The 144,179-nt window shown below is 44.9% G+C and overlaps 4 protein-coding genes and 1 pseudogene across 12 annotated transcripts in view; 3 read left to right on the top strand and 2 right to left on the bottom strand.

Moving 5' to 3' along the window:
* The first annotated feature begins 26,988 nt into the window (after positions 1–26,988).
* LOC110521137 (F-box and leucine-rich repeat protein 22) lies at positions 26,989–38,911 on the top strand. Its single transcript, XM_036969202.2, has 2 exons — positions 26,989–27,780; positions 37,558–38,911. The coding sequence occupies exons 1-2, from the start codon at positions 27,404–27,406 to the stop codon at positions 37,913–37,915; spliced, it is 735 nt and encodes a 244-aa protein (XP_036825097.1). The 5' UTR covers positions 26,989–27,403; the 3' UTR covers positions 37,916–38,911.
* Positions 38,912–45,275: 6,364 nt separating this feature from the next.
* On the top strand, positions 45,276–45,644 carry LOC149983648 (F-box and leucine-rich protein 22 pseudogene; annotated as a pseudogene).
* Positions 45,645–50,990: 5,346 nt separating this feature from the next.
* On the bottom strand, positions 50,991–114,933 carry dapk2b (death associated protein kinase 2b). 8 transcript variants are annotated; one of them, XR_016495012.1, is made up of 13 exons: positions 114,671–114,861; positions 112,389–112,547; positions 87,749–87,970; positions 74,944–75,082; positions 67,152–67,284; positions 66,139–66,187; positions 61,574–61,600; positions 61,332–61,484; positions 59,278–59,323; positions 58,072–58,161; positions 57,814–57,897; positions 55,133–56,172; positions 50,991–55,098 (listed from the first exon to the last, which is right to left on the bottom strand). XR_016495012.1 is itself a non-coding variant. In XM_036968769.2 (12 exons), exons 2-12 carry the CDS (start codon positions 112,463–112,465, stop codon positions 56,092–56,094), a joined length of 1,101 nt encoding a protein of 366 aa, XP_036824664.1. In that variant the 5' UTR covers positions 112,466–112,547; positions 114,671–114,865; the 3' UTR covers positions 50,991–56,091. The 8 variants fall into 8 exon arrangements, 3 of the variants coding, with proteins under 3 accessions (XP_036824664.1, XP_090086936.1, XP_090086935.1); XR_016495013.1 differs by having other exon boundaries at positions 55,153–56,172; XR_005040880.2 differs by having other exon boundaries at positions 50,991–55,442; positions 55,631–56,172.
* A 12,110-nt stretch (positions 114,934–127,043) lies between these two features.
* Positions 127,044–131,714, top strand: LOC110521133 (uncharacterized). The gene is made up of 2 exons (XM_090230808.1): positions 127,044–128,499; positions 128,538–131,714. The coding sequence occupies exon 2, from the start codon at positions 130,316–130,318 to the stop codon at positions 131,687–131,689; it is 1,374 nt and encodes a 457-aa protein (XP_090086934.1). The 5' UTR covers positions 127,044–128,499; positions 128,538–130,315; the 3' UTR covers positions 131,690–131,714.
* The window catches only part of tbc1d2b (TBC1 domain family, member 2B), an 82,685-nt gene continuing 69,204 nt past the window's right edge, over positions 130,699–144,179 (bottom strand). For both annotated transcript variants that reach the window (XM_090230806.1, XM_090230807.1), the window contains 6 exons: positions 142,913–143,077; positions 138,982–139,241; positions 136,696–136,813; positions 133,255–133,440; positions 132,610–132,731; positions 130,699–132,180 (listed from right to left, as the gene is read on the bottom strand). In XM_090230806.1, the coding sequence (XP_090086932.1) occupies positions 131,985–132,180; positions 132,610–132,731; positions 133,255–133,440; positions 136,696–136,813; positions 138,982–139,241; positions 142,913–143,077 (1,047 nt within the window). In that variant the 3' untranslated portion in view covers positions 130,699–131,984. The remainder of the gene's footprint in view (positions 132,181–132,609; positions 132,732–133,254; positions 133,441–136,695; positions 136,814–138,981; positions 139,242–142,912; positions 143,078–144,179) is intronic.

Raw genomic sequence — 144,179 nt, 5'->3', positions numbered from 1 at the left:
TGTAACTACCGTGTCATACAGTACCAATCCTGTACTGACGCCTACATGACGCCTACATGATGCCTACATGACGTCTCACTGTAACTACCGTGTCATACAGTACCAATCCTGTACTGACGCCTACATGACGCCTACATGACGCCTTCATGACGTCTCACTGTAACTACCGTGTCATACAGTACCAATCCTGTACTGACGCCTACATGACGCCTACATGACGTCTACATGACGTCTCACTGTAACTACCATGTCATACAGTACCAATCCTGTACTGACGTCTACATGACGCCTTCATGACGCCTACATGATGCCTACATGACGTCTCACTGTAACTACCGTGTCATACAGTACCAATCCTGTACTGACGCCTACATGACGCCTACATGACGCCTACATGACGCCTACATGACGTCTCACTGTAACTACCGTGTCATACAGTACCAATCCTGTACTGACACCTACATGACGCCTACATGACGCCTCACTGTAACTACCGTGTCATACAGTACCAATCCTGTACTGACGTCTACATGACGTCTACATGACGTCTCACTGTAACTACCGTGTCATACAGTACCAATCCTGTACTGACGCCTACATGACGCCTACATGACGCCTACATGACGTCTACATGACGTCTCACTGTAACTACCGTGTCATACAGTACCAATCCTGTACTGACGTCTACATGACGTCTACATGACGTCTCACTGTAACTACCGTGTCATACAGTACCAATCCTGTACTGACGCCTACATGACGCCTACATGACGTCTCACTGTAACTACCGTGTCAAACAGTACCAATCCTGTACTGACGCCTACATGACGCCTCACTGTAACTACCGTGTCATACAGTACCAATCCTGTACTGACGCCTACATGACGTCTCACTGTAACTACCGTGTCATACAGTACCAATCCTGTACTGACGCCTACATGACGCCTACATGACGTCTCACTGTAACTACCATGTCATACAGTACCAATCCTGTACTGACGCCTACATGACGCCTACATGACGTCTCACTGTAACTACCGTGTCATACAGTACCAATCCTGTACTGACGCCTACATGACGCCTACATGACGCCTCACTGTAACTACCGTGTCAAACAGTACCAATCCTGTACTGACGTCTACATGACGCCTACATGATGCCTACATGACGTCTCACTGTAACTACCGTGTCAAACAGTACCAATCCTGTACTGACGCCTACATGACGTCTACATGACGTCTCACTGTAACTACCGTGTCATACAGTACCAATCCTGTACTGACGCCTACATGACGTCTCACTGTAACTACCGTGTCATACAGTACCAATCCTGTACTGACGCCTACATGACGTCTCACTGTAACTACCGTGTCATACAGTACCAATCCTGTACTGACGCCTACATGACGCCTTCATGACGTCTCACTGTAACTACCGTGTCATACAGTACCAATCCTGTACTGACGTCTACATGACGCCTACATGACGCCTACATGATGCCTACATGACGTCTCACTGTAACTACCATGTCATACAGTACCAATCCTGTACTGACGCCTACATGACGCCTACATGATGCCTACATGACGTCTCACTGTAACTACCATGTCATACAGTACCAATCCTGTACTGACGCCTACATGACGTCTACATGACGTCTCACTGTAACTACCGTGTCATACAGTACCAATCCTGTACTGACGCCTACATGACGTCTCACTGTAACTACCGTGTCATACAGTACCAATCCTGTACTGACGTCTACATGACGCCTTCATGACGCCTACATGATGCCTACATGACGTCTCACTGTAACTACCGTGTCATACAGTACCAATCCTGTACTGACGCCTACATGACGCCTACATGACGCCTACATGACGCCTACATGACGCCTACATGACGTCTCACTGTAACTACCGTGTCATACAGTACCAATCCTGTACTGACGCCTACATGACGCCTACATGACGCCTACATGACGCCTCACTGTAACTACCGTGTCATACAGTACCAACCCTGTACTGACGTCTACATGACGTCTACATGACGTCTCACTGTAACTACCGTGTCATACAGTACCAACCCTGTACTGACGTCTACATGACGTCTACATGACGTCTCACTGTAACTACCGTGTCATACAGTACCAATCCTGTACTGACGCCTACATGACGCCTACATGACGCCTACATGACGCCTCACTGTAACTACCGTGTCATACAGTACCAATCCTGTACTGACGTCTACATGACGTCTACATGACGTCTCACTGTAACTACCGTGTCATACAGTACCAACCCTGTACTGACGTCTACATGACGTCTACATGACGTCTCACTGTAACTACCGTGTCATACAGTACCAATCCTGTACTGACGCCTACATGACGCCTACATGATGCCTACATGACGTCTCACTGTAACTACCGTGTCATACAGTACCAATCCTGTACTGACGCCTACATGACGCCTACATGACGCCTCACTGTAACTACCGTGTCATACAGTACCAATCCTGTACTGACGTCTACATGACGCCTACATGACGCCTACATGACGCCTCACTGTAACTACCGTGTCATACAGTACCAATCCTGTACTGACGTCTACATGACGCCTACATGACGTCTACATGACGTCTCACTGTAACTACCGTGTCATACAGTACCAATCCTGTACTGACGCCTACATGACGCCTACATGATGCCTACATGACGTCTCACTGTAACTACCGTGTCATACAGTACCAATCCTGTACTGACGCCTACATGACGCCTACATGACGCCTTCATGACGTCTCACTGTAACTACCGTGTCATACAGTACCAATCCTGTACTGACGCCTACATGACGCCTACATGACGTCTCACTGTAACTACCGTGTCATACAGTACCAATCCTGTACTGACGCCTACATGACGCCTACATGACGCCTACATGACGTCTCACTGTAACTACCGTGTCATACAGTACCAATCCTGTACTGACGTCTACATGACGCCTACATGACGTCTCACTGTAACTACCGTGTCATACAGTACCAATCCTGTACTGACGCCTACATGACGCCTACATGACGTCTCACTGTAACTACCGTGTCATACAGTACCAATCCTGTACTGACGTCTACATGACGTCTACATGACGCCTCACTGTAACTACCGTGTCATACAGTACCAATCCTGTACTGACGTCTACATGACGTCTACATGACGCCTACATGACGTCTCACTGTGACTACCGTGTCATACAGTACCAATCCTGTACTGACGCCTACATGACGTCTCACTGTAACTACCGTGTCATACAGTACCAATCCTGTACTGACGCCTACATGACGCCTACATGACGTCTCACTGTAACTACCATGTCATACAGTACCAATCCTGTACTGACGCCTACATGACGCCTACATGACGTCTCACTGTAACTACCGTGTCATACAGTACCAATCCTGTACTGACGCCTACATGACGCCTACATGACGCCTCACTGTAACTACCGTGTCAAACAGTACCAATCCTGTACTGACGTCTACATGACGCCTACATGATGCCTACATGACGTCTCACTGTAACTACCGTGTCAAACAGTACCAATCCTGTACTGACGCCTACATGACGTCTACATGACGTCTCACTGTAACTACCGTGTCATACAGTACCAATCCTGTACTGACGCCTACATGACGTCTCACTGTAACTACCGTGTCATACAGTACCAATCCTGTACTGACGCCTACATGACGTCTCACTGTAACTACCGTGTCATACAGTACCAATCCTGTACTGACGCCTACATGACGCCTTCATGACGTCTCACTGTAACTACCGTGTCATACAGTACCAATCCTGTACTGACGTCTACATGACGCCTACATGACGCCTACATGATGCCTACATGACGTCTCACTGTAACTACCATGTCATACAGTACCAATCCTGTACTGACGCCTACATGACGCCTACATGATGCCTACATGACGTCTCACTGTAACTACCATGTCATACAGTACCAATCCTGTACTGACGCCTACATGACGTCTACATGACGTCTCACTGTAACTACCGTGTCATACAGTACCAATCCTGTACTGACGCCTACATGACGTCTCACTGTAACTACCGTGTCATACAGTACCAATCCTGTACTGACGTCTACATGACGCCTTCATGACGCCTACATGATGCCTACATGACGTCTCACTGTAACTACCGTGTCATACAGTACCAATCCTGTACTGACGCCTACATGACGCCTACATGACGCCTACATGACGCCTACATGACGCCTACATGACGTCTCACTGTAACTACCGTGTCATACAGTACCAATCCTGTACTGACGCCTACATGACGCCTACATGACGCCTACATGACGCCTCACTGTAACTACCGTGTCATACAGTACCAACCCTGTACTGACGTCTACATGACGTCTACATGACGTCTCACTGTAACTACCGTGTCATACAGTACCAACCCTGTACTGACGTCTACATGACGTCTACATGACGTCTCACTGTAACTACCGTGTCATACAGTACCAATCCTGTACTGACGCCTACATGACGCCTACATGACGCCTACATGACGCCTCACTGTAACTACCGTGTCATACAGTACCAATCCTGTACTGACGTCTACATGACGTCTACATGACGTCTCACTGTAACTACCGTGTCATACAGTACCAACCCTGTACTGACGTCTACATGACGTCTACATGACGTCTCACTGTAACTACCGTGTCATACAGTACCAATCCTGTACTGACGCCTACATGACGCCTACATGACGCCTACATGATGCCTACATGACGTCTCACTGTAACTACCGTGTCATACAGTACCAATCCTGTACTGACGCCTACATGACGCCTACATGACGCCTCACTGTAACTACCGTGTCATACAGTACCAATCCTGTACTGACGTCTACATGACGCCTACATGACGCCTACATGACGCCTCACTGTAACTACCGTGTCATACAGTACCAATCCTGTACTGACGTCTACATGACGCCTACATGACGTCTACATGACGTCTCACTGTAACTACCGTGTCATACAGTACCAATCCTGTACTGACGCCTACATGACGCCTACATGATGCCTACATGACGTCTCACTGTAACTACCGTGTCATACAGTACCAATCCTGTACTAACGCCTACATGACGCCTACATGACGCCTTCATGACGTCTCACTGTAACTACCGTGTCATACAGTACCAATCCTGTACTGACGCCTACATGACGCCTACATGACGTCTACATGACGTCTCACTGTAACTACCATGTCATACAGTACCAATCCTGTACTGACGTCTACATGACGCCTTCATGACGCCTACATGATGCCTACATGACGTCTCACTGTAACTACCGTGTCATACAGTACCAATCCTGTACTGACGCCTACATGACGCCTACATGACGCCTACATGACGCCTACATGACGTCTCACTGTAACTACCGTGTCATACAGTACCAATCCTGTACTGACGCCTACATGACGCCTACATGACGCCTACATGACGTCTCACTGTAACTACCATGTCATACAGTACCAACCCTGTACTGACGTCTACATGACGCCTACATGACGCCTCACTGTAACTACCGTGTCATACAGTACCAATCCTGTACTGACGTCTACATGACGTCTACATGACGTCTCACTGTAACTACCGTGTCAAACAGTACCAATCCTGTACTGACGCCTACATGACGCCTACATGACGCCTACATGACGTCTACATGACGTCTCACTGTAACTACCGTGTCATACAGTACCAATCCTGTACTGACGTCTACATGACGTCTACATGACGTCTCACTGTAACTACCGTGTCATACAGTACCAATCCTGTACTGACGCCTACATGACGCCTACATGACGTCTCACTGTAACTACCGTGTCAAACAGTACCAATCCTGTACTGACGCCTACATGACGCCTCACTGTAACTACCGTGTCATACAGTACCAATCCTGTACTGACGCCTACATGACGTCTCACTGTAACTACCGTGTCATACAGTACCAATCCTGTACTGACGCCTACATGACGCCTACATGACGTCTCACTGTAACTACCATGTCATACAGTACCAATCCTGTACTGACGCCTACATGACGCCTACATGACGTCTCACTGTAACTACCGTGTCATACAGTACCAATCCTGTACTGACGCCTACATGACGCCTACATGACGCCTCACTGTAACTACCGTGTCAAACAGTACCAATCCTGTACTGACGTCTACATGACGCCTACATGATGCCTACATGACGTCTCACTGTAACTACCGTGTCAAACAGTACCAATCCTGTACTGACGCCTACATGACGTCTACATGACGTCTCACTGTAACTACCGTGTCATACAGTACCAATCCTGTACTGACGCCTACATGACGTCTCACTGTAACTACCGTGTCATACAGTACCAATCCTGTACTGACGCCTACATGACGTCTCACTGTAACTACCGTGTCATACAGTACCAATCCTGTACTGACGCCTACATGACGCCTTCATGACGTCTCACTGTAACTACCGTGTCATACAGTACCAATCCTTCACTGACGTCTACATGACGCCTACATGACGCCTACATGATGCCTACATGACGTCTCACTGTAACTACCATGTCATACAGTACCAATCCTGTACTGACGCCTACATGACGCCTACATGATGCCTACATGACGTCTCACTGTAACTACCATGTCATACAGTACCAATCCTGTACTGACGCCTACATGACGTCTACATGACGTCTCACTGTAACTACCGTGTCATACAGTACCAATCCTGTACTGACGCCTACATGACGTCTCACTGTAACTACCGTGTCATACAGTACCAATCCTGTACTGACGTCTACATGACGCCTTCATGACGCCTACATGATGCCTACATGACGTCTCACTGTAACTACCGTGTCATACAGTACCAATCCTGTACTGACGCCTACATGACGCCTACATGACGCCTACATGACGCCTACATGACGCCTACATGACGTCTCACTGTAACTACCGTGTCATACAGTACCAATCCTGTACTGACGCCTACATGACGCCTACATGACGCCTACATGACGCCTCACTGTAACTACCGTGTCATACAGTACCAACCCTGTACTGACGTCTACATGACGTCTACATGACGTCTCACTGTAACTACCGTGTCATACAGTACCAATCCTGTACTGACGCCTACATGACGCCTACATGACGCCTACATGACGCCTCACTGTAACTACCGTGTCATACAGTACCAATCCTGTACTGACGTCTACATGACGTCTACATGACGTCTCACTGTAACTACCGTGTCATACAGTACCAACCCTGTACTGACGTCTACATGACGTCTACATGACGTCTCACTGTAACTACCGTGTCATACAGTACCAATCCTGTACTGACGCCTACATGACGCCTACATGACGCCTACATGATGCCTACATGACGTCTCACTGTAACTACCGTGTCATACAGTACCAATCCTGTACTGACGCCTACATGACGCCTACATGACGCCTCACTGTAACTACCGTGTCATACAGTACCAATCCTGTACTGACGTCTACATGACGCCTACATGACACCTACATGACGCCTCACTGTAACTACCGTGTCATACAGTACCAATCCTGTACTGACGTCTACATGACGCCTACATGACGTCTACATGACGTCTCACTGTAACTACCGTGTCATACAGTACCAATCCTGTACTGACGCCTACATGACGCCTACATGATGCCTACATGACGTCTCACTGTAACTACCATGTCATACAGTACCAATCCTGTACTGACGTCTACATGACGCCTACATGACGCCTACATGATGCCTACATGACGTCTCACTGTAACTACCATGTCATACAGTACCAATCCTGTACTGACGCCTACATGACGCCTACATGATGCCTACATGACGTCTCACTGTAACTACCATGTCATACAGTACCAATCCTGTACTGACGCCTACATGACGTCTACATGACGTCTCACTGTAACTACCGTGTCATTCAGTACCAATCCTGTACTGACGCCTACATGACGTCTCACTGTAACTACCGTGTCATACAGTACCAATCCTGTACTGACGTCTACATGACGCCTTCATGACGCCTACATGATGCCTACATGACGTCTCACTGTAACTACCGTGTCATACAGTACCAATCCTGTACTGACGCCTACATGACGCCTACATGACGCCTACATGACGCCTACATGACGCCTACATGACGTCTCACTGTAACTACCGTGTCATACAGTACCAATCCTGTACTGACGCCTACATGACGCCTACATGACGCCTACATGACGCCTCACTGTAACTACCGTGTCATACAGTACCAACCCTGTACTGACGTCTACATGACGTCTACATGACGTCTCACTGTAACTACCGTGTCATACAGTACCAACCCTGTACTGACGTCTACATGACGTCTACATGACGTCTCACTGTAACTACCGTGTCATACAGTACCAATCCTGTACTGACGCCTACATGACGCCTACATGACGCCTACATGACGCCTCACTGTAACTACCGTGTCATACAGTACCAATCCTGTACTGACGTCTACATGACGTCTACATGACGTCTCACTGTAACTACCGTGTCATACAGTACCAACCCTGTACTGACGTCTACATGACGTCTACATGACGTCTCACTGTAACTACCGTGTCATACAGTACCAATCCTGTACTGACGCCTACATGACGCCTACATGACGCCTACATGATGCCTACATGACGTCTCACTGTAACTACCGTGTCATACAGTACCAATCCTGTACTGACGCCTACATGACGCCTACATGACGCCTCACTGTAACTACCGTGTCATACAGTACCAATCCTGTACTGACGTCTACATGACGCCTACATGACGCCTACATGACGCCTCACTGTAACTACCGTGTCATACAGTACCAATCCTGTACTGACGTCTACATGACGCCTACATGACGTCTACATGACGTCTCACTGTAACTACCGTGTCATACAGTACCAATCCTGTACTGACGCCTACATGACGCCTACATGATGCCTACATGACGTCTCACTGTAACTACCGTGTCATACAGTACCAATCCTGTACTAACGCCTACATGACGCCTACATGACGCCTTCATGACGTCTCACTGTAACTACCGTGTCATACAGTACCAATCCTGTACTGACGCCTACATGACGCCTACATGATGCCTACATGACGTCTCACTGTAACTACCATGTCATACAGTACCAATCCTGTACTGACGCCTACATGACGTCTCACTGTAACTACCGTGTCATACAGTACCAATCCTGTACTGACGTCTACATGACGCCTTCATGACGCCTACATGATGCCTACATGACGTCTCACTGTAACTACCGTGTCATACAGTACCAATCCTGTACTGACGCCTACATGACGCCTACATGACGCCTACATGACGTCTCACTGTAACTACCGTGTCATACAGTACCAATCCTGTACTGACGCCTACATGACGCCTACATGACGCCTACATGACGCCTCACTGTAACTACCGTGTCATACAGTACCAACCCTGTACTGACGTCTACATGACGTCTACATGACGTCTCACTGTAACTACCGTGTCATACAGTACCAATCCTGTACTGACGCCTACATGACGCCTACATGACGCCTACATGACGCCTCACTGTAACTACCGTGTCATACAGTACCAATCCTGTACTGACGTCTACATGACGTCTACATGACGTCTCACTGTAACTACCGTGTCATACAGTACCAACCCTGTACTGACGTCTACATGACGTCTACATGACGTCTCACTGTAACTACCGTGTCATACAGTACCAATCCTGTACTGACGCCTACATGACGCCTACATGACGCCTACATGATGCCTACATGACGTCTCACTGTAACTACCGTGTCATACAGTACCAATCCTGTACTGACGCCTACATGACGCCTACATGACGCCTCACTGTAACTACCGTGTCATACAGTACCAATCCTGTACTGACGTCTACATGACGCCTACATGACGCCTACATGACGCCTCACTGTAACTACCGTGTCATACAGTACCAATCCTGTACTGACGTCTACATGACGCCTACATGACGTCTACATGACGTCTCACTGTAACTACCGTGTCATACAGTACCAATCCTGTACTGACGCCTACATGACGCCTACATGATGCCTACATGACGTCTCACTGTAACTACCATGTCATACAGTACCAATCCTGTACTGACGTCTACATGACGCCTACATGACGCCTACATGATGCCTACATGACGTCTCACTGTAACTACCATGTCATACAGTACCAATCCTGTACTGACGCCTACATGACGCCTACATGATGCCTACATGACGTCTCACTGTAACTACCATGTCATACAGTACCAATCCTGTACTGACGCCTACATGACGTCTACATGACGTCTCACTGTAACTACCGTGTCATTCAGTACCAATCCTGTACTGACGCCTACATGACGTCTCACTGTAACTACCGTGTCATACAGTACCAATCCTGTACTGACGTCTACATGACGCCTTCATGACGCCTACATGATGCCTACATGACGTCTCACTGTAACTACCGTGTCATACAGTACCAATCCTGTACTGACGCCTACATGACGCCTACATGACGCCTACATGACGCCTACATGACGTCTCACTGTAACTACCGTGTCATACAGTACCAATCCTGTACTGACGCCTACATGACGCCTACATGACGCCTACATGACGCCTCACTGTAACTACCGTGTCATACAGTACCAACCCTGTACTGACGTCTACATGACGTCTACATGACGTCTCACTGTAACTACCGTGTCATACAGTACCAACCCTGTACTGACGTCTACATGACGTCTACATGACGTCTCACTGTAACTACCGTGTCATACAGTACCAATCCTGTACTGACGCCTACATGACGCCTACATGACGCCTACATGACGCCTCACTGTAACTACCGTGTCATACAGTACCAATCCTGTACTGACGTCTACATGACGTCTACATGACGTCTCACTGTAACTACCGTGTCATACAGTACCAACCCTGTACTGACGTCTACATGACGTCTACATGACGTCTCACTGTAACTACCGTGTCATACAGTACCAATCCTGTACTGACGCCTACATGACGCCTACATGACGCCTACATGATGCCTACATGACGTCTCACTGTAACTACCGTGTCATACAGTACCAATCCTGTACTGACGCCTACATGACGCCTACATGACGCCTCACTGTAACTACCGTGTCATACAGTACCAATCCTGTACTGACGTCTACATGACGCCTACATGACGCCTACATGACGCCTCACTGTAACTACCGTGTCATACAGTACCAATCCTGTACTGACGTCTACATGACGCCTACATGACGTCTACATGACGTCTCACTGTAACTACCGTGTCATACAGTACCAATCCTGTACTGACGCCTACATGACGCCTACATGATGCCTACATGACGTCTCACTGTAACTACCGTGTCATACAGTACCAATCCTGTACTGACGCCTACATGACGCCTACATGACGCCTTCATGACGTCTCACTGTAACTACCGTGTCATACAGTACCAATCCTGTACTGACGCCTACATGGCGCCTACATGACGTCTACATGACGTCTCACTGTAACTACCATGTCATACAGTACCAATCCTGTACTGACGTCTACATGACGCCTTCATGACGCCTACATGATGCCTACATGACGTCTCACTGTAACTACCGTGTCATACAGTACCAATCCTGTACTGACGCCTACATGACGCCTACATGACGCCTACATGACGCCTACATGACGTCTCACTGTAACTACCGTGTCATACAGTACCAATCCTGTACTGACGCCTACATGACGCCTACATGACGCCTACATGACGTCTCACTGTAACTACCATGTCATACAGTACCAACCCTGTACTGACGTCTACATGACGCCTACATGACGCCTCACTGTAACTACCGTGTCATACAGTACCAATCCTGTACTGACGTCTACATGACGTCTACATGACGTCTCACTGTAACTACCGTGTCATACAGTACCAATCCTGTACTGACGCCTACATGACGCCTACATGACGCCTACATGACGTCTACATGACGTCTCACTGTAACTACCGTGTCATACAGTACCAATCCTGTACTGACGTCTACATGACGTCTACATGACGTCTCACTGTAACTACCGTGTCATACAGTACCAATCCTGTACTGACGCCTACATGACGCCTACATGACGTCTCACTGTAACTACCGTGTCAAACAGTACCAATCCTGTACTGACGCCTACATGACGCCTCACTGTAACTACCGTGTCATACAGTACCAATCCTGTACTGACGCCTACATGACGTCTCACTGTAACTACCGTGTCATACAGTACCAATCCTGTACTGACGCCTACATGACGCCTACATGACGTCTCACTGTAACTACCATGTCATACAGTACCAATCCTGTACTGACGCCTACATGACGCCTACATGACGTCTCACTGTAACTACCGTGTCATACAGTACCAATCCTGTACTGACGCCTACATGACGCCTACATGACGCCTCACTGTAACTACCGTGTCAAACAGTACCAATCCTGTACTGACGTCTACATGACGCCTACATGATGCCTACATGACGTCTCACTGTAACTACCGTGTCAAACAGTACCAATCCTGTACTGACGCCTACATGACGTCTACATGACGTCTCACTGTAACTACCGTGTCATACAGTACCAATCCTGTACTGACGCCTACATGACGTCTCACTGTAACTACCGTGTCATACAGTACCAATCCTGTACTGACGCCTACATGACGTCTCACTGTAACTACCGTGTCATACAGTACCAATCCTGTACTGACGCCTACATGACGCCTTCATGACGTCTCACTGTAACTACCGTGTCATACAGTACCAATCCTGTACTGACGTCTACATGACGCCTACATGACGCCTACATGATGCCTACATGACGTCTCACTGTAACTACCATGTCATACAGTACCAATCCTGTACTGACGCCTACATGACGCCTACATGATGCCTACATGACGTCTCACTGTAACTACCATGTCATACAGTACCAATCCTGTACTGACGCCTACATGACGTCTACATGACGTCTCACTGTAACTACCGTGTCATACAGTACCAATCCTGTACTGACGCCTACATGACGTCTCACTGTAACTACCGTGTCATACAGTACCAATCCTGTACTGACGTCTACATGACGCCTTCATGACGCCTACATGATGCCTACATGACGTCTCACTGTAACTACCGTGTCATACAGTACCAATCCTGTACTGACGCCTACATGACGCCTACATGACGCCTACATGACGCCTACATGACGCCTACATGACGTCTCACTGTAACTACCGTGTCATACAGTACCAATCCTGTACTGACGCCTACATGACGCCTACATGACGCCTACATGACGCCTCACTGTAACTACCGTGTCATACAGTACCAACCCTGTACTGACGTCTACATGACGTCTACATGACGTCTCACTGTAACTACCGTGTCATACAGTACCAACCCTGTACTGACGTCTACATGACGTCTACATGACGTCTCACTGTAACTACCGTGTCATACAGTACCAATCCTGTACTGACGCCTACATGACGCCTACATGACGCCTACATGACGCCTCACTGTAACTACCGTGTCATACAGTACCAATCCTGTACTGACGTCTACATGACGTCTACATGACGTCTCACTGTAACTACCGTGTCATACAGTACCAACCCTGTACTGACGTCTACATGACGTCTACATGACGTCTCACTGTAACTACCGTGTCATACAGTACCAATCCTGTACTGACGCCTACATGACGCCTACATGACGCCTACATGATGCCTACATGACGTCTCACTGTAACTACCGTGTCATACAGTACCAATCCTGTACTGACGCCTACATGACGCCTACATGACGCCTCACTGTAACTACCGTGTCATACAGTACCAATCCTGTACTGACGTCTACATGACGCCTACATGACGCCTACATGACGCCTCACTGTAACTACCGTGTCATACAGTACCAATCCTGTACTGACGTCTACATGACGCCTACATGACGTCTACATGACGTCTCACTGTAACTACCGTGTCATACAGTACCAATCCTGTACTGACGCCTACATGACGCCTACATGATGCCTACATGACGTCTCACTGTAACTACCGTGTCATACAGTACCAATCCTGTACTGACGCCTACATGACGCCTACATGACGCCTTCATGACGTCTCACTGTAACTACCGTGTCATACAGTACCAATCCTGTACTGACGCCTACATGACGCCTACATGACGTCTACATGACGTCTCACTGTAACTACCATGTCATACAGTACCAATCCTGTACTGACGTCTACATGACGCCTTCATGACGCCTACATGACGTCTCACTGTAACTACCGTGTCATACAGTACCAATCCTGTACTGACGCCTACATGACGCCTACATGACGCCTACATGACGTCTCACTGTAACTACCATGTCATACAGTACCAACCCTGTACTGACGTCTACATGACGCCTACATGACGCCTCACTGTAACTACCGTGTCATACAGTACCAATCCTGTACTGACGTCTACATGACGTCTACATGACGTCTCACTGTAACTACCGTGTCATACAGTACCAATCCTGTACTGACGCCTACATGACGCCTACATGACGCCTACATGACGTCTACATGACGTCTCACTGTAACTACCGTGTCATACAGTACCAATCCTGTACTGACGTCTACATGACGTCTACATGACGTCTCACTGTAACTACCGTGTCATACAGTACCAATCCTGTACTGACGCCTACATGACGCCTACATGACGTCTCACTGTAACTACCGTGTCAAACAGTACCAATCCTGTACTGACGCCTACATGACGCCTCACTGTAACTACCGTGTCATACAGTACCAATCCTGTACTGACGCCTACATGACGTCTACATGACGCCTACATGACGCCTACATGACGCCTACATGACGTCTCACTGTAACTACCGTGTCATACAGTACCAATCCTGTACTGACGTCTACATGACGCCTACATGACGTCTACATGACGCCTCACTGTAACTACCGTGTCATACAGTACCAATCCTGTACTGACGTCTACATGACGCCTACATGATGCCTACATGACGTCTCACTGTAACTACCGTGTCAAACAGTACCAATCCTGTACTGACGCCTACATGACGTCTACATGACGTCTCACTGTAACTACCGTGTCATACAGTACCAATCCTGTACTGACGCCTACATGACGTCTCACTGTAACTACCGTGTCATACAGTACCAATCCTGTACTGACGCCTACATGACGTCTCACTGTAACTACCGTGTCATACAGTACCAATCCTGTCTACATGACGCCTACATGACGCCTACATGACGCCTACATGACGTCTCACTGTAACTACCGTGTCATACAGTACCAATCCTGTACTGACGCCTACATGACGCCTACATGACGCCTACATGACGCCTACATGACGCCTACATGACGTCTCACTGTAACTACCGTGTCATACAGTACCAATCCTGTACTGACGCCTACATGACGCCTTCATGACGTCTCACTGTAACTACCGTGTCATACAGTACCAATCCTGTACTGACGCCTACATGACGTCTACATGATGCCTACATGACGTCTCACTGTAACTACCGTGTCATACAGTACCAATCCTGTACTGACGCCTACATGACGCCTACATGACGCCTCACTGTAACTACCGTGTCATACAGTACCAATCCTGTACTGACGTCTACATGACGCCTACATGACGCCTACATGACGCCTCACTGTAACTACCGTGTCATACAGTACCAATCCTGTACTGACGTCTACATGACGCCTACATGACGTCTACATGACGTCTCACTGTAACTACCGTGTCATACAGTACCAATCCTGTACTGACGCCTACATGACGCCTACATGATGCCTACATGACGTCTCACTGTAACTACCGTGTCATACAGTACCAATCCTGTACTGACGCCTACATGACGCCTACATGACGCCTTCATGACGTCTCACTGTAACTACCGTGTCATACAGTACCAATCCTGTACTGACGCCTACATGACGCCTACATGACGTCTACATGACGTCTCACTGTAACTACCATGTCATACAGTACCAATCCTGTACTGACGTCTACATGACGCCTTCATGACGCCTACATGATGCCTACATGACGTCTCACTGTAACTACCGTGTCATACAGTACCAATCCTGTACTGACGCCTACATGACGCCTACATGACGCCTACATGACGCCTACATGACGTCTCACTGTAACTACCGTGTCATACAGTACCAATCCTGTACTGACGCCTACATGACGCCTACATGACGCCTACATGACGTCTCACTGTAACTACCATGTCATACAGTACCAACCCTGTACTGACGTCTACATGACGCCTACATGACGCCTCACTGTAACTACCGTGTCATACAGTACCAATCCTGTACTGACGTCTACATGACGTCTACATGACGTCTCACTGTAACTACCGTGTCATACAGTACCAATCCTGTACTGACGCCTACATGACGCCTACATGACGCCTACATGACGCCTACATGACGTCTACATGACGTCTCACTGTAACTACCGTGTCATACAGTACCAATCCTGTACTGACGTCTACATGACGTCTACATGACGTCTCACTGTAACTACCGTGTCATACAGTACCAATCCTGTACTGACGCCTACATGACGCCTACATGACGTCTCACTGTAACTACCGTGTCAAACAGTACCAATCCTGTACTGACGCCTACATGACGCCTCACTGTAACTACCGTGTCATACAGTACCAATCCTGTACTGACGCCTACATGACGTCTACATGACGCCTACATGACGCCTACATGACGCCTACATGACGTCTCACTGTAACTACCGTGTCATACAGTACCAATCCTGTACTGACGTCTACATGACGCCTACATGACGTCTACATGACGCCTCACTGTAACTACCGTGTCATACAGTACCAATCCTGTACTGACGTCTACATGACGCCTACATGATGCCTACATGACGTCTCACTGTAACTACCGTGTCAAACAGTACCAATCCTGTACTGACGCCTACATGACGTCTACATGACGTCTCACTGTAACTACCGTGTCATACAGTACCAATCCTGTACTGACGCCTACATGACGTCTCACTGTAACTACCGTGTCATACAGTACCAATCCTGTACTGACGCCTACATGACATCTCACTGTAACTACCGTGTCATACAGTACCAATCCTGTCTACATGACGCCTACATGACGCCTACATGACGCCTACATGACGTCTCACTGTAACTACCGTGTCATACAGTACCAATCCTGTACTGACGCCTACATGACGCCTACATGACGCCTACATGACGCCTACATGACGCCTACATGACGTCTCACTGTAACTACCGTGTCATACAGTACCAATCCTGTACTGACGCCTACATGACGCCTTCATGACGTCTCACTGTAACTACCGTGTCATACAGTACCAATCCTGTACTGACGCCTACATGACGTCTACATGATGCCTACATGACGTCTCACTGTAACTACCGTGTCACACAGTACCAATCCTGTACTGACGCCTACATGACGCCTACATGACGCCTCACTGTAACTACCGTGTCATACAGTACCAATCCTGTACTGACGTCTACATGACGCCTACATGACGCCTACCTGACGCCTCACTGTAACTACCGTGTCATACAGTACCAATCCTGTACTGACGTCTACATGACGCCTACATGACGCCTACATGATGCCTACATGACGTCTCACTGTAACTACCATGTCATACAGTACCAATCCTGTACTGACGCCTACATGACGCCTACATGATGCCTACATGACGTCTCACTGTAACTACCATGTCATACAGTACCAATCCTGTACTGACGCCTACATGACGTCTACATGACGTCTCACTGTAACTACCATGTCATACAGTACCAATCCTGTACTGACGCCTACATGACGCCTACATGACGTCTCACTGTAACTACCGTGTCATACAGTACCAATCCTGTACTGACGCCTACATGACGCCTACATGACGCCTTCATGACGTCTCACTGTAACTACCGTGTCATACAGTACCAATCCTGTACTGACGCCTACATGACGCCTACATGACGCCTACATGACGCCTACATGACGCCTACATGACGTCTCACTGTAACTACCGTGTCATACAGTACCAATCCTGTACTGACGCCTACATGACGCCTACATGACGCCTACATGACGTCTCACTGTAACTACCATGTCATACAGTACCAATCCTGTACTGACGCCTACATGACGCCTACATGACGCCTCACTGTAACTACCGTGTCATACAGTACCAATCCTGTACTGACGTCTACATGACGCCTACATGACGTCTACATGACGCCTCACTGTAACTACCGTGTCATACAGTACCAATCCTGTACTGACGTCTACATGACGTCTACATGACGTCTCACTGTAACTACCATGTCATACAGTACCAACCCTGTACTGACGCCTACATGACGCCTACATGACGTCTCACTGTAACTACCGTGTCATACAGTACCAATCCTGTACTGACGCCTACATGACGTCTCACTGTAACTACCGTGTCATACAGTACCAATCCTGTACTGACGCCTACATGACGTCTCACTGTAACTACCGTGTCATACAGTACCAATCCTGTACTGACGTCTACATGACGTCTACATGACGCCTACATGACGTCTCACTGTAACTACCGTGTCATACAGTACCAATCCTGTACTGACGCCTACATGACGCCTACATGACGTCTCACTGTAACTACCGTGTCATACAGTACCAATCCTGTACTGACGCCTACATGACGCCTACATGACGTCTACATGACGTCTCACTGTAACTACCGTGTCATACAGTACCAATCCTGTACTGACGTCTACATGACGCCTACATGACGCCTACATGACGCCTCACTGTAACTACCGTGTCATACAGTACCAATCCTGTACTGACGCCTACATGACGCCTACATGATGCCTACATGACGTCTCACTGTAACTACCGTGTCATACAGTACCAATCCTGTACTGACGCCTACATGACGCCTACATGACGTCTCACTGTAACTACCGTGTCAAACAGTACCAATCCTGTCTACATGATGTCTACATGACGCCTACATGACGCCTACATGATGCCTACATGACGCCTCACTGTAACTACCGTGTCATACAGTACCAATCCTGTACTGACGTCTACATGACGCCTACATGACGCCTACATGACGTCTCACTGTAACTACCGTGTCATACAGTACCAATCCTGTACTGACGTCTACATGACGCCTACATGACGCCTACATGACGCCTCACTGTAACTACCGTGTCATACAGTACCAATCCTGTACTGACGCCTACATGACGCCTACATGATGCCTACATGACGCCTACATGACGCCTCACTGTAACTACCGTGTCATACAGTACCAATCCTGTACTGACGCCTACATGACGTCTACATGACGCCTACATGACGTCTACATGACGCCTACATGACGTCTCACTGTAACTACCATGTCATACAGTACCAATCCTGTACTGACGCCTACATGACGCCTTCATGACGTCTCACTGTAACTACCGTGTCAAACAGTACCAATCCTGTACTGACGCCTACATGACGCCTACATGACGTCTACATGACGTCTCACTGTAACTACCGTGTCATACAGTACCAATCCTGTACTGACGCCTACATGACGTCTCACTGTAACTACCGTGTCATACAGTACCAACCCTGTACTGACGTCTACATGACGTCTACATGACGCCTACATGACGTCTACATGACGCCTACATGACGTCTCACTGTAACTACCATGTCATACAGTACCAATCCTGTACTGACGCCTACATGACGCCTTCATGACGTCTCACTGTAACTACCGTGTCAAACAGTACCAATCCTGTACTGACGCCTACATGACGCCTACATGACGCCTCACTGTAACTACCGTGTCATACAGTACCAATCCTGTACTGACGTCTACATGACGCCTACATGACGTCTACATGACGCCTCACTGTAACTACCGTGTCATACAGTACCAATCCTGTACTGACGTCTACATGACGTCTACATGACGTCTCACTGTAACTACCATGTCATACAGTACCAACCCTGTACTGACGCCTACATGACGCCTACATGACGTCTCACTGTAACTACCGTGTCATACAGTACCAATCCTGTACTGACGCCTACATGACGTCTCACTGTAACTACCGTGTCATACAGTACCAATCCTGTACTGACGCCTACATGACGTCTCACTGTAACTACCGTGTCATACAGTACCAATCCTGTACTGACGTCTACATGACGTCTACATGACGCCTACATGACGTCTCACTGTAACTACCGTGTCATACAGTACCAATCCTGTACTGACGCCTACATGACGCCTACATGACGTCTCACTGTAACTACCGTGTCATACAGTACCAATCCTGTACTGACGCCTACATGACGCCTACATGACGTCTACATGACGTCTCACTGTAACTACCGTGTCATACATTACCAATCCTGTACTGACGTCTACATGACGCCTACATGACGCCTACATGACGCCTCACTGTAACTACCGTGTCATACAGTACCAATCCTGTACTGACGCCTACATGACGCCTACATGATGCCTACATGACGTCTCACTGTAACTACCGTGTCATACAGTACCAATCCTGTACTGACGCCTACATGACGCCTACATGACGTCTCACTGTAACTACCGTGTCATACAGTACCAATCCTGTACTGACGTCTACATGACGCCTACATGACGCCTACATGACGCCTCACTGTAACTACCGTGTCATACAGTACCAATCCTGTACTGACGCCTACATGACGCCTACATGATGCCTACATGACGCCTACATGACGCCTCACTGTAACTACCGTGTCATACAGTACCAATCCTGTACTGACGCCTACATGACGTCTACATGACCCCTACATGACGTCTACATGACGCCTACATGACGTCTCACTGTAACTACCATGTCATACAGTACCAATCCTGTACTGACGCCTACATGACGCCTTCATGACGTCTCACTGTAACTACCGTGTCAAACAGTACCAATCCTGTACTGACGCCTACATGACGCCTACATGACGTCTACATGACGTCTCACTGTAACTACCGTGTCATACAGTACCAATCCTGTACTGACGCCTACATGACGTCTCACTGTAACTACCGTGTCATACAGTACCAACCCTGTACTGACGTCTACATGACGTCTACATGACGCCTACATGACGTCTACATGACGCCTACATGACGTCTCACTGTAACTACCATGTCATACAGTACCAATCCTGTACTGACGCCTACATGACGCCTTCATGACGTCTCACTGTAACTACCGTGTCAAACAGTACCAATCCTGTACTGACGCCTACATGACGCCTACATGACGCCTACATGACGTCTCACTGTAACTACCGTGTCATACAGTACCAATCCTGTACTGACGCCTACATGACGTCTCACTGTAACTACCGTGTCATACAGTACCAATCCTGTACTGACGTCTACATGACGTCTACATGACGCCTACATGACGTCTACATGACGCCTACATGACGTCTCACTGTAACTACCATGTCATACAGTACCAATCCTGTACTGACGCCTACATGACGCCTTCATGACGTCTCACTGTAACTACCGTGTCAAACAGTACCAATCCTGTACTGACGCCTACATGACGCCTACATGACGCCTTCATGACGTCTCACTGTAACTACCGTGTCAAACAGTACCAATCCTGTACTGACGCCTACATGACGCCTACATGACGTCTACATGACGTCTCACTGTAACTACCGTGTCATACAGTACCAATCCTGTACTGACGTCTACATGACGCCTACATGACGTCTCACTGTAACTACCGTGTCATACAGTACCAACCCTGTACTGACGCCTACATGACGCCTACATGACGCCTACATGACGCCTCACTGTAACTACCGTGTCATACAGTACCAATCCTGTACTGACGCCTACATGACGCCTACATGATGCCTACATGACGCCTACATGACGCCTACATGACGCCTACATGACGCCTCACTGTAACTACCGTGTCATACAGTACCAATCCTGTACTGACGCCTACATGACGCCTACATGACGTCTACATGACGCCTACATGACGTCTCACTGTAACTACCATGTCATACAGTACCAATCCTGTACTGACGCCTACATGACGCCTACATGACGCCTCACTGTAACTACCGTGTCATACAGTACCAATCCTGTACTGACGCCTACATGACGTCTACATGACGTCTCACTGTAACTACCGTGTCATACAGTACCAATCCTGTACTGACGTCTACATGACGCCTACATGACGTCTACATGACGCCTCACTGTAACTACCGTGTCATACAGTACCAATCCTGTACTGACGCCTACATGACGCCTACATGATGCCTACATGACGCCTCACTGTAACTACCGTGTCATACAGTACCAACCCTGTACTGACGCCTACATGACGCCTCACTGTAACTACCGTGTCATACAGTACCAACCCTGTACTGACGCCTACATGACGTCTCACTGTAACTACCGTGTCATACAGTACCAATCCTGTACTGACGCCTACATGACGCCTACATGATGCCTACATGACGCCTCACTGTAACTACCGTGTCATACAGTACCAACCCTGTACTGACGCCTACATGACGCCTCACTGTAACTACCGTGTCATACAGTACCAATCCTGTACTGGCGCCTACATGACGCCTACATGACGTCTCACTGTAACTACCGTGTCATACAGTACCAATCCTGTACTGACGTCTACATGACGCCTACATGATGCCTACATGACGTCTCACTGTAACTACCATGTCATACAGTACCAATCCTGTACTGACGTCTACATGACGTCTACATGACGTCTCACTGTAACTACCATGTCATACAGTACCAATCCTGTACTGACGCCTACATGACGCCTACATGACGTCTACATGACGCCTTCATGACGTCTCACTGTAACTACCGTGTCAAACAGTACCAATCCTGTACTAAAGTCTGCGTGTTAATGAGAGTCGTAAGGTGCGTAGTTGATATTTATATTAATAAAACGTTAGAAATGTTTTCCCCGTGCATGTCGACGTTCTGGTGTAGTCTATGGCTTGTGTATTTCCTGTTATCTCTAAGGGCCTAAAAAAGACTGTCCAATCTGTAGGTAATCTGTCTTTCCCTCAACACCTCATGGTATGTTATCTTAACTCCCCCTATACAGATCTAAATGTTGTTAGCCAATCACAGGCTGTGTTTTCCTGTAGCCGAAACAGACAACCAGTAAGAGTTGTCCCTGGCTTTCAGTCGGATGGAGGAGTCCCATAGGCTTTCGCAGTGCTATTCGGGATCCTTGGGATGTCCCTACCTCAATCAAAATGGTTAAGGATTATGGTTTAAGGTTTTAGGGTGGTTTTTACAAGCGGCAGATAGTTTCCTTAGACGATTAAAATAATTACCACGATGCCCTTGATCCGATTTGAGGAGTAAGTAGGCTATATTAAATTGGGAATTTGTTAGGAAATATTTATGGATGAGGAAAACTTGGTTTATTTAAAAAATAATACATTTCTCTTGATAACGTATTTGTTGAAAGCACGTAGGTAATATTGTGTCGATAGGGGAGTAGGCTATTCTAAAATAACTTAATTACATGTGTTAGTATTTATTTCATGGATGAATTCAATTGTAAATGTAGCATATATACATATTTTACATAGTAATTTACATGTAGGGCTCCCTAAGGCACTGCATCTCAGTGCTAGAGGCTTCACTACAGACCCTGGTTCGGTTCCAGGCTGTGTTGCAACCGGCCGTGATTGGGAGTCCCATAGGACGGCGTTAGGTTTGGGCCCCGGTAAGCCGTCATTGTCAATAAGAATTTGTCCTTAACTGATTTGCCTACTACACCCCTACATGCCGTTGTGTGCTGGAGCTGTGGGTGTATATCTCCTGTCACTAGGTCTACACATTAACACTGGAGCTGTGGGTGTATTTCTCCACTGTCACTAGGTCTACACATTAACACTGGAGCTGTGGGTGTGTTTCTCCTGTCACTAGGTCTACACATTAACACTGGAGCTGTGGGTGTATTTCTCCTGTCACTAGGTCTACACATTAACACTGGAGCTGTGGGTGTATATCTCCTGTCACTAGGTCTACACATTAACACTGGAGCTGTGGGTGTATTTCTCCTGTCACTAGGTCTACACATTAACACTGGAGCTGTGGGTGTATATCTCCTGTCACTAGGTCTACACATTAACACTGGAGCTGTGGGTGTATTTCTCCTGTCACTAGGTCTACACATTAACACTGGAGCTGTGGGTGTATTTCTCCTGTCACTAGGTCTACACATTAACACTGGAGCTGTGGGTGTATATCTCCTGTCACTAGGTCTACACATTAACACTGGAGCTGTGGGTGTATTTCTCCTGTCACTAGGTCTACACATTAACACTGGAGCTGTGGGTGTATTTCTCCTGTCACTAGGTCTACACATTAACACTGGAGCTGTGGGTGTATATCTCCTGTCACTAGGTCTACACATTAACACTGGAGCTGTGGGTGTATTTCTCCTGTCACTAGGTCTACACATTAACACTGGAGCTGTGGGTGTATTTCTCCTGTCACTAGGTCTACACTGGAGCTGATTTGAATAAGGGATGCATACTACTTCCCTGAAGGAGGGAAAAGAGAGACAACTTCGATTGAAGACCTAAAATCATGCCTGACAAGACCAATGAAATCAGAACGCTATCCTAATATAGTGTGGATACAGGAGTGGCCTGTTGTACTATAATGTAACTATGTGCTAGTATTATCTGATTGATCAATAAAAGTGGAAATGTGGATGGGTACTCTACTTATTTCAATGATTACGGTGTTGTACAAGGTAGCTACAGGAGTAGCCTATAGTCTACTTTAATAATGTCAGTGAATGTGCGATAGTATAATTGATTTCATTGATGAATGGAATTGTGGAGGAATTGTGGAATTGTGGGATTGTGAATGGAATTGCTAGGCTCCTTCATTCAGTGAATACTGAATGTCTTGCTGTCTGTGGGAGAATGTCAATGAAGGCTTTTCAGCCTTTGAACTATGGCAATGTCAAACTCATTTATAAATCTATATTTATTTTAGTCAAGAAATGATGAGCCAGAGCAACCAATCAGCATCACTGTAGCTGTTCTACCCCCCCCCCCCCCTGCTCTCCCTCCTCAACCAACCACATCCTGTTCAACCCACCACCCCCCCTGCTCTCCCTCCTCAACCAACCACATCCTGTTCAACCCACCACTCCCCCTGCTCTCCCTCCTCAACCAACCACATCCTGTTCAACCCACCACTCCCCCTGCTCTCCCTTTTCAACCAACCACATCCTGTTCTCCTGTTCAATTAATTTTCCTCCACACTGAAAAGGACTACATGTATACCTCATCTCAGTGCAGCATGGTCCAAGGCCTCATGGTCGGTCCAAGGCCTCATGGTCGGTCCAAGGCCTCATGGTCGGTCCAAGGCCTTCCAACAGGGTTCTTCGGCTGTCACCAAAGGAGAACACTTTTTGGTTCCAGGTAGAAATCCTTTTGGATCCATGTAGAACCCTCTGTGGAATGGAGCCCAAAAGGGTTCTACCTAGAAACAGAAGGGGTTCTACCTGGAGCCAAAAGGGTTCTACCTAGAAACAGAAGGGGTTCTACCTGGAGCCAAAAAGGGTTCTACCTAGAAACAGAAGGGGTTCTACCTGGAGCCAAAAGGGTTCTACCTAGAAACAGAAGGGGTTCTACCTGGAGCCAAAAGGGTTCTACCTAGAAACAGAAGGGGTTCTACCTGGAGCCAAAAAGGGTTCTACCTAGAAACAGAAGGGGTTCTACCTGGAGCCAAAAGGGTTCTACCTAGAAACAGAAGGGATTCTACCTGGAGCCAAAAGGGTTCTACCTGGAGCCAAAAGGGTTCTACCTAGAAACAGAAGGGGTTCTACCTGGAGCCAAAACTTGTTCTACCTGGAACCAAAAAGGGTTACCCTATGGTGACAGTGGAATAATCCTGTTTGTAGATGGATGAAAGGGTGCTAAGTGTAGGCCTGTATTGCAGTGGTGGTTCTGTGGTTTACTGTAAAGAAAATAATAGGTGGTGGGGAGTTAATCAGAAATACTATGAAACATCCCCACTTTTGGCACACATTTGCAAGCAGGTAACGTAACCTATGTGTGCTTGAGGCATGTGTGATCACAGGACCAAGCGTGCAACGCCGTCATCAAGGCAAAGGATGGCTATTTGAAGAACCTCGAATATAAAATATATTTTTGATTTGTTTGACACGTTGTTGGTTACTACATGATTCCATATGTGTGATTTCATAGATGTCTTCACCATTGTTCTGCAATGTAGAAAATAGTAATAAAATAAAGAAAACCCTGGAATGAGTTGGTGTTCTAGAACCCTGGAATGAGTTGGTGTTCTAGAACCCTGGAATGAGTTGGTGTCCAAACTGTTGACTGGTAGTGTACATGTTCAGGCTGATGTATGTTTCAATCAATAAATCAAATGTATTTATGAAGCCCTTTTTTACATCAGCTGATGTCTCAAAGTGCTGTACAGAAACCCAGCCTAAAACCACAAACAGCAAGCAATGCAGATGTAGAAGCACAGTGGCTAGGAATTCTGGGAGATTCTGGGCCTCTACGCTAGTGTAAACATCTGTCCCTGTCCAGAGAGCCATAACCTGTGGAGGAAACAGGTTGACAGATGGGAGAGAGGGGTTTGTGTGTGTGTGTCTGTCTCTCACATAGGGAGTGTGTGTCTTAGCTCACACACTTCTCTCTCTGACAGCTCCACCAAACAGTTGGCCTCCACCTCCCAAAATAACCTCCATTCCACAGCCATATATGTCCAGCAGCAACTGTGTTACCCTCGAGCCCCCCACCCTGCTCCAAGCTCTCAGCCTGTGCTGAGAAGGCATCATATATCCAGGCAGGACAATACAGTCGATTTGCTGCTGCCTCATTGTAGCCTGGAGGCAGCTGGTCAGTGGTAAGCTTTGGGGACCCGAGGATCAGACGAGGCCTCTCTCTGTCCATCGGAGCCTGGTCAGCCAGTCTTTCTGTGTCTGTCTCACCGTGCAACCATGGACGCCAGCACCACCAAGCTCATCCAGCCCACTACGGACCTCACCATCACCCAGTTGAACCAGGAGTGTCTCCTCCACCTCCTCTCCTACCTGGATAAAGACAGTTGTAGGTCTTTCTCCCTGACCTGCCATCGGCTCAGAGAGGTCTACTTGGACCCCAGGCTGTGGTCACTGCTCTTGTTCCACTCCCCCTCTGAGCTGAGGAGAGAGAACTATGTGTTAGGATCGTCGCTGCGCTATCTGGCTGTCACCTGGCACAGCTCCAGGGTCAAGGTCTGTAACATAGAGGACTGGATGAAGAATCAGTTCCAGAAGGATCTCTGTAGTAAACATGAGAGTCTGGTCAGCAGCTTCCTAGAACGTGTCTGTACCATGTAAGTAAATATCTGTTTATATATGTTAACATGTGTTTCTGTTAACCTGTGTTTTTGTTAACCTGTGTTTCTGTTAACCTGTGTTTCTGTTTATATATGTTAACCTGTGTTTTTGTTAACCTGTGTTTCTGTTTATATATGTTAACCTGTGTTTCTGTTTATATATGTTAACCTGTGTTTCTGTTTATATATGTTAACCTGTGTTTCTGTTTTATATATGTTAACCTGTGTTTCTGTTAACCTGTGTTTCTGTTAACCTGTGTTTATGTTTATATATGTTAACCTGTGTTTCTGTTAACCTGTGTTTCTGTTAACCTGTGTTTCTGTTTTATATATGTTAACCTGTGTTTCTGTTTATATATGTTAACCTGTGTTTCTGTTAACCTGTGTTTCTGTTAACCTGTGTTTCTGTTTATATATGTTAACCTGTGTTTCTGTTAACCTGTGTTTCTGTTTATATATGTTAACCTGTGTTTCTGTTAACCTGTGTTTCTGTTTATATGTGTTAACCTGTGTTTCTGTTAACCTGTGTTTTTGTTTATATGTGTTAACCTGTGTTTCTGTTTATATATGTTAACCTGTGTTTCTGTTAACCTGTGTTTCTGTTTATATATGTTAACCTGTGTTTCTGTTTTATATATGTTAACCTGTGTTTCTGTTAACCTGTGTTTTTGTTTATATATGTTAACCTGTGTTTCTGTTTTATATATGTTAACCTGTGTTTCTGTTTATATATGTTAACCTGTGTTTCTGTTTATATATGTTAACCTGTGTTTCTGTTTCTATATGTTAACCTGTGTTTCTGTTTATATATGTTAACCTGTGTTTCTGTTTTATATATGTTAACCTGTGTTTCTGTTAACCTGTGTTTTTGTTTATATATGTTAACCTGTGTTTCTGTTTTATATATGTTAACCTGTGTTTCTGTTTATATATGTTAACCTGTGTTTCTGTTTATATATGTTAACCTGTGTTTCTGTTTATATGTGTTAACCTGTGTTTCTGTTTATATACAGGGCATTCAGAAAGTATACAGACCCCTGGACTTTTTCCACATTTTGTTTTGTAACAGCCTTATTCTAAAATGGATTAAATAAAGATCCTCGTCGATCTACTCACACAACCTCATAATGACAACGCTAAAACAGGTTATTAGAAATGTTTATGAATTTATAAAAAAATAAAAAACATACTGTATTCAGACCCTTTGCTAGGAGACTCGAAATTGAGCTCAGATGCATACTGTTTCCATGGATCATCCTTGATGTTTCTACAACTTGATTTGAGTCCAACTGTTGTAAATTCAATTGATTGGACATGATTTGGAAAGGCACACACCTGTCTCTATAAGGTCCCACAGTTGACAGTACATGTCAGAGCAAAAACCAAGCCATGAGGTGGAAGGAATTGTCCGTAGAGCTCCAAGACAGGATTGTGTCGAGGCACAGATCTGGGGAAGGGTACCAAACAATGTCTGCAGCATTGAAGGTCCTCAAGAACACACTGCCCTCCATCATTCTTAAATGGAAGAAGTTTGGAACCACCAAGACTCTTCCTAGAGCTGCCTGCCCTCCCAAACTGAGTAATCGGAGAAGGGCCTTAGTCAGGGAGGTGACCAAGAACCCGATGGTCCCTCTGACAGAGCTCCAGAGTTCCTCAGTGGAGATGGTTGTCCTTCTGAAGGTTCTCCCATCTCTGCAGCACTCCACCAATCAGGCCTTTATGGCAGATTGGCCAGACATAAGCCACTCCTCAGTAAAAGGCACATGAAAGCCTGCTTGGAGTTTGCCAAAAGGCACCTAAAGACTCTCACACCATGAGAAACAAGATTGTCTGGTCTGATGAAACCAAGAGTAAACTCTGGCCTGAATTCCAACCGGCACGTCTGGAGGAAACCTGGCACCATCCGTACAGTGAAGCATGGTGGTGCCCAAAAAAGGTGTGTGTGTGTGTGTGTGTAAGTAAAGAAATAAAACAACAGTAAAAAGACATTTGAAAAAAGAGTAGCAAGGCTATATACAGACACCTGTTAGTCAGGCTTATTGAGGTAGTAGGTATCGTTAAAGTGACTGTGCATATATGATGAACACAGAGTAGCAGAAGCGTAAAAAGAGGGGTTGGCGGGTGGTGGGACACAATGCTTTGCACACTCTTGGCATTCTCTCAACCAGCTTCATGAGATAGTCACCTGGATTGCATTTCAATTAACAGATGTGTCTTAAGCTAATTTGTGGAATTTCTTTCCTTCTTCGCCGGGTCTTGCTTGTTAGTGCAGAATAACTGATGAATTTACTATCTCTGAAGAGTGCTCTGAAATTGGAGTAGATTGCTAGCCAGAGTGAATTTGCAAATGCGAGAGATGCTAACTGGATAAGTCGTTCAGCATAGCTAGCTATCTAGCTAGCAAAGTGATGGTCTTTTATTGCTAGCTAACCAAATGGCACGTACATCTCTTGCTGTAGCCAATGAAAAACGATAAGAGGACAGCCACCCACTCCTCCACTGACATGACGTCCTCCTAGCTGCTAGCAAGCTAACATTAGGCTCTGTGTTTTTAACTTGCTACATAAATAGATACGGTAGCATATTAGCCAAAGTTGGTTTTGTAGCATAAACTGGAAATGTGGTATTTTGGACTGATATTATCTGGAAAGTAGTTAAAACGCTGTCAGTTCCACTTTAAGGGTGGATGCATTAAGTCTCCAATATCTTATTTTTTGGGGTTGTTGTGCCGAGATCCAGATCTATCTACACTCGGACGTGGTCAGATATGACTGGGGCGTGGTCAGATATGACTAGGGCGTGGTCAGATATGACTGGGGCGTGGTCAGATATGACTGGGGCGTGGTCAGATATGACTGGGGCGTGGTCAGATATGACTGGGGCGTGGGTCAGATATGACTGGGGCGTGGGTCAGATATGACTGGGGCGTGGTCAGATATGACTGGGGCGTGGTCAGATATGACTGGGGCGTGGGTCAGATATGACTGGGGCGTGGTCAGATATGACTGGGGCGTGGTCAGATATGACTGGGGCGTGGTCAGATATGACTGGGGCGTGGTCAGATATGACTGGGGCGTGGTCAGATATGACTGGGGCGTTTTTGTTTATAAGGATGACACTGCCTCTTTTGTTTGAACTAAAAGAAGAAAATTAAGTTTAGCATGCTCTGTTGCAGATAAATGTATCTTGTAAAATTTGCAATTGAAACCTGTTCCTTTTTGAAGAATGTTAGAATTGTCTTCCACTTGACTATAGAAAGCCCTCTTGTTGATAGTAAAGTCGAATTAAAATGAAAACAGTTGAAATTATGGAATTTTCTGACTTTCAGCACCATGAGCTGTCCATTTCCGATGCAAATAGCCCGGGTAGCCATTTGATTAGATGTTCAGGAGTCTTGTGGCTTGGGGGTAGAAGCTGTTAAGAAGCCTTTTGTACCTAGACTTGGTGCTTGGTACCGCTTGCCGTGTGGTAACAGAGAGAACAGTCTATTACTAGGGTGGCTGGAGTCTTTGACACATTTTTGGGCCTTCCTCTGACACTGCCTGGTAGAGAGGTCCTGGATGGCAGGAAGCTTGGCCCCAGTGATGTACTGGGCCGTACGCATTACTTCGTTAATATTAGATTTCGTGCACCAGCTGTTTACAAATATACATAAACCGCCACCCCTTGTCTTACCGGAGGCAGCTTTTCTTTCCGGGGGCAGCGTAAACCCAGCCAGCTATCCATGTCATCGTTCAGCCACGACTCTGTGAAACATAAGATATTACAGTTTGTAATGTCCTTTTGGTAGAATATTCGTGATCATAGCTCCTCCATTTTGTTATCCAATGATTCGTTGGCTAATAAGACTGATGGTAGAGGCAGATTACCCACTTGCAGTCGGATCCTTACAAGGCACCCCGACCTACGACCCCGATATCTCTGTCTCTTCTTCATGCGAATCACAGGGATTTGGCCCTTGTCGGGTGTCTGAAGTAAATCCTTCGTTAAAAATCTTCGTCCAGCACAAGGTGAGTAATCGCTGTCCTGATATCCAGAAGCTCTTTTTGGTCATAAGAGACGGTGGCAGAAACATTATGTACATCCTACTGCTGCTGCCATCAGTTACTGTCTGTCTCTTTCACACACACTCTCTGAGAGAAACGCAGGGGCTCCCCCCAGGACACTTGTCAGCCTGTCTCCAGACCAGACTAGCAGGAACAGGTTGTAGGTATGTTGGAGGAGCAACAGCTGCTCTCTAGCTTCCTGACATCCCAGGTGAGCTGGTCTTGCTACAGTTACTGAGAGTCTGTCTGTGGGCTCTACGGGGCTCATTGTTTTAAGTGGTATTGTTTCTGTGTCCTGAAGGCTGTTGAGGTCACAGCTGTGAGATGACCGAGGGGAGTGTTGCCTGTAAGATAAATCCTCTTCAACCCCCTAGAGAAGCACGTCTGTTGAATGTGAGAAATCCTCTTCAACCCCCTAGAGAAGAACGTCAGATAAAAACACAATATAACAGAAAAAACACAGTGATCTCCCGAAGTATTGGGACAGTGACAATTTGTTTAGGCTCTGTACTCCATCACTTTGGATTTGAAAAGACTCAATGAATATGAGGTTAAAGTGCAGACTGTCATCCATATTGGGTACATATATAACTATATATAACATATATATATAACTGTTTAGAAACTAAAGCACCTTTTGTACACAGAATATAATGTAGAATAGAACACTAATACATTCATGTGGAAGCTATTGTGATTATGGATAATCCTGAATGAATCGTCAATAATGATGCATGAGGAAGAGCCTTATTCTAACCCCTTATTCTAACACAAATATTCTAACCCCTAAGACATGCTAACCTCTCACCATTACCAATAACAGGGAGTGGTTAGCATTTTATATCGTACCCCCAAGACATGCTAACCTCTCACCATTACAATAACAGGGGAGGTTAGCATTACATATCATACCTCCAAGACATGCTAACCTCTCACCATTACAATAACAGTGGAGGTTAGCATTATATATCATACCTCCAAGACATAGTAACCTCTCACCATTACCAATAACAGGGGAGGTTAGCATTTTATATCGAACCCCCAAGACATGCTAACCTCTTACCATTACAATAACAGGGGAGGTTAGCATTTTATATCATACCCCCAAGACATGCTAACCTCTCACCATTACAATAACAGGGGAGGTTAGCATTTTATATCGTACCCCCAAGACATGCTAACCTCTCACCATTACCAATAACAGGGGAGGTTAGCATTTTATATCGTACCCCCAAGACATAGTAACCTCTCACCATTACCAATAACAGGGGAGGTTAGCATTTTATATCATACCCCTAAGACATGCTAACCTCTCACCATTACAATAACAGGGGAGGTTAGCATTTTATATCGTACCCCCAAGACATGCTAACCTCTAACCAAAGACAGTTGCTTCTCAAATGGCACCCTATTCCCTATATAGTGCACTACATTTGACAAGGGCCCATTGAGCTCTGGTAAATAGTAATGTAGGGAATATTTGGGACACAGTCCATAGTTTCACCACTAGGAGGCAGTGTTGAAATGCCTAAAGGTGAATGGGAGGGTCACTGTTGACTTGTTTTGGACTTCAGTCTTATTGATAGGAGCAAAAATAGTTTCGGTTCTGAATTAAAAGGGCCAATTATTATAATTGTTTTGACTTTATACCGATTTTTATTTGAGGTGTTTTATACTTTTTGTGTGGTTGGGTTTTATACTGAGATTTGATTATTTGTTTTAATGTTTGTTTTATTAAACACTAACTGTGGATGACACAGTTGAGGTCCCTAACTGAATGTAAGCCTGTCTCTCTCAATGTTATATAAACTGATTGAGTCATTCACATGTAACGCCTCACGTTTCATTCCCAGAAAACAACAGTGCAGTGCAGGCTATGTTGGACCAATTCCCTTTTGAACACATTAAGTTGCTCACTTTACTGGACTCTGTGGATATGGACTGTAGTGCAGAGTTTCCAACATGTTCTCTGTGAGGGGGAAAGGGGAGAGGTCGAGGGGGAGAGGGCAAGGGGAGGAGGGGGAGAGGGCAAGGGGAGGAGGGGAGAGGGCAAGGGGAGGAGGGGAGAGGGCAAGGGGAGGAGGGGAGAGGGCAAGGGGAGGAGGGGAGAGGGAATGGGGAGGAGGGGGAGAGGGAATGGGGAGGAGGGGGAGAGGGAATGGGGAGGAGGGGGAGAGGGCAAGGGGAGGAGGGGAGAGGGAATGGGGAGGAGGGGGAGAGGGAATGGGGAGGAGGGGGAGAGGGAATGGGGAGGAGGGGGAGAGGGAATGGGGAGGAGGGGGAGAGGGAATGGGGAGGAAGGGGAGAGGGAATGGGGAGGAGGGGAGAGGGAATGGGGAGGAGGGGGAGAGGGAATGGGGAGGAGGGGGAGAGGGAATGGGGAGGAGGGGGAGAGGGAATGGGGAGGAGGGGAGAGGGAATGGGGAGGAGGGGGAGAGGGAATGGGGAGGAGGGGGAGAGGGAATGGGGAGGAGGGGAGAGGGCATGGGGAGGAGGACGAGAGGGCATGGGGAGGAAGGGGAGAGGGCAAGGGGAGGAGGGGAAGAGGGAATGGGGAGGAGGGGAGAGGGCAAGGGGAGGAGGGGGAGAGGGCATGGGGAGGAGGGGGAGAGGGCAAGGGGAGGAGGGGGAGAGGGCAAGGGGAGGAGGGGGAGAGGGCAAGGGGAGGAGGGGAGAGGGCATAGGGAGGAGGGGAGAGGGCAAGGGGAGGAGGGGGAGAGGGCAAGGGGAGGAGGGGGAGAGGTCATGGGGAGGAGGGGAGAGGGCAAGGGGAGGAGGGGAGAGGGCAAGGGGAGGAGGGGAGAAGACAAGGGGAGGAGGGGAGAGGGCATGGGGAGGAGGGGAAGGGGGGGGGAGGGAAATAGTTTTTCCCCCTCATCATTCCATACACAATACCCCATAATGACAAAGCAAAAACAGGTTTTTAGAATAAATCAACTGAAATATCACATTTACATAAGTATTCAGACCCTTTACTCAGTACTTTGTTAAAGCGCTTTTGGCAGTGATGACAGCCTAGAGTTTTCTTTGGCATGACACTACAAGCTTGGCACACCTGTATTTGGGGAGTTTCTCCCATTCTTCTCTGCAGATCCTCTCAAGCTCTGTCAGGTTGGATGGGGAGCGTCGCTGCACAGCTATTTTCATCAGGGATCTCACTGTACTTTGCTCCTTTCAGCTTTCTCTTGATCCTGACTAGTCTCCCAGTCCCGGCCGCTGAAAAACATCTCCACAGCATGATGCTGCCACCACCATCCTTCACTGTAGGGATGGTGCCAGGTTTCCTTTAGATGTGACACTTGGCATTCAGGCCAATGAGTTTATTCTTGGTTTCATTAGATCAGAGAATATTTAGGTGCTTTTTGGCAAACTCCAAGCGGTCTGTCGTGTCCTTTTAGTGAGGAGTAGCTTCCGTCTGGCCACTCTACCTGATTTGGTGGAGTGCTGCAGAGATGTATGTCCTTCTGGAAGGCTCTCCCTTCTCCACAGAGGAACTCTGGAGCTCTGTCATAGTGAATAAGGTATTTCTGTTTTATATTTTTAGTACATTTTGTAAAAAAAAATTCACTTTGTCATTATAAGGTATTAATACAATACAATAAGGTATTGTGATGTCATTAGGGGCGATTGTGATGTCATTATGGGAGGTTGTGATGTCATTATGGGGGGTTTAGATTGATGAGGAAAAACATTGATTTAATCCCTTTTAGAATAAGGCTGTAACGTAACAAAATGTGAAAGTCAAGGGGTCTGAATACTTTCTGAAGGCACTCTGTATGTATAGGTTGTTCAGTGTAATATTAATACAATGTATTTATATAGTGCTTTTCAAGGACCCAGCATCGCTTAACAGCCTTAAGAGTCTATTGACACACCCTTGTATAGGCATCCGCCTATATAGGCCTTCTGTGCCTTCTGTGCTACAGTGGTGTTTGTCTTTTCACAAAAAAATGTCTGTAGCGTCCGAATGGTTTGGCTGTTTTGCTCTACAACCCCCACAACCCCAATGGGACTCCTCCTCTGAAGTCGATAATTCTAATGCTGCAACCTCTGTCTGAAACGAACTGATATGACCCCACTGTGGAATGGGGAGGCTCTCACAAACACGATGGTGTTCTCCATGTTCCTCTACGACCCCCACAAGTGTCACGGGACTCTGAAGGTGACCCGTACAAATGTAGGAAGAAGTGTCACGGGACTCTGAAGGTGACCCGTACAAATGTAGGAAGTAGTGTCACGGGACTCTGAAGGTGACCCGTACAAATGTAGGAAGTAGTGTCACGGGACTCTGAAGGTGACCCGTACAAATGTAGGAAGTAGTGTCACGGGACTCTGAAGGTGACCCGTACAAATGTAGGAAGTAGTGTCACGGGACTCTGAAGGTGACCCGTACAAATGTAGGAAGTAGTGTCACGGGACTCTGAAGGTGACCCGTACAAATGTAGGAAGTAGTTTTGTGTCATCAAAAAAAGGGTTTAAAAATGTGCAAAAAAATATGGATATTTCCTCAGCTTTATTATATGTTTTAGACAAAGGAGAGACACTTTTTTTGCCATTAATATGAATGTGTTATTCAATGCGTTTCTATTGGCTATAGTAGTATGACCATCTTAACATATTATTTTATCTTAGTACCAGCCTTAACCTGGTATCTTGTCCTTCCTCCCTCCAGGTCTGGTTAGTTTAGTATCAGCCTTAACCTGGTCTCTTCCTCCCTCCAGGTCTGGTTAGTTTAGTACCAGCCTTAACCTGGTATCTTGTCCTTCCTCCCTCCAGGTCTTGTTAGTTTAGTACCAGCCTTAACCTGGTCTCTTCCTCCCTCCAGGTCTTGTTAGTTTAGTACCAGCCTTAACCTGGTCTCTTTCTCCCTCCAGGTCTTGTTAGTTTAGTACCAGCCTTAACCTGGTCTCTTCCTCCCTCCAGGTCTGGTTAGTTAACCTGGTCTCTTCCTCCCTCCAGGTCTGGTTAGTGTAGTACCAGCCTTAACCTGGTCTCTTCCTCCCTCCAGGTCTTGTTAGTTTAGTACCAGCCTTAACCTGGTCTCTTCCTCCCTCCAGGTCTTGTTAGTGTAGTACCAGCCTTAACCTGGTCTCTTCCTCCCTCCAGGTCTGGTTAGTTACTCTGGTCTCTTCCTCCCTCCAGGTCTTGTTAGAGTAGTACCAGCCTTAACCTGGTCTCTTCCTCCCTCCAGGTCTGGTTAGTTACTCTGGTCTCTTCCTCCCTCCAGGTCTGGTTAGTTTAGTACCAGCCTTAACCTGGTCTCTTCCTCCCTCCAGGTCTGGTTGGTTTAGTACCAGCCTTAACCTGGTCTCTTCCTTCCTCCATGTCTGGTTAGTTAACCTGGTCTCTTCCTCCCTCCAGGTCTGGTTAGTTTAGTACCAGCCTTAACCTGGTCTCTTCCTCCCTCCAGGTCTGGTTAGTTAACATGGTCTCTTCCTCCCTCCAGGTCTGGTTAGTTTAGTACCAGCCTTAACCTGGTCTCTTCCTCCCTCCAGGTCTTTGACTGTTACTGTAGATCATGTTATGTATGCTTTATTTACCACACTATTTACCTACTAGCACTAACTTTTCTGATACCGTCTTTATTGAGGAAAACATTACTACGTACTGTGATTATGTGGTTGTTTCACCTAGCTATCTTAAGATGAATTCATTAACTAAGTCTCTCTTTAAGAACGCCTGCTAAATTACTACAACGTCAAATATACATGATTCTTCCTTTCTCCAGGTGTCCTAACCTGCTGTCCCTGACCCTGTCTGGCTGCGGGCATATCTCAGACCAGGAAGTGATCTGTGTTCTGCAGAGCTGCAGCCGCCTCCGCTCCCTCCATCTGGAGAACTGTGTCCGGGTCACAGACCTGACCCTGCAGGCCCTGGTGCTCCACGGGGCCGGCCTCCACCAGGTCACAGTGGACTTCTGCCGTAATGTTACCCAGGCAGGGCTGGAGATGATCCGGGAAAGACGGCCGGACATTAGGCTGACCGCTGAGAGGAGCGCAGGGATGATACCTGATAGTAAACCGGACAAGAGGACGCAGCTACCACTCAGACGGAGACTTATGCAGAAGGTCCTAATGTTCTCCTGATGACATCACTACAGTTCCCCTGATGAGGCTGTGTCTCTATGGGCCCTGGTTAAAAAGAGTGCACTACATGGGGAATAGGGAGCTATTTAGGAATAGAGTGCCATTTGGGAGACAAACCTACTGCTGAAGAAGGTCCTGCAGTTGTCATGATGAGAGGCCATGGTTGTGTCCCAAATGGTACCTTATTCCTTATATAGTGTACTGCTTTAGACCAGAACCCAATATGGACTGCTGAAGGTTCTTCAGTTCTCCTAATGACCAGAACCCAATATGGACTGCTGAAGGTTCTTCAGTTATCCTAATGACCAGAACCCAATATGGACTGCTGAAGGTTCTTCAGTTATCCTTATGACCAGAACCCAATATGGACTGCTGAAGGTTCTTCAGTTCTCCTGATGACCAGAACCCAATATGGACTGCTGAAGGTTCTTCAGTTCTCCTGATGACCAGAACCCAATATGGACTGCTGAAGGTTCTTCAGTTCTCCTGATGACCAGAACCCAATATGGACTGCTGAAGGTTCTTCAGTTCTCCTGATGACCATAGACTTAACCACAGACATCTTCTTCTCAAATAGCACCCTATTCCCTATATAGTGCATTACATTTGACAAGGGCCCATTGAGCTCTGGTAAATAGTAATGTAGGGAATATTTGGGACACAGTCCATAGTTTCACCACTAGGAGGCAGTGTTGAAATGCCTAAAGGTGAATGGGAGGGTCACTGTTGACTTGTTTTGGACTTCAGTCTTATTGATAGGAGCAAAAATAGTTTCGGTTCTGAATTAAAAGGGCCAATTATTATAATTGTTTTGACTTTATACCGATTTTTATTTGAGGTGTTTTATACTTTTTGTGTGGTTGGGTTTTATACTGAGATTTAATGATTTGTTTTAATGTTTGTTTTATTAAACACTAACTGTGGATGACACAGTTGAGGTCCCTAACTGAATGTAAGCCTGTCTCTCTCAATGTTATATAAACTGTCATTCACATGTAACGCCTCACGTTTCATTCCCAGAAAACAACAGTACAGTGCAGGCTATGTTGGACCAATTCCCTTTTGAACACATTAAGTTGCTCACTTTACTGGACTCTGTGGATATGGACTGTAGTGCAGAGTTTCCAACATGTTCTCTGTGAAGGGGAAAGGGGAGAGGTCGAGGGGGAGAGGGCAAGGGGAGGAGGGGGAGAGGGCAAGGGGAGGAGGGGAGAGGGCAAGGGGAGGAGGGGAGAGGGCAAGGGGAGGAGGGGAGAGGGAATGGGGAGGAGGGGGAGAGGGCAAGGGGAGGAGGGGACAAGGGGAGGAGGGGAGAGGGAATGGGGAGGAGGGGGAGAGGGAATGGGGAGGAGGGGGAGAGGGAATGGGGAGGAGGGGGAGAGGGAATGGGGAGGAGGGGGAGAGGGAATGGGGAGGAGGGGGAGAGGGCAAGGGGAGGAGGGGAGAGGGAATGGGGAGGAGGGGGAGAGGGCAAGGGGAGGAGGGGAGAGGGAATGGGGAGGAGGGGGAGAGGGCAAGGGGAGGAGGGGACAAGGGGAGGAGGGGAGAGGGAATGGGGAGGAGGGGGAGAGGGAATGGGGAGGAGGGGGAGAGGGAATGGGGAGGAGGGGGAGAGGGAATGGGGAGGAGGGGGAGAGGGCATGGGGAGGAGGGGGAGAGGGAATGGGGAGGAGGGGGAGAGGGAATGGGGAGGAGGGGAGAGGGCAAGTGGAGGAGGGGGAGAGGGCATGGGGAGGAGGGGAGAGGGCAAGGGGAGGAGGGGGAGAGGGCAAGGGGAGGAGGGGGAGAGGGTAAGGGGAGGAGGGGGAGAGGGCAAGGGGAGGAGGGGGAGAGGGCAAGGGGAGGAGAGGGAGAGGGCAAGGGGAGGAGGGGAGAGGGCAAGGGGAGGAGGGGGAGAGGGCATGGGGAGGTGGGGAGAGGGCAAGGGGAGGAGGGGGAGAGGGCAAGGGGAGGAGGGGGAGAGGGCATGGGGAGGAGGGGAGAGGGCGAGGGGAGGAGGGGAGAGGGCAAGGGGAGGAGGGGAGGAGGGGAGAAGACAAGGGGAGGAGGGGGAGAGGGAATGGGGAGGAGGGGAAGGAGGGGGAGAGGGAAATAGTTTTTCCCCCTCATCATTCTATACACAATACCCCATAATGACAAAGCAAAAACAGGTTTTTAGAATAAATCAACTGAAATATCACATTTACATAAGTATTCAGACCCTTTACTCAGTACTTTGTTAAAGCGCTTTTGGCAGTGATGACAGCCTAGAGTTTTCTTTGGCATGACACTACAAGCTTGGCACACCTGTATTTGGGGAGTTTCTCCCATTCTTCTCTGCAGATCCTCTCAAGCTCTGTCAGGTTGGATGGGGAGCGTCGCTGCACAGCTATTTTCATCAGGGATCTCACTGTACTTTGCTCCGTTCAGCTTTCTCTTGATCCTGACTAGTCTCCCAGTCCCGGCCGCTGAAAAACATCTCCACAGCATGATGCTGCCACCACCATCCTTCACTGTAGGGATGGTGCCAGGTTTCCTTTAGATGTGACACTTGGCATTCAGGCCAATGAGTTTATTCTTGGTTTCATTAGATCAGAGAATATTTAGGTGCCTTTTGGCAAACTCCAAGCGGTCTGTCGTGTCCTTTTAGTGAGGAGTAGCTTCCGTCTGGCCACTCTACCTGATTTGGTGGAGTGCTCTCTTTCTCCCTCCAGGTCTTGTTAGTTTAGTACCAGCCTTAACCTGGTCTCTTTCTCTCTCCAGGTCTTGTTAGTTTAGTACCAGCCTTAACTTGGTCTCTTCCTCCCTCCAGGTCTGGTTAGTTAACCTGGTCTCTTCCTCCCTCCAGGTCTTGTTAGTTTAGTACCAGCCTTAACCTGGTCTCTTCCTCCCTCCAGGTCTTGTTAGTTTAGTACCAGCCTTAACCTGGTCTCTTCCTCCCTCCAGGTCTGGTTGGTTTAGTACCAGCCTTAACCTGGTCTCTTCCTCCCTCCAGGTCTTGTTAGTTTAGTACCAGCCTTAACCTGGTCTATTCCTCACTCCAGGTCTGGTTGGTTTAGTACCAGCCTTAACCTGGTCTCTTCCTCCCTCCAGGTCTTGTTAGTTTAGTACCAGCCTTAACCTGGTCTCTTCCTTCCTCCATGTCTGGTTAGTTAACCTGGTCTCTTCCTCCCTCCAGGTCTTGTTAGTGTAGTACCAGCCTTAACCTGGTCTCTTCCTCCCTCCAGGTCTGGTTGGTTTAGTACCAGCCTTAACCTGGTCTCTTCCTCCCTCCAGGTCTGGTTGGTTTAGTACCAGCCTTAACCTGGTCTCTTCCTTCCTCCATGTCTGGTTAGTTACTCTGGTCTCTTCCTCCCTCCAGGTCTGGTTAGTTTAGTACCAGCCTTAACCTGGTCTCTTCCTCCCTCCAGGTCTGGTTGGTTTAGTACCAGCCTTAACCTGGTCTCTTCCTTCCTCCATGTCTGGTTAGTTAACCTGGTCTCTTCCTCCCTCCAGGTCTTGTTAGTGTAGTACCAGCCTTAACCTGGTATCTTCCTCCCTCCAGGTCTTGTTAGTGTAGTACCAGCCTTAACCTGGTCTCTTCCTCCCTCCAGGTCTGGTTGGTTTAGTACCAGCCTTAACCTGGGCTCTTCCTCCCTCCAGGTCTTGTTAGTTTAGTACCAGCCTTAAACTGGTCTCTTGTCCTTCCTCCCTCCAGGTCTTGTTAGATTTGTACCAGCCTTAACCTGGTCTCTTCCTCCCTCCAGGTCTGGTTGGTTTAGTACCAGCCTTAACCTGGTCTCTTCCTCCCTCCAGGTCTTGTTAGTTTAGTACCAGCCTTAACCTGGTCTCTTCCTCCCTCCAGGTCTGGTTAGTTTAGTACCAGCCTTAACCTGGTCTCTTCCTCCCTCCAGGTCTGGTTAGTTTAGTACCAGCCTTAACCTGGTCTCTTCCTCCCTCCAGGTCTGGTTAGTTTAGTACCAGCCTTAACCTGGTCTCTTCCTCCCTCCAGGTCTGGTTAGTTTAGTAAAAGCCTTAACCTGGTCTCTTCCTTCCTCCATGTCTGGTTAGTTAACCTGGTCTCTTCCTCCCTCCAGGTTTTGTTAGTGTAGTACCAGCCTTAACCTGGTCTCTTCCTCCCTCTAGGTCTTGTTAGTGTAGTACCAGCCTTAACCTGGTCTCTTCCTCCCTCCAGGTCTTGTTAGTGTAGTACCAGCCTTAACCTGGTATCTTCCTCCCTCCAGGTCTTGTTAGTGTAGTACCAGCCTTAACCTGGTCTCTTCCTCCCTCCAGGTCTGGTTGGTTTAGTACCAGCCTTAACCTGGGCTCTTCCTCCCTCCAGGTCTTGTTAGTTTAGTACCAGCCTTAAACTGGTCTCTTGTCCTTCCTCCCTCCAGGTCTTGTTAGATTTGTACCAGCCTTAACCTGGTCTCTTCCTCCCTCCAGGTCTGGTTAGTTTAGTACCAGCCTTAACCTGGTCTCTTCCTCCCTCCAGGTCTGGTTGGTTTAGTACCAGCCTTAACCTGGTCTCTTCTTCCCTCCAGGTCTTGTTAGTGTAGTACCAGCCTTAACCTGGTCTCTTCCTCCCTCCAGGTCTGGTTAGTTTGGTACCAGCCTTAACCTGGTCTCTTCCTCCCTCCAGGTCTGGTTAGTTTGTTACCAGCCTTAACCTGGTCTCTTCCTCCCTCCAGGTCTGGTTAGTTTAGTACCAGCCTTAACCTGGTCTCTTCCTCCCTCCAGGTCTGGTTGGTTTAGTACCAGCCTTAACCTGGTCTCTTCCTTCCTCCATGTCTGGTTAGTTACTCTGGTCTCTTCCTCCCTCCAGGTCTGGTTAGTTTAGTACCAGCCTTAACCTGGTCTCTTCCTCCCTCCAGGTCTGGTTGGTTTAGTACCAGCCTTAACCTGGTCTCTTCCTCCCTCCATGTCTGGTTAGTTAACCTGGTCTCTTCCTCCCTCCAGGTCTTGTTAGTGTAGTACCAGCCTTAACCTGGTATCTTCCTCCCTCCAGGTCTTGTTAGTGTAGTACCAGCCTTAACCTGGTCTCTTCCTCCCTCCAGGTCTGGTTGGTTTAGTACCAGCCTTAACCTGGGCTCTTCCTCCCTCCAGGTCTTGTTAGTTTAGTACCAGCCTTAAACTGGTCTCTTGTCCTTCCTCCCTCCAGGTCTTGTTAGATTTGTACCAGCCTTAACCTGGTCTCTTCCTCCCTCCAGGTCTGGTTGGTTTAGTACCAGCCTTAACCTGGTCTCTTCCTCCCTCCAGGTCTTGTTAGTTTAGTACCAGCCTTAACCTGGTCTCTTCCTCCCTCCAGGTCTGGTTAGTTTAGTACCAGCCTTAACCTGGTCTCTTCCTCCCTCCAGGTCTGGTTAGTTTAGTACCAGCCTTAACCTGGTCTCTTCCTCCCTCCAGGTCTGGTTAGTTTAGTACCAGCCTTAACCTGGTCTCTTCCTCCCTCCAGGTCTGGTTAGTTTAGTAAAAGCCTTAACCTGGTCTCTTCCTTCCTCCATGTCTGGTTAGTTAACCTGGTCTCTTCCTCCCTCCAGGTCTTGTTAGTGTAGTACCAGCCTTAACCTGGTCTCTTCCTCCCTCTAGGTCTTGTTAGTGTAGTACCAGCCTTAACCTGGTCTCTTCCTCCCTCCAGGTCTTGTTAGTGTAGTACCAGCCTTAACCTGGTATCTTCCTCCCTCCAGGTCTTGTTAGTGTAGTACCAGCCTTAACCTGGTCTCTTCCTCCCTCCAGGTCTGGTTGGTTTAGTACCAGCCTTAACCTGGGCTCTTCCTCCCTCCAGGTCTTGTTAGTTTAGTACCAGCCTTAAACTGGTCTCTTGTCCTTCCTCCCTCCAGGTCTTGTTAGATTTGTACCAGCCTTAACCTGGTCTCTTCCTCCCTCCAGGTCTGGTTAGTTTAGTACCAGCCTTAACCTGGTCTCTTCCTCCCTCCAGGTCTGGTTGGTTTAGTACCAGCCTTAACCTGGTCTCTTCTTCCCTCCAGGTCTTGTTAGTGTAGTACCAGCCTTAACCTGGTCTCTTCCTCCCTCCAGGTCTGGTTAGTTTGGTACCAGCCTTAACCTGGTCTCTTCCTCCCTCCAGGTCTGGTTAGTTTAGTACCAGCCTTAACCTGGTCTCTTCCTCCCTCCAGGTCTGGTTAGTTAACCTGGTCTCTTCCTCCCTCCAGGTCTGGTTAGTTTAGTACCAGCCTTAACCTGGTATCTTCCTCCCTCCAGGTCTGGTTGGTTTAGTACCAGCCTTAACCTGGTCTCTTCCTCCCTCCAGGTCTTGTTAGTTTAGTACCAGCCTTAACCTGGTCTCTTCCTCCCTCCAGGTCTGGTTAGTTTAGTACCAGCCTTAACCTGGTCTCTTCCTCCCTCCAGGTCTGGTTAGTTTAGTACCAGCCTTAACCTGGTCTCTTGTCCTTCCTCCCTCCAGGTCTGGTTGGTTTAGTACCAGCCTTAACCTGGTCTCTTCCTCCCTCCAGGTCTGGTTAGTTTAGTACAAGCCTTAACCTGGTCTCTTCCTTCCTCCATGTCTGGTTAGTTAACCTGGTCTCTTCCTCCCTCCAGGTCTTGTTAGTGTAGTACCAGCCTTAACCTGGTCTCTTCCTCCCTCCAGGTCTTGTTAGTGTAGTACCAGCCTTAACCTGGTCTCTTCCTCCCTCCAGGTCTTGTTAGTGTAGTACCAGCCTTAACCTGGTATCTTCCTCCCTCCAGGTCTTGTTAGTGTAGTACCAGCCTTAACCTGGTCTCTTCCTCCCTCCAGGTCTGGTTGGTTTAGTACCAGCCTTAACCTGGGCTCTTCCTCCCTCCAGGTCTTGTTAGTTTAGTACCAGCCTTAAACTGGTCTCTTGTCCTTCCTCCCTCCAGGTCTTGTTAGATTTGTACCAGCCTTAACCTGGTCTCTTCCTCCCTCCAGGTCTGGTTAGTTTAGTACCAGCCTTAAACTGGTCTCTTGTCCTTCCTCCCTCCAGGTCTTGTTAGATTTGTACCAGCCTTAACCTGGTCTCTTCCTCCCTCCAGGTCTGGTTGGTTTAGTACCAGCCTTAACCTGGTCTCTTCCTCCCTCCAGGTCTTGTTAGTTTAGTACCAGCCTTAACCTGGTCTCTTCCTCCCTCCAGGTCTGGTTAGTTTAGTACCAGCCTTAACCTGGTCTCTTCCTCCCTCCAGGTCTGGTTAGTTTAGTACCAGCCTTAACCTGGTCTCTTCCTCCCTCCAGGTCTGGTTAGTTAACCTGGTCTCTTCCTCCCTCCAGGTCTGGTTAGTTTAGTACCAGCCTTAACCTGGTCTCTTCCTCCCTCCAGGTCTTTGACTGTTACTGTAGATGTGGTTGTTTCACCTAGCTATCTTAAGATGAATTCATTAACTAAGTCTCTCTTTAAGAACGCCTGCTAAATTACTACAACGTCAAATATACATGATTCTTCCTTTCTCCAGGTGTCCTAACCTGCTGTCCCTGACCCTGTCTGGCTGCGGGCATATCTCAGACCAGGAAGTGATCTGTGTTCTGCAGAGCTGCAGCCGCCTCCGCTCCCTCCATCTGGAGAACTGTGTCCGGGTCACAGACCTGACCCTGCAGGCCCTGGTGCTCCACGGGGCCGGCCTCCACCAGGTCACAGTGGACTTCTGCCGTAACATTACTCGGGCAGGGCTGCAGATGATCCGGGAAAGACGGCCGGACATTAGGCTGACCGCTGAGAGGAGCGCAGGGATGATACCTGATAGTAAACCGGACAAGAGGACGCAGCTACCTCTCGGACGGAGACTTATGCAGAAGTTCTCCTAATGTTCTCCTGATGACATCACTACAGTTCTCCTGATGAGGCTACAGCTGTGTCTCTATGGGCCCTGGTTAAAAGGAGTGCACTACATGGGGAATAGGGACCTATTTTGGAATAGAGTGCCATTTGGGAGACAAACCTACTGCTGAAGAAGGTCCTGCAGTTGTCATGATGAGAGGCCATGGTTGTGTCCCAAATGGTACCTTATTCCTTATATAGTGCACTGCTTTAGACCAGAACCCAATATGGACTGCTGAAGGTTCTTCAGTTCTCCTGATGACCAGAACCCAATATGGACTGCTGAAGGTTCTTCAGTTCTCCTGATGACCATAGACTTAACCACAGACATCTTCTTCTCAAATAGCACCCTATTCCCTATATAGTGCATTACATTTGACAAGGGCCCATTGAGCTCTGGTAAATAGTAATGTAGGGAATATTTGGGACACAGTCCATAGTTTCACCACTAGGAGGCAGTGTTGAAATGCCTAAAGGTGAATGGGAGGGTCACTGTTGACTTGTTTTGGACTTCAGTCTTATTGATAGGAGCAAAAATAGTTTCGGTTCTGAATTAAAAGGGCCAATTATTATAATTGTTTTGACTTTATACCGATTTTTATTTGAGGTGTTTTATACTTTTTGTGTGGTTGGGTTTTATACTGAGATTTAATGATTTGTTTTAATGTTTGTTTTATTAAACACTAACTGTGGATGACACAGTTGAGGTCCCTAACTGAATGTAAGCCTGTCTCTCTCAATGTTATATAAACTGATTGAGTCATTCACATGTAACGCCTCACGTTTCATTCCCAGAAAACAACAGTACAGTGCAGGCTATGTTGGACCAATTCCCTTTTGAACACATTAAGTTGCTCACTTTACTGGACTCTGTGGATATGGACTGTAGTGCAGAGTTTCCAACATGTTCTCTGTGAGGGGGAAAGGGGAGAGGTCGAGGGGGAGAGGGCAAGGGGAGGAGGGGGAGAGGGCAAGAGGAGGAGGGGAGAGGGCAAGGGGAGGAGGGGGAGAGGGCAAGAGGAGGAGGGGAGAGGGCAAGGGGAGGAGGGGGAGAGGGAGAGGGCAAGGGGAGGAGGGGAGAGGGCAAGGGGAGGAGGGGGAGAGGGCAAGGGGAGGAGGGGAGAGGGCATGGGGAGGAGGGGAGAGGGCATGGGGAGGAGGGGGAGAGGGCAAGGGGAGGAGGGGGAGGAGGGGAGAGGGAATGGGGAGGAGGGCAAGGGGAGGAGGGGGAGAGGGCAAGGGGAGGAGGGGGAGAGGGCAAGGGGAGGAGGGGAGAGGGCATGGGGAGGAGGGGGAGGAGGGGAGAGGGAATGGGGAGGAGGGCAAGGGGAGGAGGGGGAGAGGGAATGGGGAGGAGGGGGAGAGGGAATGAGGAGGAGGGGGAGAGGGCGATGGGAGGAGGTCGAGAGGGCATGGGGAGGAGGGGAGAGGGCGATGGGAGGAGGTCGAGGGGGAGAGGGAATTTTTTTTTATTTTTTTTATTTTTTATTTTACCTTTATTTAACCAGGCAAGTCAGTTAAGAACAAATTCTTATTTTCAATGACGGCCTGGGAACAGTGGGTTAACTGCCTGTTCAGGGGCAGAACGACAGATTTGTACCTTGTCAGCTCGGGGGTTTGAACTCGCAACCTTCCGGTTACTAGTCCAACGCTCTAACCACTAGGCTACCCTGCCGCCCCTGGGGGAGTGGGAGAGTTAACCACCTAACTGAGGAACTCAATTTAACCTTGCGCAATACCCTAGATGCAGTTGCACCCCTAAAAACTAAAAACATTTCTCATAAGAAACTAGCTCCCTGGTACACAGAAAATACCCGAGCTCTGAAGCAAGCTTCCAGAAAATTGGAACGGAAATGGCGCCACACCAAACTGGAAGTCTTCCGACTAGCTTGGAAAGACAGTACTGTGCAGTACCGAAGAGCCCTTACTGCTGCTTGATCATCCTATTTTTCTAACTTAATTGAGGAAAATAAGAACAATCCGAAATTCCTTTTTGATACTGTCGCAAAGCTAACTAAAAAGCAGCATTCCCCAAAAGAGGATGACTTTCACTTTAGCAGTGATAAATTCATGAACTTCTTTGAGGAAAAGATTATGATTATTAGAAAGCAAATTACGGACTCCTCCTTAAATCTGCGTATGTTTTAGTATGTTTTAGTACTATATCTCTTGACACAATGATGAAAATAATCATGGCCTCTAAACCTTCAAGCTGCATACTGGACCCTATTCCAACTAAACTACTGAAAGAGCTGCTTCCTGTGCTTGGCCCTCCTATGTTGAACATAATAAACGGCTCTCTATCCACCGGATGTGTACCAAACTCACTAAAAGTGGCAGTAATAAAGCCTCTCTTGAAAAAGCCAAACCTTGACCCAGAAAATATAAAAAACTATCGGCCTATATCTAATCTTCCATTCCTCTCAAACATTTTAGAAAAGGCTGTTGCGCAACAACTCACTGCCTTCCTGAAGACAAACAATGTATACGAAATGCTTCAGTCTGGTTTTAGACCCCATCATAGCACTGAGACGGCACTTGTGAAGGTGGTAAATTACATTTTAATGGCATCGGACCGAGGCTCTGCATCTGTCCTCGTGCTCCTAGACCTTAGTGCTGCTTTTGATACCATCGATCACCACATTCTTTTGGAGAGATTGGAAACCCAAATTGGTCTACACGGACAAGTTCTGGCCTGGTTTAGATCTTATCTGTCGGAAAGATATCAGTTTGTCTCTGTGAATGGTTTGTCCTCTGACAAATCAACTGTAAATTTCGGTGTTCCTCAAGGTTCCGTTTTAGGACCACTATTGTTTTCACTATATATTTTACCTCTTGCGGATGTTATTCGAAAACATAATGTTAACTTTCACTGCTATGCGGATGACACACAGCTGTACATTTCAATGAAACATGGTGAAGAACCAAAATTGCCCTTGCTAGAAGCATGTGTTTCAGACATAAGGAAGTGGATGGCTGCAAACTTTCTACTTTTAAACTTGGACCAAACAGAGATGCTTGTTCTAGGTCCCAAGAAACAAAGAGATCTTCTGTTGAATCTGACAATTCATCTTAATGGTTGTACAGTCGTCTCAAATAAAACTGTGAAGGACCTCGGCATTACTCTGGACCCTGATCTCTCTTTTGAAGAACATATCAAGACCATCTCAAGGACAGCTTTTTTCCATCTACGTAACATTGCAAAAATCAGAAACTTTCTGTCCAAAAATGATGCAGAAAAATTAATCCATGCTTTTGTCACTTCTAGGTTGGACTACTGCAATGCTCTACTTTCCGGCTACCCGGATAAAGCACTAAATAATCTTCAGTTAGTGCTAAATACGTCTGCTAGAATCCTGACTAGAACCAACAAATTTGATCATATTACTCCAGTGCTAGCCTCTCTACACTGGCTTCCTGTCAAAGCAAGGGCTGATTTCAAGGTTTTACTGCTAACCTACAAAGCATTACATGGGCTTGCTCCTACCTATCTCTCTGATTTGGTCCTGCCGTACATACCTACACGTAAGCTACGGTCACAAGACGCAGGCCTCCTAATTGTCCCTAGAATTTCTAAGCAAACAGCTGGAGGCAGGGCTTTCTCCTATAGAGCTAAATTTTTATGGAACGGTCTGCCTACCCATGTCAGAGACGCAAACTCGGTCTCAACCTTTAAGTCTCTACTGAAGACTCATCTCTTCAGTGGGTCATATGATTGAGTGTAGTCTGGCCCAGGAGTGGGAAGGTGAACGGAAAGGCTCTGGAGCAACGAACCGCCCTTGCTGTCTGCCTGGCCGGTTCCCCTCTTTCCACTGGGATTCTCTGCCTCTAACCCTATTACAGGGGCTGAGTCACTGGCTTACTGGGGCTCTCTAATGCCGTCCCTGGAGGGGGTGCGTCACCTGAGTGGGTTGATTCACTGATGTGGTCATCCTGTCTGGGTTGGCGCCCCCCCCCCCCCCCCCCCCCCTTGGGTTGTGCCGTGGCGGAGGTCTTTGTTGTCTCCTGACCCATCCTGTCTCAGCCTCCAGTATTTATGCTGCAGTAGTTTATGTGTCGGGGTGCTAGGGTCAGTTTGTTATATCTGGAGTACTTCTCCTGTCCTATTCGGTGTCCTGTGTGAATCTAAGTGTGCGTTCTCTAATTCTCTCCTTCTCTCTTTCTTTCTCTCTCTCGGAGGACCTGAGCCCTAGGACCATGCCCCAGGACTACCTGACATGATGACTCCTTGCTATCCCCAGTCCACCTGGCCGTGCTGCTGCTCCAGTTTCAACTGTTCTGCCTTATTATTATTCGACCATGCTGGTCATTTATGAACATTTGAACATCTTGGCCATGTTCTGTTATAATCTCCACCCGGCACAGCCAGAACAGCCAGAAGAGGACTGGCCACCCCACATAGCCTCTCTAGGTTTCTTCCTAGGTTTTGGCCTTTCTAGGGAGTTTTTCCTAGCCACCGTGCTTCTACACCTGCATTGCTTGCTGTTTGGGGTTTTAGGCTGGGTTTCTGTACAGCACTTTGAGATATCAGCTGATGTACGAAGGGCTATATAAATAAATTTGATTTGATTTGATTTGTACTGTAGATACAGAATGAATAGATATAACTACTGTACTGTAGATACAGAATGAATGGATATAACTACTGTGGATACATAATGAATAGTTAGAACTACTGTAGATACATAATGAATAGATATAACTACTGTACTGTATATACAGAATGAAGAGATATAACTACTGTACTGTAGATACAGAATGAATAGATAGAACTACTGTACTGTAGATACAGAATGAATAGATAGAACTATTGTATAGATAGAACTATTGTACTGAACTATTGTACTGTAGATTCATTAGATAGATTTTTTTTTAATGTTCTCTACTGTGGCAGTTAATCCACAGATAAAAGGGGAAGTCAGTTTCTAGTAATCTCTCCTCCTTCAGTTTTATTCTTAGACTTTATATGGCGGTTGGCAACCAGCTTTAAGGTGCATTACCACCACCAACTGGACTGGAGTGTGGACCTCAGTTGCTTCCAATCACCCAAGTGGGTAGATGCTCCTAAAAACCAATGAGGAGATGGGAGAGGCGGGACTTGCAGCGCATTCAGCATCACAAATAGAACCAAGTTCTATTTTAGCGCCTGGCAATGCAGACGCTCGTTGACGTGCGCAAGCAGTTTGGATTAAATTATTGATTAATTTATTTATTTGGCAATGTGAGCGGTGTGGTCAGCATGCACGACCCACTTAAGACACAAAATCCCCATTTCATGAATATATTAAAATATATCAAAACTTGAACATTTCAGTCATACAAAGTAAGGCCAGTTTTCAAGAGAGATAATACAAATCTTTACTAACTCTGTTTTTTAGATGTACAGTACATGGGAATGAGGAAGTTAGTCACTTATGATGACAACAGCAGAATGAGGAACACAGCAGAATGAGGACAAGAGCAGAATGAGGAAGTTAGTCTCTTATGAGGACAACAGCAGAATGAGGACAACAGCAGAATGAGAACAACAGCAGAATGAGGACAACAGCAGAATGAGGAAGTTAGTCACTTATGAGGAAAACAGCAGAATGAGGACAACAGCAGAATGAGAAGAACAGCAGAATGAGGACAACAGCAGAATGAGGAAGTTAGTCACTTATGAGGACAACAGCAGAATGAGGAAGTTAGTCTCTTATGAGGACAAAAGCAGAATGAGGACAAGAGCAGAATGAGGAAGTTAGTCTCTTATGAGGACAACAGCAGAATGAGGACAAGAGCTGAATGAGGAAGTTAGTCTCTTATGAGGACAACAGCAGAATGAGGACAACAGCAGAATGAGGAAGTTAGTATCTTATGATGACAACAGCAGAATGAGGACAACAGCAGAATGAGGACAACAGCAGAATGAAGACAACAGCAGAATGAGGAAGTTAGTCTCTTATGAGGACAACAGCAGAATGAGGAAGTTAGTCTCTTATGAGGACAAAAGCAGAATGAGGAAGTTAGTCTCTTATGAGGACAACAGCAGAATGAGGAAGTTAGTCTCTTATGAGGACAACAGCAGAATGAGGAAGTTAGTCACTTATGAGGACAAAAGCAGAATGAGGACAAGAGCAGAATGAGGAAGTTAGTCTCTTATGAGAACAACAGCAGAATGAGGAAGTTAGTCACTTATGAGGACAAGAGCAGAAAGAGGAAGTTAGTCTCTTATGAGGACAACAGCAGAATGAGGACAACAGCAGAATTAGGAAGTTAGTCTCTTATGAGGACAACAGCAGAATGACGAAGTTAGTCACTTATGAGGACAAGAGCAGAAAGAGGAAGTTAGTCTCTTATGAGGACAACAGCAGAATGAGGACAACAGCAGAATTAGGAAATTAGTCTCTTATGAGGACAAGCGCAGAATGAGGAAGTTAGTCACTTATGAGGACAACAGCAGAATGACAACAGCAGAATGAGGACAACAGCAGAATGAGGAAGTTGTGAATTTATGAGGACAACAGCAGAATGAGGACAAGAGCAGAATGAGGACAACAGCAGAATGAGGACAACAGCAGAACGGGGAAGTTAGTCACTTATGAAGACAACAGCAGAATGAGGACAACAGCAGAATGAGGACAACAGCAGAATGAGGAAGTTAGTCATTTATGAGGACTGCAGCAGAATGAGGACAACAGCAGAATGAGGAAGTTAGTCTCTTATGAGGACAACAGCAGAATGAGGAAGTTAGTCACTTATGAGGACAAAAGCAGAATGAGGACAAGAGCAGAATGAGGAAGTTAGTCTCTTATGAGGACAACAGCAGAATGAGGACAAGAGCTGAATGAGGAAGTTAGTCTCTTATGAGGACAACAGCAGAATGAGGACAACAGCAGAATGAGGAAGTTAGTCTCTTATGATGACAACAGCAGAATGAGGACAACAGCAGAATGAGGACAACAGCAGAATGAAGACAACAGCAGAATGAGGAAGTTAGTCTCTTATGAGGACAACAGCAGAATGAGGAAGTTAGTCTCTTATGAGGACAAAAGCAGAATGAGGAAGTTAGTCTCTTATGAGGACAACAGCAGAATGAGGAAGTTAGTCTCTTATGAGGACAACAGCAGAATGAGGAAGTTAGTCACTTATGAGGACAAAAGCAGAATGAGGACAAGAGCAGAATGAGGAAGTTAGTCTCTTATGAGAACAACAGCAGAATGATGAAGTTAGTCACTTATGAGGACAAGAGCAGAAAGAGGAAGTTAGTCTCTTATGAGGACAACAGCAGAATGAGGACAACAGCAGAATTAGGATGTTAGTCTCTTATGAGGACAACATCAGAATGACGAAGTTAGTCACTTATGAGGACAAGAGCAGAAAGAGGAAGTTAGTCTCTTATGAGGACAACAGCAGAATGAGGACAACAGCAGAATTAGGAAATTAGTCTCTTATGAGGACAAGCGCAGAATGAGGAAGTTAGTCACTTATGAGGACAACAGCAGAATGACAACAGCAGAATGAGGACAACAGCAGAATGAGGAAGTTGTTAATTTATGAGGACAACAGCAGAATGAGGACAAGAGCAGAATGAGGACAACAGCAGAATAAGGACAACAGCAGAACGGGGAAGTTAGTCACTTATGAAGACAACAGCAGAATGAGGACAACAGCAGAATGAGGACAACAGCAGAATGAGGAAGTTAGTCATTTATGAGGACTACAGCAGAATGAGGACAAGAGCAGAATGAGGAAGTTAGTCTCTTATGAGGACAAAAGCAGAATGAGGACAACAGCAGAATGAGGAAGTTAGTCTCTTATGAGGACAACAGCAGAATGAGGAAGTTAGTATCTTATGAGGACAACAGCAGAATGAGGAAGTTAGTCTCTTATGAGGACAACAGCAGAATGAGGACAAGAGCAGAATGAGGACAACAGCAGAATGAGGACAACAGCAGAATGGGGAAGTTAGTCACTTATGAAGACAACAGCAGAATGAGGACAACAGCAGAATGAGGACAACCGCAGAATGGGGACAACAGCAGAATGAGGACAACAGCAGAATGAGGAAGTTAGTCACTTATAAGGACAACAGCAGAATGAGGACAACAGCAGAATGGGGAAGTTAGTCACTTATGACGACAACAGCAGAATGAGGACAACAGCAGAATGAGGACAACAGCAGAATGAGGACAACAGCAGAATGAGGAAGTTAGTCTCTTATGAGGACAACAGCAGAATGAGGAAGTTAGTATCTTATGAGGACAACAGCAGAATAAGGAAGTTAGTCTCTTATGAGGACAACAGCAGAATGAGGAAGTTGTTCATTTATGAGGACAACAGCAGAATGAGGACAAGAGCAGATTGAGGACAACAGCAGAATGAGGACAACAGCAGAATGGGGACAACAGCAGAATGAGGACAACAGCAGAATGAGGAAGTTAGTCATTTATGAGGACTACAGCAGAATGAGGACAACAGCAGAATTAGGAAATTAGTCTCTTATGAGGACTACAGCAGAATGAGGACAAGAGCAGAATGAGGAAGTTAGTCTCTTATGAGGACAAGAGCAGAATGAGGAAGTTAGTCACTTATGAGGACTACAGCAGAATGAGGACGAGCAGAATGAGGAAGTTAGTCACTATTGAGGACAAGAGCAGAATGAGGAAGTTAGTCTCTTATGAGGACAAGAGCAGAATGAGGAAGTTAGTCACTTATGAGGACAACAGCAGAATGAGGAAGTTAGTCACTTATGAGGACAACAGCAGAATGAGGACAAGAGCAGAATGATGAAGTTAGTCACTTATGAAGACAACAGCAGAATGAGGAAGTTAGTCACTTATGAGGACAACAGCATAATGAGGAAGTTAGTCTCTTATGAGTACAACAGCAGAATGAGGACAAGAGCAGAATGAGGAAGTTAGTCTCTTATGAGGACAACAGCAGAATGAGGAAGTTAGTCACTTATGAGGACTACAGCAGAATGAGGACAACAGCAGAATGAGGAAGTTAGTCACTTATGAGGACAAGAGCAGAATGAGGAAGTTAGTCACTTATGAGGACAACAGCAGAATGAGGAAGTTAGTCACTTATGAGGACAACAGCAGAATGAGGACAAGATCAGAATGAGGAGGTTAGTCACTTATGAGGACAACAGCAGAATGAGGACAACAGCAGAATGAGGAAGTTAGTCACTTATGAGGACAACAGCAGAATGAGGACAACAGCAGAATGAGGAGGTTGTTCATTTATGAGGACCACAGCTGAGCGAGGAAGTTAGTCAATTATGAGGACAATAGCAGAATGAGGAAGTTGGTTATTTAAGACAATTAGATAACAACATTGAATTATCTGTGAGCTGTCCTCTTCCTTTCCACTGTAAACCTAACCTGTACCCCAACATATACCCTAACCTGTCAACTGCAACCCTAACCCTAACCTGTCCATTGTAACACTAACCCTAACCTGTCCACTGTAACCCTAACCTGTACGCTGTAACCCTAACCTGTCCACCATAACCCTAACCTGTCCACTGTAACCCTAACCTGTCCACTGTAACCCTAACCTGTCCACTGTAACCCTAACCTGTCAACTGTAACCCTAACCCGCAGCCTAACCTGTACCCTGTAACCCTAATCTGTACCCTGTAACCCTAACCTGTCAACTGTAACCCTAACCTGTCCACTGTAACCCTAACCTGTCCACTGTAACCCTAACCTGTCCACTGTAACCCTAACCCTAACCCTAACCTGTACCCTGTAACCCTAACCGTTACCCTGTAACCCTAACCTGTCCACTGTAACCCTAACCTGTCAACTGTAACCCTAACCTGTACCCTAACCTGTACCCTGTCCTAACCTGTACCCTGTAACCCTAACCTGTCCACTATCCTAACCTGTCCCCTATCCTAACCGGTCCCCTATCCTAACCTGTACCTTATCCTAACCGGTCCCGTATCCTAACCTGTACCTTATCCTAACCTGTACCCTATCCTAACCTGTACCCTATCCTAACCTGTACCCTATCCTAACCTGTACCCTAACTTGTCCCCTATCCTAACCTGTAACCCTAACCTGTCCACTGTAACCCTAACCTGTACCCTATCCTAACCTGTACCCTATCCTAACCTGTACCCTAACCTGTACCCTATCCTGTCCCCTATCCTAACCTGTACCTTGTAACCTGTCCCCTATCACATGTACATTTCTACAATCTAGATAGCTTTACAGAAGGCAGGGATTCAAATACCATTTCTGTTGGCGCTGAAATCACACTATCTAGGAAACACTATCAACGTGTTTCATCTATTGCCCCAGAAAATGTGTTTTTAGAATGCTGTGCAACATATAAAAGACATTGTATGGACAGCAGTTTTTGAATTAGTCTCTGTGACTGCTTTTGGACCAATCGTGTGTGCTACAGACACACATTCAACAAATCAGAAAAGACAGGCAAGTTTCAGGAAGTGTTGCTTCTCTTCCTGGTTCTGGGTCTTTTCTTCATGATCATCTCCGTCTCCTGGTCGCTCTCACAGTCCCTCTGGAAGTATGATAAAACAACAGACCTTATTAACCCGAGCTGCAAACCTTAACTAGAGCTGCAAACCCGAGCTGCAAACCTTAACAAGAGCTGTAAACCTTAACCTGAGCTGCAAACCTTAACATGAGCTGCAAACCTGAGCTGCAAAAATGAACATGAGCTGCAAACCTGAGCTGCAAACCTTAACCTGAGCTGCAAACCTTAACATGAGCTGCAAACCTGAGCTGCAAACCTTAACCTGAGCTGTAACCTTAACCTGAGCTGCAAACCTTAACCTGAGCTGTAACCTTAACCCTGAGCTGCAAACCTTAACCTGAGCTGCAAACCTTAACATGACCTCCAAACCTGAGCTGCAAACCTTAACCTGAGCTGTAACCTTAACCTAAGCTGCAAACCTTACCCTGAGCTGCAAACCTTAACCTGAGCTGCAAACCTTAACATGAGCTGCAAACCTGAGCTGCAAACCTTAACCTGAGCTGTAACCTTAACCTGAGCTGCAAACCTTAACCTGAGCTGTAACCTTAACCTGAGCTGCAAACCTTAACCTGAGCTGCAAACCCGAGCTGCAAACCTTAACCCGAGCTGCAAACTCTTAACCCGAGCTGTAACCTTACCCTGAGCCAGAAACAACTGTTGTGCACCACCCTTACCACTCAACAACATGCCTCAAATTGCAGCATACGGTTTATTTTGCATTCAGAGAATGCCATCACTGTCTGTCACACACACAGTCACACTTCTCTTCCCAAAACAACTGAATGTACAGTGTGCAACCATCAACAGAGTTAATTATGTATTACTTATTTTAGTTTGAGAACTAACAGAATAACATGTCTGTGGAAAACAGAAGCAGCATTCTGCACCGTGACAGTACCCAGGCGGCATATTTATAACACCTTTCACAGGGACTGTACTGTTGCCTACTGTATACTGCTAACAACACATACTATACTAAACACTGTAATAGAATCATGCTGCCGGTCCCATAGACCTGCTGTAGATCTGATCTAGTTAACCCATAAACCTGCTGTAGATCTGATCTAGTTAACCCATAGACCTGCTGTAGATCTGATCTAGTTAACCCATAGACCTGCTGTAGATCTGATCTACTTAACCCATAGACCTGCTGTAGATCTGATCTAGTTAACCCATAGACCTGCTGTAGATCTGATCTAGTTAACCCATAGACCTGCTGTAGATCTGATCTAGTTAACCCATAGACCTGCTGTAGAACTGATCTAGTTAACCCATAGATCTGTTGCTACCAGTGATAGCTCATGTAGAAAAACATCAAACTTGACTCTTTAGATAAGAGCGTCTGATGAATGACTCTGGATAAGAGCGTCTGATGAAGGACTCTGGATAAGAGCGTCTGATGAAGGACTCTGGATAAGAGCGTCTGATGAAGGACTCTGGATAAGATGACTATCTAAATGTAGACTACAGCAGTGGAGGCTGCTGAGGGGAGGACGGCTCATAATAATGGCTGGAACGGAGCAAATGGAACGGCATCAAACCATGTTTGATATATTTGACACCATTCCACTCATTCCGATCCAGTCATTACCACGAGCCTGTCCTCCCCAATTAAGGTGCCACCAGCCTCCTGTGGACTAGACTGTGAGCTCCTAGTGTACGTACCTCGTCCTGGTCTGCCAGCTTGGGATGACCTTTCTTCATCATACGAGTTAAATGGTTACAGAGAGACACAATTCTGAAGGAAAGCTGTAGGGGGGAGAGTTCAGAGTGATAAGAGGCTCCATCTACACAAATCAAACCAGGCTGGGAGGGAATGTAGGCCCTGAGGCAGACACACAGTTGTGATTAGGAGAGCAACCAAGTGTATAAATTAATTCCCCAAAAGGTTTCTTTCCATTTACTCCTAATGTCGTGTTTTACCTTCCACCTGCGTCGGGCGTATTGTCTCCTGAAGTTCTCCAGGTTGACCACAGACTGTCTCTTTACCAGGGCCTGTCTGGAGTCCATCGGCTGCAGGGGGACAACACACACGGTTAAAGACAGGGATCTATACCTAGGAAATCTATAGTAAGCAACAGTGTTGTGTCCGATTCAAGGCCGGAGCAAACCGAGACGAAGAGGGGGACAAGACCAGAATAATGTGAGTCCAATTCACCACCATGATAAGAGTTCAACATGTCCAGTATTTCTGGGTTAATATTTCAGAACAACATATCGGTGAAAAAAATAGCCATTCTAAAAATGAGTACTAACCCAAACACAGTGGGGAAGAATGGGCCTTCTACGCCTTCAAAGGCTAAGGATAAATTAAACATGTTTTATTTTATTTATTTAACTAGGCAAGTCAGTTAAGGACAAATTCTTATTTACAATGACGGCCTACCAAAAGGAAGGGACGGGGGCTAGGAGAGTGTCCATGATCGTGTCTTTGAATGAAGAGATGGAGATAAAACTGTCCAGTGATATTGAGTATCTAATGCAGGAATCTAATGCAGGAATATTTAGATAAACCCTCTCAAACTTTTTCAGCTAGTTGGCCGTCAAAATTGCACTGATAAACGATGGGGAATTGTAGCCTCCATGTCCTTCTGCAGCTTGCCTGCCAATGCATGCTTGTCCCAACCAAGCACCCAAGCTAACGGGCTAAAGTTGGCTAGCTACTTCCAGACACAAGTGAGAGAACACCCCACTCTGACCATTTTACTCGTCGTAGCAGAGCTGGTTAGGCTGTTAACATGTTATCCAGAGAGTTCTTTACTAACTATTAAGGTTTTTACTTTTTACTCGTCGTAGCAGAGCTGGTTAGGCCTTTTCTTTGTGCCTACATTTACTGACACCGGTCATATTCAGCAGGTGTTGTGCTTTCATAAATTCAGCAGTCCTCTGAAATCGGAGTAGATAGCCAGAGTGAATTTACGAAAGCAAGATATCTAACTGTATAACAGTCGTTGAAGTTCTTAATAGCTAAATCAAATGACTCCTGCATCTCTGGCTCTGTATAGCCACCGAAAAATGATATGAGGGGGAAGAAGTCAGTCAGGGTGGCAACATTTCAATCTCTGCAGAACAGAATGTTATAGTCTTTAAAGTGTTCAACAAATAAAACATTATATAATAAACCATTACCTGTATCCAGGGATGGTTCAGAGCACCATGGATTGTCAACCGTTTTCTGAAAGGCAAAGAACAACAGTAAAGGTTTGTTAGCTTAGCGAGGGGACGCGCGTACACACACACATAAAGAAGTGTTGCCGCTCTATGAAAACAGATGGTTGGCAAGTGAACAAGTCCCATCCTGCCTCGACACTGACAACCTCTGGGTTATGCATGTACTGTAGGTTCCTACCCAGCTGGATATTGTGTCTCTGTCTCTCAAGGAAACAAGTCCAGTGACTAATCAATTAACAATGAAAGATGAATACTGGAGGGATGCTAGTCCTGAGCTACAGGCAGTTAGATTTGGGTATATCATTTTGGGTAAAAAAAAAAAAAAAAAGGGGTGGATCCTTGTTAAGTATGCTCCCTTTAATTCTCTCTCTCCCTCCCCTCCAGGAGGACCTGAGCCCATGGAGGACCATGCATCAGGACTACCTGGCCCGATGACTCCTTGCTGTCCCCAGTCCACCTGGTTGTGCTGCTGCTCCAGTTTCAACTGTTCTGCCTGGAACCCTGACCTGTTCACCGGACATGCTACCTTGTCCCGGACCTGCTGTTTTTGACTCTCTCTCTCTACCGCACCTGCTGTCTCTAACTCTGAACGCTCGGGTATAAAAAGACAATTGACATTTACTCCTGAGGTGCTGTACCCTCTACAAACACTGTGATTATTATTATTTGACCCTGCTGGTCTTCTATGAACATTTGAACATCTTGGCCATGTACTGTTATAATCTCCACCCGGCACAGCCAGAAGAGGACTGGCCACCCCTCAGAGCCTGGTTCCTCTCTAGGTTTCTTCCTAGGTTTTGGCCTTTCTAGGGAGTTTTTCCTAGCCACCGTGCTTCTACACCTGCATTGCTTGCTGTTTGGGGTTTTAGGCTGGGTTTCTGTACAGCACTTTGAGATATTAGCTGATGTAAGAAGGGCTTCATAAATAAATATGATTGATTGATGTTAAGTAACACACACTAGCGCTGAGCAATCAGTGCTTTTTGAGGTCGTTTCGGTTGGATTATTTCAAAATAATCTTGTTTTCGGTGTATATTTTTTTAAAATAATGAAATGCGCTATGCATTATGTGGGTTGAACGCTGTAACAAAACAGAATAAAACAATTAATCAAAGTCCCCTGATTTTAGTGACTGTCCCATTACTGCCGATCATTTCTTAACAATAATAAACAAACACCATAATTTGCAAATAAATTCATTAAAAATCCTACAATGTGATTTTCTGAAAAATTTTTTCTCATTTTGTCTGTCATAGTTGAAGTGTACCTATGATGAAAATTACAGGCCTCTCTCATCTTTTTAAGTGGGAGAACTTGCACAATTGGTGGCTGGCTAAATACTTTTTTCCCCCCACTGTATATACTCTTACATTAGTTTTATTTGATTCCTATACTATTTCCTTCCAAGTCATCATCTCTATAGAGTTGCTGCCTGACAAAATCACTATTTTAGTAGTTCTTCAAAGTAAATAAGACATAACTTTTATGACTGCTGAATTGCAACTATTAATGACTTGGATTATGTATTTTCAGGTTAAGATAACTTGTGAAAAAACTGCCCTCTGTCCCTCTCCATCATGCATTTTTCTGTGTCTGCCCCACACTAAAAGAAACACACAGACCGGACAAGGAGGCGCGCAATGAATTATGGTCATTGTAGTTAATTACCATGTTTTCTGGATGAAACTATGTTGAATATTGGCCTGTTGGAAACTACAACTCCCTACTACATCACACAGTTTGGGCTTGATCTGATTCATCTCCAGAGAAACTACGCAATGTGCGCATTGAGCTCACAGGAAAACCCTGAAGAAAATTGAATTCAAATCATTTTAATTTCAATTAGTTGTTTAAAAACTGAAAGATAACCTACATTTTGATGAATCGCTCAGCACTGACACACCCAGTGTTAAGGTTGAGATCTCTCCTCTGCAGCTGGCTAGCTCAGAACTCCACATACGGGTCTTTATTCTCATCTGACCTTTGACCTATGTGTATCTCTAACCCCTAACCTGGTGTCTTTCTCCAGTAGTTGTCGTATAAAGCTTTTGGCCAGCTCACTGGTCCTGCTGAACAACTCATCATCGAACTCGTAGGCTATGGCTGAGATGTTCCCTAGAGTCTCCTGCTTCGAGTCACCAAGGAACGGCGACGCTCCACTCAAACTGAAAACACACACAGTCATTAGTGACACTGTCCAAACTGTCACATCAATAGATGTATAAGCCATCTACTTTAAACCGTTTCTACTTACAGTATGTAGGTGATGACTCCGATGCTCCTGTGACAGAAGAGGAGAACACAAGGTTCATCAGCGGAGATGATTCACAGCCTGTCTGCTGTCCTGGTGTTGTATCTGTAGTGAGGTTGGTGGATGGAACACACGGTGTGTCTGTGTGTATCTGTGAGTGTGTATCTATGTGGGTGTATGTATGTTTATCTATGTGTGTATTTATCTATGTGTTTATCTATCTGTGTGTGTATCTATCTGTGTGTGTATATCTATCTGTGTATCTATCTATCTGTATGTGTGTGTGTATATGTGTGTTTATCTATCTATCTGTGTGTTTATCGATCTGTGTGTTTATCTAGCTATCTGTATGTTTATCTATCTGTGTGTTTATCTATCTATGTGTGTATCTATCTGTGTGTGTATATCTATCTGTGTGTATCTATCTATGTGTATCTATCAATCTGTGTGTTTATCTATCTGTGTGTATATCTATCTGTGTGTGTATCTATCTGTGTGTTTATCTATCTATGTGTGTATCTATATGTGTGTGTGTATATCTATCTGTGTGTTTCTCTATCTGTGTGTGCATCTGTGTGTTTATCTATCTGTGTGTTTATTTATCTATATGTGTGTGTGTATATCTATCTGTGTGTTTATCTATCTACCTGTGTGTTTATCTATCTATATGTGTGTGTGTATATCTATCTGTGTGTTTATCTATCTATGTGTGTATCTATCTGTGTGTTTATCTATCTACCTGTGTGTTTATCTATCCTAATGTGTGTGTGCATATCTATCTGTGTGTTTATCTATCTATCTGTGTGTTTATCTATCTATCTATCTGTGTGTTTATCTATCTATATGTGTGCGTGTATATCTATCTGTGTGCATCTGTGTGTTTATCTATCTGTGTGTTTATCTATCTATCTATCTGTGTGTGTGTGTGTGTGTGTGTCTGTCTATCTGTGTGTCTATCTGCGGTTGTATATCTATCTGTGTGTGTATTATCTGTGTGTGTTTCTATTTGTGTATATCTATCTGTGTGTATATATCTGTGTGTATATCTATCTGTGTGTGTATCTCTGTGTGTGTGTGTATCTATCTGTGTGTGTATCTGTGTGTGTGTGTGCGTATCTATCTATGTGTGTATCTGTGTGTGTATCTGTGTGTATGTATCTGTATCTATGTGTGTATATCTGTGTGTGCGTATCTATGTGTGTATCTACAGTACCAGTCAAAATGGGTTTTCTTTATTTTTTACTATTTTCTGCATTGTAGAATAATAGTGAAGAATCAAAACTATGAAATGACACATATGGAATCATGTAGTAACCAAAAAAGTGTTAATAAACAAATCAAAATATATTTTATATTTGAGATTCTTCAAAGTAGACACCCTTTGCCTTGATGACAGCTTTGCACGCTCTTGGCATTCTGGCAACCAGCTTCAGGAGGTATTCACCTGGAATGCATTTCAATTAACAGGTGTGCCTTGTTAAAAGTTCATTTGTGGAATTTCTTTCCTTCTTAATGCGTTTGAGCCAATCAGTTGTGTTGTGACAAGGTAGGAGTGGTATACAGAAGACAGTCCTATTTGGTTAGAAAACAAGTCCATGTTATTGCAAGAACAGCTTAAATAAGCAAAGAGAAACGACAGTCCATTATTAGGTGTCCGGAAAATGTCAAATTTGGAAAGTTTCTTCAAGTGCAGTCGCAAAAATAATCAGGTGCTATGATGAAACTGGCTCTTATGAGGACCTCCACAGGAAAGGAAGATCCAGAGTTACCTCTGCTGCAGAGGATAAGTTCATTAGACTTACCAGACTCAGAAATTGCAGCCCAAATAAATGCTTTACATACAGTGCCTTGCGAAAGTATTCGGCCCCCTTGAACTTTGCGACCTTTTGCCACATTTCAGGCTTCAAACATAAAGATATAAAACTGTATTTTTTTGTGAAGAATCAACAACAAGTGGGACACAATCATGAAGTGGAACGACATTTATTGGATATTTCTAACTTTTTTAACAAATCAAAAACTGAAAAATTGGGCGTGCAAAATTATTCAGCCCCCTTAAGTTAATACTTTGTAGCGCCACCTTTTGCTGCGATTACAGCTGTAAGTCGCTTGGGGTATGTCTCTATCAGTTTTGCACATCAAGAGACTGAAATTTTTTCCCATTCCTCCTTGCAAAACAGCTCGAGCTCAGTGAGGTTGGATGGAGAGCATTTGTTAACAGCAGTTTTCAGTTCTTTCCACAGATTCTCGATTGGATTCAGGTCTGGACTTTGACTTGGCCATTCTAACACCTGGATATGTTTATTTTTGAACCATTCCATTGTAGATTTTGCTTTATGTTTTGGATCATTGTCTTGTTGGAAGACAAATCTCAGTCCTAGTCTCAGGTCTTTTGCATTCTTCCAGAATGGTCTTGTATTTGGCTCCATCCATCTTCCCATCAATTTTAACCATCTTCCCTGTCCCTGCTGAAGAAAAGCAGGCCCAAACCATGATGCTGCCACCACCATGTTTGACAGTGGGGATGGTGTGTTCTGGGTGATGAGCTGTGTTGCTTTTACGCCAAACATAACGTTTTGCATTGTTGCCAAAAAGTTCAATTTTGGTTTCATCTGACCAGAGCACCTTCTTCCACATGTTTGGTGTGTCTCCCAAGTGGCTTGTGGCAAACTTTAAACGACACTTTTTATGGATATCTTTAAGAAATGGCTTTCTTCTTGCCACTCTTCCATAAAGGCCAGATTTGTGCAATATACGACTGATTGTTGTCCTATGGACAGAGTCTCCCACCTCAGCTGTAGATCTCTGCAGTTCATCCAGAGTGATCATGGGCCTCTTGGCTGCATCTCTGATCAGTCTTCTCCTTGTATGAGCTGAAAGTTTAGAGGGACGGCCAGGTCTTGGTAGATTTGCAGTGGTCTGATACTCCTTCTATTTCAATAGTATCGCTTGCACAGTGCTCCTTGGGATGTTTAAAGCTTGGGAAATCTTTTTGTATCCAAATCCGGCTTTAAACTTCTTCACAACAGTATCTCGGACCTGCCTGGTGTGTTCCTTGTTCTTCATGATGCTCTCTGCGCTTTTAACGGACCTCTGAGACTATCACAGTGCAGGTGCATTTATACGGAGACTTGATTACACACAGGTGGATTGTATTTATCATCATTAGTCATTTAGGTCAACATTGGATCATTCAGAGAACCTCACTGAACTTCTGGAGGGGCTGAATAATTTTGCACTCCCAATTTTTCAGTTTTTGATTTGTTAAAAAAGTTTGAAATATCCAATAAATGTCGTTCCACTTCATGATTGTGTCCCACTTGTTGTTGATTCTTCACAAAAAAATACAGTTTTATATCTTTATGTTTGAAGCCTGAAATGTGGCAAAAGGTCGCAAAGTTCAAGGGGGCCGAATACTTTCGCAAGGCACTGTAGTTCAATTAACAGACACATCTCAACTGTTCAGAGGAGACTGTGTGAATCAGGCCTTCAACGTCAAATGTCTGCAAAGAAACCACTACTAAAGGACGACACCAATAAGAAGAAGAGACTTGACTGGGCCAAGAAACACGAGCAACGGACATTAGACTGGTGGAAGTGTGCCCGCTGGTCTGATGAGTCAAATTTGAGATTTTTGGTTCCTACCGCTGTGTCTTTGTGAGACGCAGAGTAGGTGAACAGATGATATCTGCACTTGTGGTTCCCACCGTGAAGCATGGAGGAGGAGGTGTGATGGTGATTTATTTAGAATTCAAGGCACACGTAACCAGCATGTCTCCCACAGCATTCTGCAGCGATACTCCATCCCATCTGGTTTGCGCTTAGTGGGACTATTATTTGTTTTTCAACAGGACAATGACCCAACACACCTCCAGGCTGTGTAAGAGCTATTTGATCAAGAAGGAGAGTGATGGAGTGCTGCATCAGATGACCTGGCCTCCATAATCACCCAACCTCAACCCAATTGAAATGGTTAGGGATGAGTTGGGCCGCAGATTGATGGAAAAGCAGCCAACAAGTGTTCAGCATACTCCTTCAAGACTGTTGGAAAAGCACTCCAGGTGAATCTGGTTGAGAGAATACCAAGTGTGCAAAGCTGTCATCAAGACAAATGGTGGCTACTTTGAAGAATCTAAAAAATATTTAGATTTGTTTAACACTTCTTTGGTTACTACATGATTCCATATCTGTTATTTCATCGTTTTGATGTCTTCACTATTATTCTACAAAATAGTAATAAAAAAAAGAAAACCCCTTAATTGAGTAGGTGTGTCCAAACTTTCGACTGGTAGTGTGTGTGTGTGTGTGTGTGTGTGTGTGTGTGTGTGTGTGTATGAGTGTGTGTGTGTGTGTGTGTGTGTGTGTGTGTGTGTGTGTGTGTGTGTGTGTGTGTGTGTGTGTGTGTGTATGAGTGTGTGTGTGTGTGTGTGTGTGTGTGTGTGTGTGTGTGTGTGTGTGTGTGTGTGTGTGTGTGTGTGTGTGTGTGTGTGTGTGTGTGTGTGTGTGTGTGTGTGAAAGCATGTTGTATAAATTAAACCAATGCGTGCGAGGTAGTTATCAGCTCTTACCACATGTCTGCTTCTAAACCCAGAGGCTCATAGTTGACGACTTCTGGAGCTGGAAATACATATTATCACAACACACTACAGTCTCTCCACGACACAGCACTATGACATGACACAACACACTACAGTCTCTCCACGACACAGCACAATGACACAGCACTATGACATGACACAACACTACACAGTCTCTCCACGACACAGCACTATGACATGACACAACACACTACAGTCTCTCCACGACACAGCACAATGACACAGCACTATACAATGACACAACACTATGACATGACACAACACACTACAGTCTCTCCACTACACAACACTATACAATGACACAACACTATGACACAACACACTACAGTCTCTCCACTACACAGCACTATGACATGACACAACACTATGACACAACACACTACAGTCTCTCCACTACACAACACTATACAATGACACAACACTATGACACAACACACTACAGTCTCTCCACTACACAGCACTATGACATGACACAACACTATGACACAACACACTACAGTCTCTCCACTACACAACACTATACAATGACACAACACTATGACATGACACAACACTACACAATGACATTCCAGGTGAAGCTGGTTGAGAGAATACCAAGTGTGCAAATGACACAACACAATGACACAAGAACTCTACACAATGACAACACTACACAATGACACAACAACTCTACACAATGGCACTACACAATGACAACACTACAACTCTACACAATGACATGACACAACACTACACACTGACAACACTACACAATGACAACACTACACAATGACAACACTACAACTCTAGACAATGACATGCCACAACACTACACAATGACAACACTACGCAATGACAACACTACACAATGACAACACAACACAATGAAACAACACTACACATTCTCTCCAACATGGTCTATTGTCAAATATCAGTCAATAAAATGTAGATGAAGCCTGGTATACATAAACATGACGTCCTCCTCAATGCCTTGAAATACTTACCCACAAATTCAGGTGTCCCAAAGATCTTTTTAAAGTCCGTCCCGACCTGATCCATCTTATGAGCCAGACCAAAGTCTATGAGCTTGATGCGCGGCAGATCAACATTCTTATCCAACAGCATGATGTTCTCAGGCTGAAAACAAGAACATTAGCTTTAGGTACTACAGAGCCCCTGTTGATAACAGGATGACCAGAACATTAGGTACTACAGAGCCCCCGTTGATAAACAGGATGACCAGAACATTAGGTACTACAGAGCCCCCGTTGATAAACAGGATGACCAGAACATTAGGTACTACAGAGCCCCCGTTGATAAACAGGATGACCAGAACATTAGGTACTACAGAGCCCCCGTTGATAAACAGGATGACCAGAACATTAGGTACTACAGAGCCCCTGTTGACGAACAGGATCACTAGAGATACTAGAGACAACATGAGATGTGTTTTGAGTTACTTGATTATAATGGTCCATCTTTGCGCCAGCATTAAAAGGAAGAACATTCCATAGGTTATATTGTGAACTGGGGGGGCAGCATAGCCTAGAGCTTTGGACTAGTAACCGAAAGGTTGCAAGTTCAAATCCCTGAGCTGAAGAGATCTGTCGTTCTGCCCCTGAACAAGGCAGTTCACCCACTGTTCCTAGGCCGTCATTGAAAATAAGAATTTGTTCTTAACTGACTTGCCTAGTTAAATAAAGGGAAAATAAAAAGCTGAGGTACAGTGAGTTGAAAGACTGATTATAGTTGACCCTTCGCTAAGCCCTGCCCCAGAATCTTGGGCAACCAATCGCAGCACTCCAATGGATATCAACTGTCGTCGAGTCCAACACCTCTGACAGGCTTATGTTTCAAACGCATGAGAGCTATGGCAAAACGGACAATTTTCATCATAAGTAGCAACATTTTTAAATAGCTAAATTACCGTGCACTTGGGGTAGTTGCTACGGTGATTCCTGAAATTCACAGACACAACACTAGTAGTATTTTTGAAATTCGAAATTATACTTATGTTACATTGTTTGCTAGCTCAGATGGTTAGTTGGTGCTGTCTCATTGGCCACCAAACATTGGTAAAGGTAGCTAGCTAGCCACTTGATATAACTTGTTTTCTCAAAATGTATGTTAGCTAGCTAAGTTAGCCATGTTATTAATGCAAATACCGTCTGTTGAGGATGTCTGTCTGCTACAGGTCAGAGAGCACAGGGAGAATGTCTGTCTGCTACAGGTCAGAGAGCACAGGGAAAATGTCTGTCTGTCTGCTATGGGTCAGAGAGCACAGGGAGAATGTCAGTCTGTCTGCTATGGGTCAGAGAGCACAGGGAGAATGTCTGTCTGTCTGCTATGGGTCAGAGAGCACAGGGAGAATGTCTGTCTGTCTGCTACAGATCAGAGAGCACAGGGAGAATGTCTGTTTGTCTGCTACAGGTCAGAGAGCACAGGGAGAATGTCTGTCTGTCTGCTACAGGTCAGGGAGCACAGGGATAATGTCTGTCTGTCTGCTACAGGTCAGAGAGCACAGGGAGAATGTCTGTCTGTCTGCTACAGGTCAGAGAGCACAGGGAGAATGTCTGTCTGTCTGCTACAGGTCAGAGAGAACAGGGAGAATGTCTGTCTGTCTGATACGGGTCAGGGAGGATGAATCATATTGAAATAGTGACTAGGGCTGTGGCGGTCATGAAATTTTGTCAGACGGTGTCATGCAAATGAATGCCGGTCTCACAGTAAATGACCGTGACAGCTGATCTCATGGTAAATGACAGCTGGTCTCATGGTAAATGACTGCTGGTCTCACGGTAAATGACAGCTGGTTTCATGGTAAATGACTGCTGGTCTCATGGTAAATTACTGCTGGTCTCATGGTAAATGACTGCTGGTCTCATGGTAAATGACTGCTGGTCTCATGGTAAATGACCGTGACTGCTGGTCTCATGGTAAATGACCGTGACAGCTGGTCTCATGGTAAATGACTGCTGGTCTCATGGTAAATGACTGCTGGTCTCATGGTAAATGGCCGTGACTGCTGGTCTCATGGTAAATGACCGTGACAGCTGGTCTCATGGTAAATGACTGCTGGTCTCATGGTAAATGACTGCTGGTCTCATGGTAAATGACCGTGACTGCTGGTCTCATGGTAAATGACCGTGACTGCTGGTCTCATGGTAAATGACTGCTGGTCTCATGGTAAATGACCGTGACTGCTGGTCTCATGGTAAATGACAGCTGGTCTCATGGTAAATGACAGCTGGTCTCATGGTAAATGACCGTGACTGCTGGTCTCATGGTAAATGACCGTGACTGCTGGTCTCATGGTAAATGACCGGGACTGCTGGTCTCATGGTAAATGACTGCTGGTCTCATGGTAAATGACTGTGACTGCTGGTCTCATGGTAAAAGACTGCTGGTCTCATGGTAAATGACTGCTGGTCTCATGGTAAATGACTGCTGGTCTCATGGTAAATGACCGTGACTGCTGGTCTCATGGTAAATGACTGCTGGTCTCATGGTAAATGACTGCTGGTCTCATGGTAAATGACCGTGACTGCTGGTCTCATGGTAAATGACTGCTGGTCTCATGGTAAGTGACTGCTGGTCTCATGGTAAATGACCGTGACTGCTGGTCTCATGGTAAATGACTGCTGGTCTCATGGTAAATGACCGTGACTGCTGGTCTCATGGTAAATGACTGCTGGTCTCATGGTAAATGACTGCTGGTCTCATGGTAAATGACCGTGACTGCTGGTCTCATGGTAAATGACCGTGCTGCTGGTCTCATGGTAAATGACCGTGACAGCTGGTCTCATGGTAAATGACTGCTGGTCTCATGGTAAATGACTGCTGGTCTCATGGTAAATGACCGTGACTGCTGGTCTCATGGTAAATGGCCGTGACTGCTGGTCTCATGGTAAATGACAGCTGGTCTCATGGTAAATGACTGCTGGTCTCATGGTAAATTACTGTGCTGCTGGTCTCATGGTAAATGACCGTGACAGCTGGTCTCATGGTAAATGACTGCTGGTCTCATGGTAAATGACCGTAACTGCTGGTCTCATGGTAAATGACCGTGACTGCTGGTCTCATGGTAAATGATCGTGACTGCTGGTCTCATGGTAAATGACCGTGACTGCTGGTCTCATGGTAAATGATTGTGACTGCTGGTCTCATGGTAAATGATCGTGACTGCTGGTCTCATGGTAAATGATCGTGACTGCTGGTCTCATGGTAAATGACAGCTGGTCTCATGGTAAATGACAGCTGGTCTCATGGTAAATGACAGCTGGTCTCATGGTAAATGACCGTGACTGCTGGTCTCATGGTAAATGACCGTGACTGCTGGTCTCATGGTAAATGACCGGGACTGCTGGTCTCATGGTAAATGACTGCTGGTCTCATGGTAAATGACTGTGACTGCTGGTCTCATGGTAAAAGACTGCTGGTCTCATGGTAAATGACTGCTGGTCTCATGGTAAATGACTGCTGGTCTCATGGTAAATGACCGTGACTGCTGGTCTCATGGTAAATGACTGCTGGTCTCATGGTAAATGACTGCTGGTCTCATGGTAAATGACCGTGACTGCTGGTCTCATGGTAAATGACTGCTGGTCTCATGGTAAGTGACTGCTGGTCTCATGGTAAATGACCGTGACTGCTGGTCTCATGGTAAATGACTGCTGGTCTCATGGTAAATGACCGTGACTGCTGGTCTCATGGTAAATGACTGCTGGTCTCATGGTAAATGACTGCTGGTCTCATGGTAAATGACCGTGACTGCTGGTCTCATGGTAAATGACCGTGCTGCTGGTCTCATGGTAAATGACCGTGACAGCTGGTCTCATGGTAAATGACTGCTGGTCTCATGGTAAATGACTGCTGGTCTCATGGTAAATGACCGTGACTGCTGGTCTCATGGTAAATGGCCGTGACTGCTGGTCTCATGGTAAATGACAGCTGGTCTCATGGTAAATGACTGCTGGTCTCATGGTAAATTACTGTGCTGCTGGTCTCATGGTAAATGACCGTGACAGCTGGTCTCATGGTAAATGACTGCTGGTCTCATGGTAAATGACCGTAACTGCTGGTCTCATGGTAAATGACCGTGACTGCTGGTCTCATGGTAAATGATCGTGACTGCTGGTCTCATGGTAAATGACCGTGACTGCTGGTCTCATGGTAAATGATTGTGACTGCTGGTCTCATGGTAAATGATCGTGACTGCTGGTCTCATGGTAAATGATCGTGACTGCTGGTCTCATGGTAAATGACCGTGACAGCTGGTCTCATGGTAAATGACTGCCGGTCTCATGGTAAATGACTGCTGGTCTCATGGTAAATGACCGTGACTGCTGGTCTCATGGTAAATGACTGCTGGTCTCATGGTAAATGACCGTGACAGCCGGTCTCATGGTATATGACTGCTGGTCTCATGGTAAATGACCGTGACTGCTGGTCTCATGGTAAATGACTGCCGGTCTCATGGTAAATGACTGCTGGTCTCATGGTAAATGACCGTGACTGCTGGTCTCATGGTAAATGACTGCCGGTCTCATGGTAAATGACTGCTGGTCTCATGGTAAATGACCGTGACAGCCGGTCTCATGGTATATGACTGCTGGTCTCATGGTAAATGACCGTGACTGCTGGTCTCATGGTAAATGACTGCCGGTCTCATGGTAAATGACTGCTGGTCTCATGGTAAAAGACTGCTGGTCTCATGGTAAATGACTGCTGGTCTCATGGTAAATGACCGTGACTGCCGGTCTCATGGTAAATGATCGTGACTGCTGGTCTCATGGTAAATTACCGTGACAGCTGGTCTCATGGTAAATGACTGCCGGTCTCATGGTAAATGACTGCCGGTCTCATGGTAAATGACTGACTGCTGGTCTCATGGTAAATGACTGCTGGTCTCATGGTAAATGACCGTGACTGCTGGTCTCATGGTAAATGACTGCCGGTCTCATGGTAAATGACTGCTGGTCTCATGGTAAATTACCGTGACTGCCGGTCTCATGGTAAATGACCGTGACAGCTGGTCTCATGGTAAATGACTGCTGGTCTCATGTTAAATGACCATTAATGAACACATTTAGCATCTCCTGGCCCCATGCATACAAGCCGTGAGGCGCCTCTTGAATAAGTGTAATAAAACATTTAATATCATCACAATAAATACCTTATTTACTTTAGGCAGATCTAAAGAAACATATTGATATCATTCTTTATTCAGTTTACCTGCAGGATTAATTTATGTCACTGCCGAAACAACGTCTTAAATAAGAAAAAACAAATTCACTTTATTTGGAATCGCTAGCCAGACAAATTAAACCTGCTATTGATTAAACAAAATAATATTATTTATGGAATAAAAAAAAGAAGGAATTTTCTTTGTAAATGAGATGAATATGAATAGGAAAGGTGGAGATATATAATAAGTGTCTGCAAAATTACAACCAACTGATATATTCTGGAAGTGTCTGCTCTATCCAAAATTACAACCAACGGATATATTCTGGAAGTGTCTGCTCTATCCAAAATTACAACCAACTGATATATTCTGGAAGTGTCTGCTCTATCCAAAATTACAACCAACTGATATATTCTGGAAGTGTCTGCTCTTTCCAAAATTACAACCAACTGATATATTCTGGAAGTGTCTGCTCTATCCAAATTACAACCAACTGATATATTCTGGAAGTGTCTGCTCTATCCAAAATCACAACCAACTGATATATTCTGGAAGTGTCTGCTCTTTCCAAAATTACAACCAACTGATATATTCTGGAAGTGTCTGCTCTTTCCAAAATTACAACCAACTGATATATTCTGGAAGTGTCTGCTCTATCCAAAATTACAACCAACTGATTGATATATTCTGGAAGTGTCTGCTCTATCCAAAATTACAACCAACTGATATATTCTGGAAGTGTCTGCTCTTTCCAAAATTACAACCAACTGATTGCAGCATTACTGCGAAAAGGGTGACGGCAAGTGGAAGAAGGGAAGAAGCTTGTTTTTCCCATTTTATTAAAGACCAAAACTGTTGCCACAAAATTGGAAGCACAGAATTGTCTAGAATGTCATTGAAGCGTTAAGCGTTAAGATTTCCCTTCATTGGAACTAAGGGGCCCGAATCATGAAAAACAGCCCCAGACCATTATTCCTCCTCCTCCTCCAAACTTTACAGTTGGCACTATTCATTGGGGCAGGTAGCATTCTCCTGGCATCCGCTTTTGTATATATAGCGTATATACATTATGATCCTGACTAGTCTCCCAGTCCCTGCTGCTGAAAAACATCCCACAGCATGATGTTGCCACCACCATGCTTCATCGGGTGGTGCTGCCACCACCATGCTTCATCGGGTGGTGCTGCCACCACCATGCTGCATCGGGTTCTTGGTTAACTCCCTGACCAAGGCCCTTCTCTCCCGATTGCTCAGTTTGGCCGGGCGACCAACTCTAGGAAGAGTCTTGGTGGTTCCAAACATCTTCCATTTAAGAATGATGGAGACCACTGTGTTCTTGCTGAACTTCAATGCTGCAGAAATGTTTTTTTTTTTTTTTTTTTTTTTTTTTTTTTACCTTTATTTAACCAGGCAAGTCAGTTAAGAACAAATTCTTATTTTCAATGACGGCCTGGGAACAGTGGGTTAACTGCCTGTTCAGGGGCAGAACGACAGATTTGTACCATGTCAGCTCGGGGGTTTGAACTCACAACCTTCCGGTTACTAGTCCAACGCTCTAACCACTAGGCTACCCTGCCGCCCCGAGAACAGAAATGTTTTGGTACCCTTCCCCAGATCTGTGCCTCGACACAATCCTGTCTCGGAGCTCTAGGGACAATTCCTTCAACCTCATGGCATGGTTTTTACTCTGACATACACTGTCAACTGTGTGACTTTCCAAATCATGTTCAATCACCTCCAATCAAGTTGTAGAAACATCTCAAGGATGATCGATGGAAACAGGATGCACCTGAGCTCAATTTACAGTCTCATAGCAAAGGGTATAAATACTTATGTAAATAAGGTATTACTGTTTAATATTTGTAAAATATTTGCAAACATTTAAAAAAAATAACAGTTTGTGCTTTGTCATGATGGGGTATTGTGTGTAGACTGATGAGGGATAAATAAAAATATATATATTTTAGAATAAGGCTGTAACGTAACAAAATGTGGAAAAAGTCAGAGGGTCTGAATACTTTCCAAATGCCCTGTAGTTGTATAACGGCACAAGCATCATTTTAATTCAGGATTTTTGGGCCCATGTAGTAGACACATACGCTCTAATAGACATATGGGTGTTCTACATGCCTTGAATGAATCATCACCTTAGAAAGCGCTGTCCATTTCGTTATGCTTTGGCTTTGAAACAAGATCCACAACAACCAGGTTCTCCGTGCAGTTTTAACCTGCTGTTGATCGATCACAGTGAGGTCCAAAAATGTAGCCTAACAGTGAGTTTTAAAAGATACTGTTTAGATTGATGTCAGAGTGGGGACAACAGAACACCAAGCCTTTACCAGATGGCTGTTAAAGAGTTGGGAAGTACCAACGCATCAGCTCATGTACAGAGCCCATAGTAGGATATTACCATGACGCAACGTTCACCACTGACTGCAGACATGACTCGTGACTGCCTGAGTGGTAGTAATAAGGTAACAGCCCTAACTTAGTGACACGCTACATTGATGACAGCTCACAACAATCCTTGGAGGAAGTATTTCTAACCAACAGCTCCACTCCACCACACAGGTTCCATATTGCTAAAACGGCATGAGCATGTAAAGTACCTTGAGGTCAAAGTGTGCTATCCTCTTGCCATGGAGGAACTGGACTCCGTTCAGGATCTGTTTGATGAACTGGGTAGCCTCCTCTTCGCTCAGAGACTCCTTCTGAGCCAGGAAGTCAAACAGCTCTCCTCCAGACACCCTGCAACACAAACACACACTTTTAGGGATCCTGTGCTGCAGGTTATTAGGGAAATGATCTGTGGAATTCAGTGTCTTTCAGTGTGAGGCTGTCTAACTGACAGGCTGTCTGTCACACCATGCCTTCTATAACACTTACTGAATGGCTGTCTGTCACACCATGCCTTCTATAACACTAACTGACAGAGTGCCTGTCACACCATGCCTTCTATAACACTTACTGACAGGCTGTCTGTCACACCATGCCCTCTATAACACTTACTGACTGGCTGTCTGTCACACCATGCCCTGCTATAACACTTACTGACAGGCTGTCTGTCACACCATGCCTTCTATAACACTTACTGACACAATGTCTGTCACACCATGCCCTCTATAACACTTACTGACAGGCCACACCATGCCCTGCTATAACACTTACTGACAGGCTGCCTGTCACACCATGCCTTCTATAACACTTACTGACACAATGTCTGTCACACCATGCCCTCTATAACACTTACTGACAGGCCACACCATGCCCTCTATAACACTAACTGACAGGCCACACCATGCCCTGCTATAACACTTACTGACAGGCTGTCTGTCACACCATGTCTTCTATAACAGTTACTGACAGGCTGTCTGTCACACCATGCCCTGCTATAACACTTACTGACAGGCTGTCTATCACACCATGCCTTCTATAACACTAACTGACAGGCTGTCTGTCACACCATGCCTTCTATAACACTAACTGACAGGCTGTCTGTCACACCATGCCTTCTATAACAGTTACTGACAGGCTGTCTGTCACACCATGCCTTCTATAACACTAACTGACAGAGTGCCTGTCACACCATGCCTTCTATAACACTTACTGACAGGCTGCCTGTCACACCATGCCCTCTATAACACTTACTGACAGGCTGTCTGTCACACCATGCCCTCTATAACACTTACTGACAGGCTGCCTGTCACACCATGCCCTCTATAACACTTACTGACAGGCTGCCTGTCACACCATGCCCTCTATAACACTTACTGACAGGCTGTCTGTCACACCATGCCCTCTATAACACTTACTGACTGGCTGCCTGTCACACCATGCCTTCTATAACACTTACTGACAGGCTGTCTGTCACACCATGCCCTCTATAACACTTACTGACTGGCTGTCTGTCACACCATGCCCTGCTATAACAGTTACTGACAGGCTGTCTGTCACACCATGCCCTGCTATAACACTTACTGACAGGCTGCCTGTCACACCATGCCTTCTATAACACTTACTGACACAATGTCTGTCACACCATGCCCTCTATAACACTTACTGACAGGCCACACCATGCCCTCTATAACACTAACTGACAGGCCACACCATGCCCTGCTACAACACTTACTGACAGGCTGTCTGTCACACCATGCCTTCTATAACAGTTACTGACAGGCTGTCTGTCACACCATGCCCTGCTATAACACTTACTGACAGGCTGTCTATCACACCATGCCTTCTATAACACTTACTGACAGGCTGTCTGTCACACGATGCCTTCTATAACAGTTACTGACAGGCTGTCTATCACACCATGCCCTATATAACACTAACTGACAGGCTGTCTGTCGCACCATGCCTTCTATAACACTTACTGACAGGCCACACCATGCCTTCTATAACACTTACTGACAGGCCACACCATGCCTTCTATAACACTTACTGACTGGCTGTCTGTCACACCATGCCCTCTATAACACTAACTGACAGGCTGTCTGTCGCACCATGCCTTCTATAACACTAACTGACAGGCCACACCATGCCCTCTATAACACTTACTGACTGGCTGTCTGTCACACCATGCCCTCTATAACACTTACTGACAGGCTGTCTGTCGCACCATGCCTTCTATAACACTTACTGACAGGCTGTCTGTCACACCATGCCTTCTATAACACTTACTGACAGGCTGTCTGTCGCACCATGCCTTCTATAACACTTACTGACAGGCTGTCTGTCACACCATGCCTTCTATAACACTAACTGACAGGCTGTCTGTCACACCATGCCCTCTATAACACTTACTGACAGGCTGTCTGTCACACCATGCCTTCTATAACACTTACTGACTGGCTGTCTGTCACACCATGCCCTCTATAACACTAACTGACAGGCTGTCTGTCGCACCATGCCTTCTATAACACTAACTGACAGGCTGTCTGTCACACCATGCCTTCTATAACACTAACTGACAGGCCACACCATGCCCTCTATAACACTTACTGACTGGCTGTCTGTCACACCATGCCCTCTATAACACTTACTGACAGGCTGTCTGTCGCACCATGCCTTCTATAACACTTACTGACAGGCCACACCATGCCTTCTATAACACTTACTGACTGGCTGTCTGTCACACCATGCCCTCTATAACACTAACTGACAGGCTGTCTGTCGCACCATGCCTTCTATAACACTAACTGACAGGCCACACCATGCCTTCTATAACACTTACTGACAGGCTGTCTGTCGCACCATGCCTTCTATAACACTAACTGACAGGCCACACCATGCCTTCTATAACACTAACTGACAGGCCACACCATGCCCTCTATAGTATTTATTGTGCTTAACAGTATTCTTGAACAGCACTGCCACTCCCCTTGCTTTGGGTGAGTAAGATGTTTCATATATTTCTTTATCCCAATCTTTTTTTAGTTAGTTCCATGTCTTGTCCCATTAAATGAGTTTCCTGCAACAGGGCTGTCACATGTTCATTTCTTGTATTATGTGTTTCCTTTTAAAATGTGACATGCCATGCACTTCACATTCCATGAAAATATGTTAAATTCTGAAAAAGCATTGTGTCTACCGGCCATAAATCTAAATGAGTAAAAGATTGTCATTCCTGTAGTACATAGGAAGAAGTAGAATTGACAAAACATAGGAAGAAGTTGGTAATATACAATGCCGACAACATGTACTTTAGATAACGTTTGTGCCATTAATAACTCAAAACAAAAACAGGAGACCTAGAGACAACATTTTCACACAATACCCTCATATACCCATTGTTTCCCCTCTACCTTCCTCCCCCCCGCACTACGATCCAATTCCTGAGTAAACAAAACCACTCCTATATCTACTAAGCTGAATTCAATATGAAAAAGGATTAAAAGTTGTCTTATTTTAAAGTTTTAAACCAGATTCATTCATTCACTTTTCTAAAAGGCTCTAAAAACCAGATTCATTCATTCACTTTTTTAAAAGGCTCTCCCCCCCAAAATGGATTACAGATAGGAGATAGAAACCACATAAATACAATTTAAAAAAAATAAAAAATATAATCAAATGTTATTTTTCACATGCACCGAATACAACAGGTGTATATCTAGATCGTACCTTGAAACGCTTTAACCAACAATGCAGGATCACTTGAATCGTTGTCAGTGATATAGCAACGAAAAATATGCCCCCAGACAATCTAAAACCAGTAAATGACATGTACTCCTATCCTTCTTCTCTGTTTTTAAAGGTCATAGTTCATTTCATCATGTGGACAATGTTCAGGGAAGTTCATCTTCTAAAAAGTAAAGTTATGTGTTTGATTTATGAGGAATAATGTATACTTCCACCTCTTTTTTTCAGTCGAATTTCAAACGGTGTTGTTTGAAATAAAATAAAAGTAGCCTAGTTATTATTAGAGTGAAATCATATCAAATCAAATCAAAGTTTATTTGTCATGTGCGCCAAATACAACAGGTGTAGTAGACCGTACAGTGAAATGCTTACTTACAGGCTCTAACCAATAGTGTGAAAAAAAGGTTGTGTGTGTGTGTGTGTGTGTGTGTGTGTGTGTGTGTGTGTGTGTGTGTGTGTGTGTGTGTGTGTGTGTAGGTAAAGAAATAAAACAACAGTAAAAAGACATTTGAAAATAAGAGTAGTAGGATTAGTAATGGTAGTAGTAGTAGTATTAGTAATGGTAGTGGTAGTATTATTAGTAATGGTAGTAGTAGTACTGGTAGTGGTAGTAATGGTAGTGGCAGTAGCAGTAGTAATGGTAGTAGTAGTAGTATTAGTAATGGTAGTAGTAGTACTGGTAGTAATGGTAGTAGTAGTAGTATTAGTAATGGTAGTGGTAGTAGTAGTAGTAATGGTAGTAGTAGTACTAGTAGTGGTAGTAATGGTAGTAATGGTAGTGGTAGTAGTAGTGGTAATAGTAGTAATGGTAGTAGTAGTAGTTGTACTGGTTGTGGTAGTAATGGTAGTGATGATAGTAGTAGTAGTAGTATTAGTAATGGTAGTAGTAGTAGTAGTACTGATAGTGGTAGTAATGGTAGTAGTAGTAGTATTAGTAATGGTAGTAGTAGTAGTAGTATTGGTAGTGGTAGTAATGGTAGTAGTAGTATTAGTAATGGTAGTAGTAGTAGTAGTACTGGTAGTGGCAGTAATGGTAGTAATGGTAGTAGTAGTAGTAGTAATGGTAGTAGTAGTATTAGTAATGGTAGTAATGGTAGTAGTAGTACTGGTAGTGGTAGTAATGGTAGTAGTAGTAGTAGTAGTACTGGTAGTAGTGGTAGTAGTAGTAGTACTGGTAGTGGTAGTAATGGTAGTAGTAGTAGTATTAGTAATGGTAGTAGTAGTAGTAGTACTGGTACTGGTAGTAATGGTAGTAATGGTAGTAGTAGTAGTAGTAGTAATGGTAGTAGTAGTAGTAGTAGTACTGGTAGTGGTAGTAGTAGTAGTAATCGTAGTAATGGTAGTAGTAGTATTAGTAATTGTAGTAGTAGTACTGGTGGTTGTAGTAATGGTATTAATGGTAGTAGTAGTAGTATTAGTAATGGTAGTAGTAGTACTGGTAGTGGTAGTAATGGTAGTAGTAGTAGTGGTAGTAGTAGTAGTAGTAGTAGTAATGGTAGTAGTAGTACTGGTAGTGGTAGTAATGGTAGTGGTAGTGGTATTAGTAATGGTAGTGGTAGTAGTATTAGTAATGGTAGTAGTAGTAGTAGTAGTAATAGTAGTACTGTTAGTAGTATCAAATCAAATCAAATCAAATCAAAAATCAAATCAAATCAAATGTATTTATAAAGCCCTTCGTACATCAGCTGATATCTCAAAGTGCTGTACAGAAACCCAGCCTAAAACCCCAAACAGCAAGCAATGCAGGTGTAGAAGCACGGTGGCTAGGAAAAACTCCCTAGAAAGGCCATAGTAGTAGTAGTAGTATTAGTAATGGTAGTAATGGTAGTAGTAGTAATGGTAATGGTACTATATCTATTGTTTTTTGTTGTTGTTGTGTGATTTGGATTAATCCCCTCTACCACAAGGAACCCCACTAATCTACTGACGGAACGCAAGAGGTGGCTATTAACAGACCTCCATCCTATGCTAGCTTGCTACCGATGGCCCGGCTAGCTGTCTAAATCGCCGTGACCCCCAACCAACCTCTCTACTCACTGGACCCTTTTGATCACTCGACTAAGCATGCCTCTCCTTAATGTCAATATGCCTTGTCCATTGCTGTTCTGGTTAGTGTTTATTGGCTTATTTCACTGTAGAGCCTCTAGTCCTGCTCACTATACCTTATCCAACCAATTAGTTCCACCACCCACACATGCAATGACATCTCCTGGTTTCAATGATGTTTCTAGAGACAATATCTCTCTCTTCAGCACTCAATACCTAGGTTTACCTCCACTGTATTCACATCCTACCATACCTTTGTCTGTACATTATACCTTGAAGCTATTGTATCGCCCTCAGAAACCTCCTTTTACTCTCTGTTCCAGATGTTCTAGACGACCAATTCTTATTGCTTTTAGCCGTACCCTTATTCTACTCCTCCTCTGTTCCTCTGGCGATGTAGAGGTGAATCCAGGCCCTGCAGTGCCTAGCTCCACTCCTATTCCCCAGGCGCTCTCTTTTGATGACTTCTGTAACCGTAATAGCCTTGGTTTCATGCATGTTAACATTAGAAGCCTCCTCCCTAAGTTTGTTCTATTCACTGCTTTAGCACACTCTGCCAACCCGGATGTTCTAGCTGTGTCTGAATCCTGGCTTAGGAAGACCACCAAAAATTCTGAAATTTTTATCCCAAACTACAACATTTTCAGACAAGATAGAACTGCCAAAGGGGGCGGTGTTGCAATCTACTGCAAAGATAGCCTGCAGAGTTCTGTCCTACTATCTAGGTCTGTACCCAAACAATTTGAAATTCTACTTTTAAAAATCCACCTCTCTAAAAACAAGTCTCTCACCGTTGCCGCCTGCTATAGACCACCCTCTGCCCCAAGCTGTGCTCTGGACACCATATGTGAACTGATTGCCCCCCTTCTATCTTCAGAGCTCGTGTTGCTAGGCGACCTAAACTGGAACATGCTTAACACCCCAGCCATCCTACAATCTAAACTTGATGCCCTCAATCTCACACAAATTATCAATGAACCTACCAGGTACCTCCCCAAAGCCTTAAACACGGGCACCCTCATAGATATGATCCTAACCAACTTGCCCTCTAAATACACCTCTGCTGTCTTCAACCAAGATCTCAGCGATCACTGCCTCATTGCCTGCATCCGTAATGGGTCAGCGGTCAAACGACCTCCACTCATCACTGTCAAACGCTCCCTGAAACACTTCAGCGAGCAGGCCTTTCTAATCGACCTGGCCGGGGTATCCTGGAAGGATATTGATCTTATCCCGTCAGTAGAGGATGCCTGGATATTTTGTTTAAATGCCTTCCAAACCATCTTAAATAAACATGCCCCATTCAAGAAATTTAGAACCAGGAACAGATATAGCCCTTGGTTCTCCCCAGACCTGACTGCCCTTAACCAACACAAAAACATCCTATGGCGTTCTGCATTAGCATCGAACAGCCCCCGTGATATACAGCTGTTCAGGGAAGCTAGAAACCATTATACACAGGCAGTTAGAAAAGCCAAGCTTTTTCAAGCAGAAATTTGCTTCCTGCAACACTAACTCAAAAAAGTTCTGGGACACTGTAAAGTCCATGGAGAATAAGAACACCTCCTCCCAGCTGCCCACTGCACTGAAGATAGGAAACACTGTCACCACTGATAAATCCACCATAATTGAGAATTTCAATAAGCATTTTTCTACGGCTGGCCATGCTTTCCACCTGGCTACTCCTACCCCGGTCAACAGCACTGCACCCCCCACAGCAACTCGCCCAAGCCTTCCCCATTTCTCCTTCTCTCAAATCCGTTCAGCTGATGTTCTGAAAGAGCTGCAAAATCTGGACCCCTACAAATCAGCCGGGCTAGACAATCTGGACCCTTTCTTTCTAAAATTATCTGCCAAAATTGTTGCCACCCCTATTACTAGCCTGTTCAACCTCTCTTTTGTGTCGTCTGAGATTCCCAAAGATTGGAAAGCAGCTGCGGTCATCCCCCTCTTCAAAGGGGGGACACTCTTGACCCAAACTGCTACAGACCTATATCTATCCTACCATGCCTTTCTAAGGTCTTCGAAAGCCAAGTCAACAAACAGATTACCGACCATTTAGAATCTCACCATACCTTCTCTGCTATGCAATCTGGTTTCAGAGCTGGTCATGGGTGCACCTCAGCCACGCTCAAGGTCATAAACGATATCTTAACCGCCATCGATAAGAAACATTACTGTGCAGCCGTATTCATTGATCTGACCAAGGCTTTCGACTCTGTCAATCACCACATCCTCATCGGCAGACTCGACAGCCTTGGTTTTTCAAATGATTCCCTCCCCTTGTTCACCAACTACGTCTCTGATAGAGTTCAGTGTGTCAAATCGGAGGGTCTGCTGTCCGGACCTCTGGCAGTCTCTATGGGGGTGCCACAGGGTTCAATTCTTGGGCCGACTCTCTTCTCTGTATACATCAATGAGGTCGCTCTTGCTGCTGGTGAGTCTCTGATCCACCTCTACGCAGACGACACCATTCTGTATACTTCTGGCCCTTCTTTGGACACTGTGTTAACTACCCTCCAGGCAAGCTTCAATGCCATACAACTCTCCTTCCGTGGCCTCCAATTGCTCTTAAATACAAGTAAAAACTAAATGCATGCTCTTCAACCGATCGCTACCTGCACCTGCCCGCCTGTCCAACATCACTACTCTGGACGGCTCTGATTTAGAATACGTGGACAACTACAAATACCTAGGTATCTGGTTAGACTGTAAACTCTCCTTCCAGACCCATATCAAACATCTCCAATCCAAAGTTAAATCTAGAATTGGCTTCCTATTTCGCAACAAAGCATCCTTCACTCATGCTGCCAAACATACCCTTGTAAAACTGACCATCCTACCAATCCTCGACTTTGGCGATGTCATTTACAAAATAGCCTCCATTACCCTACTCAACAAATTGGATGCAGTCTATCACAGTGCAATCCGTTTTGTCACCAAAGCCCCATATACTACCCACCATTGCGACCTGTACGCTCTCGTTGGCTGGCACTCGCTTCATACTCGTCGCCAAACCCACTGGCTCCATGTCATCTACAAGACCCTGCTAGGTAAAGTCCCCCCTTATCTCAGCTCGCTGGTCACCATAGCATCTCCCACCTGTAGCACACGCTCCAGCAGGTATATCTCTCTAGTCACCCCCAAAACCAATTATTTCTTTGGCCGCCTCTCCTTCCAGTTCTCTGCTGCCAATGACTGGAACGAACTACAAAAATCTCTGAAACTGGAAACACTTATCTCCCTCACTAGCTTTAAGCACCAACTGCCAGAGCAGCTCACAGATTACTGCACCTGTACATAGCCCACCTATAATTTAGCCCAAACAACTACCTCTTTCCCTACTGTATTTAATTCATTTATTTATTTTGCTCCTTTGCACCCCATTATTTTTATTTCTACTTTGCACATGTTTCCATTGCAAATCTACCATTCCAGTGTTTTACTTGCTATATTGTATTTACTTTGCCACCATGGCCTTTTTTTTGCCTTTACCTCCCTTATCTCACCTCATTTGCTCATATTGTATATAGACTTGTTTATATTGTATTATTGACTGTATGTTTGTTTTACTCCATGTGTAACTCTGTTGTATGTGTCGAATCTGCTTTGCTTTATCTTGGCCAGGTCGCAATTGTAAATGAGAACTTGTTCTCAACTTGCCTGCCTGGTTAAATAAAGGTGAAATTAATAAATAAATAAATAAAAATTAGTAATGGTAGTGGTAGTAGTATTAGTAATGGTAGTAGTAGTAGTAGTAGTACTGGTAATGGTAGTAATGGTGGTAGTAATAGTAGTAATGGTAGTAGTATTAGTATTAGTAATGGTAGTAGTAGTAGTATTAGTAATGGTAGTAGTAGTAGTAGTAGTAGTGGTAGTGGTAGTACTGGTAGTAATGGTAGTAGTAGTAGTATTAGTAATGGTAGTAGTAGTAGTAGTAGTAGTACTGGTAGTGGTAGTAATGGTAGTAATGGTAGTAGTAGTAGTAGTAGTAGTAATGGTAGTAGTAGTAGTACTGGTAGTGGTAGTAATGGTAGAAATGGTAGTAGTAGTAGTATTAGTAATGGCGGTAGTAGTAGTAGTAGTACTGGAAGTGGTAGTAATGGTAGTAATGGTAGTGATAGTAGTAGTAGTAGTAATAGTAGTAATGGTAGTAGTAGTAGTATTAGTAATGGTAGTAGAAGTACTGGTAGTAGTAGTAATAGTAGTAATGGTAGTAGTAGTAATAGTGGTAATGGTAGTAGTAGTAGTATTAGTAATGGTAGTAGTAGTAGTAGTACTGGTAGTAATGGTAGTGGTAGTAGTAGTAGTAGTTATAGTAGTAATGGTAGTGGTAGTAGTAGTAATGGTAGTAGTGTAGTAGTAGTAGTATTAGTAATGGTAGTAGTAGTCGTAGTACTGGTAGTGGTAGTAATGGTAGTAGTATTAGTATTAGTAATGGTAGTAGTAGTAGTAGTGGTAGTGGTAGTACTGGTAGTAATGGTAGTAGTAGTAGTATTAGTAATGGTAGTAGTAGTAGTAGTAGTAGTAGTAGTACTGGTAGTGGTAGTAATGGTAGTAATGGTAGTAGTAGTAGTATTAGTACTGGTAGTAGTAGTAGTACTGGTAGTGGTAGTAATGGTAGAAATGGTAGTAGTAGTAGTAGTAGTAATGGTGGTAGTAGTAGTAGTAGTACTGGTAGTGGTAGGAATGGTAGTAATGGTAGTGATAGTAGTAGTAGTAGTAATAGTAGTAATGGTAGTAGTAGTAGTATTAGTAATGGTAGTAGTAGTACTGGTAGTAGTAGTAGTAATAGTAGTAATGGTAGTGGTAGTAGTAGTAATAATAGTAATGGTAGTAGTAGTAGTAATTCGTTAGGTAAAAAGTTGGATATTCAATTGTGTGGTCTGTTGCGCAGTCAAATGTTACAATATACAGCCTGTCCCACAAAATGTGTAACTATGTTGTTTTTCTTTTTAAACTCTCACAACTTAACTTACATAAATTGCATTGGAAATCGGTGGTCAGTTAGCTAGAAGGGTGTCTTTAGTTGCAAAACTTATCATTATTTCCCAGCCCATTTAAATGTTGAGGCTAGAGGTGATTTAGTCCCCTAACTAACCGATTGAGTCTGTTATGGGAAGTCGGATGCTGGGGGAAAATGTAGCTATTCCTCATGTTGTTAATTTTCTCTCTGCATTGTTGGGAAGGACCTGTTAGCATTTCACTGTTAGTCTACACCTGTTGTTTACGAAGGATGTGACAAATTCAATTTTGATTTAGACAGCTGATAACACCATGGACATCACATCCTCTGTTAGACAGGGCCAGCTGATATTACCATGGACAAAACATCCTCTCTAGATTTTATCACACTAATGTCTGCTCTTCTCTAACAGATTGTACTCTCACAGACTGAACTCTCACAGGCTGGACTCTCACAGGCTGGACTCTCACAGGCTGGACTCTCACAGGCTGGACTCTCACAGGCTGGACTCTCACAGGCTGGACTCTCACAGGCTGGACTCACGCAGACTGGACTCTCACAGGCTGGACTCTCACAGGCTGGACTCTCACAGACTGGACTCTCACAGACTGGACTCTCACAGGCTGGACTCTCACAGACTGGACTCTCACAGACTGGACTCTCACAGACTGGACTCTCAGGTGTTAGAGATATATAAGTTTAATAGATGGTCTATATACTGTCTATCCAGTCTAATAGATGGTCTATATACTGTCTATCCAGTCTAATATATGGTCTATATACTGTCTATCCAGTCTAATAGATGGTCTATATACTGTCTATCCAGTCTAATAGATGGTCTATAGACTGTATATCCAGTCTAATAGATTATATATATACATCCAGTCTAATAGATGGTCTATATATATACATCCAATCTAATAGATTATATATATACATCCAGTCTAATAGATGATATATATACATCCAGTCTAATAGATTATATACATACATCCAGTCTAATAGATTATATATAAACATCCAGTCTAATAGATGGTCTATATACTGTCTATCCAGTCTAATAGATTATATATATATACATCCAGTCTAATAGATTATATATATACATCCAGTCTAATAGATGGTCTATATACCCTCTATCCAGTCTAATAGATTATATATATATACATCCAGTCTAATAGATGGTCTATATACTATATATCCAGTCTAATAGATTATATATATACATCCAGTCTAATAGATGGTCTATATACTGTATATCCAGTCTAATAGATTATATATATACATCCAGTCTAATAGATTATATATATACAAACAGTCTAATAGATGGTCTATATACTGTATATCCAGTCTAATAGATGGTCTATATACTGTATATCCAGTCTAATATATGGTCTATATACTGTATATCCAGTCTAATAGATTATATATATACATCCAGTCTAATAGATTATATATATACAAACAGTCTAATAGATGGTCTATATACTGTATATCCAGTCTAATAGATGGTCTATATACTGTCTATCCAGTCTAATAGATGGTCTATATACTGTCTATCCAGTCTAATAGATGGTCTATATACTGTCTATCCAGTCTAATAGATGGTCTATATACTGTCTATCCAGTCTAATAGATGGTCTATATACTGTCTATCCAGTCTAATAGATGGTCTATATACTGTCTATCCAGTCTAATAGATGGTCTATATACTGTCTATCCAGTCTAATAGATGGTTTATATACTGTCTATCCAGTCTAATAGATGGTCTAATAGTCTAATAGACATTGAGTGGCTGCTGCCAACATACTGACTCAACTCTAGCCACTTTAATAATGGAAACATTGATGTAAAAATGTATCACTAGCCACTTTAAACAATGCCACTTAATATGATGTTTACATACCCTACTTTACTCATCTCATATGTATATACTGTACTCGATACCATCTACTGCATCTTGCCTATGCCGTTCTGTACCATCACTCATTCATATGTCTTTATGTACATCTTTATCTCTTTACACTTGTGTGTATAAGGTAGTTGTTGTGGAATTGTTAGGTTAGATTACTTGTTGGTTATTACTGCATTGTCGGAACTAGAAGCACAAGCATTTCGCTACACTCGCATTAACATCTGCTTACCATGTGTATGTGACAAATAACATTTGATTTGATTTGAAAGAGTGGAATGTAATGGCTGAACAGCAACCAGACTGTCTGGATGGATGCTTGCGTGCGTGCGTGTCCCTCTTCACTCACAGTTCCAGTATGAGCACCACGTCAGTGCGGGTCTCGTAGACATCATGCAACGCTACAATGTTGGGATGTGTGATCAGCTGTAGGATGTCCACCTCTCTCTCTATGTCTTCCCTCCTCACTCCCCTCCTGCTGGCCCGGCTCTGACACTTCTTCACAAACTTGGCAGCATACTCCAGACCCGAGCACTTGTCCCGGACACGCTTCACGATGGCAAACTGGCCACTGAGGATGCAAAGAGCACACAAAGAGGATGACATCAAATTGACGACGAAGGATGCAGAGAACACACAAAAAGGTACGTTTGAAATATAAATCTCTGACATAGCACACAGAGGATGATATCATCTCTGACCTCATCCAATAGATTGGGAATGTCTGGGGAATTTGGGACTGACATGGTTGAACAACAGTTAGAGTCTGATGGTTGAACAACAGTTAGAGTCTGATGGTTGAACAACAGTTACAGTCTGATGGTTGAACAAAAGTCTGATGGTTGAACAACAGTTAGAGTCTGATGGTTGAACAACAGTTAGAGTCTGATGGTTGAACAACAGTTACAGTCTGATGGTTGAACAACAGTCTGATGGTTGAACAACAGTCTGATGGTTGAACAACAGTTAGTCTGATTGTTGAACAACAGTTACAGTCTGATGAGCTGAGCAACGTGATCAGATTAGAGCTGTAGCAACGTGATCAGATCAGAGCTGTAGCAACGTGATCAGATCAGAGCTGTAGCAACGTGATCAGATCAGAGCTGTAGCAACTAGAGATCTGTAGCAACATGATCAGATCAGAGCTGTTGCAACGTGATAAGATCAGAGCTGTAGCAACTAGAGATCTGTAGCAACGTGACCAGATCAGAGCTGTAGCAACTAGAGATCTGTAGCAACGTGATCAGATCAGAGCTGTAGCAACATGATCAGATCAGAGCTGTAGCAACGTGATCAGATCAGAGCTGTAGCAACACGATGAGATCAGAGCTGTAGCAACGTGATCAGATCAGAGCTGTAACAACGTTATCAGATCAGAGCTGTAACAACGTTATCAGATCAGAGCTGTAGCAACTAGAGATCTGTAGCAACGTGATCAGATCAGAGCTGTAGCAACATGATCAGATCAGAGCTGTAGCAACTAGAGATCTGTAACAACGTGATCAGATCAGAGCTGTAGCAAAGTGATCAGATCAGAGCTGTAGCAACTAGAGATCTGTAGCAACGTGACCAGATCAGAGCTGTAACAACATGACCAGATCAGAGCTGTAGCAACGTGATAAGATCAGAGCTGTAGCAACTAGAGATCTGTAGCAACATGACCAGATCAGAGCTGTAGCAACGTGATAAGATCAGAGCTGTAGCAACTAGAGATCTGTAGCAACATGACCAGATCAGAGCTGTAGCAACGTGATAAGATCAGAGCTGTAGCAACTAGAGATCTGTAGCAACGTGACCAGATCAGAGCTGTAACAACTAGAGATCTGTAGCAACATGACCAGATCAGAGCTGTAGCAACGTGATCAGATCAGAGCTGTAACAACTAAAGATCTGTAACAACGTGACCAGATCAGAGCTGTAGAACCTAGAGATCTGTAGCAACGTGATCAGATCAGAGCTGTAGCAACGTGATCAGATCAGAGCTGTAGCAACGTGATCAGATCAGAGCTGTAGCAACACGATGAGATCAGAGCTGTAGCAACGTGATCAGATCAGAGCTGTAGCAACTAGAGATCTGTAGCAACGTGACCAGATCAGAGTTGTAGCAACATGATCAGATCAGAGCTGTAGCAACATGATCAGATCAGAGCTGTAGCAACTAGAGATCTGTAGCAACGTGATCAGATCAGAGCTGTAGCAACGTGATCAGATCAGAGCTGTAACAACTAGAGATCTGTAACAACGTGACCAGATCAGAGTTGTAGCAACTAGAGATCTGTAACAACGTGACCAGATCAGAGTTGTAGCAACTAGAGATCTGTAGCAACGTGATCAGATCAGAGCTGTAGCAACGTGATCAGATCAGAGCTGAAGCAACTAGAGATCTGTACTCTAGCAACATGTACCAGTCTGCTTCATGCCAAGCCACTTTCCCATCTTACCTAACTAACTAAGTCGCTGGCAGAGTGCAGCTTCCTGCCTCTCTAACTCTCCCAGTAAGCCATGGGGCACCACAACGGGATATTCAGGTGGACAATTTCACCTTAAACAAAGATGACCGCTTTCCCTGCTCGGCTGCTAACTACTTATGACGATAAAATAACACAGACTTAGAGTTTGGGAGGAAGTCCAAAGCTTGGCTCGTGTCAGATGGGAGCAGAGTACAGCCAGAGAACTATTCTCCCACTCCATCAAATGTTCTGCCAAATATCTGAACCACCCCTCGTACTCCCAAATCTCCAGAAGAGGTCACAACAGAGGTGTTTCCCAAAGGCTCCTACAACAGACTTATTGTTCTCGCATGTGTGGTTGTAAAGGCTTCCAGGACATGGCTACCACAACTGAAATCATCGGCTTCTTTATTGAACGTTCGGATTTACTGATTGTGTCTAGGATGTTTACAACAGGGCTCATTTACAAAACGAGACCTGGGTCTCAATATGACTTCCTGGTAAATAAAGGTTAAATAAACAGTTGACCTAACATGGACCTAATTACTGGGCATCAGTGCGAGAGACTGTGGTTCACGTGGAATGTGTAAACGTGTCCCCATTGACAGGGTAGATTACAACACAGCAGCAATAAAGGACAGACTGAATTTCCCATCACATAGCCTAACACAGCTGGTATGTTCACGGAAGAAAGAGGAGGTTAAACATGTTCCCTAGTGATGTTTACAGGGTAAACACAACGTATGACGTCTCTGTCAGGGTATGATGACACCGTATTCTGTTGCGTTGAGAAAGTTATCATCCTGACACTGACGGCCTGCTATCAAAGCTGATTAATCCTGCTGGCTGCTGCCACTCCTGTCCTGCTTGCATCATGCCTGCTGGCTGCTGCCACTCCTGTCCTGCTTGAAAGATGCCTGCTGGCTGCTGACACTCCTGTCCTGCTTGCATCATGCCTGCTGCCACTCCTGACCTGCTTGCATCATGCCTGCTGGCTGCTGCCACTCCTGTCCTGCTTGAAAGATGCCTGCTGGCTGCTGCCACTCCTGTCCTGCTTGAAAGATGCCTGCTGGCTGCTGCCACTCCTGTCCTGCTTGCATCATGCCTGCTGGCTGCTGCCACTCCTGTCCTGCTTGAAAGATGCCTGCTGGCTGCTGACACTCCTGTCCTGCTTGCATCATGCCTGCTGGCTGCTGCCACTCCTGACCTGCTTGCATCATGCCTGCTGGCTGCTGCCACTCCTGTCCTGCTTGAAAGATGCCTGCTGGCTGCTGACACTCCTGTCCTGCTTGCATCATGCCTGCTGCCACTCCTGTCCTGCTTGAAAGATGCCTGCTGGCTGCTGCCACTCCTGTCCTGCTTGAAAGATGCCTGCTGGCTGCTGCCACTCCTGTCCTGCTTGCATCATGCCTGCTGCAGTGTCCTGTCCTGCTTGCATCATGCCTGCTGCAGTGTCCTGACCTGCTTGCATCATGCCTGCTGGCTGCTGCCACTCCTGTCCTGCTTACATCATGCCTGCTGCCACTCCTGTCCTGCTTGCATCATGCCTCCTGCAGTGTCCTCTCCTGTCCTGATTGCATCATGCGTACTGCAGTGTCCTCTCCTGTCCTGCTTGCATCATGCCTGCTGCAGTGTCCTCTCCTGTCCTGCTTGCATCATGCCTGCTGCAGTGTCCTGTCCTGTCCTGCTTGCATCATGCCTGCTGCAGTGTCCTCTCCTGTCCTGATTGCATCATGCCTGCTGCAGTGTCCTCTCCTGTCCTGCTTGCATCCTGCCTGCTGCAGTGTCCTGTCCTGCTTGCATCATGCCTGATGCAGTGTCCTCTCCTGCTTGCATCATGCCTGCTCCATAATGGCCAGTCACTCTGTAATGTACCACAGGGGCCTGTGTTAGGCCTGCTCACGCCATGTACTTCCATGTTACACAAGATATAGCTCAGTCTTAACTCTCTAGTGATCTGCAACCAAGTTAAATACAGGCTATTATTCATATTATCACGGAACCCAAACCGGTTGCGAGTGTGCACCATGTATTTTGTCCCCCCACACCAAACGCGACCACGACACGCAGGTTAAAATATCTAAACAAACTCGGAACCAATTACATTAATTTGTGGACAGGTCGAAAGTCATTAAACATGTATGGCAATTTAGCTAGTTAGCTTGTACTTGCTAGCTAATTTGTCCTGGGATATAAACATTGAGTTGTTATTTTACCTGAAATGTACAAGGTTCTCTACTCCGACAATTAATCCACACATAAAACGGCCAACCGAATCGTTTCTAGTCATCTCTCCTCCTTCCAGGCTTTTTCATCGTTTAACTTATATGGTGATAGCATCTAAACTTTCATTGTATTACAACTACCGGTAAACAGTTCGTCTTTAGGTCACCCACGTGGGTATAACCAATGAGGAGATGGCACGTGGGTACCTGCAACTATAAACCAATGAGGAGATGGGAGAGGCAGAACTTTCAGCGCGATCTGCGTCAGAAATATGAGTGACTTCTATTTTAGCCCTTGGCATCGCAGACGCTCGTTGACGCGCGCGAGCAGTGTGGGTGCATTAATTGAATAACATGGATTTGCGACGCTCGCGCACGCGACGTGTCCGGTCTGGTCATCATGTCCTTGTCCCTGACTGCTTCATAATTAAACCTGTCCCCCGACAGTGACACGGTTCCACGGGTCCCTAGTGTCATAAACTTTCCACGTTGGACAACTTGCAGCACTGTGTTACCTCTCTTTGACGGTAATGAAGGGTTACAAGAAGAGATCTTCATTGAACAATGTTGAAACTGGTAAAGTTGATGTAATACATTATACGGAAGAAAAATGAATCACTCAGGACAACACCTCTCCAGTCCACCCTCACCGTTTAGCCAATGAAAAGAGAGATGTGATATAGTGTAACTGTCTCAGTCTCTGTATAGTGTCTCAGTCTCTGTATAGTGTCTCAGTCTCTGTATAGTGTATCAGTCTCTGTATAGTGTCTCAGTCTCTGTATAGTGTATCAGTCTCTGTATAGTGTATCAGTCTCTGTATAGAGTATTAGTCTCTGTATAGTGTATCAGTCTCTGTAAAGTGTATCAGTCTCTGTATAGTGTCTCAGTCTCTGTATAGTGTATCAGTCTCTGTATAGTGTATCAGTCTCTGTATAGTGTCTCAGTCTCTGTATAGTGTCTCAGTCTCTGTATAGTGTCTCAGTCTCTGTATAGTGTCACTGTATCAGTCTCTGTATAGTGTATCAGTCTCTGTATAGTGTATCAGTCTCTGTAAAGTGTATCAGCCTCTGTATAGTGTATCAGTCTCTGTATAGTGTATCAGTCTCTGTATTGTGTCACTGTATCAGTCTCTGTATAGTGTCTCAGTCTGTGTATAGTATATCAGTCTCTGTATAGTGTATCAGTCTCTGTATAGTGTATCAGTCTCTGTATTGTGTCACTGTATCAGTCTCTGTATAGTGTATCAGTCTCTGTATAGTGTATCAGTCTCTGTATTGTGTCACTGTATCAGTCTCTGTATAGTGTCTCAGTCTGTGTATAGTGTATCAGTCTCTGTATAGTGTATCAGTCTCTGTATAGTGTTTCAGTCTCTGTATAGTGTCTCAGTCTCTATATAGTGTATCAGTCTCTGTATAGTGTATCAGTCTCTGTATAGTGTATCAGTCTCTGTATAGTGTATCAGTCTCTGTATTGTGTATCAGTCTCTGTATAGTGTATCAGTCTCTGTATTGTGTCACTGTATCAGTCTCTGTATAGTGTCTCTGTTATGGTGAGTGAATGAGGACCCAAAAGCGAACTAACTTAAACAGAGCTTCTTTAATAACCAAACATAGGTAGGCTCAGATAGACCGGCAGATTCCGACAGGACAGGACAAGGTTACAGCAAACATGACGATAGTCTGGCTCAGGCATGAAACACAAACACAAACAAGAATCCGACAAGGACAGGAACAGAAACAGAGAGAGATATAGGGACCTAATCAGAGGGAAAAAGGGAACAGGTGGGAAACGGGGTGAATGGGTAGTTAGAGGAGACAAGGAACAGCTGGGAGAAAGCGGGGGAGAAAAGGTAACCTAACAACGACCAGCAGAGGGAGACATGGTGAAGGGAAAGGACAGAGACAAGACACAACATGACAGTACCCCCCCACTCACCGAGCGCCTCCTGGCGCACTCGAGGAGGAAACCTGGCGGCAACGGAGGAAATCCTCGATCAGCGCACGGTCCAGCACGTCCCGAGAGGGAACCCAACTCCTCTCCTCAGGACCGTACCCCTCCCAATCGACAAGGTACTGGTGACCACGGCCCCGAGGACGCATGTCCAAAATCCTGCGGACCCTGTAGATGGGTGCGCCCTCGACAAGGATGGGGGGGGGGGGGGGAAGACGAGCGGGGGCGCGAAGAACGGGCTTAATACAGGATACATGGAAGACCGGGTGGACGCGACGAAGGTATCGCGGAAGAAGAAGTCGAACTGCGACAGGATTAATGACCCGAGAAATACGGAACGGACCAATGAACCGCGGGGTCAACTTGCGAGAAGCCGTCTTAAGGGGAAGGTTCTGAGTGGAGAGCCAAACTCTCTGACCGCGACAATATCTAGGACTCTTAGTTCTACGCTTATTAGCAGCCCTCACAGTCTGCGCCCTATAACGGCAAAGTGCAGACCTGACCCTCTTCCAGGTGCGCTCGCAACGTTGGACAAAAGCCTGAGCGGAGGGGACGCTGGACTCGGCGAACTGAGATGAGAACAGCGGAGGCTGGTACCCGAGGCTACTCTGAAAAGGAGATAGCCCGGTCGCAGACGAAGGAAGCGAGTTGTGGGCGTATTCTGCCCAGGGGAGCTGTTCTGACCAAGACGCAGGGTTGCGAAAAGAAAGACTGCGTAAGATGCGACCAATAGTCTGATTGGCCCGTTCTGCTTGACCGTTAGACTGGGGGTGAAAGCCGGAAGAGAGACTGACGGAAGCCCCAATCAAACGGCAAAACTCCCTCCAAAATTGAGACGTGAATTGCGGACCTCTGTCCGAAACGACGTCTGACGGAAGGCCATGAATTCTGAAAACGTTCTCGATGATGATTTGTGCCGTCTCTTTAGCAGAAGGAAGCTTAGCAAGGGGAATGAAATGAGCCGCCTTAGAGAACCTATCGACAACCGTAAGAATAACAGTCTTCCCCGCTGACGAAGGCAGTCCGGTGACAAAATCTAAGGCGATGTGAGACCACGGTCGAGAGGGAATAGGAAGCGGCCTGAGACGGCCGGCAGGAGGAGAGTTACCGGACTTAGTCTGCGCGCAGACCGAACAAGCAGCCACGAAACGACGCGTGTCATGCTCCCGGGTGGGCCACCAAAAACGCTGGCGAATGGAAGCAAGCGTACCCCGAACGCCAGGGTGGCCGGCTAACTTGGCAGAGTGAGCCCACTGAAGAACGGCCAGACGAGTAGGAACGGGAACGAAAAGAAGGTTCCTAGGACAAGCGCGCGGCGACGGAGTGTGAGTGAGCGCTTGTTTTACCTGCCTCTCAATTCCCCAGACAGTCAACCCGACAACACGCCCCTCAGGGAGAATCCCCTCGGGGTCAGTGGAGGCTACTGAAGAACTGAAGAGACGAGACAAAGCATCAGGCTTGGTGTTCTTAGAGCCCGGACGATAAGAAATCACGAACTCGAAACGAGCGAAAAACAGCGCCCAACGCGCCTGACGCGCATTAAGTCGTTTGGCAGAACGGATGTACTCAAGGTTCCTATGGTCAGTCCAAACGACAAAAGGAACGGTCGCCCCCTCCAACCACTGTCGCCATTCGCCTAGGGCTAACCGGATGGCGAGCAGTTCGCGGTTACCCACATCATAGTTACGTTCCGACGGCGACAGGCGATGAGAAAAATACGCGCATGGGTGGACCTTGTCGTCAGAGAGGGAGCGCTGAGAAAGAATGGCTCCCACGCCCACCTCTGACGCGTCAACCTCGACAACGAACTGTCTAGAGACGTCAGGTGTAACAAGGATAGGAGCGGATGTAAAACGATTCTTGAGGAGATCAAAAGCTCCCTGGGCGGAAACGGACCACTTAAAGCACGTCTTGACAGAAGTAAGGGCTGTGAGAGGAGCTGCCACCTGACCGAAATTACGGATGAAACGACGATAGAAGTTCGCGAAGCCGAGAAAGCGCTGCAGCTCGACGCGTGACTTAGGGACGGGCCAATCAATGACAGCTTGGACCTTAGCGGGATCCATCTTAATGCCTTCAGCGGAAATAACAGAACCGAGAAATGTGACGGAGGAGGCATGAAAAGTGCACTTCTCAGCCTTCACAAAAAGACAATTCTCTAAAAGGCGCTGGAGGACACGTCGAACGTGCTGAACATGAATCTGGAGTGACGGTGAAAAAATCAGGATATCGTCAAGGTAGACGAAAACAAAGATGTTCAGCATGTCTCTCAGGACATCATTGACTAATGCCTGAAAGACAGCTGGAGCGTTAGCGAGGCCGAAAGGAAGAACCCGGTATTCAAAGTGCCCTAACGGAGTGTTAAACGCCGTCTTCCACTCGTCCCCCTCCCTGATGCGCACGAGATGGTAAGCGTTACGAAGGTCCAACTTAGTGAAAAACCTGGCTCCCTGCAGGATCTCGAAGGCTGAAGACATAAGAGGAAGCGGATAACGATTCTTCACTGTTATGTCATTCAGCCCTCGATAATCTATGCAGGGGCGCAGAGACCCGTCCTTCTTCTTGACAAAAAAAAACCCCGCTCCGGCGGGAGAGGAGGAGGGGACTATGGTACCGGCGTCAAGAGCTAAAGACAAATAATCTTCGAGAGCCTTACGTTCGGGAGCCGACAGAGAGTATAGTCTACCCCGGGGGGGGGTGGTTCCCGGAAGGAGATCAATACTACAATCATACGACCGGTGTGGAGGAAGAGAGGTGGCCCTGGACCGACTGAACACCGTGCGCAGATCGTGATATTCCTCCGGCACCCCTGTCAAATCACCAGGCTCCTCCTGTGAAGAAGAGACAGAGGAAACAGGAGGGATAGCAGACATTAAACATTTCACATGACAAGAGACGTTCCAGGAGAGGATAGAATTACTAGACCAATTAATGGAAGGATTATGACAAACTAGCCAGGGATGGCCCAAAACAACAGGTGTAAAAGGTGAACGAAAAATTAAAAAGGAAATGGTTTCACTATGATTACCAGAAACAGTGAGGGTTAAAGGTAGCGTCTCACGCTGAATCCTGGGGAGAGGACTACCATCCAGGGCGAACAAGGCCGTGGGCTCCTTTAACTGTCTGAGAGGAATGTCATGTTCCCGAGCCCAGGTCTCGTCCATAAAACAGCCCTCCGCCCCAGAGTCTATTAAGGCACTGCAGGAAGCAGACGAACCGGTCCAGCGTAGATGGACCGACAAGGTAGTGCAGGATCTTGAAGGAGAGACAGGAGTAGTAGCGCTCACCAGTAGCCCTCCGCTTACCGACGAGCTCTGGCCTTTTACTGGACATGAAGTGACAAAATGACCAGCGGAACCGCAATAGAGACAGAGGCGGTTGGTGATTCTCCGTTCCCTCTCCTTAGTCGAGATGCGGATACCTCCCAGCTGCATGGGCTCAGCACCCGAGCCGGCAGAGGAAGATGGTAGTGATGCGGAGAGGGGGGCGACGGAGAGCGCGAGCTCCTTTCCACGAGCTCGGTGACGAAGATCAACCCGTCGCTCAATGCGAATAGCGAGTTCAATCAAGGAATCCACGCTGGAAGGAACCTCCCGGGAGAGAATCTCATCCTTTACCTCTGCGCGGAGACCCTCCAGAAGACGAGCGAGCAAGGCCGGCTCGTTCCAGCCACTGGAGACAGCAAGAGTGCGAAACTCAATAGAGTAGTCTGTTATGGATCGATTGCCTTGACATAGGGAAGACAGGGCCCTGGAAGCCTCCTCCCCAAAAACAGATCGATCAAAAACCCGTATCATCTCCTCCTTAAAGTCCTGATACTGGTTAGTACACTCAGCCCTTGCCTCCCAGATTGCCGTGCCCCATTCACGAGCCCGTCCAATAAGGAGAGATATGACGTAGGCGACACGAGCAGTGCTCCTGGAGTAAGTGTTGGGCTGGAGAGAAAACACAATATCACACTGGGTGAGGAACGAGCGGCATTCAGTGGGCTCCCCAGAGTAACACGGCGGGTTATTGATTCTGGGCTCCGGAGATTCGAAAGCCCTGGAAGTGGCCGGTGGATCGAGGCGGAGATGGTGAACCTGTTCTGTGAGGTTGGAGACTTGGGTGGCCAGGGTCTCAACGGCATGTCGAGCAGCAGACACTTCCTGCTCGTGTCTGCCTAGCATCGCTCCCTGGATCCCGACGGCTGAGTGGAGAGGATCCGAAGTCGCTGGGTCCATTCTTGGTCGGATTCTTCTGTTATGGTGAGTGAATGAGGACCCAAAAGCGAACTAACTTAAACAGAGCTTCTTTAATAACCAAACATAGGTAGGCTCAGATAGACCGGCAGATTCCGACAGGACAGGACAAGGTTACAGCAAACATGACGATAGTCTGGCTCAGGCATGAAACACAAACACAAACAAGAATCCGACAAGGACAGGAACAGAAACAGAGAGAGATATAGGGACCTAATCAGAGGGAAAAAGGGAACAGGTGGGAAACGGGGTGAATGGGTAGTTAGAGGAGACAAGGAACAGCTGGGAGAAAGCGGGGGAGAAAAGGTAACCTAACAACGACCAGCAGAGGGAGACATGGTGAAGGGAAAGGACAGAGACAAGACACAACATGACAGTCTCAGTCTGTGTATAGTGTATCAGTCTCTGTATAGTGTATCAGTCTCTGTATAGTGTATCAGTCTCTGTCTAGTGTATCAGTCTCTGTATAGTGTCTCAGTCTCTATATAGTGTATCAGTCTCTGTATAGTGTCTCAGTCTCTGTATAGTGTATCAGTCTCTGTATAGTGTATAAGTCTCTGTGTAGTGTCTCAGTCTCTGTATCGTGTCACTGTATCAGTATCTGTATAGTGTATCAGTCTCTGTATAGTGTCTCAGTCTCTGTATAGTGTATCAGTCTCTTTATAGTGTATCAGTCTCTGTATAGTGTATCAGTCTCTGTAAAGTGTCTCAGTCTCTGTATAGTGTCACTGTATCAGTCTCTGTATAGTGTCTCAGTCTCTGTATAGTGTATCAGTCTCTGTATAGTGTCACTGTATCAGTCTCTGTATAGTGTCTCAGTCTCTGTATAGTGTCTCAGTCTCTATATAGTGTATCAGTCTCTGTATAGTGTATCAGTCTCTGTATAGTGTGTCAGTCTCTGTATAGTGTCTCAGTCTCTGTATAGTGTATCAGTCTCTGTATAGTGTATCAGTCTCTGTATAGTGTCACTGTATCAGGCTCTGTATAGTGTCTCAGTCTCTGTATAGTGTCTCAGTCTCTGTAGAGTTTCTCAGTCTCTGTATAGTGTATCAGTATCTGTATAGTGTATCAGTCTCTGTATAGTGTCTCAGTCTCTGTATAGTGTATCAGTCTCTTTATAGTGTATCAGTCTCTGTATAGTGTATCAGTCTCTGTAAAGTGTCTCAGTCTCTGTATAGTGTCACTGTATCAGTCTCTGTATAGTGTCTCAGTCTCTGTATAGTGTATCAGTCTCTGTATAGTGTCACTGTATCAGTCTCTGTATAGTGTCTCAGTCTCTGTATAGTGTCTCAGTCTCTATATAGTGTATCAGTCTCTGTATAGTGTATCAGTCTCTGTATAGTGTATCAGTCTCTGTATAGTGTCTCAGTCTCTGTATAGTGTATCAGTCTCTGTATAGTGTATCAGTCTCTGTATAGTGTCACTGTATCAGGCTCTGTATAGTGTCTCAGTCTCTGTATAGTGTCTCAGTCTCTGTAGAGTTTCTCAGTCTCTGTATAGTGTATCAGTCTCTGTATAGTGTATCAGTCTCTGTATAGTGTATCAGTCACTGTATAGTGTATCAGTCTCTGTATAGTGTCTCAGTCTCTGTATAGTGTCACTGTATCAGTCTCTGTATAGTGTCTCATTCTCTGTATAGTGTATCAGTCTCTGTATAGTGTCTCAGTCTCTGTATAGTGTCACTGTCTCAGTCTCTGTATAGTGTCTCAGTCTCTGTATAGTGTATCAGTCTCTGTATAGTGTATCAGTCTCTGTATAATGTCTCAGTCTCTGTATAGTGTCACTGTCTCAGTCTCTATATAGTGTATCAGTCTCTGTATAGTGTCTCAGTCTCTGTATAGTGTACCAATCTCTGTAGAGTGTCTCAGTCTCTGTATAGTGTCTCAGTCTCTTTATAGTGTCTCAGTCTCTGTATAGTGTCACTGTATCAGTCTCTGTATAGTGCCTCAGTCTCTGTATAGTGTATCAGTCTCTGTATAGTGTATCAGTCTCTGTATAGTGTATCAGTCACTGTATAGTGTATCAGTCACTGTATAGTGTATCAGTCTCTGTATAGTGTCTCAGTCTCTGTATAGTGTCACTGTCTCAGTCTCTGTATAGTGTCTCAGTCTCTGTATAGTGTATCAGTCTCTGTATAGTGTCTCAGTCTCTGTATAGTGTCACTGTCTCAGTCTCTGTATAGGGTCTCAGTCTCTGTATAGTTTATCAGTCTCTGTATAGTGTATCAGTCTCTCTGTATAGTGTATCAGTCTCTGTATAGTGTCTCAGTCTCTGTATAGTGTATCAATCTCTGTATAGTGTCTCAGTCTCTCTATAGTGTCACTGTATCAGTCTCTGTATAGTGTATCAGTCTCTGTATAGTGTATCAGTCTCTGTATAGTGTATCCGTCTCTGTATAGTGTCACTGTATCATTCTCTGTATAGTGCCTCAGTCTCTGTATAGTGTATCAGTCTCTGTATTGTGTCACTGTATCAGTCTCTGTATAGTGTCTCAGTCTGTGTATAGTGTATCAGTCTCTGTATAGTGTATCAGTCTCTGTATAGTGTTTCAGTCTCTGTATAGTGTCTCAGTCTCTATATAGTGTATCAGTCTCTGTATAGTGTATCAGTCTCTGTATAGTGTATCAGTCTCTGTATAGTGTATCAGTCTCTGTATTGTGTATCAGTCTCTGTATAGTGTATCAGTCTCTGTATTGTGTCACTGTATCAGTCTCTGTATAGTGTCTCAGTCTGTGTATAGTGTATCAGTCTCTGTATAGTGTATCAGTCTCTGTATAGTGTATCAGTCTCTGTCTAGTGTATCAGTCTCTGTATAGTGTCTCAGTCTCTATATAGTGTATCAGTCTCTGTATAGTGTCTCAGTCTCTGTATAGTGTATCAGTCTCTGTATAGTGTATAAGTCTCTGTGTAGTGTCTCAGTCTCTGTATCGTGTCACTGTATCAGTATCTGTATAGTGTATCAGTCTCTGTATAGTGTCTCAGTCTCTGTATAGTGTATCAGTCTCTTTATAGTGTATCAGTCTCTGTATAGTGTATCAGTCTCTGTAAAGTGTCTCAGTCTCTGTATAGTGTCACTGTATCAGTCTCTGTATAGTGTCTCAGTCTCTGTATAGTGTATCAGTCTCTGTATAGTGTCACTGTATCAGTCTCTGTATAGTGTCTCAGTCTCTGTATAGTGTCTCAGTCTCTATATAGTGTATCAGTCTCTGTATAGTGTATCAGTCTCTGTATAGTGTGTCAGTCTCTGTATAGTGTCTCAGTCTCTGTATAGTGTATCAGTCTCTGTATAGTGTATCAGTCTCTGTATAGTGTCACTGTATCAGGCTCTGTATAGTGTCTCAGTCTCTGTATAGTGTCTCAGTCTCTGTAGAGTTTCTCAGTCTCTGTATAGTGTATCAGTATCTGTATAGTGTATCAGTCTCTGTATAGTGTCTCAGTCTCTGTATAGTGTATCAGTCTCTTTATAGTGTATCAGTCTCTGTATAGTGTATCAGTCTCTGTAAAGTGTCTCAGTCTCTGTATAGTGTCACTGTATCAGTCTCTGTATAGTGTCTCAGTCTCTGTATAGTGTATCAGTCTCTGTATAGTGTCACTGTATCAGTCTCTGTATAGTGTCTCAGTCTCTGTATAGTGTCGCAGTCTCTATATAGTGTATCAGTCTCTGTATAGTGTATCAGTCTCTGTATAGTGTATCAGTCTCTGTATAGTGTCTCAGTCTCTGTATAGTGTATCAGTCTCTGTATAGTGTATCAGTCTCTGTATAGTGTCACTGTATCAGGCTCTGTATAGTGTCTCAGTCTCTGTATAGTGTCTCAGTCTCTGTAGAGTTTCTCAGTCTCTGTATAGTGTATCAGTCTCTGTATAGTGTATCAGTCTCTGTATAGTGTATCAGTCACTGTATAGTGTATCAGTCTCTGTATAGTGTCTCAGTCTCTGTATAGTGTCACTGTATCAGTCTCTGTATAGTGTCTCATTCTCTGTATAGTGTATCAGTCTCTGTATAGTGTCTCAGTCTCTGTATAGTGTCACTGTCTCAGTCTCTGTATAGTGTCTCAGTCTCTGTATAGTGTATCAGTCTCTGTATAGTGTATCAGTCTCTGTATAATGTCTCAGTCTCTGTATAGTGTCACTGTCTCAGTCTCTATATAGTGTATCAGTCTCTGTATAGTGTCTCAGTCTCTGTATAGTGTACCAATCTCTGTAGAGTGTCTCAGTCTCTGTATAGTGTCTCAGTCTCTTTATAGTGTCTCAGTCTCTGTATAGTGTCACTGTATCAGTCTCTGTATAGTGCCTCAGTCTCTGTATAGTGTATCAGTCTCTGTATAGTGTATCAGTCACTGTATAGTGTATCAGTCACTGTATAGTGTATCAGTCTCTGTATAGTGTCTCAGTCTCTGTATAGTGTCACTGTCTCAGTCTCTGTATAGTGTCTCAGTCTCTGTATAGTGTATCAGTCTCTGTATAGTGTCTCAGTCTCTGTATAGTGTCACTGTCTCAGTCTCTGTATAGGGTCTCAGTCTCTGTATAGTTTATCAGTCTCTGTATAGTGTATCAGTCTCTCTGTATAGTGTATCAGTCTCTGTATAGTGTCTCAGTCTCTGTATAGTGTATCAATCTCTGTATAGTGTCTCAGTCTCTCTATAGTGTCACTGTATCAGTCTCTGTATAGTGTATCAGTCTCTGTATAGTGTATCAGTCTCTGTATAGTGTATCCGTCTCTGTATAGTGTCACTGTATCATTCTCTGTATAGTGCCTCAGTCTCTGTATAGTGTATCAGTCTCTGTATAGTGTATCAGTCTCTGTATAGTGTCACTGTATCAGTCTCTGTATAGTGTCTCATTCTCTGTATAGTGTTTCAGTCTCTGTATAGTGTTTCAGTCTCTGTATAGTTTCACTGTCTCAGTCTCTGTATAGTGCCTCAGTCTCTGTATAGTGTCTCAGTCTCTGTATAGTGTATCAGTCTCTGTATAGTGTTTCAGTCTCTGTATAGTGTCACTGTCTCAGTCTCTGTATAGTGTCACTGTATCAGTCTCTGTATAGTGTCTCAGTCTCTGTATAGTGTCTCAGTCTCTGTATAGTGTCTCGTTCTCTGTATAGTGTATCAGTCTCTGTATAGTGTATCAGTATCTGTATAGTGTCACTGTATCAGTCTCTGTGTAGTGTCTCAGTCTCTGTATAGTGTCTCAGTCTCTGTATAGTGTCTCAGTCTCTGTGTAGTGTCTCAGTCTCTGTATAGTGTATCAGTCTCTGTATAGTCTCAGTATAGTGTCTCAGTCTATGTGTAGTGTCTCAGTCTCTGTATCGTGCCACTGTATCAGTCTCTGTATAGCGTATCAGTCTCTGTATAGTGTCTCAGTCTCTGTATAGTGTCTCAGTCTCTGTATAGTGTCTCAGTCTCTGTATAGTGTCTCAGTCTCTGTATAGTGTATCAGTCTCTGTATAGTGTCTCAGTCTCTGTATAGTGTATCAGTCTCTGTATAGTGTATCAGTCTCTGTATAGAGTATTAGTCTCTGTATAGTGTATCAGTCTCTGTAAAGTGTATCAGTCTCTGTATAGTGTCTCAGTCTCTGTATAGTGTATCAGTCTCTGTATAGTGTATCAGTCTCTGTATAGTGTCTCAGTCTCTGTATAGTGTCTCAGTCTCTGTATAGTGTCTCAGTCTCTGTATAGTGTCACTGTATCAGTCTCTGTATAGTGTATCAGTCTCTGTATAGTGTATCAGTCTCTGTAAAGTGTATCAGCCTCTGTATAGTGTATCAGTCTCTGTATAGTGTATCAGTCTCTGTATTGTGTCACTGTATCAGTCTCTGTATAGTGTCTCAGTCTGTGTATAGTATATCAGTCTCTGTATAGTGTATCAGTCTCTGTATAGTGTATCAGTCTCTGTATTGTGTCACTGTATCAGTCTCTGTATAGTATATCAGTCTCTGTATAGTGTATCAGTCTCTGTATAGTGTATCAGTCACTGTATTGTGTCACTGTATCAGTCTCTGTATAGTGTCTCAGTCTGTGTATAGTGTATCAGTCTCTGTATAGTGTATCAGTCTCTGTATAGTGTTTCAGTCTCTGTATAGTGTCTCAGTCTCTATATAGTGTATCAGTCTCTGTATAGTGTATCAGTCTCTGTATAGTGTATCAGTCTCTGTATAGTGTATCAGTCTCTGTATTGTGTATCAGTCTCTGTATAGTGTATCAGTCTCTGTATTGTGTCACTGTATCAGTCTCTGTATAGTGTCTCAGTCTGTGTATAGTGTATCAGTCTCTGTATAGTGTATCAGTCTCTGTATAGTGTATCAGTCTCTGTCTAGTGTATCAGTCTCTGTATAGTGTATCAGTCTCTATATAGTGTATCAGTCTCTGTATAGTGTCTCAGTCTCTGTATCGTGTCACTGTATCAGTATCTGTATAGTGTATCAGTCTCTGTATAGTGTCTCAGTCTCTGTATAGTGTATCAGTCTCTTTATAGTGTATCAGTCTCTGTATAGTGTATCAGTCTCTGTAAAGTGTCTCAGTCTCTGTATAGTGTCACTGTATCAGTCTCTGTATAGTGTCTCAGTCTCTGTATAGTGTATCAGTCTCTGTATAGTGTCACTGTATCAGTCTCTGTATAGTGTCTCAGTCTCTGTATAGTGTCTCAGTCTCTATATAGTGTATCAGTCTCTGTATAGTGTATCAGTCTCTGTATAGTGTATCAGTCTCTGTATAGTGTCTCAGTCTCTGTATAGTGTATCAGTCTCTGTATAGTGTATCAGTCTCTGTATAGTGTCACTGTATCAGGCTCTGTATAGTGTCTCAGTCTCTGTATAGTGTCTCAGTCTCTGTAGAGTTTCTCAGTCTCTGTATAGTGTATCAGTATATGTATAGTGTATCAGTCTCTGTATAGTGTCTCAGTCTCTGTATAGTGTATCAGTCTCTTTATAGTGTATCAGTCTCTGTATAGTGTATCAGTCTCTGTAAAGTGTCTCAGTCTCTGTATAGTGTCACTGTATCAGTCTCTGTATAGTGTCTCAGTCTCTGTATAGTGTATCAGTCTCTGTATAGTGTCACTGTATCAGTCTCTGTATAGTGTCTCAGTCTCTGTATAGTGTCTCAGTCTCTATATAGTGTATCAGTCTCTGTATAGTGTATCAGTCTCTGTATAGTGTATCAGTCTCTGTATAGTGTCTCAGTCTCTGTATAGTGTATCAGTCTCTGTATAGTGTATCAGTCTCTGTATAGTGTCACTGTATCAGGCTCTGTATAGTGTCTCAGTCTCTGTATAGTGTCTCAGTCTCTGTAGAGTTTCTCAGTCTCTGTATAGTGTATCAGTCTCTGTATAGTGTATCAGTCTCTGTATAGTGTATCAGTCACTGTATAGTGTATCAGTCTCTGTATAGTGTCTCAGTCTCTGTATAGTGTCACTGTATCAGTCTCTGTATAGTGTCTCATTCTCTGTATAGTGTATCAGTCTCTGTATAGTGTCTCAGTCTCTGTATAGTGTCACTGTCTCAGTCTCTGTATAGTGTCTCAGTCTCTGTATAGTGTATCAGTCTCTGTATAGTGTATCAGTCTCTGTATAATGTCTCAGTCTCTGTATAGTGTCACTGTCTCAGTCTCTATATAGTGTATCAGTCTCTGTATAGTGTCTCAGTCTCTGTATAGTGTATCAATCTCTGTAGAGTGTCTCAGTCTCTGTATAGTGTCTCAGTTTCTTTATAGTGTCTCAGTCTCTGTATAGTGTCACTGTATCAGTCTCTGTATAGTGCCTCAGTCTCTGTATAGTGTATCAGTCTCTGTATAGTGTATCAGTCTCTGTATAGTGTATCAGTCACTGTATAGTGTATCAGTCACTGTATAGTGTATCAGTCTCTGTATAGTGTCTCAGTCTCTGTATAGTGTCACTGTCTCAGTCTCTGTATAGTGTCTCAGTCTCTGTATAGTGTATCAGTCTCTGTATAGTGTCTCAGTCTCTGTATAGTGTCACTGTCTCAGTCTCTGTATAGGGTCTCAGTCTCTGTATAGTGTATCAGTCTCTGTATAGTGTATCAGTCTCTCTGTATAGTGTATCAGTCTCTGTATAGTGTCTCAGTCTCTGTATAGTGTATCAATCTCTGTATAGTGTATCAGTCTCTTTATAGTGTCTCAGTCTCTCTATAGTGTCACTGTATCAGTCTCTGTATAGTGTATCAGTCTCTGTATAGTGTATCAGTCTCTGTATAGTGTATCCGTCTCTCTATAGTGTCACTGTATCAGTCTCTGTATAGTGTCTCATTCTCTGTATAGTGTATCAGTCTCTGTATAGTGTTTCAGTCTCTGTATAGTTTCACTGTCTCAGTCTCTGTATAGTGCCTCAGTCTCTGTATAGTGGCTCAGTCTCTGTATAGTGTATCAGTCTCTGTATAGTGTTTCAGTCTCTGTATAGTGTCACTGTCTCAGTCTCTGTATAGTGTCACTGTATCAGTCTCTGTATAGTGTCTCAGTCTCTGTATAGTGTCTCAGTCTCTGTATAGTGTCTCGTTCTCTGTATAGTGTATCAGTCTCTGTATAGTGTATCAGTATCTGTATAGTGTCACTGTATCAGTCTCTGTATAGTGTCTCAGTCTCTGTATAGTGTCACTGTATCAGTCTCTGTATAGTGTCTCAGTCTCTGTGTAGTGTCTCAGTCTCTGTATAGTGTATCAGTCTCTGTATAGTCTCAGTATAGTGTCTCAGTCTATGTGTAGTGTCTCAGTCTCTGTATCGTGCCACTGTATCAGTCTCTGTATAGCGTATCAGTCTCTGTATAGTGTCTCAGTCTCTGTATAGTGTCTCAGTCTCTGTGTAGTGTCTCAGTCTCTGTATCGTGCCACTGTATCAGTCTCTGTATAGTGTCACTGTATCAGTCTCTGTATAGTGTATCATTCTCTGTATAGTGTATCAGTCTCTGTATAGTGTCTCAGTCTCTGTATACTGTCTCAGTCTCTGTATAGTGTATCAGTCTCTGTATAGTGTCGCATCCTCTGTATAGTGTCTCAGTCTCTGTATAGTGTATCAGTCTCTGTATAGTGTATCAGTCTCTGTATAGTGTCACTGTCTCAGTCTCTGTATAGTGTCACTGTATCAGTCTCTGTATAGTGTCTCAGTCTCTGTATAGTGTCTCAGTATCTATATAGTGTCTCGTTCTCTGTATAGTGTATCAGTCTCTGTATAGTGTATCAGTCTCTGTATAGTGTCACTGTATCAGTCTCTGTGTAGTGTCTCAGTCTCTGTATAGTGTCTCAGTCTCTGTATAGTGTCTCAGTCTCTGTGTAGTGTCTCAGTCTCTGTATAGTGTATCAGTCTCTGTATAGTCTCAGTCTCAGTATAGTGTCTCAGTCTCTGTGTAGTGTCTCAGTCTCTGTATCGTGTCACTGTATCAGTATATGTATAGTGTATCAGTCTCTGTATAGTGTCTCAGTCTCTGTGTAGTGTCTCAGTCTCTGTGTAGTGTCTCAGTATCTGTATCGTGTCACTGTATCAGTCTCTGTATAGTGTATCAGCCTCTGTATAGTGTATCAGTCTCTGTGTAGTGTCTCAGTCTCTATATAGTGTATCAGTCTCTGTATAGTGTCTCAGTCTCAGTATAGTGTATCAGTCTCTGTATAGTGGTTGGACTAGTGAACCAACAGTGCAGTAGGCTGGACTAGTGAACCAACAGTGCAGTAAGGTTGTACTAGTGAACCAACAGTGCAGTAGGCTGGACTAGTGAACCAACAGTGCAGTAGGCTGGACTAGTGAACCAACAGTGCAGTAGGCTGGACTAGTGAACCAACAGTGCAGTAAGGTTGGACTAGTGAACCAACAGTGCAGTAGGCTGGACTAGTGAACCAACAGTGCTGTAGGCTGGACTAGTGAACCAACAGTGCAGTAGGTTGGACTAGTGAACCAACAGTGCAGTAGGCTGGACTAGTGAACCAACAGTGCAGTAGGTTGGACTAGTGAACCAACAGTGCAGTAATGCTGGACTAGTGAACCAACAGTGCAGTAAGGTTGGACTAGTGAACCAACAGTGCAGTAAGGTTGGACTAGTGAACCAACAGTGCAGTAAGGTTGGACTAGTGAACCAACAGTGCAGGAGGCTGAACTAGAGAACCAACAGTGCAGTAAGGTTGGACTAGTGAACCAACAGTGCAGTAGGCTGGACTAGTGAACCAACAGTGCAGTAATGCTGGACTAGTGAACCAACAGTGCAGTAATGCTGGACTAGTGAACCAACAGTGAGTCAAATGTAACGGATTCCATTGCCCGTGTTGTGAATGGTTCCTGTTCATACATGGATTTGTACATTGCTGGCTTGTTAACCAGCGAGGAGGTTTCACCAACAACACACACGCATGAACATTGTTGTGTAAGGGGAAGCTGGTATGATGTTGATGATGATGTGTTTTCCTGTGAGCCAAATACACCAGATATTGTTGTTGATGGGGGGAGGTCAGGGGGAGGTGCTCATTGTGCAAGTGGGCTGCTCATTTGATGGCTAAATGGAGCAGGCCGTTCCCTGGAAGCTGCTTAAGTACCAGCCCCTCGTGGCACCCTTGGACATCCACGGGTGTATGTGTCAGCTGGTCGCGCCGTTATTCGGCAGTCTCGACCACGTACACAGGCTTGTTCTGTGTAGCCTGACAGAAACTAGGGCAAAGCAGTTGGCTAGGTTACTGCTCTGTTTCAGCTGTAGTGGGACTAGGGCAAAGCAGTTGGCTAGGTTACTGCTCTGTTTCAGCTGTAGTGGGACTAGGGCAAAGCAGTTGGCTAGGTACTGCTCTATTTCAGCTGTAGTGGGACTAGGGCAAAGCAGTTGGCTAGGTTACTGCTCTGTTTCAGCTGTAGTGGGACTAGGTGCAAAGCAGTTAGCTCGGTTACTGCTCTGTTTCAGCTGTAGTGGGACTAGGTGCAAAGCAGTTAGCTAGGTTACTGCTCTGTTTCAGCTGTAGTGGGACTAGGTGCAAAGCAGTTGGCTAGGTTACTGCTCTGTTTCAGCTGTCGTGAGACTAGGGCAAAGCAGTTGGCTAGGTTACTGCTCTGTTTCAGCTGTCGTGGGACTAGGGCAAAGCAGTTAGCTAGGTACTGCTCTGTTTCAGCTGTCGTGGGACTAGGGCAAAGCAGTTAGCTAGGTACTGCTCTGTTCAGCTGTAGTGGGACTAGGGCAAAGCAGTTAGCTAGGTAATGCTCTGTTTCAGCTGTCGTGGGACTAGGGCAAAGCAGTTGGCTAGGTTACTGCTCTGTTTCAGCTGTCGTGGGACTAGGGCAAAGCAGTTGGCTAGGTTACTGCTCTGTTTCAGCTGTCGTGGGACTAGGGCAAAGCAGTTAGCTAGGTTACTGCTCTGTTTCAGCTGTCGTGGGACTAGGGCAAAGCAGTTAGCTAGGTTACTGCTCTGTTTCAGCTGTCGTGGGACTAGGGCAAAGCAGTTAGCTAGGTTACTGCTCTGTTTCAGCTGTCGTGGGACTAGGGCAAAGCAGTTAGCTAGGTTACTGCTCTGTTTCAGCTGTCGTGGGACTAGGGCAAAGCAGTTAGCTAGGTTACTGCTCTGTTCAGCTGTAGTGGGACTAGGGCAAAGCAGTTAGCTAGGTTACTGCTCTGTTTCAGCTGTAGTGGGACTAGGTGCAAAGCAGTTAGCTAGGTTACTGCTCTGTTTCAGCTGTAGTGGGACTAGGTGCAAAGCAGTTAGCTAGGTTACTGCTCTGTTTCAGCTGTAGTGGGCAGCCTAGCTGTTTAAGGAAGGAAGTGCTTTCTGTACCCTTGAGTGCCATGCAGACAGGGATCTGTCTGGGATCCTTTTTTTGTAAATTGATATGTGGATTCAAATAAAGAATTTAGTGTTTGTGTTATATGTTGTGTGAATTAATGGGTCTGTCTAGTCCAGTAGTCTGCATATTATATACAGTAGTTGGCACACCTCTCCAATCTCTAGTAGTTCTAAGGGCTCTTTTGCCAGAGGTTACCTCAGCATATGGTTCTGTCCCATCATCTAGCCTTTGAAACTTTTCTTAGCTTTCTCCGTCTGGATGTGTGGTGTGTAAACAATGTCCATAGCTTAGCATAGCATAGCTACAACGTTCTAATAGAAGCCTAGCTTTTCCAAAACAGCGTTGTTTTTTGTATTAGAGTCTTTAGAGAACTGCTTTACTTTGATGTCCTTTGTCTTCTGTCTTTTTATTGAGTTGTTAACTAGCTCGTTTTTTGATAGCTAACTATCTTCTTTTAGGAAAGTCCCTTACAGCTGCTTAACAACCCAGCTAGCTAAGCTAACTGCACAATCTTATAGGCCTATCTTCTTCATTTGTTGCTTGTTTTGTCTCACATTCAGTTGTCTTTTGTTTTTTCCAATGTACTTCACTCTAAAAACCATGCTAATTTCAATATTTGTAGGAGCTAATTTTTTCAGCAGCTGCTGCTCAAGTTGAAACTATTCTCTCAATTCAATTCAAGGGCTTTATTGGCATGGGAAACATATGTAACATCGCCAAAGCAAGTGATCTGTCTCCCTCTGATCTGTCTCTCTAATCTATCTGTTTCTCTCTCTGACCTCTCTCCCCCTCTCTTTCCCCCCTCTCTCTCTCCACCAATCTCTCTCCCTATGATCTCTCTCTCTTCGACCCGTCTCCCTCTCTATCCCTCTCTCTCTCCACCCCTCTCTCTCTCTCCACCAATCTCTCTCCCTATGATCTCGCTCTCTTTGACAGTCACCCTCTCCCCCCCCCCCTCTCTCTAATAACTGACACAGCAGCTGCTGAGGTGTTGAGGAAACTCTCACACACACACACACACACACACACACACACACACACACACACACACACACACACACACACACACATGCAAACACACACACACACACACACACACAGTCCTTCCTCTTTCATTACAGTTGTCTGAGGCTTCCCAGCCCAGTCTTGTTGCTGTCCTTGTGTCTGGGGGTTCAACACATACACATGCAAATCTAACCACTCGTGAAGTCTTGTGTGTCCCAAACAATCCCTATTGATCACAATAAAGCCATCTCCCCAGTAACAGCTGAATGTTCCAATAACAAGCATTCAAATAGAGAGGCAAGAGCCATCTGAACTGAACCCAGTGTTAAAGAGAACAAAGTTAACTCCTAGCAGGTTGTGTCGCAGAAAATACCAGAACAGGAAGTTACTATAATGTGGTAGACCACAGATCATATTTCAAGTCCTGTTGTCTGTGTAGAAGTGCTGTTGGCCTTCTCCTGGAACCCTCCAATACTATCCGTCTGTCCCACACGTGACTTAATGAACTTCCTGCTGAACACATTCCTAACCTCTTTTGAATTATTGTATACTTCCTTAGAAGGATTTCCCCTATATGTTCTCTATAACAGCAGTTCCTTACTGGGAGGTTAGTCTGCCTATAGGGCCCGTTGAGGGGACAGTTTTGAACCAGAGATTGGGGTTTCTACAGGTTCATTTCCACATTGGCTGAAAATAGACTACCCGAAGACAGGTTGAGAAAGTTGAATAACATGGTAATAAACAGTTTGGGAAATCACCTTAACTATTATGTCCCATTATCATATAGTATGTTTATCTCCATTATCCTGTCCTGGGTTTATGTCCATTATCATATAGTATGTTTATCTCCATTATCCTGTCCTGTGTTTATGTCCATTATCATATAGTATGTTTATCTCCATTATCCTGTCCTGTGTTTATGTCCATTATCATATAGTATGTTTATCTCCATTATCCTGTCCTGTGTTTATGTCCATTATCATATAGCATGTTTTCTCCATCATCCTGTCTTATGGTTAACACCATTATCCTGTCCAATATTTAACTTGCTGTAAACTGTAACTAGCTCCTGTCCTATACACATCAACAAGCCAGCTGTTTGCATTTCTCTGTTGTCCTCCTTTACAGCACTCCCCAGGATCAGGCAGGCTGGCCAGTCAACATGTGGGGCTGGGATTAACACTAAGTCATTATAAAGACTAAATACACAAACACTGATCTTAGAGCTAAATAAGATGTATATAACAGCTCATAATAATGACATACAGTACATTATAATCTACATACAGAACACAGAGCATAGAGCTACATAACAGGTCTATAAGAGCTCATAAAACAGTAATAACAGTTCAGGAGAAACAGCAACACACTCACCTCCCCAGCTCTTCACCAATCTCATAGAAGTCCTCTACTCTCTGTTGCTTGAAAACAGCCATGCCCAATGTCCTCATTGAGGGTCGATACGTCCTCGTAAACGATAAACATGTAACTCTGTCTTCAGTAACACAACGAGAGAGAATTGCCTGTTCAGTTCTGAGCAACAAAACAAGAGAGAATGAGAGCAGAATGAGAGCAGCGCAGCAACGCAATGACGAGCGATTGTGAGATGAGGACTGACATCTCTACCCACATGTCCCAGCATGCTGCACTACATTCCAGCTCAAACAAAAAGGAGGTGCAACTCCATGTGTTCCATAAGCCAGGATAGGATCATTCTGAGGGCTGAGCCAGGAGAGGATCCTTCTGAGGGCTGAGCCAGGAGAGGATCCTTCTGAGGGCTGAGCCAGAATAGGATCCTTCTGAGGGCTGAGCCAGGATAGGATCATTCTGAGGGCTGAGCCAGAATAGGATCCTTCTGAGGGCTGAGCCAGGATATGATCATTCTGAGGGCTGAGCCAGGTAAGGATCATTCTGAGGGCTGAGCCAGAATAGGATCCTTCTGAGGGCTGAGCCAGGATAGGATCATTCTGAGGGCTGAGCCAGGATAGGATCATTCTGAGGGCTGAGCCAGGATAGGATCATTCTGAGGGCTAAGCCAGGAAAGGATCCTTCTGAGGGCTGAGCCAGATAAGGATCATTCTGAAGGCTGAGCCAGTATAGGATCCTTCTGAGGGCTGAGCCAGGATAGGATCATTCTGAGGGCTGAGCCAGGATAGGATCATTCTGAGGGCTGACCCTATGGGTCTCATGGATCTCCCTATAGGTCTCCTTATGGGTCTCCTTATGGGTCTCCATACGGGTCTCCCTACAGGCCTCCCTATGGGTCTCCCTACAGGCCTCCCTATGGGTCTCCCTATGGGCCTCCCTATGGGCCTCCCAATGGGCCTCCCTATGGGTCTCCCTATGGGCCTACCTATTGATCTCCCTATGGGCCTCATGGGTCTCCCTATGGGCCTCCCTATAGACCTCCCTATGGATCTCCCTATGGACCTCCCTATAGACCTCCCTATGGGCCTCCCTATGGGGCTCATGGGTCTCCCTATGGGTCTCCCTGTGGGTCTCATGGGTCTCCCTATGGGCCTCCCTATGGGCCTCCCTACAGGTCTCCCTATGGGCCTCCCTATGGGTCTCCCTATGGGCCTCCCTATGGGTCTCATAGGTCTACCTATGGGCCTCCCTATGGGTCTCATGGGTCTCCCTATGGGTCCTATGGGCCTCCCTATAGGCCTCCCTATAGACCTATGGGTCTCCCTATGGGTCCTATGGGCCTCCCTATAGGCCTCTCTATAGACCTATGGGTCTCCCTATGTGTCTCCCTGTGGGTCTCATGGGTCTCCTTACGGGTCTCCCTATGGGTCTCCCTATGGGTCTCCCTATGGGCCTCCCTATGGGCCTCCCTACAGGTCTCCCTATGGGCCTCCCTACAGGTCTCCATATGGGCCTCCCTATGGGCCTCCCTATGGGTCTCCCTATGGGTCCTATGGGCCTCCCTATAGGCCTCCCTATAGACCTCCCTATGGGTCTCGTGGATCTCCCTATAGGTCTCCTTATGGGTCTCCATACGGGTCTCCCTACAGGCCTCCCTATGGGTCTCCCTATGGGTCTCCCTATAGACCTCCCTATGGGTCTCCCTATGGGCCTCTCTATGGGTCTCCCTATGGGCCTCCCTATGGGTCTGATAGGTCTACCTATGGGCCTCCCTATGAGTCTCATGGGTCTCCCTATGGGTCCTATGGGCCTCCCTATCGACCTATGGGTCTCCCTATGGGTCTCTCTGTGGGTCTCATGGGTCTACTACGCAGTGTACTACAATAGGAATAGTGTCCCAGTTTGCCTTTCTTTCACAACATTTTAGTCAAGGAGCCTGGAAACACTAAGCCTGAATCTAAATGCCACTGTTGGTACAACAGGGCTTCAGTATTAGGCAAGCCTGATTTTGAATGCCAAATTAACAGCATTAACAAGGATCAACCCTGAATATTCAAAAGCAAAGAATTACAGAATTTACTGAAGATTGAACACGTCAAACTATAATCATGATCATTGAAAGAATAATGAATGATTTTCAAGTTTCCTTTAAGAGTTGAACAAACGTTCTCCACCCAATGTATCAATAAGAGCTGTAACAACATTACAACGTGAAGGGACAGTTTCCTTGTCAGAACAATGTACCAACTCCACTAGGTAAGCTATAACAAAGTACTTGACGTTCTTACCTTATATGATATCAAAGTAAATAGCTGGTCTTATTGCTGTAGTAAGTCATTCTACTCCTGTCTGGGACTCTTGACTGCAGTGTTTTCAGTGTGCTGTGACTGTCCCCTCCAAGCACAGACACACACTGGTCTGTCGCTGCAAGCAGACACACATGTATAAGTCTGAAAATGATGCCATCTGTTGGCTATACACGAAACAGCACTGTGACATTGAGGAAGCCCACACGATGTGGGGGTTTGAGAAAAAGAAAGTGATGATCAGAAATAGTCTTGAAATGTTCTTCTGCCTTTTAGATAAAGCTTTAGTGGTTTCTCAAAAGATCATTGGTGCATGACGTAGGTTATACATTCATATGCTTTTCCTGTTACTACAGACAGACACACAATGTTCCAACACAAGCAGAGTGTGAGTGAACCCAGCTGGCTAGAGAATGTGGCAATAGCAAATCTAAATCAAATCCAATTTTATTTGGCACACGCTTTGCAAACAACAGGAGTAGACGGACAATAAAATACATACTTACGGGTCCTTTTCCAACAATGCCGAGGTCACATCAAAATAAATTACATAGTGATATGAAGACTAAATATACAGTGAATAACAATAACGAGTAAAAGTAACATGGCTATACTCAGTACTGGTACTCTCTGTTTATAATCATGTTATTACCTGGTACTTCCTGTATATAATCATGGTATTACCTCCCTGTATATAATCATGTTATTACCTGGTACTCTCTGAATATAACCATGTTATTACCTGGTACTTCCTGTATATAATCATGGTATTACCTCCCTGTATATAGCCATGTTATTACCTGGTACTCCCTGTATATAACCATGTTATTACCTGGTACTCCCTGTATATAACCATGTTATTACCTGGTACTCCCTGTATATAGCCATGTTATTACCTGGTACTCCCTGTATATAACCATGTTATTACCTGGTACTCCCTGTATATAGCCATGTTATTACCTCAATGTATATAGTCATGTTATTACCTGGTACTCTCTGTATATAACCATGTTATTACCTGGTACTCTCTGTATATAACCATGTTATTACCTGGTACTCTCTGTATATAATCATGGTATTACCTCCCTGTATATAGTCATGTTATTACCTGGTACTCTCTGTATATAACCATGTTATTACCTGGTACTCCCTGTATATAGCCATGTTATTACCTCCCTGTATATAACCATGTTATTACCTGGTACTCCCTGTATATAGCCATGTTATTACCTGGTACTCCCTGTATATAGCCATGTTATTACCTCCCTGTATATAACCATGTTATTACCTCCCTGTATATAACCATGTTATTACCTCCCTGTATATAGCCATGTTATTACCTCCCTGTATATAGTCATGTTATTACCTGGTACTCTCTGTATATAACCATGTTATTACCTGGTATTCCCTGTATATAACCATGTTATTACCTGGTACTCCCTGTATATAGCCATGTTATTACCTGGTACTCCTTGCATATAACCATGTTATTACCTGGTATTCCCTGTATATAACCATGTTATTACCTGGTACTCCCTGTATATGACCATGTTATTACCTGGTACTCTCTGTATATAACTATGTTATTACCTGGTACTCCCTGTATATAACCATGTTATTACCTGGTACTCCCTGCATATAACCATGTTATTACCTGGTACTCTCTGTATATAGTCATGTTATTACCTGGTACTTCCTGTATATAACCATGTTATTACCTGGTACTCCCAGGATGTAACCATGTTATTACCTGGTACTCTCTGTATATAGCCATGTTATACCTCCCTGTATATAACCATGTTATTACCTGGTACTCCCTGTATATAACCATGTTATTACCTGGTACTCCCTGTATATAACCATGTTATTACCTGGTACTCCCTGTATATAGCCATGTTATTACCTGGTACTTCCTGTATATAACCATGTTATTACCTGGTACTCTCTGTATATAATCATGTTATTACCTGGTACTTCCTGTATATAGCCATGTTATTACCTCCCTGTATATAACCATGTTATTACCTGGTACTCCCTGTATATAATCATGTTATTCCATCCCTGTATATAGTCATGTTATTACCTGGTACTCCCTGTATATAGCCATGTTATTACCTGGTACTCCCTGTATATAGCCATGTTATTACCTGGTACTCCCTGTATATAACCATGTTATTACCTGGTACGACCTGTATATAACCATGTTATTACCTGGTACGACCTGTATATAACCATGTTATTACCTGGTACTCTCTGTATATAACCATGTTATTACCTGGTACTCTCTGTATATAACTATGTTATTACCTGGTACTCCCTGTATATAACCATGTTATTACCTCCCTGTATATAGTCATGTTATTACCTGGTACTCTCTGTATATAACCATGTTATTACCTGGTATTCCCTGTATATAACCATGTTATTACCTGGTACTCCCTGTATATAACCATGTTATTACCTTGTACTCCCTGTATATAACCATGTTATTACCTGGTACTTCCTGTATGTAACCATGTTATTACCTCCCTGTATATAACCATGTTATTACCTGGTACTTCCTGTATATAGTCATGTTATTATCTCCCTGTATATAACCATGTTATTACCTGGTACTCCCTGTATATAACCATCTTATTACCTGGTACTCTCTGTATATAGTCATGTTATTACCTGGTACTTCCTGTATATAACCATGTTATTACCTGGTAATCCCAGGATATAACCATGTTATTACCTGGTACTCTCTGTATATAGCCATGTTATCACCTCCCTGTATATAACCATGTTATTACCTGGTACTCCCTGTATATAACCATGTTATTACCTGGTACTCCCTGTATATAACCATGTTATTACCTGGTACTCCCTGTATAAAGCCATGTTATTACCTGGTACTTCCTGTATATAACCATGTTATTACCTGGTACTCTATATATAATCATGTTATTACCTGGTACTTCCTGTATATAGCCATGTTATTACCTGGTACTCTCTGTATATAATCATGTTATTACCTGGTACTTCCTGTATATAACCATGTTATTACCTGGTACTCCAACCAACCACCAGCAGTAGTAATATCACCACCTGGCTATTAGAGCAGTAGTAGTAACACCACCTGGCTATTAGAGCAGTAGTAGTAACACCACCTGGCTATTAGAGCAGTAGTAGTAACACCACCTGGCTATTAGAGCAGTAGTAGTAGCACCACCTAGCTATTAGAGCAGTAGTACTAACACCACCTGGCTATTAGAGCAGTAGTAGTAACACCACCTGGCTATTAGAGCAGTAGTAGTAACACCACCTGGCTATTAGAGCAGTAGTAGTAACACCACTTGGCTATCAGAGCAGTAACACCACCTGGCTATTAGAGCAGTAGTAGTAACACCACCTAGCTATTAGAGCAGTAGTAGTAACACCACCTGGCTATTAGAGCAGTAGTAGTAACACCACCTGGCTATTAGAGCAGTAGTAGTAGCACCACCTAGCTATTAGAGCAGTAGTACTAACACCACCTGGCTATTAGAGCAGTAGTAGTAGCACCACCTAGCTATTAGAGCAGTAGTACTAACACCACCTGGCTATTAGAGCAGTAGTAGTAACACCACCTGGCTATTAGAGCAGTAGTAGTAGCACCACCTGGCTATTAGAGCAGTAGTAGTAACACCACCTGGCTATTAGAGCAGTAGTAGTAGCACCACCTGGCTATTAGAGCAGTAGCACCACCTGGCTATTAGAGCAGTAGTAGTAACACCACCTAGCTATTAGAGCAGTAGTAGTAACACCACCTGGCTATTAGAGCAGTAGTAGTAACACCATCTGGCTATTAGAGCAGTAGTAGTAACACCACCTAGCTATTAGAGCAGTAGTACTAACACCACCTAGCTATTAGAGCAGTACTAGTAACACCACCTGGCTATTAGAGCAGTAGTAGTAACACCACCTGGCTATTAGAGCAGTAGCACCACCTGGCTATTAGAGCAGTAGTAGTAGCACCACCTGGCTATTAGAGCAGTAGTAGTAGCACCTGGCTATTAGAGCAGTAGTAGTAACACCACCTGGCTATTACAGCAGTAGTAGTAACACCACCTGGCTATTAGAGCAGTAGCACCACCTGGCTATTAGAGCAGTAGTAGTAGCACCACCTGGCTATTAGAGCAGTAGTAGTAACACCACCTGGCTATTAGAGCAGTAGTAGTAGCACCACCTGGCTATTAGAGCAGTAGTAGTAACACCACCTGGCTATTAGAGCAGTAGTAGTAACACCACCTAGCTATTAGAGCAGTAGTAGTAACACCACCTAGCTATTAGAGCAGTAGTACTAACACCACCTGGCTATTAGAGCAGTAGTAGTAACACCACCTGGCTATTAGAGCAGTAGTAGTAACACCACCTGGCTATTAGAGCAGTAGTAGTAACACCACCTGGCTATTAGAGCAGTAGTAGTAACACCACCTGGCTATTAGAGCAGTAGTAGTAACACCACCTGGCTATTAGAGCAGTAGTAGTAACACCACCTGGCTATTAGAGCAGTAGTAGTAGCACCACCTGGCTATTAGAGCAGTAGTAGTAACATCACCTGGCTATTAGAGCAGTAGTAGTAACACCACCTAGCTATTAGAGCAGTAGTACTAACACCACCTGGCTATTAGAGCAGTAGTACTAACACCACCTGGCTATTAGAGCAGTAGTAGTAACACCACCTGGCTATTAGAGCAGTAGTAGTAACACCACCTGGCTATTAGAGCAGTAGTAGTAACACCACCTGGCTATTAGAGCAGTAGTAGTAACACCACCTGGCTATTAGAGCAGTAGTAGTAACACCACCTGGCTATTAGAGCAGTAGTAGTAACACCACCTGGCTATTAGAGCAGTAGTAGTAACACCACCTGGCTATTAGAGCAGTAGTAGTAGCACCATCTGGCTATTAGAGCAGTAGTACTAACACCACCTGGCTATTAGAGCAGTAGTAGTAACACCACCTGGCTATTAGAGCAGTAGTAGTAACACCACCTAGCTATTAGAGCAGTAGTAGTAGCACCACCTGGCTATTAGAGCAGTAGTAGTAACACCACCTAGCTATTAGAGCAGTAGTACTAACACCACCTGGCTATTAGAGCAGTAGTAGTAACACCACCTGGCTATTAGAGCAGTAGTAGTAACACCACCTAGCTATTAGAGCAGTAGTAGTAACACCACCTGGCTATTAGAGCAGTAGTAGTAACACCACCTGGCTATTAGAGCAGTAGTAGTAACACCACCTGGCTATTAGAGCAGTAGTAGTAACACCACCTGGCTATTAGAGCAGTAGTAGTAACACCACCTAGCTATTAGAGCAGTAACACCACCTGGCTATTAGAGCAGTAGTAGTAACACCACCTAGCTATTAGAGCAGTAACACCACCTGGCTATTAGAGCAGTAGTAGTAACACCACCTGGCTATTAGAGCAGTAGTAGTAGCACCACCTGGCTATTAGAGCAGTAGTAGTAACACCACCTAGCTATTAGAGCAGTAGTAGTATCACCACCTAGCTATTAGAGCAGTAGTAGTATCACCACCTGGCTATTAGAGCAGTAGTAGTAACACCACCTGGCTATTAGAGCAGTAGCACCACCTAGCTATTAGAGCAGTAGTAGTAACACCACCTGGCTATTAGAGCAGTAGTAGTAGCACCACCTAGCTATTAGAGCAGTAGTAGTAACACCACTTGGCTATTAGAGCAGTAGTAGTAACACCACCTGGCTATTAGAGCAGTAGTAGTAACACCACCTGGCTATTAGAGCAGTAGTAGTAACACCACCTGGCTATTAGAGCAGTAGTAGTAACACCACCTAGCTATTAGAGCAGTAGTAGTAGCACCACCTGGCTATTAGAGCAGTAGTATTAACACCACCTGGCTATTAGAGCAGTAGTAGTAACACCACCTGGCTATTAGAGCAGTAGTAGTAGCACCACCTGGCTATTAGAGCAGTAGTAGTAACACCACTTGGCTATTAGAGCAGTAGTAGTAACACCACCTGGCTATTAGAGCAGTAGTACCTGACATGATGACTCCTTGCTGTCCCCAGTCCACCTGGCTGTGCTGCTGCTCCAGTTTCAACTGTTCTGCCTTATTATTATTCGACCATGCTGATCATTTATGAACATTTGAACATCTTGGCCATGTTCTGTTATAATCTCCACCCGGCACAGCCAGAAGAGGACTGGCCATCCCACATATGCTCTCTCTAATTCTCTCTTTCTTTCTCTCTCTCGGAGGACCTGAGCCCTAGGACCATGCCCCAGGAATACCTGACATGATGACTCCTTGCTGTCCCCAGTCCACCTGACTGTGCTGCTGCTCCAGTTTCAACTATTCTGCCTTATTATTATTCGACCATGCTGGTCATTTATGAACATTTGAACATCTTGACCATGTTTTGTTATAATCTCCACCCGGCACAGCCAGAAGAGGACTGGCCACCCCACATAGCCTGGTTCCTCTCTAGGTTTCTTCCTAGGTTTTGGCCTTTCTAGGGAGTTTTTCCTAGCCACCGTGCTTCTTCACCTGCATTGCTTGCTGTTTGGGGTTTTAGGCTGGGTTTCTGTACAGCACTTTGAGATATCAGCTGATGTACGAAGGGCTATATAAAATAAATTTGATTGATTGATTGATTGATAGTAGTAACACCACCTAGCTATTAGAGCAGTAGTAGTAACACCACCTGGCTATTAGAGCAGTAGTAGTAACACCACCTGGCTATTAGAGCAGTAGTAGTAACACCACCTGGCTATTAGAGCAGTAGTAGTAACACCACCTGGCTATTAGAGCAGTAGTAGTAACACCACCTGGCTATTAGAGCAGTAGTAGTAACACCACCTGGCTATTAGAGCAGTAGTAATAACACCACCTGGCTATTAGAGCAGTAGTAGTAACACCACCTGGCTATTAGAGCAGTAGTAGTAGCACCACCTGGCTATTAGAGCAGTAGTAGTAACACCACCTGGCTATTAGAGCAGTAGCACCACCTAGCTATTAGAGCAGTAGTAGTAACACCACCTGGCTATTAGAGCAGTAGTAGTAGCACCACCTAGCTATTAGAGCAGTAGTAGTAACACCACCTGGCTATTAGAGCAGTAGTAGTAACACCACCTGGCTATTAGAGCAGTAGCACCACCTAGCTATTAGAGCAGTAGTAGTAACACCACCTGGCTATTAGAGCAGTAGTAGTAGCACCACCTAGCTATTAGAGCAGTAGTAGTAACACCACCTGGCTATTAGAGCAGTAGTAGTAACACCACCTGGCTATTAGAGCAGTAGCACCACCTAGCTATTAGAGCAGTAGTAGTAACACCACCTGGCTATTAGAGCAGTAGTAGTAACACCACCTGGCTATTAGAGCAGTAGTAGTAGCACCACCTAGCTATTAGAGCAGTAGTAGTAACACCACCTGGCTATTAGAGCAGTAGTAGTAACACCACCTGGCTATTAGAGCAGTAGTAGTAACACCACCTGGCTATTAGAGCAGTAGTAGTAACACCATCTGGCTATTAGAGCAGTAGTAGTAACACCACCTGGCTATTAGAGCAGTAGTAGTAACACCACCTAGCTATTAGAGCAGTAGTAGTAACACCACCTGGCTATTAGAGCAGTAGTAATATCACCACCTGGCTATTAGAGCAGTAGTAATATCACCACCTGGCTATTAGAGCAGTAGAAGTAACACCACCTGGCTATTAGAGCAGTAGTAGTAACACAACCTGGCTATTAGAGCAGTAGTAGTAGCACCACCTAGCTATTAGAGCAGTAGTACTAACACCACCTGGCTATTAGAGCAGTAGTAGTAACACCACCTGGCTATTAGAGCAGTAGTAGTAACACCACCTGGCTATTAGAGCAGTAGTAGTAACACCACCTGGCTATTAGAGCAGTAGTAGTAACACCACCTGGCTATTAGAGCAGTAGTAGTAACACCACCTGGCTATTAGAGCAGTAGTAGTAGCACCACCTGGCTATTAGAGCAGTAGTAGTAACACCATCTGGCTATTAGAGCAGTAGTAGTAACACCACCTAGCTATTAGAGCAGTAGCACCACCTGGCTATTAGAGCAGTAGTAGTAACACCACCTGGCTATTAGAGCAGTAGTAGTAACACCACCTGGCTATTAGAGCAGTAGTAGTAGCACCACCTGGCTATTAGAGCAGTAGTAGTAACACCATCTGGCTATTAGAGCAGTAGTAGTAACACCACCTAGCTATTAGAGCAGTAGCACCACCTGGCTATTAGAGCAGTAGTAGTAACACCACCTAGCTATTAGAGCAGTAGTAGTAACACCACCTAGCTATTAGAGCAGTAGTAGTAACACCACCTAGCTATTAGAGCAGTAGTAGTAACACCACCTGGCTATTAGAGCAGTAGCACCACCTGGCTATTAGAGCAGTAGTAGTAACACCACCTGGCTATTAGAGCAGTAGTAGTAACACCACCTGGCTATTAGAGCAGTAGTAGTAACACCACCTGGCTATTAGAGCAGTAGTAGTAACACCACCTAGCTATTAAAGCAGTAGTAGTAACACCACCTAGCTATTAGAGCAGTAGTAGTAGCACCACCTGGCTATTAGAGCGGTAGTAGTAACACCACCTAGCTATTAGAGCAGTAGTAGTAGCACCACCTAGCTATTAGAGCAGTAGTTGTAACACCACCTGGCTATTAGAGCAGTAGTAGTAACACCACCTAGCTATTAGAGCAGTAGTAGTAACACCACCTGGCTATTAGAGCAGTAGTAGTAACACCACCTGGCTATTAGAGCAGTAGTAGTAACACCACCTGGCTATTAGAGCAGTAGTAGTAACACCACCTGGCTATTAGAGCAGTAGTAGTAACACCACCTAGCTATTAGAACAGTAGTAGTAACACCACCTGGCTATTAGAGCAGTAGTAGTAACACCACCTGGCTATTAGAGCAGTAGTAGTAACACCACCTGGCTATTAGAGCAGTAGTAGTAACACCACCTGGCTATTAGAGCAGTAGTAGTAACACCACCTGGCTATTAGAGCAGTAGTGGTAACACCACCTAGCTATTAGAGCAGTAGTAGTAACACCACCTGGCTATTAGAGCAGTAGTAGTAACACTACCTAGCTATTAGAGCAGTAGTAGTAACACCACCTGGCTATTAGAGCAGTAGTAGTAACACCACCTGGCTATTAGAGCAGTAGTAGTAGCACCACCTGGCTATTAGAGCAGTAGTAGTAACACCACCTGGCTATTAGAGCAGTAGTAGTAACACCACCTGGCTATTAGAGCAGTAGTAGTAACACCACCTGGCTATTAGAGCAGTAGTAGTAGCACCACCTGGCTATTAGAGCAGTAGTAGTAACACCACCTGGCTATTAGAGCAGTAGTAGTAACACCACCTGGCTATTAGAGCAGTAGTAGTAGCACCACCTAGCTATTAGAGCAGTAGTAGTAACACCACCTGGCTATTAGAGCAGTAGTAGTAACACCACCTGGCTATTAGAGCAGTAGTAGTAACACCACCTGGCTATTAGAGCAGTAGTAGTAACACCACCTAGCTATTAGAGCAGTAGTAGTAACACCACCTGGCTATTAGAGCAGTAGTAGTAACACCACCTGGCTATTAGAGCAGTAGTAGCACCACCTGGCTATTAGAGCAGTAGTAGTAACACCACCTGGCTATTAGAGCAGTAGTAGTAACACCACCTGGCTATTAGAGCAGTAGTAGTAACACCACCTGGCTATTAGAGCAGTAGTAGTAACACCACCTGGCTATTAGGCAGTAGTAGTAACACCACCTAGCTATTACAGCAGTAGTACTAACACCACCTGGCTATTAGAGCAGTAGTAGTAACACCACCTGGCTATTAGAGCAGTAGTAGTAGCACCACCTGGCTATTAGAGCAGTAGCACCACCTGGCTATTAGAGCAGTAGTAGTAACACCACCTGGCTATTAGAGCAGTAGTAGTAACACCACCTGGCTATTAGAGCAGTAGTAGTAACACCACCTGGCTATTAGAGCAGTAGTAGTAACACCACCTGGCTATTAGAGCAGTAGCACCACCTAGCAATTAGAGCAGTAGTAGTAACACCACCTGGCTATTAGAGCAGTAGCACCACCTAGCTATTAGAGCAGTAGTAGTAACACCACCTGGCTATTAGAGCAGTAGTAGTAGCACCACCTAGCAATTAGAGCAGTAGTAGTAACACCACCTGGCTATTAGAGCAGTAGTAGTAACACCACCTGGCTATTAGAGCAGTAGTAGTAACACCACCTGGCTATTACAGCAGTAGCACCACCTAGCTATTAGAACAGTAGTAGTAACACCACCTGGCTATTAGAGCAGTAGTAGTAACACCACCTGGCTATTAGAGTAGTAGTAGTAACACCACCTGGCTATTAGAGCAGTAGTAGTAACACCACCTGGCTATTAGAGCAGTAGTAGTAACACCACCTGGCTATTAGAGCAGTAGTAGTAACACCACCTGGCTATTAGAGCAGTAGTAGTAACACCACCTAGCTATTAGAGCAGTAGTAGTAACACCACCTGGCTATTAGAGCAGTAGTAGTAATACCACCTAGCTATTAGAGCAGTAGTAGTAACACCACCTGGCTATTAGAGCAGTAGTAGTAACACCACCTGGCTATTAGAGCAGTAGTAGTAACACCACCTAGCTATTAGAGCAGTAACACCACCTGGCTATTAGAGCAGTAGTAGTAACACCACCTGGCTATTAGAGCAGTAGTAGTAGCACCACCTAGCTATTAGAGCAGTAGTAGTAACACCACCTGGCTATTAGAGCAGTAGTAGTAACACCACCTGGCTATTAGAGCAGTAGTAGTAACACCACCTGGCTATTAGAGCAGTAGTAGTAACACCACCTGGCTATTAGAGCAGTAGTAGTAACACCACCTGGTTATTAGAGCAGTAGTAGTAACACCACCTGGCTTTTAGAGCAGTAGTAGTAACACCACCTGGCTATTAGAGCAGTAGTAGTAACACCACCTGGCTATTAGAGCAGTAGTAGTAACACCACCTGGCTATTAGAGCAGTAGTAGTAACACCACCTGGCTATTAGAGCAGTAACACCACCTGGCTATTAGAGCAGTAGTAGTAACACCACCTAGCTATTAGAGCAGTAACACCACCTGGCTATTAGAGCAGTAGTAGTAACACCACCTGGCTATTAGAGCAGTAGTAGTAACACCACCTGGCTATTAGAGCAGTAGTAGTAACACCACCTAGCTATTAGAGCAGTAGTAGTAACACCACCTGGCTATTAGAGCAGTAGTAGTAACACCACCTGGCTATTAGAGCAGTAGTAGTAACACCACCTGGCTACTAGAACAGTAGTAGTAGCACCACCTGGCTATTAGAGCAGTAGTAGTAGCACCACCTAGCTATTAGAGCAGTAGTAGTAACACCACCTGGCTATTAGAGCAGTAGTAGTAACACCACCTGGCTATTAGAGCAGTAGTAGTAACACCACCTAGCTATTAGAGCAGTAGTAGTAACACCACCTGGCTATTAGAGCAGTAGTAGTAACACCACCTAGCTATTAGAGCAGTAGTAGTAACACCACTGGCATTAGCGGCACTGAACAGCGCTGCAACACAACCTTATTTGACAACGCTGTGCTTCCTGTGCCACGGCTGAGGAGATGGACAGAGTTACAACGACTAGAACCTGGACTTGAATGGGAATTACTTATCCAGCTCCACTTACAGGACCAAGAGCACATTGACACTTTTCTCACCTAGTCGCCTCAAGGACTCCATCCAGCAACCTCTCGGTTACTGGCCCAACGCTCTTAACGGCGAGGCAACCTGCCGCTTATGACTGCAATGGATCATACTATATTCTGCCGTTGTTGTGGTAAGTGGTACTGTAGCAATGCATCAAGCTACTACAGTCCACACCTCTGATACACTACATTACCAAAATGATGTGGACACCTGCTCGTCGAACATCTCATTCCAAAATCATGGGCATTTTTAATTTGGAGTTGGTCCCCCCTTTGCTGCTATAACAATCTCAACTCTTCTGGGAAGTCATTAATATGGAGTTGGTACCCCCTTTGCTGCTATAACAATCTCCACTCTTCTGGGAAGTCATTAATATGGAGTTGGTCCCCCCTTTGCTGCTATAACAGCCTAAACTCTTCTGGGAAGTCATTAATATGGAATGGGCCCCCCTTTGCTGCTATAACAGCCTCCACTCTTCTGGGAACATTGCTGTGGGGACATGTTGCTGTGGCTGAATGGAAGCATTAGTGCGGTCGGGGCACTGATGTTAGGCGATTAGGCCTGGCTCACAGTAGGCATTCCAATTCATCCCAAATGTGTTCGATGGGGTTGAGGTCAGTGCTCTGTGCAGGCCAGTGAAGTTCGTCCACACCGATCTTGACAAACCATTTCTCTGGACCTCGCTTTGTGTATGGGGCGTTGTCATGCTGAAACAGACTGAACCAGGTTTTCCTCTAGGATTTGCCGGTGCTTGGCGCCATTCTGTTTATTTTTATCCTGAAAAACTCCCACCCTTAACGATGACAAGCATACCTGTAAGATGCTGCAGCCACCACTATTCTTGCGAATATGAAGTGGTACTCAGTGATGTGTTGGGTTTGTAGCAAACATAACACTGTGTTCAGGACAAAAAGTGAATTGCTTTGCCACATTTTGGGCAGTTTTTCTTTAGTTCCTTGTAAACTGGATGCATGTTTTTTTATTCTGTACAGGCTTTCTTCTTTTCACTCTGTCAATTGTGGAGTGACTACAATGTTGATCCATCCTAAGTTTTCTCCTGTAACCGTTTTAAAGTCACCATTGGTCTCACGGTGAAATCCCTGAGCAGTTTCTTTCCTCTCTGGCAACTGAGTTAGGAATGAGGCCTGTATCTTTGTAGTGACTGGGTGTATTGATACACCATCCAAAGTGTAATTAACAACTTCACCATGCTCAAAGGGATATTCAATGTCTGCTTTAAAAAATATATTTAACCATCTACCAATAGGTGCCCTTCTTTGTGAGGCATTGGAAAACCTCCCTGGTCTTTGTGGTTGAATCAGTGCTTGAAATTCACTGCTCGACTGAGGTACCTTACAGAGATGAGGTAGTCATTCAAAAAATCATGTTAAACACTAGTATTACACACAGAGTGAGTACATGCAACTTATTATGTGACACATTTGTACCCCTGAACTGATTTAGGCTTGATGTAACAAAAGGGTTGAATACTTATTGACTCAAAACATTACAGCTTTTCATTTTTATTCATTTGTAAAAAAACACAATTCCACTTTGACATTGTGTTTAGGCCAGAGACAAAATGTGGAAAAGTCAAGGATCCTTTCTCTGTAGAAAGTACATAACAGCATTAAGACAAATGTGCACAGTAAGCTATAACAATGTTTATTAGGTGATGATGATCATACAACTCATATAAAATATTTTGTGTTGATAGTGGGCCATTTCGGTCACGATCAGTTGAATACGAATTCTGTGGAAATGATATTCAATATTCATAGATATAAGAGAAAGTGTCCTGGCGGTTTTGTGGAAGGTTGCAAATGGCACTAGATGATTGTGTGTGTTGCTTTAAAAAGAGTGTTAGGATTGAGGAGTGGTCATGCACAGGGTTAGACACACCTCCATCCTTTACAACAGCAATAACAAGGGAGTGGGATAGCTTATGGAATACAGAAAGAAACCAGCTGAGATACAAGGTGATACAATACTTGATCAAAGAAATTAACATTGGAACAAATACAAAAAAGTGATTGGTCAACAGGAAGGGTATGGTGTGAAGGTAAAGTGATTGGTCAACAGGAAGGGTATGGTGTGAAGGTAAAGTGATTGGTCAACAGGAAGGGTATGGAGTTAAAGTGATTGGTTAACAGGAAGGCTATGGTGTGAAGTTAAATTGATTGGTTAACAGGAAGTGTGTGAAGTTAAAGTGAGTATAACCTGTGTTTTTAATGCTGGGTGCAATCCTGTCAAACAATAAACCTATATAGGTAAGCGAAACCATGGTAACATGATGGATGGGTACAGCACTCAACTCGACATCAGACGGTTCCTAGAGAGACCAGCTCTCAGAGAAAACACACCTCTCACAGTACAGTAAGACAACATTTCATTGTTTATATTGCATTGTGCGACACCACAATTCTCAATTTGTATAAAAAAAAAGTCACATTCGATATAGTTGGCCACTCAATAATCTAATACTAAATTAAGTGGAAACATTCACTGAGGGGACAAAACATTAGGAACACCTGATCTTTCCATGACAGACAATCCAGGTGAAAGCTATGATCACTAATTGATGTCACCTGTTAAATCCACTTCAATCAGTGTAGATGAAGGGGAGGAGACAGGTTAAAGAAGGATTTTTAAGCATTGAGACAATTGAGACATGGATTGTGTAAGTGTGCCATTCAGAGGATCAATAGGGAAGACAAAATATTTAAGTGCCTTTGAACGGGGTATGGTAGTAGGTGCCAAGCACACCAGTTTGTTTCAAGAACTGCAACACTGATGGGTTTTTCATGCTCAACAGTTTCCTGTGTGTATCCGGAATGGTCCACCACCCAAAGGACATCCAGCCAACTTGACACAACTGTGGGTAAGCATTGGAGTCAACATGGACCAGCATCCCTGTGGAACACTTTAGACACCTTGTAGAGTCCATGCCCCAACCATGTGAGGCTGTTCTGAGGGCAACAGGGGGGTGGGGATGCAACTCAATATTAGAAACTGGTTCCTAATGTTCGGTCTAGTCAGTGTAGATGTGCCGAAACATTTCAGAACAAATATCGAAGAAACAACATTTGATGGGTCTGGAAAGCACAAAAATAAGTGAAGAAAAAGTAAAGGGAAAATGTAAACAGGAAGAGAAAGACAGGTGATACTCAGACTAGTAGATTCCCTCATAAAATGTCCCCTTATTAACACCACGTGATGGTGATATGACAGTATGTTACCGCAGAGGGACTTGAAGCTGTGCAGAGTACAATAACTCCTGCCCTGTGACAGGGTTGAGGTGAATCCGGGTTCTGCCTCTGTTCCTCATCCTTCGTTCAACGGGAAGGGGAGGGACAGCATTTCTGGAAATGTACTGGAGTCTGGAATGATGGACTATTATTGGTCCAAGGTTTCTATGTAAAGCGCCAATCAATAGACGTTTTGGTAAAAGTGGTTCAAGTGCTTCGTAGACAGACAGGGGCTACCAACAAGGCTTGCTGGTTACTGTATAGTATACTGCAACAGCATAGTCTCCTACAAAACCAAACTGGAAACAAGAAACACACCTACCTATACTTTGAGAGGGCTATAGCAGTCAGGTTATCTACGAATACAAATCAGTCCCTCCTCTCCAAAAGAGCACAATGATTTATTAGAAAAATACTGATTCAGATTGGCATGATCCAGCTCTGCAATCACAGCTGTATGGCTGTGGGACAGAATAACACTGTGGTTGTCATGTCAATCTCTCAGCTCAATGTCCCTCAGCCACAACAAACAGATTAACACATTTACAAAAGATTGGAAGTAATTGAAAAAACATTTGGCCAAGAGTGCTTTGATCCACAACAGGCCACAGGGTTCAGCATGTGGAGAACATGGAGCTGACAGGTCCAAGCCACAGGGTTCAGCATGTGGAGAACATGGAGCTGACAGGTCCAAGCCACAGGGTTCAGCATGTGGAGAACATGGAGGTGACAGGTCCAAGCCACAGGGTTCAGCATGTGGAGAACATGGAGGTGACAGGTCCAAGCCACAGGGTTCAGCATGTGGAGAACATGGAGGTGACAGGTCCAAGCCACAGGGTTCAGCATGTGGAGAACATGGAGGTGACAGGTCCAAGCCACAGGGTTCAGCATGTGGAGAACATGGAGGTGACAGGTCCAAGCCACAGGGTTCAGCATGTGGAGAACATGGAGGTGACAGGTCCAAGCCACAGGGTTCAGCATGTGGAAAACATGGAGGTGACAGGTCCAAGCCACAGGGTTCAGCATGTGGAGAACATGGAGGTGACAGGTCCAAGCCACAGGGTTCAGCATGTGAAGAACATGGAGGTGACAGGTCCAAGCCACAGGGTTCAGCATGTGGAGAACATGGAGGTGACAGGTCCAAGCCACAGGGTTCAGCATGTGGAGAACATGGAGGTGACAGGTCCAAGCCACAGGGTTCAGCATGTGGAGAACATGGAGGTGACAGGTCCAAGCCACAGGGTTCAGCATGTGGAAAACATGGAGGTGACAGGTCCAAGCCACAGGGTTCAGCATGTGGAGAACATGGAGGTGACAGGTCCAAGCCACAGGGTTCAGCATGTGGAGAACATGGAGGTGACAGGTCCAAGCCACAGGGTTCAGCATGTGGAGAACATGGAGGTGACAGGTCCAAGCCACAGGGTTCAGCATGTGGAGAACATGGAGGTGACAGGTCCAAGCCACAGGGTTCAGCATGTGGAGAACATGGAGGTGACAGGTCCAAGCCACAGGGTTCAGCATGTGGAGAACATGGAGGTGACAGGTCCAAGCCACAGGGTTCAGCATGTGGAAAACATGGAGGTGACAGGTCCAAGCCACAGGGTTCAGCATGTGGAGAACATGGAGGTGACAGGTCCAAGCCACAGGGTTCAGCATGTGAAGAACATGGAGGTGACAGGTCCAAGCCACAGGGTTCAGCATGTGGAGAACATGGAGGTGACAGGTCCAAGCCACAGGGTTCAGCATGTGGAGAACATGGAGGTGACAGGTCCAAGCCACAGGGTTCAGCATGTGGAGAACATGGAGGTGACAGGTCCAAGCCACAGGGTTCAGCATGTGGAAAACATGGAGGTGACAGGTCCAAGCCACAGGGTTCAGCATGTGGAGAACATGGAGGTGACAGGTCCAAGCCACAGGGTTCAGCATGTGGAGAACATGGAGGTGACAGGTCCAAGCCACAGGGTTCAGCATGTGGAGAACATGGAGGTGACAGGTCCAGCGTAGCAGAGAGTGGGGAGTATGTGGATATATATTACTGGTCATCATGGTGGGTCATTACTCATGACAGCGTCTGTTTGGTCTGAAGGTGGGCGGGATAGCCAGGCTAGGGCCCTGATTGGCTGGAGTCTGCAGGTGATACGATAGAATCACACAGACCTGGATCCTGATTGGCTGGAGTCTGCAGGCACTGCACCCTGACAGGCTGTGTGCTAGTTGTCGCTACAAAGCTTGCGTGCGTGCGTCGGGGGCCGTGGTCAGTCTCTCTACTGATGTGCTAGTTGGCCTGGGCCCTGATTGGCTAGTTGTCCTCCTCATCGTCGCTACACAGCGCGCGTGCGTCGGCGTGTGTGTCTCTCTCTCTGAGGAAGGTTTGTCTGATGGCCTCAAGCTCTGTCAGCTCTAGTCTAACCTTCTCTAGATGGAAGGTCCTGCGGTTAAGGATCTGTCTCAGGGGGAACGGATTCATGTCCACAAACGCTATGCTCATCAACTTCCTGCAGGGAGGGAGAGAGACGCACACAGATACACATGACACACAACAGACTTCAAATTAGTTTTCATATTTGTCAAGAAAGTCAACATTAGACTTGATCAGCATCTACAGTAAACACAGTATTACGGGTCATTCTAATGAGTCAGACAGACATGACTCAATACGCAGAGAGACAGACATGACTCAATACGCAGAGAAACAGACATGACTCAATACGCAGAGAGACAGACATGACTCAATACGCAGACAGACAGACATTACTCAATACGCAGAGAGACAGACATGACTCAATACGCAGAGAGACAGAGATGACTCAATACGCAGACAGACAGACATGACTCAATACGCAGAGACAGACATGACTCAATACGCAGAGAGACAGACATGACTCAATACGCAGAGAGAATTCGGTAGGTTGAGAGTACTGTACCTCCAGTCCAGGATAGTTATGGTGAAATAGCGGAGGTACTTGAAGATGGCCATGGAGTCCTGAAGCTTCAGAAACTCTTCCTCCTTGTACTTGAAGAGAGCGAGGGCGAAGCGGAAGATGATCTGTGGAGAGACAGAGCCATGAAAGTCACTGTAAAATGACACCCAAGTCAGCTTCCTATGACAGATTAACGCTAATTCTAAACCTGAAAGCTCGCTACCCTTTGTTTTCCTCCGGAATTGAAGAACAGATCATCCCGTCTTCAATTTGATTGATTATTTACGTTAAAAAAAAAGCTAAAGTTGTATTAGGAAAGTAGTTTGAAATGTTTGGACAAAGCTTACAGGTAACTTATGAGATATTTTGTAGTCACGTTGCGCGAGTTGGAACGGGTGTTTTAGCATCGTTTGCTTTTGCCGTAAAGCCTTTTTGAAATCTGACATATTGGCTGGATTCACAAAAAGTGTAGCTTTAATTTGGTGTATTGCATGTGTGATTTCATGAAAGTTAAATTTTTTATAGTAATTTATTTGAATTTGACGCTCTGCATTTTCACTGGATGTTGGCCAGCGTCCCTTATCCCAGAGAGGTTAACCATCCTATCATCTTACGTTGTTAACCATTCTACCATGTTATCCAGCCTACCTTGGGTCCCTCGTACAGGAAGGCATCCCAGATCTTGAAGAGGAGGTCAGAGTTCACTGAGTCTACGAAGAGGACCAGGAACCAGTTGAAGGTAATGAGGGAGGAGTCAACCTTGTAGAGGTCAAAGTGGGCGTGGAGTCTGGGCAGCTTCTCACTCAGCAGGTCCTTAAAAACACGCTGGTCCACCTAGAGGTGAAATAACATACAGGGGTCACCTCAGTCCCTAACCCCAACAATAATTCAGCAGGTCCTTGAACACTCGGTGGTCCTCAGAGAGGACAGAGAACATACAGACATCAAACGTTCAGCCAGCTGCACAGACCCACTGGCATTAAACACAGCATGTGTGTCCATGTTTGCTGATGATTCAACCATATACCCATCAGCAACCACAGCTAATGAAGTCACTGAAACCCTTACAACAAAGAGTTGCAGTCTGTTTTGGGTGGCCAGTAATAAACTGGTCCTGAACATCTCTAAAACTAAGAGCATTGTATTTGGTACAAATCATTCCCTTAGTTATAGACCTCTAGACCTACTTGTTGTTATCTTAGATTGTAAACTGTCATGGTAAAAACATATAGATTCAGTGGTTGTAAAGACCGTAACAAAGAGATGGTCTGCATTTTGGACACCACGAAGCAAGTCCTGCAGACTCTAGTTTATCTTATCTTGATTATTGCCCAATCATGTGGTCAAGTCCTGCTAAGAAAGACCTTTGCTCTTCATTGTAATCAGAGGGCTGATATAAATACTATGCATGCCAGTCTCTCTTGGCTAAGAGTTGAGGAGAGACATCACTTATTTTTTACAAGAAACATTCATGTGTTGAAAATCCCAAATTGTTAGCATAGTCAACTTACACACAGCTCTGACACACACACGTACCCCATCAGACATGCCACCAGGGGTCTTTTCACAGTCCCCAAATCCAGAACAAATTCAAGAAAGTGTACAGAATTACATAGAGACATTATTGCATGGAACTTCCTTCCATCTCATATTGCTCAAATAAACAGCAAACCTGGTTTCAAAAAACAGATAAAGCAACACCTCGCGGCACAACACCTCTCCTCTATTTGACCTAGATAGTTTGTGTGCGTGTGCATTGATATGTAGGCTAATTGTGCCTTTACATTTTTTAATATGTAGTTCTGTCTTTGAGCTGTTCTTGTCTATTGATGTTCTGTATTATGTCATTCTGTATTGTGTTTGTGTGGAAGAGCTGCTGCTTATGGAACAGCTAAGGTGGATCCTAATAAAATACCCTCTGGATGCTCTAGTGTAGTGGTTAAATTGTGCTTACACTAAACATTAGGGGTTCAACCGGTGTTCTTCTGAGATCCTCGAAGAACCTCAGGGTTCTTGGCAATGAAAAAACAGCCCCAGAAGGTTCTTCAAATAACTTCTTAGGAAGTGGGGTTCATCAAGGAACCTCCATCAAGGAACCTCCATCAAGGAACAACAGTTAAGGTAAGTTGGGTTGATGTTTGCCTCTGAATATGTATCGAAATAATTTGTATAATAAAAAAAATAAAATAATGAATAACGAAGACAATTAAGGGCTTTAAAAAATATATATATTTTTTTTTATTTAAGGGGAGGATCAATTTAATATTGCAGAAAGAATGTTGCTTCCATCAATGTAATTGTCTGCATCCATTCCAATTCCAATAAATATATACAGTGGGGCAAAAAAGTATTTAGTCAGCCACCAATTGTGCAAGTTCTCCCACTTAAAAAGATGAGGCCTGTAATTTTCATCATAGGTACACTTCAACTATGACAGACAAAATGAGAAAAAGAAATCCAGAAAATCACATTGTAGGATTTTTAATGAATTTATTGTCAAATTATGGTGGAAAATAAGTATTATAGTAGTGTATATCTCACTAGGTCAGGGTATTTAAGCCTCCATATATCCACTAATTCCAATATATCCATGACATTCATGATTTCCTTAAGTGCCTGAGGGTGATAGTTTGTAGTGTGATTTCCTTTCTGGTCCATAGAGGTATTTAAAACCGTATTAAAATCTCCCACCATAATAATAGAGTCTAGTGTTGCTTGTAGGGTTGATAAATGAGTTGATAGATTCTTATATATATTTTCAAAGAAGCTTGGATCATCATTATTCGGACCGTATAGGTTAATAAGCCATATCTGATCTACCTTGATCTGTTTGGACATTTGGATCAAAATTACTGTTAATTAAAACCATCACCCCTTTTGAATTTCTTTGCCCATGGGAGAAATATATTCACCCCCCAGTCCTTTTTCCACAAAACTTAATTTAAAATTGTTGAATGGGTTTCCTGTAAACAATAGATATTATAATCCTTCTCTTTTAGCCAGGTAAATACTGATCGCCTTTTCAATTTTAACTGGCTATACTTATTTCACCACTTACCATAATGAGACAACTTTCAATTCTATTTATCAAAATATATGTTTGTAAATGTACCATTAAAAAAACAACATGATGACTGAGTATCTATATAGCTGTACCATTATATTTGCATTGCTACTAAGTAAACCTCCAATGGGTCCCCACTATTCCACCCGCTAAAACCCCTCCTCATCCTGAGTTGGGTTGTCATCCCAATGCCCGGCAGACCATCCCCGACCCCCCGGATCTCAGAGCCCTGAAGAGACCGGGATCCATCCTTCGAAAAGAGCACACAGTGCCATTTACAGAACAGAAGTAGATGAACCGCAATACGCATTTCCATCGCCCTCACCTCGATTTGTATTATATACAGCCATCAAAAGAATATATATATATTTTAAGAATCCTGTTTCTTGTTTTCCATAATTAGCTATTCATATTTGTAGTAATGTAGGCATTTTATAAAAAGGATTTTACCTCTCACCAGTCTCGCCATTACCAAAATTACATTATTGCAAGTAATTATTATATTAGCAAACAATTGTTGTGAATCATCCTCTATTGTCACTAACATCTTTTACTCCTTCTCAACAGTTGTGGGATACGCACATACACACACTCGGGGTGTTGGTGTAGTAGTGGTGTAGTAGTGGTATAGTAGTGGTGTAGTAGTGATATAGTAGTGGTATAGTAATGTACCTGTGATCCCAGCAGGGTCTTGGTGTAGTAGTGGTATAGTAGTGGTGTAGTAGTGGTATAGTAGTGGTATAGTAGTGTACCTGTGATCCCAGCAGGGTATTGGTATAGTAGTGGTATAGTAGTGGTGTAGTAGTGGTGTAGTAGTGGTATAGTAGTGTACCTGTGATCCCAGCAGGGTCTTGGTGTAGTAGTGGTATAGTAGTGGTGTAGTAGTGGTGTAGTAGTGGTATAGTAGTGTACCTGTGATCCCAGCAGGGTCTTGGTGTAGTAGTGGTATAGTAGTGGTATAGTAGTGGTATAGTAGTGGTGTAGTAGTGGTATAGTAGTGGTGTAGTAGTGGTATAGTAGTGTACCTGTGATCCCAGCAGGGTCTTGGTGTAGTAGTCCTGGGGCATGAAGACCTCCACGATAGTGATTAGACACCAGAAAGCATCCTCCTGGTCCAGGTACAGCAGAGCTATGGCTGCCAGCCTGGAAGATGAGAACACTGATGATCATAGCACTGACAGAAGATTAGGGAAAACAACAGGTTGGGAACAGCACAGGGTCAGCTGCGGTGTTGAAAACAACATATATAGTAGCACCTCTAGTTATCTGGAGTGGTACGGAGAGCGTGATCACACAGTCGTCCGGAACAGCTGATGCTCTCATGCATGCTTCAGTGTTGCTTGCCTCGAAGCGAGCATAGAAGTAATTTAGCTCGTCTGGTAGGCCCGTGTCACTGGGAAGCTCGCTCCTGTGCTTCCCTTTGTAGTCTGTAATAGTTTGCAAGCCCTGCCACAGGGGCTTTGATAGTTCGTCGGTGGGCATAGCAGGATTTCTTACAAGTGTCCGGGTTAGAGTACCGCTTCTTTAATAGTGGCAGCTCAAGCCTTTAGCTCAGTGAGAATGTTGCCTGTACGTACAGTCACTGTGGGGAATGACGTTATCAATGCACTTGTTGATAAAGCCAGTGACTGATGTGGTGTACTCCTTAATGCCATAGGAAGAATCCGGGAACATGTTCCAGTCTGTGATAGCAAAACAGTCCTGTAGTGTAGCATCTGCTTCATCTGACCACTTTTTTATTGACCGAATCACTGGTACTTCCTGCTTTAATTTTTGATTGTAAGCAGGAATCAGGAGGATAGAATTATGGTCCATTTGCCAAATGGAGGGCGAGGAAGAGCTTTGTACTCTGTGTGTGGAGTAAAGGTGGTCCAGAGTTATTTTTCCTCTGGTTGCATTTTTAACATGCTGATAGAAATTTTGTCAAGCGAATTTAAATTTCCCTGCATTAAAGTCCCCGGCCACTAGGGGCGACACCTCTGGATGAGCATTTACATGTTTCCTTATGGCAGAACACAGCTCATTGAGTGCGGTCTTAGTGCCAGCATCGGTCTGTGGTGGTATGTAGACAGCTACAAAAAATACAGATGTGGTCTACAGCTTATCATGAGATACTCTACCTCAGGCAAACAAAACCTCGAGACTTCCTTAGATATCATGCACCAACTGTTATTTACAAAAATACATAGTCCACCACCCCTTGTCTTACCAGACGCCGCTGTTCTATCCTATCCTCTATACAGCGTTTAACCCGCCAGCTGTATGTTGATAATATCATCGTTCAGCCACGACTCCGTGAAGCACAAGATTTTACAGTTTTTAATGTCTTGTTGGTAGTTTAATCTTCCTTATAGGTTGTGGATTTTATTTTCCAATGATTTCATGTTAGCTAGTAGATCGGAAGGTAGTTTATTCGATAGCCTACGAATCCTCAGAAGTCACCCCGACCTCCACCCTCTATTTCTCTGTCTTCTCTTCATGCAAATTACGGGGATTTGGGCCTGTTCCCGGGAAAGCAGAATGTCCTTCACGTCGGGCTCATCGGACTCATTAAAGAAAAAAAAAGCTTCTGCCAGTTCGTGGTGAGTAATCGCTGTTCTGATGTCCATATAGGGCTGTATGTCCACATACAGCCCTATATACTAGTAGTATGACATATAGCCCTATATACTAGTAGTATGACATACTGCCCTATATACTAGTAGTATGACATATAGCCCTATATACTAGTAGTATGACATACTGCCCTATACACTAGTAGTATGACATACTGCCCTATATACTAGTAGTATGACATACAGCCCTATATACTAGTAGTATGACATATAGCCCTATATACTAGTAGTATGACATATAGCCCTATAGCCCTATATACTAGTAGTATGACATATAGCCCTATAGCCCTATATACTAGTAGTATGACATATAGCCCTATAGCCCTATATACTAGTAGTATGACATATAGCCCTATATACTAGTAGTATGACATATTGCCCTATATACTAGTAGTATGACATACAGCCCTATATACTAGTAGTATGACATATAGCCCTATATACTAGTAGTATGACATATAGCCCTATAGCCCTATATACTAGTAGTATGACATATAGCCCTATATACTAGTAGTATGACATATAACCCTATATACTAGTAGTATGACATACAGCCCTATATACTAGTAGTATGACATATAGCCCTATATACTAGCAGTATGACATATAACCCTATAGCCCTATATACTAGTAGTATGACATATAGCCCTATAGCTGTAGTAATAGAATGGTAGTCGTACTGCAGTAGTCATGTACCTGTTGAGTCCCTGGCAGTATCCTATGTCAGGGTTCCTCCAGGAGAAGGCTAGCAGGACATTACGTAGTTTCTGTATTCCGTCGGCGCCGGGGGAGGAGTAGTGTTTGTTGTTAGGTAAGGTCCTCAGCAGGTCAAGCTCTATCTGTTTGGAGGCGGGATTAGGCTTGTCTCTGGCCACACCCAGTAAGGTCTCGTAGTAGTTTGGAGCCAGGCTGTCACGGAACTTCCTGGTGTGGTAGGACACGCACCAGCGCCACACCTGGGAAGAGGGTGGGAGGAAGTCATTGATTAATTTATGCTTGCACACCTCAATTTATTTTGGGCTGGGAAAACTCTGGATTTATTGGTTTAAAAAAATAAACAGTGTCCAAAACCATATTTAACAGGTAAGCCGGACTCATATCCCTGAGCACGTTTGCCACATTTCATCCCTGAGATGAACATATCAAGAGAGATAAACATGTGGCCGTTATAGCGCCTCTGAGTGTTTGATTTGTTGAGTCTCGACAGTGCTGAAATATGATGAATATCCGTGTTGGACTTATATGCATTTATGTGCCAGACCTCGCCCACATGAATATTTATTGGTCAGTAGCAGCTGTGAAGAAAATGTTGAAGAGACAGCCTTGAATATTAGAATATTATCTTGTCTTTGGTGTCATTACCAAGCACAGGCAGTAACCAAGGAGTGTTTCAGACATGAGGGGAGGCGTCATGACCTCCTCAGGACCATCTGTCAGAACGCCCAGAATATGTCCTCTAAGTTAATATGGGGAGACACGTGTAGGAACCAATGAATTATGTTTATGTAGGTTTAGATAGCAGTACATAAGCCTCTATATGTAAGGAACTCCCTAGAGAGCACATCAGACCGGGACTTTGTGTATCTAAGGTTGACTGTGACCTCTCCAGCTTGCTGACAAAGACCGATTAATTTAATATTGACTTAAGAGTGTTCCGTGTTGTACGTCCACGACACAGCCATGTTGTTTGAGATGCTATCTTGGAAAAACATAATTGGTGAGCGCTTGGTCCATAGATTCCATGTATCAAGTTTTGTGCAGATTGGTCATTTGGTGGCAAAGGAGAAGCGTTTTAAGAGTTGTTCATAAAATTCAAAAAGGCCATTTACCGGAACGTATGGGTCCTTTTGGAGAAAAAAAAATCTATATTGTGAGGAAGGTGACCTACAGAATATAGCGAATTTTAGGACTAGCTCGAAAGGAATATTAAGGAGATCGAGCTTTCAAAGTTTAATTTTGAATAGCTTGTTATAGCGCCACCATATGGCCAATTGCCATGGCGTCGCATGACAGGGTTGCAACCCCCTAGGCCTTACCATCTCACGGGAATTAGCATTTTTTTCACCGATTGGCAGAAGAAGGAAAATAATAATCAACGGCAACAAATACAACACAACAAATACAACACAACAAATACAATAGGGTCTCACCAGCTTTGCATTTAAGCTGCAAGCAGCATTGCCAGAGTTGAGGAAAATGAGGAAAAATGAGGACAAATTGGGCACATTGCCCTAGGACCAGTTACTTCTGTACTGTTTACCACACTTGCCAAATATCAGAAGACAAAATCAAACTGATGCTTTGAAGGTATTTTGGATTATACTCAATGATGTTGACGACTTTATACGTCTCCTTCTCCAGGACCGCTGTACCGGCAACAAATATGGTACTGTAGCATCTATGTTTTTAAATGCAAAATGTGTCTGCTATGAGCCAATGAGCTTGCATTAATATTTTTTCCTGTTCAACAGCCGCCACCATGCAGTGAAACTCAACGACACTTTACAGGTCAGCTAAACTCATATCCTGGAGCATGTGTGAAAAATGTTTATTGGTCAGTAGCGGCCAATGTTGTTTGAAATTCTAGCCTAGAAAAACAATTTGTGAGAGCTTGGTACATATAAATGCCATGTATCCAGTTTCATTAAGAAATAAAATATGGTTTCACTCAGCTATGCTGCTTGAACCCCTAATTAAACCATTAATCGGCCCAAGCAACCAACAACGAATCCATTCTGGAAAACAGTCCCACACCTTGATCTGAGAAATAAAACACTATTATTTTGTATACAGCAGTACTGAAAAAGTGTCCAATACATTTTTCCCATTGTGCACAATAATGTATATTGTGTTGTATCGTACCTTGTAGCGGAGGACATGTGGCTGTAAAGTATATGATATCGTACCTTGGAGCGGAGGACATGTGGTTATAAAGTATATGATATCGTACCTTGGAGCGGAGGACATGTGGTTATAAAGTATATGATATCGTACCTTGGAGCGGAGGACATGTGGTTATAAAGTATATGATATCGTACCTTGGAGCGGAGGACATGTGGTTATAAAGTATATGATATCGTACCTTGGAGCGGAGGACATGTGGTTATAAAGTATATGATATCGTACCTTGGAGCAGAGGACATGTGGTTATAAAGTATATGATATCGTACCTTGGAGCGGAGGACATGTGGTTATAAAGTATATGATATCGTACCTTGGAGCGGAGGACATGTGGTTATAAAGTATATGATATCGTACCTTGGAGCGGAGGACATGTGGTTATAAAGTATATGATATCGTACCTTGGAGCGGAGGACATGTGGTTATAAAGTATATGATATCGTACCTTGGAGCGGAGGACATGTGGTTATAAAGTATATGATATCGTACCTTGGAGCAGAGGACATGTGGTTATAAAGTATATGATATCGTACCTTGGAGCAGAGGACATGTGGTTATAAAGTATATGATATCGTACCTTGGAGCAGAGGACATGTGGTTATAAAGTATATGATATCGTACCTTGGAGCGGAGGACATGTGGCTGTAAAGTATATGATATCGTACCTTGGAGCAGAGGACATGTGGTTATAAAGTATATGATATCGTACCTTGGAGCGGAGGACATGTGGCTGTAAAGTATATGATATCGTACCTTGGAGCAGAGGACATGTGGTTATGAAGTATATGATATCGTACCTTGGAGCGGAGGACATGTGGCTGTAAAGTATATGATATCGTACCTTGGAGCAGAGGACATGTGGTTATAAAGTATATGATATCGTACCTTGGAGCGGAGGACATGTGGCTGTAAAGTATATGATATCGTACCTTGGAGCGGAGGACATGTGGCTGTAAAGTATATGATATCGTACCTTGGAGCAGAGGACATGTGGTTATAAAGTATATGATATCGTACCTTGGAGCGGAGGACATGTGGCTGTAAAGTATATGATATCGTACCTTGGAGCGGAGGACATGTGGTTATAAAGTATATGATATCGTACCTTGTAGCGGAGGACATGTGGTTATAAAGTATATGATATCGTACCTTGGAGCAGAGGACATGTGGTTATAAAGTATATGATATCGTACCTTGGAGCGGAGGACATGTGGTTATAAAGTATATGATATCGTACCTTGGAGCGGAGGACATGTGGCTGTAAAGTATATGATATCGTACCTTGGAGCGGAGGACATGTGGTTATAAAGTATATGATATCGTACCTTGTAGCGGAGGACATGTGGTTATAAAGTATATGATATCGTACCTTGGAGCAGAGGACATGTGGTTATAAAGTATATGATATCGTACCTTGGAGCGGAGGACATGTGGTTATAAAGTATATGATATCGTACCTTGGAGCAGAGGACATGTGGTTATAAAGTATATGATATCGTACCTTGGAGCAGAGGACATGTGGTTATAAAGTATATGATATCGTACCTTGGAGCGGAGGACATGTGGCTGTAAAGTATATGATATCGTACCTTGGAGCAGAGGACATGTGGTTATGAAGTATATGATATCGTACCTTGGAGCGGAGGACATGTGGCTATAAAGTATATGATATCGTACCTTGGAGCGGAAGACATGTGGTTATAAGGTATATCATGTCATATCGTACCTTGGAGCGGTGGACATGTGGCACCCCGCTCCTCATAAGGGCTTTGAGTTCGGGGCAGTGCACCATGTCTCTGTTCATAGTAGAGGAGAGATAGTTCTCCCACTTCACCCCCACTGACACCTCAGGGTCTGTTAGGGAGAGGGAGCACAGGTCCAGAGCCCTCACCTGGGGAGAGGAGGAAGATGATGATGAGTAAAAGGAGAGGAAGAGGGAGGAGGAGGAAGATGAGTAAAAGGAGCGGGAGGGAGGGAATAAGGAGAGGGAGGGAGGGAATGGACTACAGGAAGAAATCCAGCCCAGTCACGGACCAGGATGTCTTGCTCCCAGGCAGACTAAATAACTTTTTTGCCCGCTTTGAGGACAATACAGTGCCACTGACACGGCCTGCAACGAAAACATGCGGTCTCTCCTTCACTGCAGCCGAGGTGAGTAAGACATTTAAACGTGTTAACCCTCGCAAGGCTGCAGGCCCAGACGGCATCCCCAGCCGCGCCCTCAGAGCATGCGCAGACCAGCTGGCCGGTGTGTTTACGGACATATTCAATCAATCCCTATACCAGTCTGCTGTTCCCACATGCTTCAAGAGGGCCACCATTGTTCCTGTTCCCAAGAAAGCTAAGGTAACTGAGCTAAACGACTACCGCCCCGTAGCACTCACATCCGTCATCATGAAGTGCTTTGAGAGACTAGTCAATGACCATATCACCTCCACCCTACCTGACACCCTAGTGAGAATGCTATGTGAGAATGCTGTTCATCGACTACAGCTCGGCATTCAACACCATAGTACCCTCCAAGCTCGTCATCAAGCTCGAGACCCTGGGTCTCGACCCCGCCCTGTGCAACTGGGTACTGGACTTCCTGACGGGCCGCCCCCAGGTGGTGAGGGTAGGCAACAACATCTCCTCCCCGCTGATCCTCAACACTGGGGCCCCACAAGGGTGCGTTCTGAGCCCTCTCCTGTACTCCCTGTTCACCCACGACTGCGTGGCCACGCACGCCTCCAACTCAATCATCAAGTTTGCGGACGACACAACAGTGGTAGGCTTGATTACCAACAACGATGAGACGGCCTACAGGGAGGAGGTGAGGGCCCTCGGAGTGTGGTGTCAGGAAAATAACCTCACACTCAACGTCAACAAAACTAAGGAGATGATTGTGGACTTCAGGAAACAGCAGAGGGAACACCCCCCTATCCACATCGATGGAACAGTAGTGGAGAGGGTAGCAAGTTTTAAGTTCCTCGGCATACACATCACAGACAAAC

Source organism: Oncorhynchus mykiss, chromosome 4, assembly GCF_057628025.1.
Source record: "Oncorhynchus mykiss isolate SJ-2025 chromosome 4, ASM5762802v1, whole genome shotgun sequence".
In the NCBI taxonomy this organism is placed as follows: domain Eukaryota; kingdom Metazoa; phylum Chordata; class Actinopteri; order Salmoniformes; family Salmonidae; genus Oncorhynchus; species Oncorhynchus mykiss.
The sequence above is the reverse complement of the archived record's forward strand: the minus strand, read 5'-3'. Positions and strand labels throughout refer to the sequence as shown.

Coding starts and splice junctions, on each gene's coding strand:
- LOC110521137 (XM_036969202.2), top strand. CDS start 27,404: ATGGACGCCAGCACCACCAAGCTCATCCAGCCCACTACGGACCTCACC. Junction 27,781..37,557: donor CTAGAACGTGTCTGTACCAT/GTAAGTAAATAT, acceptor TCCTTTCTCCAG/GTGTCCTAACCTGCTGTCCC.
- dapk2b (XM_036968769.2), bottom strand. CDS start 112,465: ATGAGGACATTGGGCATGGCTGTTTTCAAGCAACAGAGAGTAGAGGAC. Junction 67,285..74,943: donor TAGCACACTTTGACCTCAAG/GTACTTTACATG, acceptor TCTTGTTTTCAG/CCTGAGAACATCATGCTGTT. Junction 66,188..67,151: donor TGGGACACCTGAATTTGTGG/GTAAGTATTTCA, acceptor ATGTATTTCCAG/CTCCAGAAGTCGTCAACTAT.
- LOC110521133 (XM_090230808.1), top strand. CDS start 130,316: ATGGAGCTGACAGGTCCAAGCCACAGGGTTCAGCATGTGGAGAACATG.